General features: G+C 39.6%; 9 protein-coding genes, 2 long non-coding RNA genes and 2 other non-coding genes across 26 annotated transcripts in view; 7 read left to right on the top strand and 6 right to left on the bottom strand.

Moving 5' to 3' along the window:
- The window catches only part of LOC148395004 (uncharacterized), an 11107-nt gene extending 9444 nt beyond the window's left edge, over positions 1–1663 (bottom strand). The window contains exon 1 of the long non-coding RNA XR_015859420.1: positions 1607–1663. This is a non-coding gene — a long non-coding RNA (uncharacterized LOC148395004). The remainder of the gene's footprint in view (positions 1–1606) is intronic.
- On the top strand, positions 660–11856 carry LOC148395003 (sodium channel regulatory subunit beta-4-like). Its single transcript, XM_088380715.1, has 5 exons — positions 660–863; positions 5821–5996; positions 6078–6297; positions 6634–6763; positions 7305–11856. Exons 1-5 carry the CDS (start codon positions 803–805, stop codon positions 7396–7398), a joined length of 681 nt encoding a protein of 226 aa, XP_088236841.1. The 5' UTR covers positions 660–802; the 3' UTR covers positions 7399–11856.
- Positions 11857–11968: 112 nt separating this feature from the next.
- On the bottom strand, positions 11969–22539 carry LOC148395002 (BICD family-like cargo adapter 1). Its single transcript, XM_088380714.1, has 9 exons — positions 22183–22539; positions 21369–21584; positions 17968–18087; positions 17671–17817; positions 16878–17048; positions 16202–16357; positions 14733–14848; positions 13776–13896; positions 11969–13248 (listed from the first exon to the last, which is right to left on the bottom strand). Exons 1-9 carry the CDS (start codon positions 22423–22425, stop codon positions 13039–13041), a joined length of 1500 nt encoding a protein of 499 aa, XP_088236840.1. The 5' UTR covers positions 22426–22539; the 3' UTR covers positions 11969–13038.
- A 1020-nt stretch (positions 22540–23559) lies between these two features.
- LOC148395001 (protein FAM98A) lies at positions 23560–27507 on the top strand. The gene is made up of 8 exons (XM_088381610.1): positions 23560–23725; positions 23884–23990; positions 25096–25221; positions 25339–25589; positions 25667–25747; positions 25849–25965; positions 26878–27024; positions 27103–27507. Exons 1-8 carry the CDS (start codon positions 23682–23684, stop codon positions 27253–27255), a joined length of 1026 nt encoding a protein of 341 aa, XP_088237736.1. The 5' UTR covers positions 23560–23681; the 3' UTR covers positions 27256–27507.
- Positions 27508–27697: 190 nt separating this feature from the next.
- Positions 27698–30411, top strand: chchd2 (coiled-coil-helix-coiled-coil-helix domain containing 2). The gene is made up of 4 exons (XM_088381611.1): positions 27698–27884; positions 28499–28736; positions 28956–29130; positions 29794–30411. The coding sequence occupies exons 1-4, from the start codon at positions 27835–27837 to the stop codon at positions 29802–29804; spliced, it is 474 nt and encodes a 157-aa protein (XP_088237737.1). The 5' UTR covers positions 27698–27834; the 3' UTR covers positions 29805–30411.
- A 271-nt stretch (positions 30412–30682) lies between these two features.
- Positions 30683–35626, top strand: LOC148394999 (phosphorylase b kinase gamma catalytic chain, skeletal muscle/heart isoform-like). 3 transcript variants are annotated; one of them, XM_088380958.1, is made up of 11 exons: positions 30683–30881; positions 31395–31499; positions 31781–31917; positions 32614–32792; positions 32972–33026; positions 33143–33208; positions 33297–33460; positions 34045–34135; positions 34338–34491; positions 34578–34703; positions 34904–35626. In XM_088380958.1, the coding sequence occupies exons 3-11, from the start codon at positions 31835–31837 to the stop codon at positions 35168–35170; spliced, it is 1185 nt and encodes a 394-aa protein (XP_088237084.1). In that variant the 5' UTR covers positions 30683–30881; positions 31395–31499; positions 31781–31834; the 3' UTR covers positions 35171–35626. The 3 variants fall into 3 exon arrangements, with proteins under 3 accessions (XP_088237084.1, XP_088237085.1, XP_088237083.1); XM_088380957.1 differs by having other exon boundaries at positions 30684–30881; positions 31807–31917; XM_088380959.1 differs by lacking the exon at positions 31395–31499 and having other exon boundaries at positions 31807–31917.
- Positions 35627–36043: 417 nt separating this feature from the next.
- Positions 36044–37673, bottom strand: LOC148394996 (uncharacterized). The gene is made up of 3 exons (XR_015859491.1): positions 37537–37673; positions 36921–36995; positions 36044–36542 (listed from the first exon to the last, which is right to left on the bottom strand). It is a non-coding gene; the product is annotated as an uncharacterized LOC148394996 (long non-coding RNA).
- Positions 36665–36794, bottom strand: LOC148394998 (small nucleolar RNA SNORA15). The gene has a single exon (XR_015859696.1). It is a non-coding gene; the product is annotated as a small nucleolar RNA SNORA15 (small nucleolar RNA).
- LOC148394997 (small nucleolar RNA SNORA15) lies at positions 37116–37247 on the bottom strand. The gene has a single exon (XR_015859695.1). It is a non-coding gene; the product is annotated as a small nucleolar RNA SNORA15 (small nucleolar RNA).
- Positions 37674–37762: 89 nt separating the features above from the next.
- psph (phosphoserine phosphatase) lies at positions 37763–41046 on the top strand. The gene is made up of 6 exons (XM_088381362.1): positions 37763–37880; positions 39159–39305; positions 39382–39516; positions 40007–40152; positions 40250–40398; positions 40496–41046. The coding sequence occupies exons 2-6, from the start codon at positions 39166–39168 to the stop codon at positions 40604–40606; spliced, it is 681 nt and encodes a 226-aa protein (XP_088237488.1). The 5' UTR covers positions 37763–37880; positions 39159–39165; the 3' UTR covers positions 40607–41046.
- On the bottom strand, positions 40955–45365 carry LOC148394994 (protein NipSnap homolog 2-like). The gene is made up of 10 exons (XM_088381361.1): positions 45201–45365; positions 44667–44806; positions 44546–44591; positions 44081–44175; positions 43762–43832; positions 43530–43670; positions 43143–43174; positions 42615–42709; positions 42252–42335; positions 40955–41984 (listed from the first exon to the last, which is right to left on the bottom strand). Exons 1-10 carry the CDS (start codon positions 45290–45292, stop codon positions 41920–41922), a joined length of 861 nt encoding a protein of 286 aa, XP_088237487.1. The 5' UTR covers positions 45293–45365; the 3' UTR covers positions 40955–41919.
- A 17764-nt stretch (positions 45366–63129) lies between these two features.
- Positions 63130–100519, top strand: elna (elastin a). Of its 9 annotated transcripts, XM_088381191.1 has the most exons (54): positions 63130–63280; positions 63373–63503; positions 70978–71037; positions 71545–71592; positions 72393–72488; positions 72659–72685; positions 84006–84071; positions 84167–84238; positions 84593–84622; positions 85400–85435; positions 85528–85602; positions 86456–86503; positions 86589–86651; positions 87099–87131; positions 87209–87274; positions 87539–87580; positions 87671–87757; positions 87845–87895; positions 87986–88102; positions 88278–88313; positions 88418–88564; positions 88684–88881; positions 88994–89119; positions 89308–89445; positions 89560–89643; positions 89874–90014; positions 90086–90208; positions 90629–90754; positions 90888–91046; positions 91225–91359; positions 91519–91665; positions 91772–92035; positions 92130–92258; positions 92350–92484; positions 92562–92693; positions 92803–92916; positions 93079–93201; positions 93310–93432; positions 93511–93654; positions 94094–94219; positions 94368–94442; positions 94538–94663; positions 94762–94797; positions 95064–95114; positions 96209–96235; positions 96694–96741; positions 97043–97090; positions 97507–97575; positions 97698–97754; positions 98404–98472; positions 99277–99321; positions 99499–99534; positions 99879–99962; positions 100275–100519. In XM_088381191.1, the coding sequence occupies exons 2-54, from the start codon at positions 63428–63430 to the stop codon at positions 100322–100324; spliced, it is 4764 nt and encodes a 1587-aa protein (XP_088237317.1). In that variant the 5' UTR covers positions 63130–63280; positions 63373–63427; the 3' UTR covers positions 100325–100519. The 9 variants fall into 9 exon arrangements, with proteins under 9 accessions (XP_088237317.1, XP_088237324.1, XP_088237318.1 ...); XM_088381192.1 differs by having other exon boundaries at positions 63219–63503; positions 88281–88313; XM_088381196.1 differs by having other exon boundaries at positions 63219–63503; positions 88720–88881.
- Positions 100520–102402: 1883 nt separating this feature from the next.
- On the top strand, positions 102403–134489 carry limk1a (LIM domain kinase 1a). 4 transcript variants are annotated; one of them, XM_088381185.1, is made up of 16 exons: positions 102403–102581; positions 104838–104937; positions 114528–114666; positions 125106–125215; positions 126405–126620; positions 126785–126890; positions 127169–127389; positions 127751–127937; positions 128162–128248; positions 129290–129421; positions 129585–129644; positions 129856–129921; positions 130193–130361; positions 130468–130523; positions 131111–131268; positions 131438–134489. In XM_088381185.1, exons 1-16 carry the CDS (start codon positions 102524–102526, stop codon positions 131604–131606), a joined length of 2034 nt encoding a protein of 677 aa, XP_088237311.1. In that variant the 5' UTR covers positions 102403–102523; the 3' UTR covers positions 131607–134489. The 4 variants fall into 4 exon arrangements, with proteins under 4 accessions (XP_088237311.1, XP_088237312.1, XP_088237314.1 ...); XM_088381186.1 differs by lacking the exons at positions 102403–102581; positions 104838–104937 and adding an exon at positions 114211–114358; XM_088381188.1 differs by lacking the exons at positions 102403–102581; positions 104838–104937 and adding an exon at positions 121329–121435 and having other exon boundaries at positions 114563–114666.
- Positions 134490–141560: the final 7071 nt, after the last annotated feature.

Genomic DNA, 141560 nt, shown 5'->3' with positions numbered 1-141560 from the left:
GATAGCAGGAAGGGGGCATGAAGTAAACGACGCATGAAAGTGAGACAGGTTGAGAGGATGCAGCAAAGAAAACATTGAGTGCTGATCATGTGGCGTGACTGAAGCAAAGCACTCATCCTATCTTCAACTCTTGTAAAGTAAGGCTGACTCAGTCAAATTGTCCTGAACTACCATACATATGTGTGTGTGATCACCTTCACCACTCCAACACGCATTCCAAGCTTCCCCTCCCTCTCCTCTCTCCCTCTCTCTCCCTCTGCAGTACGTTCCGCACTCATTTCTATCTTCGCCAGTCGGGGAGACGTTTGCTTTCTGCTTCTCTGCCTGGCTGCTTTGCACCAGCATCCCTTTCTGTTCCTTTTTCTCTCATATTCCATCCATCCTACGTCTCCCCTCTGTGTGGCTTGCTGGCTGATGCGCTTCCCTGACGGATCCTGCTGCTGCCAGAGTGTTGAAGGCTATCTGACACCACAGCACATCGCCAAATAGCTTCTGCGCTGGCTTTTTTTTTATTTGCTTGCTGGATCACTACTGAGACTGCTGAGAGAGTGAGAGAGAGACAGAGAGAGAGAGAGAGAGAGAGAGAGAGAGAGAGGGAGTGAGAGTGGGAAGACGGGGACACAAACAGGGGGTGGGGGGACAAATTTTCCAGCCAAGGCAGAACTCCTTCCTTGCTGGGACAGGAAAGGGGGAAAGGGAGGGACTAATAGCCACATTTTGGTTTCGTAACTCAACTGTAACAGAACAAGGACAACATTCAGAATTGGTGAAAAACACAAGGATTCGGACAAAATAAGTTGTCATGGCGTCATTGGACAGCACCAGCTGGAGTGTGCCAGGTCTTCTACTTGCACTGCTGCTAGGTGAGTGAGACTTCTATCCCTTCAATTCGTGTTTTGCACCTTTTTGTGTGTTGGTGGTCAAGTATATTTTTTCTGACTTGCAGCATTCTTTACTTACTCTGTGTCAGACTAATTTCATGCAAGGTGGGTGGCTCAATGCCAACACAGTAAATCCATACCTCCAAGTCCTAACATTAGGTCTTACTCACATCACCCTTATAGGATTCACCTCCTACACCTTCTGGTGCAACACATGTGAGGTGTACTTATTATCACGGTCCAGAACGTTATAATTTTTAGGCTGATCAGTAATCACAATTAAGATGATTTGGGTGAGTTGCAGAAACGGACAGGATCGCTTCCATTCCACAACACAATTCACGCAGTGATGACTTGACAGAAGTTGGCTTTCCCAGCACACGAGCATTTTTAGTCATCGACATTGAACACGTTTAATATTTCAAATTGTCTGCCCCAAGGTTTTTTGGACCCTATTTTAGGTACAAATCGACTCTTTACATACCTCAGACAACTGGACCTTTTTATAGGATATGAGACATAAAGGGTTAAAGGGTAAAATCAGGACAAAACCAGCCCATTTATCTTAATATGTGTAGCAGGCCTGAACTGCCCTGAAAACAAGCCGATGTTAGCACAACTTATTCAGTGTTGGAGTGTTGCTATAAAATCTATTGTTATCGGTTTGAAGTTTCATTTGGGGGGGAATTTACAATCAATCAAAAATCTGAAATGAAAAAACTTACCTGTCAAGCAGTTATGTTGTTAATTCCATGCCGATTCTGTATCTCTGTGGGCCGAGCTTCCCCTCTGAAGGCAACTCCTGTTCATCCTTGTTTTGTCTCTGGATTTGGCCAATCACTGGGGATGTGTCTTTGATTGGTTGTTTTTCCTCAGATGCTGTGTTTTTTTACAAATTGGAAGATGGGGCTAAAGAGGGCTGATATTGTCACAAATCATTTAACTAATGTCTTCTTGTCAGGACACATTGACAGTTTTAATAAATATAAAAAAAAAATTGGTTTTATTTGCAAATGGCCACTTGGAAAAAAAAACATTTGACACATCAGTATGGTCTGACAGCAGTGCGGCAACTTAACCAACTCAATTTCCATAATGTGCCACAAACAGACCTCACTACTACTTCGGATAACTACATCTTATTTTAGCTATTAGTGGCCCCAGGCTCCGGACGTGGTCAAGCTACAAAGGACCTCTGTGTTCTAGCTCCAGGGCTGTCAGAAACATCTGACTTAAGGGCAAGCTCTCGTCTTTCATGCAGGAGTGACTGGACATTATTTGTGGAGACAATTTTATTTATCATCTGCGCTAGCACACAGCAGCAACACCCCACCTTGCGTTTGTGTTGACTCTCTCATCATCAACATTTCTTGCTCTACCCGTACGCAACCATTTGAGAAATAAAGGGTCCTCCTAAATGGGAAATTATCTAAAGCACCAGCAAGTATGGTAAATCAACGCAACCCTTCATTTTTTGAGGAATTGTGGTGTGGGTTAGGGTTTGTGTCAATACATAAAGCTTCCACTTAGTTTGTGTGATGTCTAAGTTATTTTAAAACAAATTTCAAAATCAATTTAATGAGTTAGTACTTGTCAAAGTCCTGACAAGTCTGTGACTGTAAAGTTGTCATGATGAATTCCCCATCTCTATGGAGGAGCACTCCTGCAAGCCATCATCTCATTTGCACCCTTTCCCCTTCCAAACATTACATTATTTAATGTATCAGTAAGGAGCCCCCCCCCCCACACACACACACACACACACACACATTTTTATGTCTCTCTTGCTCTCTCTTCAGTCGTGATATAAAATGGCTTTCAAGCCATGTAACCGCTGTTCCATCAAATCGATATATTTTACCAAAATTACGCACTATTATCACTCATCAGTATTATGGACGTTCTATTTGACAAAACAATCTGAATAAGTGTAAGGGAATTAGTTTTTAGTTTAGCTACATTTTCATTGTCAAACTAAATACTTATAACTGTTTTAGTCAACTTCAATAGCCATCATTATTCTTAGAGACATATCATGGCTGTAAACAAAGGTTTTTTAAAAAAAATTGACTAAGCTAATTGTTTCCTGATGCACTTTATAATACAACCACATGTTTTAACATGTTTTGGTCACTATCAAGTGTCAATAGCTTGTAAATGCAACTTGTCAAAAGTTGTCGTAAATTGATGCATGTGTTTGCCGGAGTCATCTTACGCACGCTGTATCAGTTAACACACACATGCACCAGTGTAGTTGTTTTTATTGAGTCGCGTCACTACTGCTGTCATTTTCAGCTCTGCTGTCATTCAGTCACCTTGGAAAGAACATTTCCGTTAACATTTCCTGTCCATCTCTCTCTTACTTCCTGGTGACGCCCTCCATCCGTCTCTCACCCGTCTCTGCACTTTATTCTCTTCCTCTGCGACCATTCTCCCCCTGTCATTTCTGTTCTTCCCAGCAGCACTCCCTCACCCCACTCTCTTGTGTGGTAATTGTGTCCTCGGTTGGTTCTCTGTGGGTTTGCTCAGAAATACATTAACCCTTTAATGTGTGGCCTACTTAAATAAAACACATCACCTTGACTGTCAGCCAAGGACACTACATAATAGCAGTTGCATTTTGTTCCATTATCTGAGGTGATTTAGATATTACGGTTTTGTTTATGGCAGGGATGCTAATATAGCACAAATATACATACATGTGCACTGAATGCAAGGTTCATAATGATAAGAAACTGTGAAATCACAGGGAGACTGTGAGATCACCGAGCACAAATGCATTATCAGTAACAATAATTGTCATGCCGCTCACTTTAGTGTTGCATGTATTGTAAATGCATTTTCTAAGCAATGACTTTATAATGCGACAGTGGAACTGCTGACATCTAACAATCTGTTGCAAGACACTGGGTCATTTTTTAAAGCAGTACGTTGACGTACAAGTTTGACATGTTCCGCGACTAAAATTTAATTAGTAAGTTTATTCGTGAACCAAAGAGAGTCCCCATTCAAATGAAGTGAAATACCGTTTGAACCTTTAAAATCATCACACATTTGTTTTGTTTTTGATAAATAACAACAGGATTGTGCTGTATAAATCATAATAAAACTAATTGGGAGAAACCGTAAAATGTAACTCCAAAAATGCAAGTTAGGTTCTTTCAAGACTCAGAATTATCTAAATTGTGACCAGTGAGCAGGCCAGGGCATACCCCACCTCTCACCCAAAAACTGCTGTGATAGGCTCACCCATGACCCTGTAGTGAAGACAAGCACTATAGAAAACGGATGGATGGAAATGCTAGCCCAGCCATTTAAAGCCTTTCCATCATGGAAACGTTTCAAATCCTTGAGTGGTCATTGATAACACATTTATGTCATCTAAAAATACAAGTAGACCACCTTGCAGTATCATTTTCACTATCTTGCTCTAACATCCGTGCTCAATGCGTTCTTTGAACAATAAGACGCACCAGCGTAAAGTGACCAGAGTTCAAAGCTAAGTAAAAGTCCATTAGAGGAGACAAGAGCCAGAAAGAAAAAAAGAATAAGGTGGACTCGAACAGCTCACATTGCTATTGAAGGCGAGTCAACTTGAATGCAGACAGGAGATAAAAATATCCACTAGTAGAAGTCAAGATGAAAGGGTAAGATCAGGAGGCAGAATTAGAACCAGACAACAACTACAAAGACATGAGTTGACACATGATGTGACAGGAAACTCTTTAGTTTTTATACAAATAACAATTTAGGAACAACAAAGTATTGGAAAGGTAGCTGATTTTGCCCTTTAAACTGTAAAAAAAAAAAGACAGTTCTACAGTCTTACTTTTGTTGTTGGAATTGGAAGAAAGAAAATAACTACTCATCAGCTGTGAAACACCAATTTACAGGTGTAAAGTCAAGTGAATGTGTTGATCCCAGTTTGCGCAATGTGATCCCGTGATGGTCAGGGTAGAAAGGACAGTGTTTATAAATAGGACTTAAGTGTAGACCAGGGGTGTCAAACTCACTTTTTTCACAGGCCGCATTGTAGTCATAGCTTCTTTCGAAGGGCCATTATGACTGTCAACCCAAATAAATGTATGAGCACCTCATAATATATACAGTAAAAGCTACAAAACAAACTGACAAATAACTCGTTTTCAAATCAGACGGGTAAAAACTGGTCAAATATTGAATATATATATATATATATATATATATATATATATATATATATATATATATATATATATATATATATATATTATTAAAAGTGAAGACAATTTGCAATTCTAGTGATGACACACGAATTTGATGCACAATTTGTCTTCGCGGGCCACATAAAATAATGTGGCGTGTCGTATCTGGCCCCCAGGCCTTGAGTTTGACACCCGTGGTGGAGACAGATGCCAGAGTAATAATGTGAGCATTACTGTAGTTGTCATTGAACGTTGGACCATGCACAAATGCAAGATGAACAACCTTAATAATTTTACATGGCTCCTGCTAAATTAATTCCATTAATTTCTATGTATCATTAGTCATTCTCATTGGTTCCAAATACATCAGGTAAAGTCTTCGGAGACACTTCTGAATACAGTGCACAAATATAAACCCTATTTATTTATTTATTTATTTATTTATTTATTTATTTATTTATTTATTTGTTGGTTTGTTTAATTAGACGTCCTAACTACAGCGCATGGTAAAATCCACATTATGCAAGCTTTTATTTGTCAATCTGAAAAACAAAAATAAAACACCTCAAAAACATGATGTGCTAAAAATGGTGTAGACATTTTTAAAATCAGCCTCAAAAATGTTGTTTCTAAATATCTATCCAGAGAGATGTATATTATTTGGACCACTGTAGTGAAATTGAATGACTTCCCGCAGCCCACTTGTTTATCTCTTACAATACACTCTATTTCTTTTGTGCGTCCCACTTCCACAGTCTTTTATTCAGATCTGCCGCACGTTCGTGGACTGGAGGTGTCAACAGGAAAGGTGTCATCAATTGAGGCAATGAACGGCTCCACTGTGTTGCTCCCATGCACCTACTCCTCCTGCATTGGCATTCACAAGCTCTACTTCAGCTGGCATTATAACAACAATGGCTCTAAGGAAAAAGTACGGACCTCGCAAGCATCAGCACATTGATGAAACCTTTATTGTCATAACCGAGGCATGTTTCCTTGTGTGTTTGTGTAGTTATGCGATGGGATAGTTCCCAGCGAAGGTGCGGAGGCCAGAGTGAAAGTAAAACACCCGCGAATAGAGTTTGTAGGCGCTCCAAAGGGCCACAATATTTCTGTCCTGCTGTGGAATATCACCTTTGAAGATGAGGGAGAGTATATCTGTTTTGCAAAAAACCCCAAAGAGAAAGACCGCAATCACAGCGCTACCTACACCCTCTATGTGGTGGATCAAAGTATGCACTATACAGTGATCCCTCGCTACTTCGCGTTTCGTTTATCGCGGCTTCACTATATCGCGGATTTATTTTTTCAAATAAAAAAACATTTAAAAGTCAAAATAAAACTTCTAAATTGAAGAAACGTGTCTAACCTTTAGGACAGTTTAGTATTGCTCCAAATGTTCGTTTACGTTCCTTTAGAAGTCCGTTTTCGCGTGTTCGCCGTTTTGGAACCAATTATCCGCGATAAACGAGGGATTACTGTATTGACATATCCTATCATGTATTGTTGATTTATTTTATTTTTTGTTTACTATCTCTCATTCAATGTCTCTTTGTCTACACTTTCAGTGAGGGAGGTTGACAATACTTTAACTGTCATCATTGTCTCTGTGTTGGGCGGAGTCATTGGATTAGTTATCATTGTTATGGTGATAAAGGCCTTGGTTGTCCAATTCCTGCTGAAGGATGATGAAAAGAAGTAAGTTATTTAGAGATAGTACCGTATTTTCCGCACTATAAAGCACACCTAGAAATCTCAAATTTTCTCAAAATCCGACTGTGCGCCTTATAATCAGCTGCGCCTCATATATGGACCAATATTGAGCCACTACAGCAGGCGTGTCCAAAGTCCGGCCCCCCAGCCAAATGTATATATCTTATATATGGACAAAGTTCTAAAATGGGCCATTCATTGAAGGTGCGCCTTATAATCCGGTCCGCCTTATATATGGACAAAGTTTTAAAATGGGCCATTCATTGAAGGTGCGCTTTATAATCCGGTGCGCCTTATAGTGTGGAAAATACGGTAAATGAAACTCATCTTCATAATACTCATCATCAACATGCATGGTGTTTGCAAAGTGGAACTGTCACCACTGTTATTTTCAGCAGTCAACAAATTTATATAGTTTTTCTTTAGTATGGCAATGGTATTCAAGTAGATCAGAAATAATTATGGTTTTCATTGTTGCTACTGCTGCATCTGTGTGCTAATCTTTCTTTTCTCCATCGCCTTGTAGTAAAGAGTGCCTGGTTAACGCCTCAGGGAACGACAATACCGAAAACGGACTTACAGGAGCCAAAGCTGACAACAAAGGAACACCAAAGGCATGAGCAAAAAAACACAGAGTATGGTTGTATATATGTTACAAGAAATGTACACTATCAATGAATGAACTGTCTTATCTTGTTGCTAAATAGTACACCATGCAAATTTATATTTAAATCATTGCTTGAATTTTTAAAATGTCTGCAGAAGGCTGGGTCACGCTTGTCTACATGGCAGCGCATTTGTTGCAGTGTTTGCCGTCTGTATCATCAAATTCTGCAGCTGTGGGTAGTTTCCTATACTCCATGTATTGAACTCGATCAGTATAATGTATCTTCTTCCTGACTAGTCTTGAGCTAATATGAACCAGAGGAAAAGATGCTCACGCCAAATTGAAGAACTGCAAAACAGCTGAGAGGTACGTCTTAAACTTGCGTTTCATTTGAATAATGAATGTACTGAGCAGCACAGTGCGACTGGTCACAGTCAAAGGTTCTGCGTTTGATTTGAGACTCAGACCTCTCAGTGAAGAGTTTGCATGTTTACCACACTTGCATGGGTATTTTCGTTACAAACTCCCACATTCCAAAGACAGGCAAGACTAGTTAGTTGAATAATCTAGATTGAGTTGCGAGTGGTTTGCTGGTCTGCTGTCTTGTGACCGACTGGTGATGACACAGTTGGGTACCCCACCGCTCACCCAAACTCAGCTGTGATAGACTACAGCTCACATATGTGATCCTGAACCCAATCCATGATGGAAAATGAGAAAAGACAGCAACTCTCAAATTTTCGGGATGCTTGGATTTGTTTTAGGGGTGCTTCAGTACCACCAAAAATGATCTAGACACACCAATGTTGCACCTAAGGCAAACGAATGATCCAGTTCTTCTTAGTTATTTTATTTTGTTATGTTTTTTCACTTTAGATTGTCAAACATAGGTGCCTGCTCTGCTTCTTCTCCCCCTGTTAACAGGAGGATTAACTCACAGCAAATAAATTTTTGAGGCGTGAAAGTGTTAAACTCTAACCATCATCCGAGACAATCCCAAAATACCCAGCTCCCTAAAGAGAATGAAATGAATGCTGCTTCTGCATTGGCGATAGAGTTATTTATTTTATTTTATTTTTTTAGCATGTTTGCATTTTAGAACACTCCGTACAAGTACTTGTCTACAGCACAGGAGGAACATTTGTGTGAATTCAGGAGGTTGCAAATAACCCTTCATATACTGTCAACTGAGGCAAGAAGCAAACTAACAATTTGATTACAAAAGAGTAAGGGCCACACTGATATTTAACTTTATTCACATAAAGTTGTATCTTTTTCATAGATGCATTCTTCATTCATTGTAACTTTACAACTGTATCTTTCAAAATTCTAACTTCATTCTAGAAATGTTATGGCTTTGTTTTGGTACTGTCTAGCAAGGTTTAATTCTCATTGAAAATTTCTCAAAACATTACTTTTTCCCTCATCAGTACACATTTTTCTGGTCAATGTTGCTCTCATATTTCTTCATAGTAAACTAATGCAGAACATCTATCCAGACTCATAAGGACATGGACATATAATTTCGTTGTTTTTTTTAACAAAAACATAATTTACATAACTGTATTCCAAAATAAGTGGATTAGTGCCATTCTCCTATCAGCCACTCCACGTTGTGCCCTCTATGCAACTCTACCAGAGGTTATTTGAGAAGTTGGCACAGGCGACCTGCCATGCACCCTCACACATACCTGGGATAGATAGGACAGCTGAGTGCTACACATTCAAACACACACACACACACACACACACACACACACACACACACACACACACACACACACACACACACTTCGTATTCAAGTATTAACATATGAGCGAGCGATGCACTATAGTGCACAGACCTTGCACACAAACGAGCACTTTACCACTGTACGGAGTGGATGCACAAATCAACTTGTGTCCATTGTTATTTTATTACAAAATAATTAGAAAACAAAAAAAATCTGAAAATTAAATTTGTCGAATTTCAGTTAGTTTTCTGTCGACAGCCATGCATTTGTTTTATTGTCCCAGTTTTTCACTCAGGCCAGTAGGCTGCTGTCTTATTTATGTTAAGTATTTTCCATCTTATTTTCAATGGAAGCAATAATACAGAAACTGTTATGCAATAATATGTTAAAGGCACTTTAGAAATGTGTCGGAACACAAGGCCTGTCAATTATTGGCCCTGTGGGAAAGTGCCTCAGTGGGTCAATGCATTGAATATATACAGCATTTATATTGGACATTAATCCCATTGGACATGAATCCCATAATATTGATTTAATATTTGATCTTCCGACTCTATAGAATATACAGTGCTATAATAGTCTCCCCCGTTACTTGAGTAAATACAGCCCTACAATGAATATGGTTAGTTACAGATAGTGCCATGAATATCTAATACGTAATGTAATCAACTTAAAGAAGACATTGCCTTATTCTAACAGTAACAACTTTGTCTCACCGAATGTATCTAGCTGAGAATGTCAAAATGCAATACTATCACAAAGCCTAGAATTCTTCCAAGTTACATCGATGTTACGGAACAATTGGAGCATAATTCATGCAATTATGCCTCCCTGAGTCTCAATTCTTCAGTTTACCAAATATGAATAGTTTCTTATTTTCCAACTTCGACCAGAAAAAAAATATATATATATATTGTAGAGTGGAAGCTGTTGAAGCTGCAAAATCCAAGACTAACTCCATATTTGAGTATAAGGGGAATATATGTCATGTATTTTGAAATACTTTAGCAGCACATCTACAATAATTACTGACCCATCATTTACACTATACTCGCAATAAGAATACAGATTATATTATAAACTTAACCATTTACTAGTTTGGAATCTACAGTTCATACAGTCAACAAAAGTCTGATTTAGTAAATAATTTTCTTCACCATGACAGTTTCTCACAAAATAAAGTAACAGTTGTAGCAGGTTTTAGAATTAAAGTTATGTTTTGTGTGTGAAATAATTGGTGACATATGAAAGTCATGTGTCAAGCAAACAAAAATCCCAAAAGAGGCAGTATGATGGAGTTGAATAGTTGTCATACCTCAAATGTAACATGCACAAAACTATTAAGTCTGTTTGTTGCATACATTTTTGTTTATTTGAAAAAAAAAAAAACATATTTGGTTGCCAGTTGTGACCTCATTAAAGTTCTCGCAATATTTTATATGGGTGCACTGCACATTCTCTGTTGTGCTGCTCATCCCACAAATGTATGCCCCATACAAATGGGGCTTCATTTAAAAGGGAAACAGACTTTCTAGCTGTATAAAATATTCTATTTAGATGTAATAAAGAGAAAACAATTATCACAATTTATCACTGCTAGACGGCCAATGTTTATGTCTACCAAAAAGTCATACTGAATGTCATATGTGGAAACATGATTATGTTGTAATGTCTTTGCCCCTTTACCTCTTTCATCTTCCTGCAAAAAAAAATTAGATGAATCATCATCAGCTGACCGTGTACAACCATTGCTGCAGTACTAAAAATATAATACTTATATCCATCTAGTCAAGTTGGTATGACATGCCTGTTGTCTCAACCCAATTAGTTCATCAATTAAATGTGTACGTAATGGAAACAACATATTGTATTAGGCAAATAGTAGTTTTCACAATATATTCGGCACACTTGGCTATAATACAAGTGTATAAAATGCATTTTACGTAGTCCTGCATACGTAGGAATTACTTTTCTGGCTCTTTTTGTCAGATTGTTTATTGTCACATGTCTGTGCCTCCAACTTTTTCAACATTTGTACTCAATTGTAAGGTTATTAGGGGAAGGGACCACAAAGATATATGGATAAAATCACTTCAAATTGACAGCTATGGGCAGAAGCCGTGCCATTGAATAGTGTAATTATTAGGGCAAGACAATTTAGTAGAAAAATGAGGATTGACTACCATGTTTTAGAGTAAATTGTTTAAACTGCCACAGCAGCTGGAGCTCATACTGCCAGTCCAGGAGTCTCATGTCTGCCCAAATATTACACTACCACAATTTAAATGTGCATCCAATTATTACTCTAACAACTACTACAGATATGTAACACTCGCCATGTACTTCCTCACACTGCCAAGTCTGCTCCCACATTCCATTTAAATACAAAGATCAATGCACTTCAACAGGAATCCGAAAAAATATATAATCGAGGAAAAAAAATCGATATGATGCGATCAAAGATTGCTCGTCATACTGTTTGAACACAAAATGCACCATTCTTAAGTGTTGCAGCAATTGTTTGTACTTCAAAGTATACTGTGTATTGAATATTCATACTATACGTACGATGTCATCACCAACACATGCAACCCCAGATTTCCTGGATTAATGTTCCTCTGAATGTCAGCCTGTTTATCTCTCTGTAATCATGCTCACCTCATGACTATGCACCTGACTTGTTAAGGAAATATAATGTAAATGTAAATAAAAGTATTGTAATTGCTAGAGAACTCCAATGAGCCAGTGTCTGTTTGTGAAATAACTTACTACCCATTGTTGAGGAATAGATCTGTTTCTCTATATCGGATTTTTGTTTTTATCCTTGAGCGGGCAAGTAAACATACTAGATGAGATGTGGAAAGGTTTATTGGACATGACAATCAGAAGTCATTCTAAATTGTTATCTCATTTTCAATTAAACAATGCCATGGTTGATGATATAGTTCATCATCATCATCATCGGTTTAAAGTCCGTTTTCCAGGCGCCGCTGGGATGGACTGGGTTCTAGATATGGCTTTCTTCCACCGGGAACGGTCCATGGCCATCTCGTGGTTGATGCCGAGTGCCTTCAAGTCGGCTGACACGGTCGTCTGCCAGGTCTTTTTAGGTCGGCCACTGGGTCTTGTTCCCTCTACGTTGTACGACATAACTTTCTTCACCCAGTCGTTCTCGTCCTTCCTCACTACATGTCCGTACCATCGCAGTCTGCTTCTCCTCACCACATCCACTATGGCCTCCACTCCCATCTGCTTTCTCAGCTCTGCACTGTTTTTTTTCTCCCTCATTGAAACACCACACATCCATCTGATCATCCTCATTTCTACGTGTTATTGATAAACAAAAATATTGACTTTTTAAATGTGTTAAATATCTTATATTTAACAGACCCATACAGACACCCAAATAAAAATGGTGCAAAAGTAGGCGATTTCTCAAAAGTACTTTCTGGAATTATTTGAGAATGTTACTTTTGCCTCTTTTGGGAAACTGAGAGAAGACAATGTAACTTGAACTTATAGCTTGGCAAGTTAAAAAATAATAACAGTACAATTGCATTCTTCTGTCCTTATTCCCTGGTCCTCCCTTTTTTTCATTAACTCACAATAGCAAAATCCCAGCTGCCTCTCTGAAATATGCCATACAAAGCAACAAAAGCAAAGACATTTACAAAATCATCAGTATTCCAAAAATAATAAACATTATTTACAATATTAAACAAAACCACAGTGAGAAAAAAAATGTTCCAGGGTTGGTCACAATAGAAAGAAGGTTTAAATGTGCTTTGTTGTTCATTTGATCACAAGTGTCTGTGATCACAAGTGTCTACATTGTTCTTTTCTCATCAAACATCCACCATCCATCATTTCCGAGTGATTCTTCTGAGCAACCAGCAAGTAGATGGAAGCCTCGCAGTTATTTACTTGGTATATGATGTCCCTTTGCCTCGTCTTAACCAGTCCCGCCACGGGGACTGGGCCTTGTCCTGATTGGCATCTACACCCCAAGGGAAAGTGGTCCTGTGGGACTTGCGGAAAAATGACATTCCTTGTGAGGTGATCTTCTTCTGAGGCTGTTCCGACTGCTGCTGTGACCTCAGCTGCTGGTTGATGACGATCTGGATGTCGTCCTGAGGAAAGGCAAAGACAAATTGTCAATGAAGAGATTACCAGGGGTGAGTTGTGTGTTTTTTATGAAGAAAAAAATGTGTAACTGGTTGAAAGCTTTATTAAAATAAAAAAAAAAAAGAGATGCTGACATTTTATAATGTATTCACCAGTGGTGTCATTTATAAATGTTCAAATGGAAAAAAAACAATGAGCGTTAAAGGGTCACATGACATTTTCCATGCACATAGTCAACCAAACTGGGAAAGTTGTAATATGAATGCTGAACCACTAGAGGGCAATGTGAAAACACACAAGAACACACCAACTATAGTGATGAACACCTATGATCGATCGGTTCATGTGGCTTTCGAGTTTTACATGCGAATGTCATGTGACTGTTAGTGTAGCAGTACTGTATGTGAAATCATAGCACTAATGGCATTGTCATAAATTTGTCTCCAAATGTTTTCACACGCTAAAATGCATTGTGACTAATGGTCAGATTGTGTTACTGTTGTCAGTGTAAACAGCCCCAAAGAGACCTTACCTGCCAGGCCTCCAATTCCTGTGAAAGCTCCAGTTTACGCTGAATAGCGTCTAATAATTGGTTGTTGAGAGACATCATTTCATTTTTACTCCGGACCAACTCGGCCTCCATCAGTGTTTTCCTGCAAAAAAGATGAGCAGGTATGGAAAATCATTCAATGTTGGACTAGAGTCAGGTATCCTTGAAAGTTCAAGTGCAATTTTCAAACAAAATTAAAGTTAAAGTCCCAATGATTGTCACACACACAACTGGATGCAGTGAAATTTGTCTCTGTATTTAACCCATCCCCGAAGGGAGCAGTGGGCAGCAGCGGTGCCGCACCCAGGAATCCTTTAGTGATCTAACCCCCCAATTCCAACCCTTAAATGTTGAGTGCCAAGCAGGGAGGCAATGGGGGTCCCATTTTTATAGTCTTTGGTATGACCCGGCCAGGGTTTGAACCCACAACCTTCCAGTCTCAGGGAGGACACTCTACCACTAGGCCACTGAGCTGGCGAGGGTTAGAATCAGAACTTTTAGATTGTCCAGGTTGTAAATAGATAATTGTGGGCTTTAACATGAGACTTTCTAAGACAGTTTCATGACCGCGATTAATTTTAAAACCTTTAATTCCTTCATTTGAAACATGATTTAAGGGCTCCATGTTGTATCATAATAGTCTAAAATATTGATACGGTATGTTTAGACCTGAATATTATTTAAAGTAAGTATGATGCATTTTATAAGGATTGGAAACTCATTACATATTTTTCAATTTCTTGATAGGGTTGTCCATTTAAAAATCGAGCAATATGCGTCAGTTGGAAACTTGTGAACAGCGGATTAAAGGATTAACTGACATGACTAAGGATAATAAGGCCTTAATTATGGAAATTAGGACTTTTTAAGGCTGTCTAATGATTTCAGTACAAATATAATCGTTGCTTTTAAGACGATTTAGCATGAAGGATGACTGACTTGGCAATGGCTTCATCTCTGTCTCTGATGGCCTGTTGGGCGACTTCAGCCTGCTGCTTGACGCTCTGCAGTTTCTGCCTCATTGCAGCATTCTCCTGCTGCTGCTGCTGCAACTTCTGAGGGGAGGGGGAACAACAATAGTTCAGTGCTTTATCTGATAATTGACCGTAATTTTACTGTAAGAACACTGCGGCATTATAGCATTAATAACTCATTGATAGTGAGACATCCACCTTTTGTGTAAATACTAGAATTGCACTGCATATCTATGACGCAGATACTATAAGATGAAATGAGAGCAGCCAGATGAGACTTCCCATAAAGACCCACTTGGGTCACAACCCTCCCCAGCAGCACTGCGTCATTTGATCCCTTACACCATACGCCGCACTCAAATTCCCACACTGATCACTTCCCCAGGCAACAAAGCATCACAGAGATCCTCGAGCATACGGGAAGAACGTAAAGATTGAACAGCAGCAATGCATTTGTCTCAAACCTCCCCTCAGAAGAGATTCTGATGTTTTGGACTATGCATATTTCATTACAGGGGTAAAATTGTTACTGCTGCATGCTCACTCACATTCAAGGAAAGCTTAGACAAGCATTTAACTTATCACTTGTAATGGTTAGCCAACATTCATATTACATAAGTCCACAATACATTCAGTGACAATAAAGTTGCTGTGATAGGAGTGGAAGAAAAAAAATGCCCTATACTCAGCCACCAAGTTTTTATTTCCATTGTGAAAACACAAACAAATGAACAAAAAAATAGTTAATGTCTCTTTTGGCGACTTGTAATATTTAATACTAACTGCAGCTATTTATAACCAGGCTCTGTGCATTTTTTTCTTCACTTTTATCAACTGAAAGTCTACCTGTCATCTGAAGTGTAGTGGAACCTCTAAGGCCTAGGTGTCAAACTCAAGGCCCGGGGGCCAGATACGGCCCGCCACATCCTTTTATGTGCCCGCGAAGACAAACCAAATTCATGTCAGTGTGGAAATTTGCAAATTGTCTTCACTTTTAAATAATAAAGATATTGCTAGCATTTTTTAACCATCTTTCTTTTCAAAATATTAAAATATTTTTTACTTGTTTCAGATTTGAAAACTAGTTATTCATTGATTTGTTGTGCCTTCTATACTGTATATAATATGAGGCATTCATACATTTATGTATTTGGGTTGACAGTCATAATGGCCCTCCGACGATGCGGCCCGCAACAAAAATGAGTTTGACAGCCCTGCTCTAAGGTGTAAAACATTCCTCTTAAGATTTCTAGTTTATTTCTATTATTGTTTGCTAAACACATATTCCTTTGAGACTTGTCTGTGATTAAGGGCTATATAAATACACTTGACTTGACTAAACACATTTCCACATAGAAAATATTAGATATGGAAGTAATTCAACACATATGGCCTGAAACATTTCTGAAATAGAAAATGTTATGCTTTTCTCACCTGTGCTCCAGAGGCCTGTGTCAGACTTTGGGCCAATGTCTTCAGTTGGTCCAGAGCACCCTTTAGGCTCTGCTCTTGATCTGTAGCCACACATGTCACACTGTTCTGGGCCAGCGGCAGTAGTAACTTACAGATCGACCCCATTTCTTCAGTTAGCTACAAAAAAAAAGGCATTATGGTGACAGTAAATAAATAATAATATAAAATATTATATATATATATATATATAAATAAATAAATAAATAAATAGCACATTGTTCTGGATGGTCAAGGGAACAAGGAACACTCCAACAAAGTGGGTAACAAATAGGATACCAATGACTCATAAATGTAGCTAAATCCTATTTTACTGTGGTAAGAACATTCATAAGTGATTATGATTGAAGGGTTGAATGTGTTGGTGCCCACTGGAATTTTAATAAGCTGAAAAAACATTCTCCTCTAAACATAATGTGTGATCATCTTTAATACTGGCAAGATTTCCATCTTTAATTCACCTGATATTTTGTTCATGTATTACCAACAAAGAAAGTAAATTTCAAAGTCTGAGTGCAATTTTAATTAATTAAATTGCTCCCACACTGCATTCAGATTAGAGTAATATTTGAGGAGATACGATATGATATGCTGATTGTTTAAAAAGTTGTGTCCCTATGAGTTCTGAATGATTTGGTACCTCTTCTTTACTGACTCCTAGGTCAGCCATGTCCAACTCGGAAAGCAGGGATGAATCGCCAAGGCTCCTGGATTCTTGTAGGGATACCCGTTCTTCGAGCTCCTCCACCTGTGCTTGAAGCTCCTGTGAGCGAACTCGCGCCACTTCCAGCTCCTGTAAAGCTTCAGCGAGCTGAGGGGGGCGGGGGGGAGAACAGCACAGGTGAGTCCAAAAAGGCACAACTTGAAAAGTGATCATGATCAGCTTATTTTAATGCTTAATTCTTCTTGTAGAGGAACTGGGCACAAATAATTATTGTATCTAAAAAGCCATGTTTCATATAAATTGAGAGGATGTTTTCATCGTTTCCTGACTGAATTCTACTACTATTCAAATTTTAAAAAAAGATGGATGCGATAAGATTTCTAGAAACAAGGCTATTTGGATCTTTTTTTAAACTTGTGTACAACACTTCCAGTAGGACAGCAATCCCGACACGCCAAAATCCTACTTTTGTGTAATCGTGAAACTTAACAAGCATGTGGAATCTAGACCTGCAGGTGAAAAGTCGCAGTTAGTAGAACAAGTACGTCTTGTAAGATGAGTAAGTATCACCTTTCAAAATACCACAAAAGCCTCCGGCAAGAAGTTTAAATTCGTTTTGTTCATGTAGGTCAAATGCAATGTGCTGGATGTAAATTGAATTAAAATTAACTACATTTATGAAAAAAACACCTGGTATTTCTTCGTTTATAAATACTCTTAGTCAGTCACTATTAAACATGCACATGTGCATGTATGTGTGTGTGCCTACCCGTTGGTTATGCTGTTGGTTGAGTTGGTCGTGCATAGCCAGACGTGAGTTCAAAGAGGCCAAGTTGGCTCTCAGCTGAGCATTCTCCTGACAAACACTCTCCAAACGCTCCTCCAGCTCCTGTTCCCTTTGCGTGAGGCGCAACACCTGGACAGAAATGTTTTGAGATAGAACCACTGAGTTATTTTACCACAAAGAATGTCAATGGGAGTTTTCAAAAACTAACAGTGCTAAGAGAAACTCGAGTAAACCAATATAGCAATTTTTTTTTAGAGATTTGGTCTCATGTTTGCTTACCTGTTCTCGCATGGCGCTGATCACCTCCTCGTCCTGAGGCTTGTTGTGATTTGTGTTTTTTATCAGGTCTTGCTTAAGCACCTGTAACTCACTGGACATCACCCTCTCCACCTCTACTGCCTGCAAACATGGAATTTGTTGTCTTCAGATCTCAAATCTGGGCTTTTGGAAGATTGAGGCCACAATCGCCAAACTATAAACAGCTGAATGGAGCCAGTATGTCTATCTACATGTGAAAAGTGTGCCATGTGCCAGATGGAGCAGAGAACTTCTTGGTCTGGTAAGTGACCATATTCAGCAACTATGCGGCACAGTTCAAATGTTGTACATCGGGAGGGTCAAAGGGGGCAGCTTGAGTGTACGTGTCTGAAGACATGTAAATAGGAAGAGAGGAAGTGTGTAGTAAACTACAGCACATAATGAACAAAAGCAAAAGCAAGCTGCTTGCAGACGCACAATGAGGAACATAAGCCTGATTCCTGGAGATGCCTTAATTACCGGCTGGTCTCATCAACACGGACCTCTCTCACAATAGAGGCAGCGACCCGCTGAGAATAAGCCGAGACACAAGTGGAAGGAGAGCGCTCCATTTGTTACAAACACAAAGAGGTGATATCCCCTCATATGGCCCCCCAGCTCCAGGCCATCCCCGGTCCACAAGAGGGGCTACAGTATAGGGCAGATGAGACGCCAAGCCATGGCCAAATCCCTCGGGGAGTGCTTACAAAGGATGGCTTTCCCTTGGGATGATGGACTGTTAGTTCATTGGAGCCAACAAAAACAGCAAATGAAATATTTCTATCTGTATGTGTTGTATTTTCCTTCCTATGATGCTTGGTTGCAAAGAGATTACTGTACTCTACTGACATTTTTCTCTTTATAGTGTACATGAGAAATCCAAAGCAGAGGATTTGTCTCCAATCGTAACTTATGTAAGTGGAGTCTCAGATATGATGCCAAGATTTTACACAGCCACAGTTTTATGCAATCCAAGTTTGTAGACTTATCACAATGATAAGCTCAATGATGTCAAGCAATACAGTCGACCCTGGTGATAAGGAAGGGGCGGGGCCAGCGAAAATCCGTGCATAATTGATGCCTAAATAATAAATAAATAAATGTAACCCCCTAAAATAACTTTAAAAAGCCACTAAGAAACATTAACTATGAATTTTCTATTCAAAAATGGGACGGAAAGGGGTCATAATGTGTGTGTAGGCAGGACTCGATATCAACGATAAGAAAATGTCCTGCCAAATTGAGTGTTCTAGAAACTGCTGCATTGTATCCTCGTGTAATAATAATGTTAATGATTTATCAGAGGAATATAAAAACAAAAGGCCATTCATTTATAGTTCACTAGCAAAGACAGTTCAAACTGCAAATAAAGCATAATTAACTACAAGATTAGACAGCACCAATTTAGTTTAGTGTGTCAGTATCAGTATCAGTGTACTGTACTGTGGTCTGTTACTTTTGCAAAGTCATCCGATATTCTTCAGTTAAGTAAATGATTCACACCATGAAACAAAAAACCCATGAACTCCCCTTTGGGAATTTAATTGTTTGTCTGAGGGTTATCTATTTTTCTAGATTGCAACGCATTCACTTTGTGAAGCTGAGAACCTGTACCTACAAATTTCTTGGCAAAATCCCGTTAACAATCACTTTTGTGTTTGAGATCATTTAAACAAAAGTCTGCAAAGACGGGTGCATCTGAGAATGAACTCTTTTAGCGCAGGTAAAATAATCCATGGGTAAACTCTCCCTCATATCTTTGTGCATACTTCTCAACACTTGGGCGACTATCTAAACAGTGACACATTGTTTTCAGACAAACATTTCCTCAACGCTACACCAAAGCTTTCCTGTTCACATCTGTTTTGCTGCTCACGCCACATGAACAACACAAATCCACTCAAGCGGTCCACACAGAACAAAAATCCCTTCCTGTAAACAAAATACGTACCAAAAAAAAACTTCAGAAATTGATTGGCAGATTATGTCTCCATCATAACAATATATTTGAGACTGTTATGCGGCTTGAAAACAATTCTGACCTCAAGGAAAGGTTCCGGCATGCCCTTACCAAATTTTCAACTATTTTGGTTTGTCTCGTTAATATTAAATTGTCGAGCTCCACTGTACACACAAAACTACTGCAGTATCTTCACTACTCACCAAATGGCCAGCAGAAGCACCTAAAACCAGACCAGGTAAAGTGATATCATTAGACATTAGTGTTCCTTCTCACACTTTCTCCATCCTATAACTTCTACAACAGAGCTGAAGCCAAAGAAAACAGTTACTCCACTCCCTTTTGTCTCCAACAGCCTAAGTTTTTATCTAAATTGGCGTTTTCCTGCACTTGAAGGGGCTCCTGTCGCCACCACAAGCCCTCAAATGGAAAGACATCACATTCACATTCCAGTTTTGTGTGGACCTTGACACTTGGGAGGGGAGGGTTGTTATTTTGGATTTGTTTATAACTTAGAAGGAACTACATGGCTGCTTTTTTTTTCTCCAGAGCACAAAACTTCTCTTTAAACGCACATGTGATGCACGATATTGCTACATCTAGGGAAATACACTTGAACAATCTTACACTTCCTTCTTAGGACCACAAAGTCCAATCAGCTTCTTATTATATCAGGTGATAAGAAGTCCTTGAGAAATACGTCACTGCTTGGATTATTGTCACAGTAAACACAGCTTCCTTAGCTTAGAACTATTAATGTTTGACTGACCACAAATGACGATGAATCAGCTGTATACTGTCATGAATATTTTTCCATTAGGTCATACAATTGCATGACAAACAAAAATAGCTTAAGACTAACACTGTGTACCAAAACAAGCTACAATATGATAATATATAATCATGTTTTACAAAGTTGTCAGTCTTTCTATTTTCAATTGTTTATTTGGTTTTGACTACAACGTATCATAAATACTCAAAAGTTGCTGTTTTCAGAGGTCATTATTTCATCTTTTTTTGTGTGTGTGGATTTTGCACACTAGGTTTTGAAAAACTACAGAACTTTAAGGATTTTGGGCTAAAGTGAAGCAGGCTACATAATGGCGCCAATGCAAATAAAGTGTAGATTTTTCTTGCGAGTTCGGGTACTTTAGGATATTATCCACAAACACTTTTGTTTAACACAAATTGCTTTACTGTGGCTGAGTGAGTGGCCACAGTGTGTGTCTGGCTGATACCCGAGAGGTATTAAGAACACAGTGTCAATGAGTGAGGTGGACTGGGTCAGTGCTCATCTTATCTGCTTTGGAGCTGTTGTTACATGATCACCTTGAGGGCCTTTCATGATATACACACGTAAGGCAATTATTCTCACACACAGCCTGACCTGTGTGTGCGTGTGTGTGGGGGGGAATGGACTCACAGTTTTGAGCTCCTCCTTCAGTCGCTGTGTGTTGTCACTGTAATCCATCTGAGCTTGTGTCTTGTCCCTCTCAGCCTGGTACAAGGCCTGAGTGAGCTGCTGCACCTGAGCACTCAACTCCCTTGCATCCCTCTCCAGGTAGCCCACCTGACTCTCCCACTCAGACTGGCAGTTTTCAAGCTTCAAGCGTAGCTCATGATTGCTCTGTTCCAGCTCCTAGGTGAGGGGCGAGTGAAGGGGAAATAGGGTGGGGGACACAAATACCACATGGATTCATAATTCTAGATTAGTCAAAGTGATTTTGTACTAGCTGCAGACCCCATTATACTCACTCTAGTCTAATATTTCTACTAGCTTGAAAGTAAATACACAACCATGTCTATTCTGATGCTAACTTTCCACTTCAGCATATGAATGCCAAATATATCTGAAGAGTTCAGAGGGATATTCTTATTGAGGTTGCAATAAAATGTTTCTCATTTTAAATTATATTTGCTCCTCTCGTGTGGCTCAATAGAGCAACCAAGCATTTCTCATAACCACACATACATTATAAACCTATTGTTGGGAAACAAGAAGAGTTTTTGAATCTCTTTAATTTTACTGTATTCAATAACAGTTAGACATCAGTAAAGAAATAGCTGCAGAATCACGCGCACGCGATTCTGACGCTTTTTTTACGCCTAAATACACAGAAAGCCAGGTTATAAGATAACACTGGTATTTCCCACCCACTGCCCTTGTAAAGTAAGCGCGCTCCAAAACCACAAAACTCCACAGACAAAACCCGTCTTTGATTTTGAAAAAGTCTTACCTCCAGCTTATCAACGTAGCTCTCATGTAGTTTGTCCCTCTGCTCTTTGAGTTGACGGTTTTCCAGGAGCAACCCGTTCCCCAACTGGGCAGCCAAAATAACCTCTTCCTCCTTTTGTTTCAAAGCGGCTACAAGCTGACCGGGGTCTTGGTAATCGACTATTTCCTCCCCGCCGTAGTCGATGAAAAAGTCCTCCTCCAGTATTTGCTTGGCCGAGAGCCCCCACTCGTATGGCCGATTCATGACTCCTTATCGCTCACTCCAAAGTAGTGTCCGTGCACGCAGAAACGAGAAAGGTAATAACATAATGCGCCCCATGACACCTGACTGTGCTGTACTTATGCGGTGCAGGGGGGGTGGAGGGGGAGGGGGGGACTGTCATCTGCAGCTTTCTGTATGCGCAGGGCGTCGGCTTGTTGTATCACCTGGCAACGGATAGCGTCCTTTCCAGCTTCATAATACAATAATTAAATCATTAAGATTGACTCGAATATGGGCCATGGAAGGTCAACTGGGCTAGTCTTCGGCTTGCTTGATCTTTATATCAATAACCTTAGAAAATGATGGGGTGGATGATTATATAATGATATAAGTAAGTAAGTCAGTTAGAATAAATGTGTGCCATACTTTGCATACCATCCCAAGTAGTTACAAAGCCTATCACCGCATGATCAAGGCTGACAATTAAGTAGAGGCGAGCGTCTGCTTGTATTGTTAGGCTTGCTGCCTAGGGTCAGAGGTCGGTCCCCAGAGTATTTTTTGCAATGGGAGCAATATCAGGGAAATAAAAGGCAGCGCATCCTGACGCATTGCACAGCTTTGTTGTTTCTGGGACTAAAGCATCATCACATATGGTGGTGAGGTCCAGCAAGGAGCGAGGAAACGCGTACTCACAGTTGAGTGCAGCGTGGCTCCTTTTGCTACTATTGTCTTAACTGCGTCTGATGTGTATTTATTGTGCTTTGGTGGAGAGTATGTATGTTGTATAGTGAGCAGGGCGGTGCAAAATAAATTATGCAGTGTCTTTTGTTTTGGGAATTTATTATTAATCTCTTATACCATATGTGCAAAAGTAGATATACAGATGTAAAAAAGATAAGAGAAAACATTTTTTAAAATAATTACAAACTACAAAAACAACATTAAGAAAATTGTTTTTAATAAAATGAAGAAACAGATAGTACTTTTGCACTGCCTATGTATGTGTTTACAGTAACTGTGTTAAGATGACAATCAATTTTGTATGTATTGTATGTAAAGATTTACAAGGACTCCTCGGTTTACAACATGCAAGAATTCAAAGTTACGACGTATCTGTCGGAACTTTCCTCTTATTCCTGTCAGTTCACTCTCTGGGCAGCAGGTGGCAATGTGTAAGCAGCTTGTTATTAATTTCCTTAAAACCAGGAAGTCAGAAATCAAAACACGTTTCAACGCCTGCTTGCAAGTGACAACAGAATGATTCAGTTCTCAACTTGTATCAAAGCGTGTCAGTAAAAATGGAGAGGAGTGTTGGGAGCATTTCTGCAATTAAATCATTAGGGTAAGTAAAGTGTTTTCTGAGGTGTCACGTATCTCCACATATCGTGCAACGTGTACACAAAGGCGCAACACAAACTTGGTTTAATGTGTTTCATGTTTTATGATATTCTAGTGAATAGCATTTAAACTTCTTATATCCTCTCGTTATTCACTGCTCAGGTACCAGGATGGTTGCTGTTTGTCGAGGTGTACATGTGATGAACTTCCATGCCCACTGTTAAATTGGCTTACGTCCCAGCTGAAGTGTCTGTGCCCGGAGCTTCAAGGTACAATGAAACACAATTTCTACCTACTCTTTGAAGCACAACAGAAAACCACATGAAACGTTGGTGTACTAGGCTTGATTGTTCATCAAAACCCAGGAAGAGATTTCTTTCCTAAAATTGAATTTAACAATATTGTAAGCCATTGTAACATTATGCACAGTGTGATCATCAACCCTGCGCTTAAAGGAAAAGTTGAGTCAAAACTTGCCTTTGCAATAATATTTTCAATGCTGACACACAAGTCTAAACACACATTTTGATCACTATTGCAATTTTTAAGAATACAAATGATCCATCTCCTGAGGCAGCCATTTGGCCACCTGCTGTCGACTGAAAATGATTTTAAAAAGATTGAAGGTGCATAAAATTGTACATAAATGTTTTAAAACGAATTTTATTGGAGGCGTCGGGATGGAAACACAAACTTGTGACCTCGGAGAAGGACTGATTCAGATATCCTCAATCTCTTCAACAAAAATGTATTACCGGACGATAAACCACACTTGAATATCATATGCACCAGCTAAAATTAGGGGAAAATCCTGTTTTGTTCATACATAAACCGCACTGGACTATAAACCGCAGGAGTTTCAATGTTTCATTTTCACATACAAGAGAATATGCACAAATCATAAAAGTCATGAAAAATCCACAGATAAGATGCACTGCGCTATAAGCCGCTGGGTTCAAAGCTTTTGCAAAATGTAGCTGATTATAGTCAGGAAAATATGATACTTTAAAAGTAGATGAATGTGTGGTGCCCAATTTAAAAAAAACAAAGCATCAACATGCGCCATTCAAACATTTAATTCACTAATTATTTCGCATTACCACTAGAGGAAGCCCTTGTGCTACTAGTGGCAAAAATAATGCTATTATTCCAATCTTCTATTGCAATGAGTTACAGTTCAAAGGTTGTATTCATTGAAGTGACGTGAGGCTGCTAATCATTTAGCAAATGTTTTATTTATATGGAAATAGTAAATTATGACTTTGATGTTTACACACATTGCCCACAATCTAGAAGTCATATTACTACAAGTTTAAGATTTTGATTTGTCACCTTTGAAATGTGCTCAGTCAAATTGTTGTTTTTATATTGCAGACCCCGGTGGAAGAGGTAGCGTTTTGCTAGTAAGAGAGCTAAGAAATATTCTGTCCAATTTAAATTCTCCTCTCACTGGACTGAACTCAGAGACTCTGGAGCCTTCTGTCCTCTACAAAATCACTGGTGAGAAACAATAATCAGGGGCTTTTATGTTTAATGTGCTGTTTGAAGTACCCATGAGTTATCCAAAAGCCTTACATGATGTCAGGAACCTCTAAATTGTTGCTTGAAACTCCACAGAGTTCCTTGTGTCAGAATTGCAAGCAGCACACATAATCAAGTATAAAGAGCTGCAGTCTGAGGATACAGCTGCTGGAGAAGAAGCCGCAAAAGAGCAGAGAGTGGAGGAAATGACCGTGGTTTGTCAGGAACGTGAAGACAATGATGCAAACAATAACCAAAGGATGGCCGAGATACAGGCAGAGTGGACATTACTGCTTCACGCGCTTAACATGGATATATCCTCTCAATATCCCGATGTGCTGCAAGAGGTGAGCTGGTTTGCTGAGAGCATGCGTTATGTAATGTATTACACACTGAAACTAAATATAATGAAAATACAATGCAGGTGGAGTCAAGGATTGCTTGTCTTCCCGGTGAAGCCATGACAAAGTCTCTGTTACATGCCAGCCTCACGACAGAGCAATGGGTAGGCTTTTATACATTCTCTAGTTTATGCCACTTGAGTTCAGTAAATATTCTCTGTAATTGCACTTTTATTTAAAAATATACCTAATCTCGTTTCCATAGAAACAGTTGGAAAAATTAAATGGAGTTCTATCCGACGACTATGGCCGTCGACAGCAAATGATGATCAAACGCTTTCAGGTTTCACTTGAGTCATTTGCATGGGGAGAAAAACAAAAGGTAAGAATGTCTCAGCACAACTGTGTGTTGTTACAATTTGTTTGTCCTCACTTGCGAGCAAAAGTTGGAGGGAGGAGTACTAGGTGGTGGCAGCAAACTTAATAGCAGGCGGCTGTTTGACAGATGGTAAACAATTATTTGAAAAAAAGACGAAGTGCTTGCTTAAAGTTCTTATTTGCCGCTCCCAGTTGCAGTTTACACCACTACTTCAAAAGGCATAACATAGTCAAAAGTATTATTTGTAACACAACAAAGCATAATAGCAATTCCTCTTCTGGTTACTGTCTGGTAATCATAAACGTAGTGTGCTGTAAGTGGTATGAATACATTACAAAATAAGACCAATAACAAAGTGCAGTGTTAGCTGCTTTCATGTTATCTTTACAAACAGGATGTAAACTAGTGTTGTTGTTCCTAGTGGTCTCAGTGTTATAGTACAATGGCCTGCTTACCCCACACAATATGCAAGTGTGTTTTTAGTGAGGAGGGCATCCCGTGTTAACACCAGCTCTTTCTTTATTTGTGCAACGAACTTGTGGGTCGTTAGAATCGGCATATGCTGACCAGTATAGCCCCCTTAGCTAGGTAGCAAGAAAATGTCCTGCCCTCCAAATGGCCAATTTGTTGCTTGAAAATGTACCGAAAACCCTCCTCTCATTAAGTATTTTGTTGGACAATTAAAAAAAAAAACACTGAAACAAATATAACATTGAACCATCCGTCCAAAATATTTGTCACCTGTCATTCTTTTAAATTGATCCCACTGTGCATTGTCACCCATGACCCTAGTTAGTTAATGGATGGAGGGATTGTTTGATGAGCCCCTGGAGGGATACCCAAACATCCGATACCAGTGCAAATGATAATAAAGAATCTTTCTATCTGATGACAGTATCTCTCTTTCATTCACAGGAGCGTAGTGAAGCAATCGCCTCAGTCCCTCCCTTTTCATCCATCACAGTTTCATCGAAAGTGTCCCTCCCACTTCTACTGGCTACCAGAGAGGATCAATCCTGCATTGAGCCAATCAAAGCTGGTCCCAGTACAAATGTCTACAAGGTAAAACACTATGAAGTCTGATTTTGTTTCATTGTAAATGAAACTTCATGGTACAGATAAGTCTTCTCTGGTGACTAGACAATGATGGGCGATGTACCAGACAGAGGAGGACGTCCAGCGGAAATGGAGGCACCTATGCCAACCTGGACAGAGCGAAGATCGGGAAATGCTGGTGAACACCGTCAGTGGCCCAAGAATTCAAATAAAAGGAGGAAGGGAAAAAGGGATTAACATGCGCCCCTCTTTAGCGTTACCAACGTTTTTCAGAGGAAAAAAAAAACATTAAAATTAAATCATTATATTGAATTCTAAGTTATAGTACAGATTTTGTACTTTATTTTTTTAAATGAGGTTGTCATTTCCTATTGTGTGCAGGTATATGAGCCGATATGCATTGTAATGTTTTTTTTCGGACGAATTTAAATACAATTGATTTTGTATTCAATTTTCACACATGCAGATATTAAAGATGAGTCAAAAGTTTGACGTTTGTCGACGTTTATCTTAACAAATACGAGTTTGACTTGCAGAATGATTACGTTACAAATGAACAAAAAATATAAATGAATGCATTACATATCCAAACTTAGCAATTTAATAATAATAATAATAATAATAAAACTGTTGAAAGTGACCTTGTTTTCTAACGTACCGGAAGTTACACGAAAGAGAAATGATGTAACACAGAAAGTTCCGGAACGGCTAAAGGTCGCTAGATTAAAGCGTTTAGCTGAAGACGAGTAGCGACGTTACACCTGAAACTTTTCGATAACAGCACATTTTGAAGAATAACTTATATAATTTGACACCATGCCGAGAGGAAGCAGAAGCCGAACGTCAAGAATGCCTTCTCCAGCAAGGTAACATTGAAAAATTGCGTATTTGAATTGTGATAGCGTCATGTGCTAACGTGTCCTCGGACTGCATGTGGGACTGAGCCAACGAAAGACATTTGCTTAACACAAAGTGGATCAATTAGGGTTACAGGTTTAAATTTTAGAGTTCTGTAAATGTCACTATTTTGTGAGATCTGGTACGCGTGGTTAATTGATACGTCTTTCATCAAGGTCATGCTGTTGAGCAGAACATATAACCGAATCGTGACGCTGTTTAAATAGTGAAACATAACCATTTCCGTTTAGTCCCCCCCCTATTAAATGTGGGAGTCTAGGTTATGTTTTTTAAACTCTGTGAATATGGTACACCTTGACCAATCACTTATTGGGTAATCGTGCTTGACTTTTTGCGCTAGTTTACACTCCGTTCATATTATAGAGTATTCTAATTGGCAAAATTGTCAACTTGTTTTGTGAAAAAACTGTGTGCGTTACTGTTCAGGTGTCCCTGTTGAGTTGTTTTGCAAGCATTAAAGATGTTATGCACAGTCTACCTTTTGTTAATCACCAACTCAATTGTTGATACACAAAACAGTTATGGTGCTATTGTTTGACCTTTTCTGTCAATGTCTTTACAGTCGGGCACCACCACCGCCACCCCCTCCTTCTCATGCTCCTGTACCGATGCACGCGCCTCCGGCCGCCATGGCTGCTCCAGCGGCAGCGCCCAGGCAGCCCGGTATGTTTGCCCAGATGGCGACAACTGCTGCCGGGGTAGCGGTAGGTTCTGCGGTCGGACACACCCTCGGCCATGCAATGACAGGAGCCTTCAGCGGGGGTAGCTCTGAGCCTGCGCGGCCTGATGTTACATACCAGGTAAATAAACATCACCTTATTCATTCATAGATGAACTAAGGGGCAGAGTAATTTGTGTTGTAGGTTCATCTCAAGTGTATTATTTTTGTAAAGACTTTTGTATTCTTTAAGATGACTCAAGTGATTTTCTTATTTGTCAAATTACCCCTACTATTTATCACTCAGATACATGCTTTTGAATGGTTGTAATCTTCTGCCTTGTGTTTGTGTGTGTGTTAGGAGCCCCATCAGGCCCAGCCATATCAAACACAGTCCCCCTACCAGCAGCAGAATACCCCACAGCAAGCATGTTCCTATGAGCTCAAGCAGTTTATTGACTGTGCTCAATCCCAAAGCGATTATAAACTCTGCGAGGGCTTCAGCGAGGTGCTCAAACAATGCAAGTTTGCGAATGGTAAGTATGGAGGCTACAACATTCGATTGCATAAGTAAAAATAGCTTATGAGGGTCTGCATTTTACAAACTTTGCATACACTTTTCAGATAATGCACCACCTCTCCCAGATAATTCAAGAAATGATAAATCCTTAGTTATTCACATGTTTAGCTCCCTTGTTTGCACTGGAATAACTAGAATAAAAACAATGATAGAACAGCAAATTTGACTCTTAACACAGAACTCCCAAGATGGACTGGACAAAATTATTGGCGCCTTATCAAAACTGTAAGAAATGCTAGAGCTGCAAGCATGCCATGCTCGTTTGAGCAATAATTACATTCCTGTGACAAGAGATGATGGTCATTTAGAAATCAAGCTTGCAAGCCAGGTAACATGGGGAAAAGGTGACTTGCCCGTTGTGCACACTACACTGAGCATAGCGAAACGAAAGAATAGCAAAGAATTGGCAGGGGATCTGAAAGTCAAAATTGGGAAAACTGACCATTTCAAAGGTCTCCAGAGATCTGAATGGCTCTATGTCTACTTGTGCAAAACATCAAGAACTTCACACTTCTACGGCAGTTATGATCACCTGGGCATAAAAGATGTAGTACAATGTTTTTAATGCTCCACAAAGATTGTGTCTGGTAATTAACTACCGTTTTTGTTCATCCAACAGGGCTTTCTTGAATTGCATCCCAAAACCTTGGAGGGGAGGAGACCGTAGACTCACTAATGCCGGACATCGTAATCTAATTGAGACCTATTAAATATACGTTTATTCTTCTGACAATATCAGTTAATTCAGTCAAAAATCTACAAAAGAGCTTGTAGTCACATGTTGATAAATATTGCGGTTTTGAGTTGATTTTGCTTGCATGTCATTATTCGCAGTGCTGGGTATTCCTCTATTGTAGAAATGAAAATATTAAAGCATTTGGATCATGAAGACAAAAACAAGATTCCAATGATTTGTCTCATAATTTAGGGCATGAACACTAGTAAACTGCACACATTTAATGTCACTGGAGTGGAACCCACTGTGCATAGTATCATGCAGCATGGACTCGTCATGCAAACTGGTTAATGGTTTGCCAGTTAACAACCAGCCAAGTGGGCAGTAAGTACACTCGGTAGTCATGCTTGTCTCAAGTGACTCAATGAAGGCTTTTTGTGGTATGTGAGGATGGTGAACCCTACAGGGCACAAATATTACCCACACACATTTTTTCATGGTTATGCATACAACTTTACAATACATAGACCTGATAAATAAATGGTTGCTACAGAATTGTCATCACTGGTGTGGGGTGTTGATGTGCAATATGACCCCTGTGATTACTGTAATGCTGTTTCCTCGAAAGTAGTAGTATAGGCCTATCAGTTGAGTCTTGTCTAAGTCGGTTATAAATTACTAGGTTGTATTTTTTAAAATAAAAAGTTCTGTACAATTAAGTCAAATATTGAAGCAAATAGAACGGTATAAAGTAATGTATAGGTAAATCCATCTCAAAATTGTCAGAGTTTACAAATGTAAGATAAGTTGATAAGGTTATTTCGGGACATCTGCTTTTTAAGCGGATACTCTTTAGCGGAAAGAGGTCGCTTTGGAAGCGAGAGTTTATTTTTGGTGTCTTGACATTGGAGCTCCTGTCATGGCAGCGACCTCACAAAGCAGTGGAAGCGTCGGTGTCCACCGTTCTTCGCACCCTTCCTCTCGATGATGGATAACCTTAAATAGGAGGGACTGGCCCAAGCCGGAAAACGGTGAGTGGACCCAGTCTTTCAATCCTTTCACTCAAATTTGTCCAAGCGAGTATCGTTTTAAAAAAAGACGCAACAATGTTCGAAACTTTAACTAGCACAAGCCTGTTATTTTAAAACACCCGGCTAATGTTTGATTGTAGTAAATTAAATCGAAGTTGCTATATGGCGTCCATAATTAAAAAGTAACTTTTTTTCACCGTCGTCTGAACATGTTAACTATAAAATACAGTGATATGGTTTTGTAGGCAAAACATTACAACTTAACTGGATAATTTGCATCAATTTGTCGTCATTGTGTCATTTATTTATTTGTTTTTTGTTCACCCTTGATTGCATTAGCTCTATATATCATGCCTATCAGGACATGCAGCGCTTCTATGTGCTCTCGTGGAGATTGAATTGAAATCATGGCACTATAGAAGGGCAGTAACCGGCGATATTAATGGTTTTCCATTTGGTTGTTTTCTATATACTAAGAAGTGCCCCTCCCATTCAAATACTTTCTGTATTTAGGACGTGTTACTGCAGTACTCGATGAACTACGACGCGTTATACATTCGGGTTACGTCGCTGCCGTAACAAAACTCGTAAACCGAGGACTTCTGGAAACCAAATAAGGTTTGCCCCGCCTCCGTTTTCTTGGATATTTATTTATCAGCGTTTTTTTCCCGGGCATGCATTACTATATCTGTTGACTCGATCGTCTATTACCTATTATGTCATGTGCTATGTTGTTGTTTATGATTGATTGAGCCCAAGCAAATTTACCATAGCCCACCAAAGCTGCACTGCAAATTAAAGTCAGAGTTATGTTCCAAAGATTCAAGACAATTTGTGTTACAAATTACAAACCAGACTTTTAAGGAAGAAATGTGACCTGTCATGACCTTTCACACTAGATTCTCTGTGTATCTTGGACACCTAGTGCATAGCTGTTGTTCGATTACTCCATCATGACCAAGGAGGAGGAGATCCCAGACTGGGTGGGCGCCCAAGAGTTCTATGACAAGTATGAGCCCAAGGAGATACTGGGAAGGTATGTATGGGTAACGTGTGGTATACGGAAAGCAATTTAATCAGAGATGATCATGTTGCGGAATTATGTTTAGTAAAATCTACCAAGATGTCTGTCCCACCACGTCTGTCTCTAAGGTGTTCCATACATCCCTTGAAGCATGTGAGCAGAGAATGAGAGCGCTAATTGTCATTCCCCTCCATTTCTCAGACAGTGGCTCCCCTTACATAAGAAATGTTGTGTATTGCGTGTTTTGGTTCTGTGTTCAAAGCTGTTTTGTAGATTGGTTTTACACACTTTTTTAAAAAAATTGAATGGAGGAAAATAATTACAAAAATGAACCAATGACTCCAAAATTGAATGGAAAAAAGTGAGGCTGTTGTGAAGTGAGGGCACATTTAAATATTGCAGCTTGAACAATGAAAATCACAGACTACACCTTTAATTGAAGACTCAAAATTTACCTTTGGTGTGAATGTGAATGTTTTTTTTCTACATCAGACCAGTCCAAGTTGTATATACCACAATGTTTCTTATTTTTTAAGATGTTGAACAATACTGCAATCCGAGTGGAATTTCAAATCCTACAGTATTTTGCAATTGCAAAAATAAGTTAAGCTAGAGTCAGGCGGAACCCTAGGGGTCCTTTTTTATTTTCCATTCAGTGTGTTCTGCTAACGGCACATTAATTGAACATCCGAGATATCTTTTTCTCAGGGGAGTGAGCAGCGTCGTGCGTCGCTGCGTGGACAAACGCACGTCTCAGGAGTACGCCGTGAAGATCATCGACATCACCCCCTCGGACCAGACAACCCCACAGGAGATCGAGGAGATCAAGGACTCTACCGTGAAGGAGATTGATATCCTCAAGAAAGTCTGCGGACGGGAGAACATTAGTAAGTCCATATTGAATGCACTAACAAAGTAGTCCGCCCTCATTTATGGGGGGTGTTGTCCAACCAACACACTGTCAGTGGCCAATTATCGTAAATGTTGGCATTTGCTCTCCAACTGTCAACGGCAGTGATATTGAACTTTTTTTGACGTTTCTTGTGTTTGACGCACGTCCCTGCAGTACAGCTGAAAGACTGCTATGAATCCCACGTATTCTTTTTCCTGGTTTTTGACTTGTAAGTATGGACAAACGAGAAATCTTCACTTGCAGCCTTATTGTTCTGAGGTTATTCTGCTTCCAAGAATGTTAATCTATTCTTGTTTTATTTACTTTTTGTCTTCTTCATTCCAGGATGAGAAAGGGTGAACTTTTTGACTACCTCACAGAGAAAGTAACTCTGAGTGAGAAAGAAACAAGGTCACTGAGCAAATTTTGACTTCAACCAGCCTACTGTCAGACCTCAACCATGACAAACTTTCATGAGTGCTTGATGTTTTGGTTGTAGGAACATCATGCGCGCTCTGCTGGAGGTGGTTCACTTCCTCCATGAACAGAACATAGTCCATCGGGATCTCAAACCGGAAAACATCCTTTTGGATGATCAGATGAACATCAAACTCACAGACTTTGGCTTCGCCGTGCAAATCCAATCGGGAGAGAAGCTTAAAGGTCAGAGGTCAACTCCTAAACATTATCAGGTTGTCCCCAAATAGTATGTCTTCATAGCTGCAGATATTCGTGGGTGATTGATCATGATGTTGATATATTGCGTGAACTGACGCCAAAACATGAATACAGTAGACACTTTAATTGACTGTGTTTGCGCTCTATAAGAAATGTGACAACTTTGCAAAATGTCCCAGCAGCTGTTCAAAATCAGAGCATGGTCTGGTTGCACATTATTAAGTTACAAAGGTTGAGCTGCAACAAGATACTCGGATCTGTCTGTCATTGGATGCAAAGACGCCAAATAGTGATTTGCCTCAACATTGAATCGTCACAAAATCAATAACTACGTAATTTGTTTAGGTTAAATTGTTTAACTTGCTGGAATCACAGAATCAATCAGAGGAAAGGTTATGGACAGAAGACAAACGATGGGAACGCCTTATCATGATATTGTTATGTTGTGTTGTACTGTTATTTTAAGTTATGTTTTATGTTATGACAAAACATGAAGCAAACGTGCAATAAATTTGCTCTGTTGCTTAAGTTCAAACTTTTTTTCTCCTTAAACCTTTTTTTTCCTGCAGAGGTATGTGGAACACCTCTGTATCTTGCTCCCGAGATCATCCAGTGCTCCATGGACCCTGGCCACGATGGATATGGAACGGCTGTAGACATGTAAGAGTCCCATCACAAAAATCAAAATATTAAAATGATTTTATAAGGCGCATTTATTGATCATTCCGGTGGCCTTAAATGCCCTTGCTCTACATCTTTTCCAAGACGTCTAATTCACAAGCACTCTTGTAAGTGATACGACAGCTCCTGCTATCTCAAATACACTCTGCCATGGTGTTTGCTCTCTGGTTTATACGTGCAGATGGAGTGCAGGTGTGATCATGTATACATTGCTGGCTGGCTCGCCACCATTCTGGCACAGGAAACAGATGCTGATGCTGCGTATGATCTTAAAGGGAGATTACAGCTTCTCATCCCCTGAATGGGATGACCGCTCCGACACTGTCAAAGATTTGGTCAGCCACTTTCTTGGTTTATCTCATCTGTTCTATATGTAAGTTGCCCTACAGTAAAACATACACTCCTTTTGCCATTTTATCAGATTTCTCGGATGCTCGTAGTGGACCCCAGGCAGCGCTACACAGCCGTCGATGTGCTCAACCATTCGTTCTTCTCCCAGTATGTGGTAGACGAAGTCCGACAATTGAGCCCGTACAGAAAATTCAAGGTAAGGTCTTGTCACGAACATGAAATGTTCTAAGAAACAAACTGCCAAATGGTCTAGGAACACTTTTAACAGCATCAGTACAGTTACCATGACATGTGATAGGGGCAATAAATGGTGCTTAAATTAAATGCAGGGCTGCTTGATTTATCCCCCCCAAATGTAGAACATAAGTACCTTAAAGAATGTTACCTTTTCACCAGGTCATTTGCCTCACGGTACTCGCCACCATGCGCATATACTGCAGCTACCGCAGAGCCAAACCAGTTACTAAGGAGGTGATGAAAAGTGACCCGTATGCGATCAAGCCCATTCGCAAGCTTATCGACGCATGTGCCTTCAAGATCTACGGCCATTGGGTCAAGAAAGGCCAGACGCAGAACAGAGCGGCACTATTCGAGAACACTCCCAAGGCTATCCTGCTCTCCATAGTGGCAGAGGCAGATGAGCCAGTGCAGCACATCTTGTAATAAGTGAAGGTCAACAATATAAATGTTGATACAGTTTCTTGATCAAATCGAATTCACTTCATTCACCACGTCCTTATTTCTCTATTAACGCTGCTGTGTAAGACAAAATGCCTTTTGTATAGAAACAGCACCACCTGCTGGATCTAGTTAGAAACTGCACCATGCCGAGAGTGTAGTCAACAGCAGTTTATTTTGATGTGGTTTACAACATTTATTGTAAAAACAATGTTAGCCAATCATATAATGAAAATGCTGGATTTGTTTATGTGTTCACTCTGGGTCTTTATGAGAAAATGAGCCAACCTTTGCCATCAACGCATTGTCTAATGTGGATTTCATACCACTTGCCATATCGTTTTGCTTACCATTATCATGTGATACCGCTTGAAATGCAGCTGCTTTTAAAAGTGAAAATGATTTAACATTTTAATAATAAACAGAACTTTTAGTTGCTTATCATTGTGCTATGTTTTATTCAACCAATAAAATCACTTTGGTAGTTATTAAATTGTCAAAATATGGAGTTATGAGTCGCAAAGTCCCCAACGTACACTTAGACACTTATGTAGCTGAGTCACCACTACAAAAACGTCACTCAAGCTCATAACCGCATGTTCTGAAACTTTAAAAATAATGCAAAACGTACTGTAGTCTAAACTGTTGTTTTTTACATTTTTTGTACTTATTACTGAACTATTGCTACTCTTTAAACATATTTTAAAGTATCAAGTACTCCCAAGGGAAGGAGCTTTTTCAGAACCACTGGACATTGTTTCATGTTAATGACTGAATGGTTGTAATAACTGGAACATAAGTTGATGAACCACAGTTTTAGAACATTTTAATATTTAAAGAAATGAAAACCACACAATGTAACAGTGTTAAACTTTATTGGTTATCCTTTTTTAGTACAAGGGTAGAAAATGTAGAAAACAAGACAAGAGACCAATACTATTCTACAACATTTGATGCATTGACTCTCCCGGATGAAGGCTCTTTGTCCTCTGTTGACACTATTGTCTTTTGTTTAGACGTTTCTTTTCCCCCCAAACGCATGTATTTACCTGTAATTACTGCGTGCAATTCTTTTGATTGAGAAGCATTTTGCTAGACACGCAAAGAGTTGGCCTATCTAGCTATGAGCATAGAGGTATGTATTTGATTTCAAGGTGAGGCTGAAAACCTTCGGCACATCCCTCGTGTAATTGTGTACAACAAATTATATTTGCAACAACTTGAGCACACTATGTCTTTCATCCTCCTGTTGGAACGACAACTCGACTAACAGCATACAAGCCGGTACATCAGAACTCACCCACACTGTTAAAAAAAAAAAGGGGGGGGGGGGGGGGGGTCACATCACTCTGAAGCCCTGTTGAAAGAAAAAAAAAATCATGTATTCAAATTCACTATTGCTGTACATGTGGACATAGTTAGCATTAAGGGGAATAATGTTCACAAGGTCACCAATTACACAGATCATTTTACTAAAGTATGTGTGCTCATTTCTATATTTCTGGATGAAGCTGAAGAGCGTTCATCCGTGATTACAAGAAATGAGGCAATCCTCTTGCATGGTGTCTGACTGTGTCCACCACAGAGTTGGAACAGAATTCTGCCATGCAGTCTCAGGTTTTTCTCCCATTAACAATAATTAAGCCCCATTTGTGTCTGAATCTTATTGTTGATATCGTATTTGTCATTCATTAGATGCTATTATACTGGATGACAGTAGATTGTGAAAGTGCACCTCATTTTGTGGCCCAGAAGATGAAATGCTTGCGTGGCATGGTCTTCGGCTCGGGAGTCAATATTTAATGATTTCCTGTGGAAAACGAAAAAAATTCATCATATCGATATTAGTCAGAAATAATGCTCTCCTCAATAACACAGCAAATGTTTATTAGCCAAATCCTTGAAATGTTCAACTTAAATTTGGTAAGAAAATGTTAATCACTGACAGCAGAATGAGTTGAGTGATTGCTCATTCACTGTAAAGTCTGTGTGAAAATTGATTATTTCGCATGGTGTCTGACTGAGTTTACTACTTCAAGAGTAAATCAGAATTCGGCCATGCATTCAAACACGTGTTTCCAGGAATGTTACCAGTTTAACAAAAACTTCACAAGTTAAATGTCCAGTAGTTCCATTAACATTTCAGATTATCTTTTTTCCCTTAGTAGATAACATAGTTGTTTATTTGCATTAGTACTTGAATCAGAAGCTCGAAATACATTACACAAAGAAATGCTAACAGGCTAAAGCTAATTCAAGGCAATTTATAACCTATATAGCCAGGAATTAACACTCACTTTCTATTAGAAATACACATTCTTCCACTCTTTCAACGTTCAGGGAACACAAACCTCAAAAGGTAGCCATTTTAATTGAGGAAAGTTTGTTTCCGCGGTGCTTTTCGTTGTCGCGTTGTCCTTGCTTCTTGTTGGTTCAGCATGTCTGAGGTCAGGGGCAGGCCGCCTGATCTGCTGTGGGGGCGGGATCATTGCGACGAGAGCCGTGATTGGTCATACCTGCTGACGTCCTATCAGATGAGTATGGGCGGTCCTTCACCGGCTTGGCTCTGATTGGTGCAACTCGCTTCTTCTTTTTCTGGCTCGTCCACCAACTGATGCTTCTATGTGGAGTGGTTGATCAGTAGTTGCCTCTTCCTCAAGCTACCTCTTGTTCCTTTACACCGCTGCTATTTTTCGTAAGTATTACTCCAGAACGACTTGTTCTTTTGTTCGATTTCTTATTTCATCTACGTTGTCCTTTTATTCGTTTCACATCAAGTTTATCTTTCAACAGCAGCTGTCAACTGACTAGATCGCAAAAAACAGAATAGATTTGGGTAAAATATAACTGTTTTAACTTCATCAAATGTCAGCGGTTCATCATCACGCATGACAATATAGTGTCTTGTCAATCAGCTTGCCTGCTCCATTGCATTCTTATAATTAGATGTTTCCTTACTTCAGCGTTGTAACGAATTATGTGGACGGTGAGTGAGGGGTGACGCAACAGTGGCAGACGATGTCCACCATGGCCCCTTCCTATGTTTTGTTTAAGCAGTCGCTATTATGCAACCACGTATTGTTGTCGTTAAAATTTGAGGCGTTTTGTCGTATGTAATAATGTATTTTGCTGTTCATTGGACACCATGTGTAGATCAGCTCAGAGCTTTGGTAATGTCAGCTGTGGCAAATGTACTTGCACTTTTGTGGAAGTACAAGTTCCGAAGCAAAAGTTAAAGTACTGGTTTTAAATAAACTAAAAGATAGTCCTACTCGGAAATGTAGATAATGTTTATTGTCTATTATATACAATAGTCATCTTGGCACCAACCAAAAATCTTAGCAAAGAAAGAAGTTTGCCTTTTTTATTAACCTAAGGCCATGGATGAATAAAATCTTGCTTCCAGGCACCTATTCCCTGGTTTCACCTTACAAGCTCATAGAAAGTAAATATACTGTATCTCTGAGAAATAAAAGTGAAAAATGATTGCATATAGTTTCTGTTAGCTCTGTTTCAGACTTTCACATGTTGACATTTGGGATGCAACCATATCCAACGGTCACAATACAATATTACCATGATAGGAACCTCACAATACGATTACTATGATGGTATTGTGTGGTGAGTGGCGGTATAAAACCATTCTCAATACTGTAAAAAACAGACAATATTCTAAAAAAAAATCTCATGATATTGGCAAAAAGCACAAATTTGTGTATAATGTACGTAGTTTATAATGTTGTGTTTCGCTGAACCAGGCAAAAAATATTTTTAATGGAGTTGTGCATCTTTTAATGATGTTGGTGATATTATGGCAATTTCAATATTGCAATATCAAAATATAGTGGTTATCATTGCACCTCTTGTTGACACATTTATTGTCTAATTATTATGTATCTGTCCTATTTTAAATGGCAGAAAATTTATTTCATTTTTGTTTGGTCCTGACTACGAATAATCCTTCTCTTCACAGCATTGCAATGTCTACAATGTCAGAGACAAAGGAACTTTTTAGGAGAGCAGATGCTGTCTGTTTTGACGTGGACAGCACGGTTATCAAAGAGGAAGGCATTGATGAACTGGCAAAGTTCTGCGGCGTTGGGGATGCAGTCACCGAAATGTAAAGACATTCCTCTTCAAAACTATGTTATCCCCGATGTTATCACACGAAACTTGACTTAACTTGTACGTTATAGGACTCGTAAAGCCATGGGTGGTTCGGTGACTTTCAAATCAGCTTTGTCTGAGCGCCTCGCCATCATTAAATGTTCCAGGGAACAGGTCAACAAACTGATCACAGACCACCCACCACAGCTGACCCCAGGTATCAGGTATGAGAGGCAACCCCCCATGTTTGTTTTCTTTTGTTTCACTTACAGCATTCTGAAGATCAAGATTTTCCTAGAGTACTCGACTGCTTCAGGAAAATTACTACAAGTTATTGAAAGCTTTGGGAAAGACACTCCAATGTATTTTGCTGAGAACATTTTATGAACCATCTAAATGATGAGCAACCTAAATGAGAATTTATAATATTAGCTGCCACAAGAGGACATAGCCCACAATCTTCTTTCGAGTTCCTTCCATACATGTATGGGTTTGATTTTGTACACTTTTAACTTTAAACCTGCCTTCTTGTGATCTCATATTGTTTTGAGTTCCCTTGAGATCTTTCAGTCTAAACATTTGTTGCTCTAACCATCAGATCTTATGATGTGCACTGAAGCACTGCCATGCCCGGACATAAATATGCCTTTCCCACACTAACCACAAGGACGGTGATTATCCTGATCATTGATTTCCTTCCGTGTTCATATCCAGGGACCTTGTGGAGCGCCTACACCAACGCAACATCAAGGTGTTCCTCATTTCAGGCGGCTTCCGCTGCATTGTGGAACACGTGGCCACTCAGCTAAACATTCCTTTAGAAAACGTCTACGCCAACCGACTCAAATTCTACTTCAATGGTAAGAATACTGGAGTGAGACTTCATCCCCATCTGCAAAAATGTCCCCAACATGACATTATTTTAAGAAGTAATAAATTAAATGTGGTTATGTTTAGGTGAGTACGCTGGATTTGATGAGAGCCAGCCGACAGCAGAGAGCGGGGGGAAAGGCAAAGTCATTAGCATGCTGAAGGAAAAGTACGGCTTCAAGACAGTGGTGATGATTGGAGATGGAGCCACAGATCTAGAGGCGTGCCCTCCAGCTGTGAGTATTCATGTTAATGGTTTCATTTGAATATTCAGGCTATTTATATTCATTGTATTGAAAATCAATGTGGTTGATTTGTTTTTCCCCTCTATAGAACGCCTTCATTGGATTTGGTGGCAATGTGGTGAGGCCACAGGTTAAAGAGATGAGTTTGTGGTATGTTACAAGTTTTGGAGAGCTACTAAAAGAAATGGAAAAGATTTGATGACCCTAAAAAGAGTACATTTACTCTTTTTTTAAGTTTTTTTTTTAAACAAATGTTATTTGCACCATAAGGTCTGATGGTTTTATCCATCGTGAATACTCCATTTATGTAAACAGATTCTAAATCAATGTTTACTATAATCCAACCATTTCTCCTATACTTTTAAATACCCGCTGCCTATGTGGAGGTGCAACATTTTTGTGTTTTAGGCACTTTTTTCATTTCAGACTTACTCCTACACAATGGGAAGTGCAATGTAAAACAAATTAATTATATATGGATAATTGTAATCAGTCACGTGAAGGATAGGCTGCATTGTAAAGATTGAGTTTTAAACACAGACAAATGTTGTTGCTTGAATTGCTTTAATTCTGTGTCATTATTGCCCTAGAAAGACAAAATAAAGACACGTATCTTTTTTTTCTGATAAAATCTGACAATATGTTGCGGCGTGAATGCCCATGTTGTGGTTTATCATTACTCCCCCTGAAAATACCTTACATCAGATTTTTAAACAATATTTTTAAACAAGGCATGCTTTGTTCACACAAGGGCAAAAAAAAGTTACACTTACAAACAAGACTAAGAAACTCGATAACCGATTGTGTAAAAACTCCACAAAGACAGGAAAAAAAATACAAGATGAAATTCAGTCAAAAATATTAACTTCTTGAAAATACTATGTATCACACATTGATAGTCAACTTTGGAACACAACGTTCAGATGTTATGCCAGCTAACATTTTAACGATTAATGAATGTTACGCTCAATAAATAAAAGTCCCCCAGCAGTTATGATAGGAACAAGACTCTTAAACTTTACATACCATAGCTGCATTGTTTTATTTTATCAATATACTTTGGTAGCCTCTAATCTTGTTCATCAATGATTAGCTTCCATGTGGCAGAGTCCACGTTGGAATAAATAACCATGCAGTGGCATAATGCAGTAGAGTTGTAAGGGTTTGTTTCAAAGCAAATCTTGACCTACCCAAAATACTGAAAAGGACTTGACATGAATGTTTGACAATTTTGTAGTTTGCGTTTGTGTCTAGGTAGATGCCTGGCAATATAAATATTGCAAAGCATCATAGATAAGAGTATTTTGGAGTTAGCAAGTACTCCCTGCAGTCCCATGCTGTGCCACTTGAACCTACCACAATAAGTATATGTATTCCTTTAGCTGTCCTTATACATCAGTCACCAACTTCTGATATGACAATAATGATGAAAGAAAGAGGCATGTAGTTTGATAGCACTGAAACGGTCGGATATGATGCTCTTGGGTCACTCATTGCGAGAGGCTTCAGTCTTTACTTCAGAGGTGATGCCTTGGTGGGGATCATAATTCGGGAATCCATATGTTGGATGAGAGGAACTGTGGGGGGAGAGGCGAATGTAAGCAATAGGTTTTAGAAACTATTTACTCTTGTCATTTTAACTCGAAAGTCAGTTACAGTCCTCAAAGGCATTTGAAGTAGATGATCTGGCCTCATAATAAAGTCGGATAATTTGCTTAGCAAATATGGAATGTTGCTTGTACCATGTCTTGACAAATACTTGAATGAATCAACAAAAGCGATGAATCACTCAAACCTAATTTGCTGGAGTTTTTTTTTTTTTTTTTTAAATAGTATTTGCCCACCTGTATAGTAGACCACCTCGTGCCAGCCTTCCTCTTGCCAAGCACCGTTCCTTGTGTCCTCTCTGGATTGAAGGTCTTTGTAGGCTAAAAGAAACAAAACCTCTTACAACTCAAGACCATTCACTACAGAAAGCACAGCTTTGTTCTGCCTCCAACAACTACATTAAATAATCAGGTTGACAAACCAGTGGCCGACAGTCCTCCATTTATGAAAATTAGTTTAGCCAACCCCACACACTGCGAAAATTCTGCCAGTTTTATCCATGTCACTTGGAGTGTGGTGGCCTTACAAAAGTAGTTTATTTCAAAACGCTTTAATCATGTACAGTATTTTTTCAAATCGAGCTGGTTTCTTGACATTACCCCAGAGGTGATGAACCATGTAGAGGTTGCCAATCTGTGAGAAAAACCCTCCGACAGCTTCACTGTTTTGCTGGCGTAGTCGAATAGCTCTCGCCCTGCCAAAAACAACAAAACAATCATTTAAATCATGTAAGTGGGGTGGGGGGTACAATCTGGTCAGTGTACAAAGAAGAAGAGTAATCAGATATTTCATGCCCGAAAATTGAAGACTCTTACTTTATCACAGTTATGGATTAGCTATAGTGGACATACATACTAGTGTGATGACAGTGTGACTGCAGACAATTTTTGAAATGGTGGCACTCACTGATAACATTCAGTCCGGCAAGCCCCCAAAACCTTCTTATTTGCAATCTATTACAACTAACTCACGCAGAATGATAATGTTTTGTCTTGCTGCAGTGTTGTACTTGTTCAGTAATTGTTCAGTTAAAAGAGCATATAAAATTATAGACTGAACGATTATGTGCAGACGGTTAAGAATGGTGCAACAAGTTCTGTGTGTGCAATTAAATTATGCAGTCTTACCAGTAATTACCCCACTCGATCATTGTTCCTGGCTGTGGGAAAGAACAGTGGTATGAGTCGAGCCTGTTTGGTGCTCTGTGCACAACACAGCAACGGCGCGGCTGATTGATGTAATAACTAAGTGACGTTGTGAGACAATGAATCCATAATAAAATTTGTTGCCAATATTATTTTATTATCAATTTCATCAATTTGTCGTTGCCCTAAAGCAGAGCTGCAGTGTAAGCGCATATTAGCATTAGCAAACAGAATTACCGGCCCACACAACCGATAAGCGTGGAACATGCACAGATCCACTCGTCTAGTTCAATTTGATTGCTTGGTCATAAAGTGCTGTGCCCAAGAGTGAAAACACAAATAATGCTTTTATTGTTTTTTAGTACTCACCCTGAGTTGGTAGGATCTCAGCTCGTAGATGTTGGGTCCCTCTCTAGGGACTGGCTCATTCCAGAAACTGAACTCCAGTAGAAGCTGGTTTCTGCGAGACAGCAGCATTTTACCACGCTCCTTCCTGTACTCTGTGAACTCCTGCAGTTGGGAAAAAACATGGGTCAGTACCAACAGGCTCTATTCACTGATGGGATAAACAACAGAATAGGTGTGAAGAAATCCTGCTGACCTTGTTCTGGCGTAGTTTGTTCATCACCTCTGTCAGAGCTGGGTAACCACCTCTGTAACGCCACAGGTGAACTGGGCAAAAAAAATAAAAAGATCTTTACTGTGTCATATGGGAATCCGAAAATGTCACAAATAGCAAATGCGCATATTTATTTTGTACCTTCTGCCATCTAGCGGACGAGTTTTTAATTGTTCATTTGTAGGAAAAACAATGTATGGAGCAATTATTTTCTCACAGCACATCTCACTTATGTGATACCATACAATATCTATGGAGACATTTTGCTATGATGCAATATATTTGGCAGTGATGATCCTACCAGCCTGGTCTTGTTCTCCATACCAAGTATTCCAGGTGCCCACCAGCTCACAGGGGTAGTACTTATCAGCATGGATGGAGGGCAAGACTTCCTCACTGTGACAAAAAAAATACATAATTTCACAAACAAATCAAACAATATTCAGCTAGGACTCCAGCACAATTTAATCAAGAATAGCTTTGCAACCATACCTAAAATCATAAATATGTTTAATGTTAAAGTTCAAATGGTGTTTATGGTTGCAGAACCTAAATAGAAGCCAACTACTAAAAGTACTTGGCCTGTAGACATCTAAGTTATGCGCAGATGACTTGCAGCATAGCAGCTCCTTACACACCTCACAAGAATAGAACACAGATTTATTTTTACTGGCTGTACAACGCTTGGCACACATGTCTCAGTGTTATGCTTCTAACTCATGCTGAGCAAAATGGTTTAGGATTAAACAATAAAAATACAACTTACCAGAGTTTGTTATATGCTTCAAGGCACTCAGGCTTGACATTATGGACTGAAAACGGAGATCAATTTCAACAATTCTAACAACTTAAGGATGTTTGTTCTGGGAAATGTGCAATGTACTTACACTGGATTTTGTAAAGGTTACTTTCTTCATTTTTGGTCAGTAGGGTCGAGTGTGCATCTTTCCTGGGATCAACTTTCCTGACAAAGAGTGATTTGAACCAGCTGTCTTCTTTTTTATTGACACCGGATGTGGAAAAGCCTCTGCAAAATAAAAAAGTCAAAAGGACCGCAGACGCTTGATGCCATGTATCACATCACACGATCACACCCTGATACACAAGGACTTTCGTGTATACAGTAGGTAGCATCCAAGTAGCAAATTGACCTTGAGCATCTGACAAACACCACGGCACAACTTAAAAAGTGTGTTTCTTTTGACTCGGTAAATACACAGCATTGATCTAATTTCGTAAAATATGACATTGCAGAGTGAGTGTTTTTCATGTGGTTTAGTTCGGATGGACCGCTACTCAACTACTTAGCGCGTCAGCAGCTAGCTTGCACAGACACATCACGTCAACCTCCGATGCCAACACACAGGTAACAGACTACAACAAACAATGAAACGTGGCGTGCATCTTAATGACGAGCTGACCTGCTCCAAACAAGAAGATGCTTGGTGGACTGGGCCCCGTTTTTAGCCCGGGCCAAGCCGGTGCTTGCTCTCTGAAGGACTCCAGTCGCCATCTTCCATTAGAGCGAGAGGGGTCTGCTTTTGATGGGGATAACCTTAAGCGTTGTTCACACTGTTGACCGCTAGATGGCAAGAGAGCGCCACAGGGCTCATACGTGGTCGAGTCGAAGTCTAGAAGAAGGTACCAGGGTGACGTACGGCTTGCGTCACTATTTGGCCTCGTTGTTCAAATTGCAAAAGTAAAAATGTCCTACATTACCGACAGCTATCAGCGATATTGACTCAGTAGCTAGCAGATTTACATCATTGCTTTAATATCTCTTTTAATCGGATTTGTTCTGGATGATGTTTACCTTGTAACTTAATTTTTTATTCTCAGAATCTGAATCATTCTCAAAAGTTGTGCACCTCAAAATACATTCAACCCTGTTACAAAAACCTTTTTGGGGTTGATGACTCATCACATAATCAAGTCTTCTTTTTATTGTTATTATTAGTGTAATTGTTATCATTGTTGTTATTGATATTATGATTATTATTTCACATTATTCCCCACATTCCAAAAACATGCCCATTAATATGATCCTAGATCATTCATAGGTGTGAATATGAGTGAGTGGTTATTTGTATATGTGAACTCCGTGATGAGCTCCCATCTATAGTCCGAGGTCAGGCCCATTCCTCAAGTTAGGTTCCAGCTCATTCACAACACTAGTAAAAACAAGCGGTATAAAAAAATAGATGGATGGATGGATTTGTTATTTGGATGCTCTTAAGTGTGTGAATAAGTGTGAATAAGATCCGTGCCCTTTGTGAGGTCAAGTTGTATAGAAAATTGACAGATGGATAAAATTTGAAAACATGATGCAGCCATCAGATATCGGACTTTAATTCTTGGGCCACAGGCTCCATACTAGCACCATGGTTAATGAAAGTTAGACGTTTTTTTTTTTTAGTATTCAGGCACCATACAATCTACAATGAAAACATTCACATTCATCTGATTTATTGCGACTCACCATAACTCATCTTACTGTGTTTAATTGCGCAGGTGGAAAGATCTCATTTATCACTGTAATGTGTTCAAGAAACCCGCTGACCTCATTCACCTCATGCACAGGGCCTCTCATTTGTCACGGACGGGAGAACATGGGTGTAATTGATAGAAATAATCTTGATTGTGATCTACGTAGGTGATTTATGAAGCCTGATGATGAACTCTAAAGCTGAAACACAGTTTGCACTGTTGTCTTATTGAAGTTATACAATACACTTGTGCTTATTTGCTTTAATGATTTGAGATAAAAACACTGGATGTTAAGACAATAGACTTAAAAAATTCTTACAGTAAAAATATTATATAAAAAATATATAAAAACGTTATAATACTGTATGATAAATTAAAATATAACAATTGCATTTCAATCAATTGAGTTCATCAGACTGCTCCTGATAATGAGCATTCTGCCACAAAGCCACACAATGGTGATGCCACGGAAATTACATTATTTGATTATTTTTTAAAAAGCAACTCTCATGAGGATAAGTGGTTTGGGTAATGGATGGATGCATGAAAGGGTCTACTGTACCACGAGTACATTTGATAAAGTACAACCATTTCAATAACACCTACCACAACATTACATAAGAGGGCGCCATAACTCAAGGTATACTTTATTTATGACTGGAAATAATAATTTGTGTGCGTGTGTATAGCACACGCACACACACACACAAATTATTATTTCCAGTCATAAATACACATATACGTACACGTACATGTACACGTACACGTACATGTACAAACACACACACACACATACACACACACACACACACACACACACACACACACACACACACACACACACACACACACACACACAAACACACGCAAAGTCTCTATTGAAACTAAGTCTTCAATGTAATTTGTCTGGAGCAGACCACGATGGCTTTGGTGGTGGGATCGTAAGCACTGTGGAATTCAGAACAGTTGAGATTGATTTATTATTTGATAGTGTGACAATGAAACTAACAGGGTCCATATTTTCAAAGCCTCGTTGGCTGTAGGATAAGCAGCACTTGGAATTCAGCAACTATAGATGTCTTTGTCTTAAGTTCAAAAACATGAATCACAGACGAATATTTTCTCTGTGAAACATTTTTGTAAAACCAAAGGCAATTTGCCGAATTGTCTGGGAATTCCAAGTATGATCGAACATTGTTTTTGTGTTTTATTTTCTTCTATCAGGGTGTTTTGTGTCAGCCAGAAACATCAACTTTACTTTTGCATTTCAGGAGTTTAAATAACATCTAAAAGGATGCTTTGTTGCACTTATAGTGTTGTGTCATTCGTTGCACCTCACAAAACCCCACAAACACAGCAGAGCACTTACAACATATTTATTATTTTCAATGGCCTGATCAGTACGCACTTGTGTTTGGAAACTTTCAAAAGGGGCCTCATTTTAGTAATGGGAAAAGTGAGGTCAACATGAGACAAAGAGCTCTCAATGTACCGAACATTTACTGTGCAACATTGCTTAGTACAGTTACGCATAATGCGGGACAAACTTTAACCTTCGGTCTTGCATCATAGTCTGAAATGTGCTCATTTGTTGAGATGGTTTAATAGGACATTAAATATGTTGGTGTGTATTTTGGCAAGTGAAAGGTTTTAAGTCAAACAGTGAGTTTTCACACCTTCAAGCCACATACAATTTCTTATGACCTGTAACAGCTAAAGGACACAAGCATTAGGTTAAGCAATCTAATGAACTATTTTTTTTGCTATTTCTACAATATTTGTTCTGGTAGTTTGCTTCCATGTGACTTTTGTCACATCAGATATTCTCAGATTTCATTCCTGGACACCATCATTTTCTATAAACCAGACTCAAAGAAGAGCAGCTGTGAAAACAGAAGACACGAATCCTCCACTAATGCTCCAGAAACCGCAGATGCCATTTATCAGTTTAGAACCCATGTGGATAAATCCTTCACCCAAGCCTCTCAAACTCGAATGTTATATCTCGAGCCAAATGATTAGAGCTGTGCAGACATCTTTAGTTTAGGTTCACATGGAAATTCAAAAGCTTGGCCTATTAGAAAAGCTTGGCCAGTCACAGGTTGAGAAAGTCCATTGACAGATGCCAGGTGTCATCGAAAAAGGTAAATTCTTCTTATTAAAAATATATCAGAATGTCTTAATTGTTTAGTTGGTTAGAACCAGATTGTGGAAATTCTTTAGTCAGTATGGATACCCTAATCAGCAAATGTAGCAATCAACCTGAGCTTTCTCTTATTATCGTTGGCGTAGCTGTGTACATGGGATTTAAACGCTCTCCAAGAAACACTGTTGAACTTACAGTATGAGAAAACACTGTGGATGTATTGTGAGTGTTGTGAGTCTCCACTCCCTAGTTTATCTGGGCGCCAAAGCCAGGAAATGCAGCACACAGTGGCACTAAAAGTTTTGTTTTACTTGACAAAGTAGACATTTCTGTTTATATGTGGATATAATATAGATAAGAAATCGCTAATTACCAGAGCATGCCCAGATTGTTTTTTTTCCCCGTAGCAATGTATCAAATGTGACTCTATAATGGCATGGGTTGGAAGGACAGCGAACACTACATTACGTCTCGCCACTGGTAGCGTAGGATTCCCTAGCTGACTTTTCTGACGTTCTCACTTCAAGACCCTGTAAAATGAATTCTGACATTTCTTTTCTAAATATACACGTTTGCAGATGTGGGCATTCCAACCCCAGGGACAGACAGAATAATCCGTCTGTCCATCACTAACGGACGCCCATTTCACAGTCGAAGGATGAGGGGCTAGCAAGTTAAAAAAAAAGGCCTTGCTGAGGATGGATGGAAGTGATTTTTCGTCCGTCTGTGTAATCGTTCCTACCTGGGTCAATTGCTGACTAACCTTTCAGTACATCACTGACCAATACCCATTTCACTTATGACTGACAGAAACAGAAACACGCTCCTTTGTCTCACATGTGTAATCCACACAAACACTAAACTGGAAATGTCAGCCCACCTCTGCATGTTTGAAGCTAATTGCTAAAAATCTATTTCCCAGCAGGGTGTGGATTCACACATTCAGCTGACAGCGTTTGAGAGCAGAAACAATAGCTTGGTTTGTCACTATGTGGAAGCTTGATTTGGCAGGATTGTTAAAAACACTCTACTCTGTGGTGTGTCAAATACAGAAGACCCTAATTTTCACTGTTCTGAGACTTTCATGTCCTTTTACAGCCGCCCTGTAATTGGCTTGTGATAAGTCCACATTGTAGTCTGCCTTTCGACTTAAGTCACCTGGGATAGACTTCAGCCCTATGTGACACTGAACAGGATCTATGGAACAGAATATGGATGGATACAAAACGCTATGACTGAATGTTTATATCTCGATCCATGACTGCTCTCTTGGCATTTCCCAGGTCTTCTGTGATTTGGCTGGGAAAAAAAAATACAATCAAGTAAAAATGACAACATACTCAGAAATTGCATGCGAATGCTTGATCAATACAAATCACAGAGTAAGATGCAACTATGACCCTGGTGCTGCGAAAAGCATAGAGAATGCAATCAGAACAAGTTGATTGGATGCTTGGTAAGTGCCGATTGTGAGGTCATGTAATGACATCATTGCCACATTACTGCTGGCTGATGGAAACCTGTAACTATTATACAGCAAGAAAAAAAAGAACAATTCATAAACACCCATCACTATTCTTATATAGCTTTAATGCCAGAAGCAGAAAGTAGTAGGCACTATGTTAGGTACATCCACAAGAATACTTATAATTGGATAAAAACTTTGTATAATCAAAGTGGACTTTGGAATTGAGCATGGGAGAAGCTAATTACTTTTTAAAATTGAAATAGAAGGAATGGAGCCCTGGAAAATATTGTGCGAATGTGGTGATTCATGGAGTTGAACTCTGTCAATCTTTCCTGTCGCAATATTGCACTTGTTCTTCCAGCTAGTCGGTGCAGATTTGAATGAGGGAATCTCGAAGGCTAAGATGTCTTGACAGCTCTCTTGTGCCAGGTCTTCTTTCACATATATCATGTTTGCCTGGAAGCAATTTAGACTTTACGTCACAAGAAAAGCGCACAAAAAGGTATCCGCAGATTGGTATGTTTTTTTCCAAACAGAGTGAAGTCAGATTTAAATTTCCAAATAGCAAATAAAGTGCAAAGGGGCTGTCGTCATACTGCTCAAAGCGGACATTTTTAGGGAACATGTTTTCAAGATATGATGGATGAATTTGGGGCTTAAATATTTTCTCACTGTTTCCATCCTTAATGTTCACCGGTGTCTGCACACGACGAGCTTTCTCACGATTTTCCTGGGAAGATAAATTCTTTTTAAAACATTTTACCACCGCCATGGAGTGGAATATGTTTTCATCTCCATTTGTTGCAAAAACTTACTTGAGTCACATATTCTATGAAATATCGATGTGCCAAGCAAGAACACAATACTTTCAGTGCAGATCCGTGAAACTAATGGTATAAATCTTGATTTTCCTTTTGCAAGCATTGAACTTTATTATGTACTGCAACGTCAAATCTGAGAAACTGAAATAAAACTCTACTTTGCAACTTAGTAATAATTATGGGGAGAAATAATTAGACCCAGAGCAGATGTTTGCAACAGCTGACAACTATTATTTTTCCCTGAAAATATTCATATATTTCACCACCTGTGGTGCTGTAATGAAATCATTCACAGATTCTTATGGAATTTCAGGCCTGAGTTGAACACTTGTTCCTGCATCAGGAGAAATGATACATCTATGCTAAATCATCATGCAAAAGCCCTCTATGCCTCTGAAAGTCCTCACAAGATATTGCTGGTACTATATCGGCCGCCATATAAGGAGAGTTGTTCAGTGATTGTCCATAAATAAACACCTTCATTGTGGTGTCACTATGAGCTATCAAGACTTACTGTATTGTCAGATGGGATAGTCCCTGGGAACCGGATGTTCAGGGTCACATTGACCTAGAGCCTATCCCAGCTGGTATACCGTGAAATCAATGGTTGGATTTGCAATTATGGGAGCCGAGAGGAGCCAAGCCCCACCTCAGCTCCCAAAACTGTAAATCCCTAAGAACTGTGGGAATTTTCACGCATAAATAAATGCCAATCATATTAACGAGACATTTACAAAATGCAGTATTCACTTGACAACATCATACGGCACTCCACCACCAAGCCAGTGATGACACATGTACGCTGTCAGTGGTTCTTTTCACGTTCATAGCATTTTGCATGGAACATTTACTTTTAAAAATGAAAATGTATCTGGTGTTCTTCAGCTCCATAGAGTTTCGAATTGCATCATTGATAGAGGCTGTCATATTACTTGATTCTAATCATTTGATCCCAGCCAAATTCAAGCAACACGTTTGGAATAGCAATATACACCAAATGATGAAAGACAAAAACGTTGCCAAAAGTCAACTCAGTCCTGGACATTGCACAAGAATGGTTCCAATATCCATGAATGGTTCAAATCCTCATACTGACTAAAACATCATTTACAAAATATGTAGATATTGTTATAGAATAAGTATTACGCTTACCTTGTCTATCTCTCTATCCATCTGTCATCTGTCCATCCATCCGTCTATCTGTTTGTCTTGCAGTCATCCATCTTGCATCTATTAAACCTGGATTTGTTCACTTTTAATAGTGTAGTATGTAACAAATGAGTAATAAATGAAATGTCATTTCACACTCAGTCATTACTGAAGACCTCATCGGATCATCTGTCATGTTTAAAAGAGAACATGTAATATTTTAGTCAGCTGAGTGTTTGTGGCTGGAAGTAAGTATTCTATTGCATGAAGTAAGACATCTGAATGTTATTACCTAAAAACATTGGATCCGAGAATGAAATTAAGAAGTATAGGAAGTTTGTTCCGTTACAGACCTTTTGAATCGGCCAGCTCCAGCAAGTTGACTGATATGTCTGATGTCATGACATGAGACACCAAGTTTTTTTAAGGTGGAAAAAAAGGATTGATCCAATCGGCGCCACGGGGGAGCCCAATGTGCTCATGCAATGTCAATCTGTGCAGCATGTTTTCTCCCAATCAACCCATTATGTACTTTTCTTTACAGTCTCAAAATTTTGGCAAATACCACAAAGTTCTTATCGGGGTTTTTGTCTTTAGACCCTGGTTCTATATGGATAATGTTGAGCTCTGCAATGATTGATTAGGAACAATGTAATTTCTGTCTCCTGTACACATTGTCAGTGTAAATGGATGGAACTGCCTATACTAGATGGAAAAATAATGTAGTGAGTAGGTTGTACGTCAAACGTTTACCCCATCGAGGCTACTCCGAATGGACAACTGTGACAGTGTGCCGCCCAGTTATTGATAATTGAACAAAAATAGCCTTACAAATTAACCTCAGAATACCTCTAAGCACAATACAAAATGAAGGTTTTGGTGACTCTCAAGTTGTAAGGTATCAATCATGCTCAATAAACAAGGATACTCTCACAGTTCTGCATTGTGTGAAGCAGATAAAAAAAACAGATGGTTTTACTTGAAGAGGAAATCCCATCAGATTTATTTTTCTGTGGCTTGTGCTTGTTCGATAAACTTCTCATGTTGCGTCATGTTTATTGTGCAGATACACACATCTTTGGACCAACAGGGTTTTCCAAATAATTTGACAAACTGCTTTTCTGCAATTCAACTGCGTTCAACATCTACTTTTGATAATTTTGGTAAGCTGCTTTTCCCATTAACCTTTCTCAACCATTATTTTTGTGACGTAATCGTTCAGGTTAGTGCCGTTTTGCAAAGCAAAAGGACTTATAATGATATGCAGCATGCATGTGTGTAATTGCTTCATCCTTTCATGTGCTGTATAAAATCCACAAAGCTATCCTGGAACAGATCGCTGATGTCTGTTTTAAACTCTCTACAGCTAAATATTGGGAATAGGCCTGTCCTGGAACCTGCAGCAATTTAATTGGTGATTTTGATTCTGTTGGAGCAGTTGTTGGGCAAAGAATTAAACAGCACTGTTTTGTCTGTGAAGCCATTCCCATAGAATACGAAACTGTGGCAGCTGCCAGGCGGTGTCTTCATTTAACAAAATTGTCTCAGCTCTCACCAATGTACTCGAGGTTCAGTTTGATTTTTTTTTTGAAAAACAGACTCGATGGGGAAACATGGGGCATGAGTCATCTTCACATTTGTTTGCATTTTGTTACAAGTTTTCATCGAACCTTTAGAACAAGTAAGTGGGGTGACACTGGAGTTACAGTTTTAGATTTTGAATGTGTCAGCTTACTTAAAGGAACGATAATACTTGTTTTCACCCGCACTTCTCTCATCAGTCCTTATTGAGGCATATCCTTCTTTTGGAATAGCTATATTAAAAAATGCAAATTAATTCTTTGGTGGTTGCTGAGTGATTTTTCAAGAGATAAGTTGAGAATAACAAAAAGAATCTGGAGATTTGTGCAGTCATATCACTGCCCCCCCCTAACCTCGGACATTTGGCTGAATTCCAAATTGCACTCAAGGATTATAACTTGAGTAGGCATTATATAGCGGCCATCTTAAAAAAATATTTCCCTGACGATGTATGATTAGACATCCTGTTTTCACTTATGCACCCATTAGAGTAACTAATTGGCATGTGGGATTTAATTGCACACTCGTATTACCATTTATTTTTCAACTGAAATGGTGAGCCATTGTACTCAAGTTTGTCAAAACATACAACATTCTTGAGAAATACAATTTCTGTTTGTTTTCTGACCGTGAAGTGGGCATCCGTCTCTGCCAACCTGCAATTGTAACATCCAATAGACCAAACACTCAGACAGATTCATCGTTCTGTGGTTGATATCAACCTTGAAATAAAAGTATTTTGTTTCGTTTCTACACGGATGGTAATCGTTTCATTGTGCGTCCGTATTCGCATTTTCTAGATCATTTATCTTCTAAACATTTATCATCATTAAGTTTGATGACGCATTAATGTCATTGTTTATTTTCATTACATTTCCTCGAGCCAAACGGATCTTTTATTCAGCTCATTTATTGAATGTAAATATTTTGTGTGGTTTACACGTATATTTACACTAATTCCACCTTTAGCGTTGTAGCCCAACCATAGTAAAATGAGCTATTGAATGTTACGTTGTACTGTAGATTGATTGCTGATTTGTATACAGTAAAATAAAAAAAAATAAAAAATACATCATGATATACTGAACGCTGCTTTTGGCTTTGTCATTTCATGTAGTGAGTGATTAAAAACATGCCATGTAGTATGTAATGACAGCATGACCAATTCAAGATTCTATTTAAGGAGGTCAATACAGATAAAACTGCATTGCGCCATTATAGTCAAATTGATAAAAAACATCCAGTCATTTGGTGACATCATTCATCATACAGTATATCCTGTGCATATGTTTTTGTCCTTCAAATGAATTAGTTAACCAAGCACATGATGTCAAGATACAAGCAATGAACTGCATATTCCAAAAGCATATTTCTTTCATGTTTGTGTTTGGCTTATTTATTGGTATCCTCCCTGACATAAAAAAAATAAATAAAAATAACAGCACCTAAGGTGTTTTGTGCCACTTGCTTTGCCAATACTGGACTTGCTGTGTGATGATTTAAGAGCTGAGGCATGAGCGGACACCAAAAGGTTTCCAAGTTATGATGTAAAGACAGGAAACAGGGGCCTTAAATTAGGCCATAAGCTTTCCACTGTTGTTTTGCACCTTGTTCACAGAGGTGACAGAGCTCTGACAGTTTTTGCTTGTGCTAGCCAGGGACCTCCTTAGTCCGGCATTGGATTGCCAAAAGTAAACAGAGCACACATTTTCTGTCACGGTGGCTGGCAAAACATTTTAGCACCTCTTAACTTTCAAAAGACGGCTGTGAATGCAAGACAGAATCGCTATTAGTAACCTTGGTATCAGCGCCCGGTATGTGTCTTTAGTTAATAGGCTAAAAACATGTTTTTCCTCCCTGTCCAATTTCATTTTCATTTTATTAACCAGGCGCATTGTCACAAGAATAACCGATACACCTGCACATCACTCCAAAGGGAAAAGTGAAGATACTAAATTGTCTGTAGGTTTGAATATGAATGTATGCCTGCGTGCTGAAACTGGCTGGCGACCAGTTCAGTGTATTCCCCAAAAGTCAGCTTTGAGAGGCTTCAGCACACCCGTGACCCAAGATAGGCTAAGCAGTCCCAAAAAAAATGGATCGATGAATGAATTAAGTTAAACTAAATGAAGTCACAACCTGGAGAAAATGCTTAGCAATTTGTCTTTTGTGAATTGCAAATTAGCAACGAGGACACACGTTAAAAGTATAACGGATCACTTGCTGAGCTGTGATGTGTTCATGGATGTTTGAATATCACTTCATAAGTCTTGCAAGTGTGACTGAATAGTAAAAAGAGCCTGTTTTGTCAAGGGTGCGGAATCACATTCAGTGTTGGAGGGTCACGGCAATGACAGCCAAGATCAACAGTCTTGACATATTTTGTGCTTTTCGTATCTTTGAATCCATCAGTCTTTGCTGCAATAAACATTGGTGCATTGTTTCACTGTGCTCGTATACTCTTTATCGTCTTTCTAGAAGCTCAGTATTCTAATTTTCCAATTATTTCTAAAGCTGGTTTAAGGTAAAAAAGTTGGGCATTATTATTTTTGTAAGGACAGACTAAAATTTTGAGGAAAACCCATAAAGTAAAACATTCGTACCAGTCAGTCCCCACATTTATCCTCATTTCCACTGGATAATTTATTCATTTTCTTAAAGTTTTCCCTTAACTCAGTTTATGTGCTCATATTTCCCACTTTCTTAGATTTATAAAGCATTTGAATAATGAGGTTATTTTTAAATCTTGAACTTTGCATTTCATGATGAATTAAATATCTTTTGGCCACATCTTGAAGTACCGTATATCTCTCTTGTAACATTCTTTTTTTAATCTCTCGTTGACAACTGCTAGAAAGAAAATTACTAAATGTGATCCAGATGAAACTATACCCACAAATTTTCACTGGATTTATTTGGGTTACAAAACAGAAAAATCCCTTCTCTGCTATAAAGATGAAAGTTGTTTTCTGAGTTAGACCTACTGAAACTAAGAAAACATCTTTTCTATGCAAGTTTGTTCTTTTGGTTCTGAACAGTTGTTTTCTAAACAAACATCCCTCTTTATTGCTCTACAGTGATAAAATATGACAGCAAATCAAGCTTTTTTTTAATTTGCTTTAACTATATGTCAAATTGTAATTTATTCATGGCATTATGATCAAGTCTAACAGGACGTGAAACATTAAAGGATCACCCTCAATACCTATAATTAATAATATTATTAATGCAATTAATAATTTAAATAAGATAAAATGAAAGGGTGGACATCTGATTATACTCAATGTCTCCACATGCTGAGCAGACCAAAAAGAGCTGCAGAACAAGCGCTGTGTTGGGAAAACTGGGTTGTTTTCATTTCTCCAGTCACAACAATCTCACTTACATTAGACGTATTAGAGAACAATGATGCCAAGCCCTTCCTGAACCCTTTCAGAGGACCGTTCACATACATGATGCAGTGGTTGTGTCTCATTAAACATCCATATCTCTGTGCCAACATCCACATCCAGAAATGAACATGCCAACCTAAAGTTATCTGAATGTGAGAACAACAATGTGGCCAATAAAAGGTCGGGAAAAGGCCTCGGCAGCTGAAAAGTCAATGCATTTCATTGCCCTAAAAGTCACACACAATTTTGACCCGACGGCACGCACGATGACAGGTTATTACAAGAAACCTCAGCTATGGAGCCATGAAAGCTCAGTCCTCCCAATTTTGCTTTTATATTTTTGCAACACATTCCTAAAAAAAGGCACTGGCTTGACCACCATTTTAGCTCTCAGCCTGGGAGAAAGACATATCCAGCTTCCCACCTATTGATATTTCCGTATTTTCCGGACTATAAGGCGCACCTTCAATGAATGGCCCATTTTAAAACTTTGGCCTTATATAAGGCGCACCATTAATGCATCATGTCAGATTTTTAATCCAAATCAAATCATTCTCCATTTTATCTTTTTTATTTCAACTTCAGATGCAACAAATTACTTTATAATCACAAAATAATGATCCATAGTCTTTTTGATTCATGATTCATAGTCTTCAGCGGGCCACTTATGATTGATTTCATGACACAATGCCTCGGGCCATTTTAAATTTGGGAATTTGGTCCATATACATATAAGGCACACCGGACTATAAGGCGCACTGTCGGCTTTTGAGAAAATTGTAGGTTTTTAGGTGTGCCTTATCGTCCGGAAAATACGGTAATGTGACTTTACCACATTTAGGGTTGATTGCAAAAAATATGACGGCATTAGTTTCAACCTGGAATCTTTGCATTTCGACAATTTCCATTGCACGTAGAGCAGCATTCAGCAACTGACTTTAGTGGTTCTATTGTATTCATCAAATGTAATTGCTTAATTTCTCATACTAAAAACTTGTGCGGTACATTCCTTCTTCTATTGGCCCTAATAATTCCATTCAGGGGCAGCATAAGGAAGCTTTAACAATGTCAAGGAAGTGTGTTTGTCTGCATGAGGGAAATGAACGTAACACTACTTAAGCATTACCAAGAAGTGGGTTAAGCACAGCAGTCCAATTCTACCCTACAGTTTCCACACAATGTATGTTTCCAAATTGTGATGGAGCAGGAAATGTTACTGTTATCCTCTTATGATAACGTCACTGTTTTAGGAGCAAGTTTTCCCATGTCTTAAGTTACCCTCACAATGGCTTGTCACCATCGCACTTAATGACTACGATATCTTAAGTGTGTCTTTCACTGGACACCAAGTGACATGATGAAAAGCCATGTCGTCAGTGTCGAAACTGCCCAAGAATTTCTTCTCTGTTTCAGACAATCTTTGCGGTGTATCAAACATTCCTAAATCTGATAGCTTGAACCAAAAGCCTGAGAACTATGAAAAGGCTAAAATTAGACATTCGATAATTATTAAAGCATTAAATACTATGGTGTTGGGCAAATATATGCCGTCATTGATGAGTTCCATTGTATGTCAGATCTCATAACGCTTTTTCTTTTTTACATTTGCTTATGGAATTTTCTGGACTTTGTTTGATGCTTAATGACTGGGATTGACCTCATTATACAAACAAAAATGATTGGTCTACTTCAATGTAGCTCTATGATCGCATGTTTACTTGATACATGATAGATCTTAGAGTGAAAGCCTAATTCGTAACACTTAATCATAGTGAGTGTTGCGCAAACTCTAGCCACTTTTGAGGCACCCAAAGTGGAAACTTCCATCTTTCTACTTTTAATCCTAAGGTTTAATTTTGATGTGAATAAACACATTTATTTTGAAGTCCCGTTTTATGACTCAAATAAATAATTAATAATAACTATTATGACGTGCATACATTCCTTGATTCCGTGAGTTCTTTTCCTTGGACGGATATTAAATATAATCACATTTATTAAACAAGTTGGGCTCATAAGAAACTTGGATGTTCTGCTCAATTGCATTCATGTCTGTCCTGCAGGTTGTTCTTGAAAATGCCAAAATGCTCCTGCCAAAAATGAGTCACCCCGTGGCCAGGTCTGGCCCTAACAAGAACTCATCAGTTTTCCCCTGGTGCCTGATGTTCACTCCCCCATCCGGAGTCTTGTCTGGGTGATATATCACACTTTGAAAATGGGCCAGTCTGCTTGTCTGCTACTTCGCTATTCATTAAAAGAAAGTCTGCATATTTTGTGGCACGGCACATTGTCACCTGGCAGTATGTGCTTTTCCCTGCAAAGTGTCCACCTGCCAAAGACCACGGCACTGCCTCGTACGTTTCTGAAAAATTAAAGCAGTTTGCGGGAATCGTTTTCACTCGTAGATCAAAAGACTATTTGCCCACGTGGGGATGCATGAGTCCAGTTGCCAAAAAGCAGCAACCAAATTCAAATGTACCACTTGGTGGAAAGGTGACTGTGTTGAACTCAAGCTGTCCGGCAAAGTGGGCTTAATGTCACTCGCTGATAATCTGTGTGATAATTATCCAGCACAGCACTCAACAGGAAACATTCTTCCAGGGAACAAGAGCTCATTGTATAGATAGCAACCCATATGTAGAGTGTTACACAGCAATTTCCACTAATGCTAGGAGAAGTACACGACTCAGAGGGAAAACAAGGGGAAAACAACACCATCTGTACAAGTGCACTTGTCATTTGAACATGGAACCAACACAGGCATGGAAGTTCAATGTCTGTAGATGCTACTAATAAAGGTAATGTGTTTCTGTTCGAGGAGCAGATGTTGGCTCGATCCCATATGACCTCATGTTCATGCATAATACTTGTGTCAGAAAGAAAGAGTCTATTGACTAAAGAATGTTGTTTCATGCTTTACACACAAGCATAATAATGCATGCTCAATGTAAATACCAATATTCCATTACAGAAACATGACAGCCATAAAGAAGTTTAATTTATGCTGCCATAAAGTCCAGTCTGGCCTCCCCCAATCCTTCGCTGTTCCGTTTAATCAGAGCCTTTTTGACAAAACCAACATTCAACTTTGCCTAAAGGAAGGGGACCAGACTGAGCATAAGTAGCGAGCGAATGAATGAAGACAAACACTTTTCTCGTCCAGAATACACTTGCGCCTCAACTCAGCTGGTCCAATTTGTCACAAATCAAACATGGAAAGAATGGTCACATGCAGACTATAACATTTGGTCAATGCCCTCCCTGTGTTTTTGTTTCTGATTCATGATTTACTGCAATCATACAAGCTTGTTATTTCACGCAATGTTTGTGTTCGGAATGTCGTGCGGCACAAGTTGTGATTGGCTAAAAATGCGGTAACCTGCTGCAGTGGGACTTTGTGAGTAAAATGAGTTGAATTGTTTGATTAAATGTCATAAATTCTGTGAAAGTATGTAACACTTCTACAAAGTTAACAACCAAGTCTGCGAACACTTTTTATGTACTCACTCTGCCACCTTATTTGCAATTATGTCATGCTCGCTATGTTTAAATAAGGTGTCATTTATGAATGTCTCACTTATAGAAAAAAAATATCTAAATGAAACAAATTACTGCTGGAAAAATCGGATCAAAACAGAAACTTAATGCAGAATGTATGTGTAGTTATGCTAAATTCAGTGACTCGTGAATTGTGTTAAGGTAACAATATGTACTTATTTTACCTCAAAATGACATTTACTATCATTTTCATGGGTTGTAATTAAAAAAGAAATGTCCACAGTATTGGCAAATTGACACTGAATCTCCTCAAGGTTCTGTGCTCTAATTGGATTAATTCTGGCTCCATCCATCTCATCTTCCCAGTGCAGGTGGATACAACACCTGCTGGAAAAAAAAAATACCAAAAACGATGCGTGCATTACCATATTTCATTTTGGGAATTATGGCTGAAATAATTAACTGTCAGAGACTGTTGTCTAAACGTTGTGCTCTACCGCAATACCCGACAGGCCTTTAGTGGCTTCCCTAATCTGTTTTCTTTGTTCTTGACTATTTATCACTTTGTAGGAACACTTAGACTTAGCTTGGAAGTGACATATTGTCACCAACTTGTTTATCATAATTCACTATATGGAGGAGACCTAAACATGGTGCAATCCATAATCACAGTTTGAAAATGGCGAAAGTGTTTATGCTGAAAAAAATAAACAGTTGTGTAAAATCATTCCATAAAGCACAAAGATACTGCAGCTTTATATATACATAATAAATCTAGATTATGATTCATAACACAATCATCAAACAGGGTCATTGAAGTGATCTCAAATAGATTTGGAGTGTACTGGAGAAGAACTACGTGAGTTCTCACCTCATAATCAAAGTACAACACATCGTGTATTTAGTCTGAACAGTGAAGTTTTGGCTCAAATTTACATAAATCAGCATGAGGAAGTATGAACACTAACAGCGGATGCCACTACTATGACGAATGCTGTATATTTTGGAAAGCCCATCCCATTAGCTTTCGAGCAACATGGAACTCTGTCAGATTTATGTCAGTTGGAGTAATGACACTGTCTGCAACATTTGCCAGTAAAAAGTACCTCTACTCCGTCTCGTCTAGTTTAAACCCCAAAATGTTCACAAAAATATGGACAATAACATTCTTGTCAGCACTGAGGTATCTCCTGACTAACGCAAGGATTTTGAGTCGAGTAGTTGTGGCGTTTGGAATGGATGTACCAATGTACTGCTGTGACGCAATGGTGATGTAGTAAGTGCAAATTGCATATTAATATTGGAATGCTCTGTATAAATATAAAAGTGACATTTATAAATTTCACTTTGCAATACTGTACACTAGTTTATCGTCGATCAGGGAAATTCAACGCTAACGACAATCACAACTTGACACAGTACCGTTGTGGATAACTTTCCATACACTAGTAAAGTTCCCTCGATTAATCATCAGAATCAAAAATCTAATTTGTTTTACTTGTGCATCTAAGAGAACAGAAAAACAAAATTCACTTAAAATAAAAAGGACCAGTAGAGAGACAGAATGGAGAGGCCTGACACGTCACCAAAACAGTGCTCCGTTTTTTTCATATGAAAACGGAAAACGTAAGGAAAGGGGATGGGAGGGGGAAACAAGTCCCAATCTTAAGATTCTATAAGGAAGGGGCACAGTATGGGATTGGGAAAAAATAACTCTGCCACATGAATAGGAGACATAAACAACAATCACGCAAAATAATTTGTGGGAGGGGGTATTCGGGCAGGGGCAGATGTAACAGCACAGACACACTGGGCGGCGACTGTAGACTTTCAGCGTGTGCCGCATCTCCACAGCACCTGGACTGTCAATGACAGGAGCAAATAGTTTAAGCAAAAGATTGCTTTGTTATAAATCCATTTGCAAAAGTATAACAGGATGAACTGAATGTTTACAATTTAACACAAAAAGTCCAATACCTTGGAGTTCAGCAATTGTAATCCAGAGAAGATAGCCCTGATCCCATTTCTGTAAATTTCCATCGCACAATATGAGCGACAACGCCCTCTGGTGCTAAAATATAACGTGGGTGACAGCCAACTGGGGTGACAACCAACCATGTTTTCCCCTAAATAAATCAAGAGTGTCAAATGTGGGGATGAATGTATGCTCGTTTCTCATTTCATAGCCATGTAACTGCCCAAATTATTGATTTGTTTGGTTTGGGTGATACTGGTGGCTTCTGATCCTCACGCAGGTCATCAAATTCTGGCAACACATTGCACACCATGCTTTCGAAATGATTCACAAGCACAATGTGTTTATACTCCGCTCTATTGTCAGACAGTCTCTTGAGTCCTTTAAATACCACAATGGACTGAAGTCCCCCTGCCTCAACTTATGACTCTTGTTATCAGACTGACAGTTGCCATTACTGTAGCAAAATGAGGATTACAGCATGAGACAAGCAGGTTGGTGTTTCATTCATCTGGCATCCCTATCTGTGCTTGATGCCAATAGTGTCCTCACTACCTCCACGACGGCTTTTCACATGTGCACTGCCAGTCACGATGTCCCTCTCTGATTGCTGTTTCCTGGTGCCGAAGGTGACTTCATAAGGTCTCGTATTTAGTTACTTTTCCCTAGTAACAAATGTTAAGACGACAAATACAAGCAGGTGAAAATGTGAAGCCATTTCGAGAGGTAATTGTCAGGCTGTGTGTGGGTCGCTGCTCCTCAGTCTTGTAGCTGACGCTCTCAGATAAGTATGCTTTGTATCCAAGCAAGTGTTTGGCAAATAGTTCAATTCCTTCTTGATGGGGGACTTTCTCTCTCGCACAAAATGTGTCCACCCCCCCATCTCCACCCCCCCTCCTGTCCTTGCTGGCAAGAGCACTAGTACTGCTGGCAAGAGTGACCAGAATAAAAACAGCAACAACAGACAGGGAGGAGGGAAAAAAAGCAAGTGATCCATTGAAACAGAGCTTTTGCCTTCTTTGAATCCCATATCGTTCTCCTTTATTCCTCACCACTGCTCAACTTGTGTTAATTAGGTAGCGCAGAATAAAACCGGCTCATCTGGAGAGGGGTGGTGCATTTGGGAGCGAGATGGCTAACGGAAAGGTTCGGCTGCTCCTCCATGGACTCTTCCTCGTAGCGGCGATTCAGCCCACTCTGCAAGGAGGTAAGCATGTGTCACAGGTCAATGCAACTCTTGTGGAAGAGCAGGTGCAAAGCTTGTGATGTTTGCCTTTTTAAATATCCTGAGAAAATTTTAATTCTGTTTCTTTCTATGGAAATTCCTAAATTATTCATAATTGTCGCTTTTTGATTCTAATTCAACTATAAATTAATATGATCATATTCAGCATTTATGAACATTGTATATTATTATTTTTGTCTTATGTTCTGTTTACTTTGAATCCCTGGCGAGTTGTGAAATCAAACTTCAGTAGATAAACACATTCTTGTTCATACTTTCTTTTTTGGCAGTGTATCTATATACATGTTGCTAATAAGTTGAAGATGGAGGTCAGTGGTTTCCTGGCCTTCTCTTTGCTTCAATAAGTATGCTAAACACATTAAAATCACTGACAGATTGTTACAGTTAACATTTCGGCACCTACAAACAGTCCATAATTCATTCATCTTTATTTTATTTTCTGCAGTTTGGAGTAAAATGTAATGGGTATGTAAAATATTTTGCGCTTCTAATACTATGCTCTGATAACAAGTGTGCTGAATGATTTCCAAGCAAAGAACTTTGACAATGATCCAAAACTCTTGTCTCACCACTCCAATAAAGAAATTATCTCTGCATGCTTGCAAAGTGTGTCACACTGTATGCGTACTTCAAACATGCTAGGTGGATTACTACAAAATCCAGCCAAAGATGTATAATCCTGATTTAGAAGAGGATCTCTTATATATTGTATAAAAAAAAATTAGGGTAGCAGCTAATGGTTATTTCAATAATTATTTTATCATTTGATTATTTGTCGATTAATCAACGAATCGGCTGGAAAACAAGTTTAAATTTCCATCCTATCATTTGACATTGGGACGTTATTTCAAATTGACAGTTCAAAACTTCATAAAATGCACATATTAATTAATTGTAACATCTCTACAATTTTTGTCTCACTCACCGCTAAAGTAAGTCATAATCAATCCCTTGTGAATTTTTTGCGTCACTTTCTCATTTGAAATTACACGTTCATGGTCTTTTGATTCTATATCTGCTGTAACTACAGCACAGTATAATGTACATCTGCATAATCAAAAGCGTTGGATCAGAGAGGGCATTTTTTTCGGGTAAACTGGAATTTTGAATAATTGAAAAGTCCATGCTGCCTGCTCCAAAGTCAAATGGCTACCACATCATCAGTAACGCAAAACCAATCATCATTATCCTTTTAGAGCTGAATTGCTCTTGTATTGGATCTTATTTGATTGTACAGAGGATTATGTTCAAACAAATTCACAAACATAAATACTACTTGTGGCTGCTATTTCTCTTGGTGCTCTCTATATCGCAAGTCCCAGCTGACTCATTGACTGTTTTATCACCGATTTGATGCTAAACATAAGCAACAGCTGCTCCACACGCTGTTACATACTATGCAGTATTTTCTTCAGTAGTTGCTAATATTTTTGTTTGAATCCACATTTTTGTTATAAACTAAACATCATCAATGGTATCAAACATACACATTTGTAGGCAATGGTTGTAGCCCACCCCATGTATGTCGCTGTAACACATAGCAATATATCCTTGATGGACTCTCGGCCAGGAGGAAACAAGGAGAATATGTGTGTCCTCATTGACAGGTTGAATGTGCCAAGGTCTACCAAAAATTACCAGCGCCAAGTAAAAACATGCCATTTGAAAGAGTTCATTTCAAGAGCCGTTTGACTTACAGCTTATCTGTTTCAGACAGAGAAAGACATTGTGTGTGTGTGCATGCCTTTCCTCCCACTCAGTCAGTGAGTTTACTTTTCATCCCATTTTACGCCACTTTGATTTTCTTGAGCTTTCAGTCTGTCAGCCCACCAATGAAAAACAGTCGCATCACATCTAAACTAGGTACACGATCGTCCAAACCAAAATACATTGCATGCGTGTGCGCAAATGTCATATTTCAGCGTCAGTTGTTAGCTAAATGTTTTTTTTCCACTCATCTCAGTGGAGGTATGAAACGTGTGCCAATAGAGGAACTATTAAATTTAGAGGTCATCAATCATCAAGCATTTTTCACGCAGAATTCTGGTGGTCCCTCCCTTTCCCAGCAGGATTGTAAGGATTATGTGGAAACACAGCTTCCTTGACAGAGGTTCAGGCGCTCTGAATGCTTGCCCTCATCCTTTTTCTCGGGGGGTCCACATGACATTTCAGATGTAGAGGGATTAAATTGTTAGACTAAAAGAACAAGATGAATCCATATAAAGTATCTTTTTCCTGCAAGATGGCTGCTTTGATTCTTACATGGGTTTCACATCATACTATGTAGCAGGTCAAAGAGCTGTAATTATCAGTATTGGGCGAACGTATTCAAAGTCCTTGTTAAATCCACCCATAACATCATAATGCTCTCAAACCAACTCCATCTGTGTGCGCACTAAAACTAATGGGGGCGGGGATCACTGAGCCTAGTCCTAGGGTCAAGTATCTATGAATAACATGAACATTATTAGCACTCCATTGGACTTGTTTTATGTGTTCAGAGTCCTTGCACTTGCTTGAATTATTATTGAGCAAAAAGCACGTCTGAATGTTTTCCATCGACAAGTGTAAATGATTTATGATCCCCTGGGAAACAACTGAGAAAGGATTTGTTAATAAATATGTCTACTGCCTTGTTAGAAAACCATATGGTGGGACTGAATACAATATTTATTTGGATCACAAATACAAAGTATCAGGTAGATTTGGCAAGACAATTGAAAACAAACAGACCAATTAACTTTTTAATTCTTCCAGTCCTGTCTTAAACAGAAAGTTGAAATATTTAAACAGATTCCATAAAACTGAGTTGTCTTACTGACGAGTGAGCAAAATGCATTGTGTTACACGCATTTCTCGTGTTCACGTTTAGTGGGGACAAACTATAGTTTTTGGACAGTTTAATGATTGACGCAAAGTCTGCTTGCCACAATTCAGTTTACATAAGGGACAATGGGAGTTTCACAATCCTAATTGCAATTGGGCCAGTTTCACACTACTGGAAGTTGCTTTGGCTCATTTGAACCAATCACTGCAGATTGTACAGCATATCCTTGAAAAATGTGAGGGATTCCAACATTAGCTCAGGGCTTTTGGTTAATTCCCAAATCTTGATTCCCAAGGTCAGCAGTGCTTCAGGCTTTATTGATAGAGACTTGTGAATCCAGGTCTCGATCCAATTTCGGCTTGCGTGAGAGGCGGCCACAATTTATTGGATCCAAGTGATGCACTGGGATCACAGTGCAAATCAGGTCCACTCTGCAATCAGAGAAACCATTATCAGAGATCACAAAACTAGTTTCTCTCTTCTGCCTTCAAGTGCTGCATTTACAAAGGCATTTCAGTTTGATGACGTGTAGCGGCTCTGTGACTTCACTCCTGTGGCCAGGAGCCTGCTTAAAAGCCTTGAATGGCTTGGCTTGGCTTGGCTCTTGTGAAAGAACTGCTATGAACATTTATTTCTGCTTGGCACTAGTTCTATACTGGGTAAGTCCTGGTGGATTTAACAATTTTATCCAGAGTATTCAGTTTTACATTAAAGCTAATGTCCTCTGGCTGAAATGTCTACGGTAGTAGCCAGAGGCCATTAAAATTATGGCAAATAGATTTTCTTACCGCCATGACTACTGTGAAAGGTGTTGTAGGGTTCAGGCCGGTGCTTTGGACTGAGCTGTTTTCATAGTGCATTATCGTTTATTATATCTAGTTATTGGGCTCTGCTTATATTTTTTTACATTGCTTGTGCACTAGGCGTAAAAACTGGCCCATCTTCATTTTAGTGCTGGGACTTATCTAGTTTAGTGTGTTTGGGAATTTGGCAGACTGTGATACACCATGCTGCGTGTTTTTCTTTTACACGTTCCCAGCACACAGTTTAGTGACAGAATTTAGAAGAGAATTTAGACCAGTACGTCCACTGTAGCTAATAAATTGGAATTGAATATAAAAACCTGCTGTGTGAACGCAAGATCAAAAGTGTCCCCCTTCAGGTTCAATTAAGACCGCGTGAACCAACACAAATCACCTGAACACCACCATGACGTCCACTTTTCCAGCGCGTGGCTTATACAGATCCTCTGTCAGAATGTAGGCTCAGGTTAAAGTGTTACGATAAGATGAGTGCGTACATTTTTGGAAGATTACATGTTCCTCACACCGTCACCCTTCCTCACCCAAGAGGCAATAGAAGGGGTGACAAGATAGCAGCACAGGACAGCTGTCACATGCTTGTTAATGTAAGACTGCCAGGATCCACACAGTTGATACAACTGCTGTTGCTCAGCTTTCAGATATTTGAGTTAAATTATTCCCTCATGAGACTGGATTTTTGAATCAGAATGAATAGCGTCCAAAATCTTTTTGTGATTAAAACATTTTATTTTGAATCTGTAAACTGGCTGCATACATCAAGTGACAGGTGTTAGTTTTCCTAATAACGTGGACCCGGGGGTTTACTGTTTATGCACCGATTTGGCCGAAACAATTAGAAAGAATGCTGTCATTAACTTTTGTGAGGTCGCCCGTGTGAGCAATGTGCATGTGTTTTCTCTACTATTTTTTTAGGCAATATGCAAACAGTTCCATCAGCTCTTTGAGCTATTTAATACATGAGCAGTTATTGCACAACCGCAGCACAGTGTGGTGGAAGTAGCCCATTACACTCACTAGTTTGTTTTTTAAATGAAGGAAAAATTGCACTCTTAAAGGTCACAGAGAGCAATTGTGAAAACTGTCATTAACATGGGAGGAACTACGGAAAAAACGTGTCATTGCTATGACTTCATTCCAACACAAAGCAAGTTGTGACTTACAATTTCCTAACCCCTTTGCTAGTCATTCATTATGTGGACCCTTAATACTGCAGTACACACCTCAGGTACCTGCAAAGTCGAGTAAAACATTCTTCTCTCAGTTATTTTTAAGTCATCTGTGATCAACCCCAGTTGACCGCGACCTTATTCAGGATAAACGTCAGAGAAAATAGAATAATCAAATAATCATTGCAATCTTGATGTTGTGTTATCGTAGGCAATTTTTCAATCTTGAAGGAACAATTTAGATTAGTTTACAGCGGTCCAGTTGTTTAGAAAAGAATTCATCAAACAACCCTGGAACAAGAACTTAGCCTTATAAGATGATCACCAAGATTTTTAAGGGCAGCATGACCCAAAAGCACATGAGTAACACATGGCCCTTACAACCCTACAATAACTTCCAGATAAGATCACTTGTGGGAATTTTGTCTTAAGTGGTTAAATTGTTTTTCCCCAACATTATTCGTTTAAGCAGCACTAACGTTCCAAGACATCTCTTGAATAATTCTTGATCGATGAAAGAGCGTTGTAATCTGATTGCTCATATACGTACATTCTTATGCAGATTAGGTTCAATGGCGGTAGACGATGGACTCGGTGCCCTCTGATTTTGGCACAGTAGCTCATAACTGGAGGAAAACTGGGGCATTCCCTCTTTCCTCACGAGCAAAACCCAGACAGGAAATCCTTCTGATTGTGTGACGACGGAACAACCTCTCCACCCCGGTTGGGTGGTACCTGCACCTGACACATCTGTCATGGTGGCAGTGGAACACACATACACACGCACTAGCCGCACGTACACCACTAAAACTTTAGAAACATCTGAAAAATGTAGACCAGGAATGAGCAACCTTAATGGGGCCAAAATGTGTCATCAGTGCAACCGCGTGTCTATACGTGCGTGTGTGTGTGAGGGGGCATATAGGACCATGCACTTCCTTACCAGACGTATAACACAAATTCTAAATAGGACAAAATGTTATTTCTATATTTTGTATTTTACCCAGATTTTCTTGGATTTTTTTAACCCCAATCTTTTTCCCATGGAAAACATACATATATGACTTAAGTTGAATGTTCATCAGCATTTTGGGGCGTCCACTCAGTATTGCCCATTCCTGATCTAGCTACAAGAGCTGCATAAAAAATCCTTCCTTTAAAATAATGATGTTCAGATGTTCATCGAACTTTATTGTTATAATTTTCATTTTTAGTATAGAGCATCACTGCTCACCATTTTTTTATATTTTCATTGCATCAAATTATTATTATTATGCATTATTGTCCTTGCAGAAGCAGAATGTAATACGGCTCTTGTAAACTGCTTAAATTGCATATAGGTGTACCTAACCCGTGGCCTATAAGTCTATGTGATTGTTGAAATAAGGTAATTTTGTCAAATTGTTCATATAAATTGCACTATAAAATACAAGTAATTTGTACTGTAGACATACGTACATTTCTCACTAAAACTATGAGAAAGTGTATCCAAACCTTTTTATGTGCACTCATTGTGGTGCCTAGACAGAAGAATAACGTCATCAGCTGTAACAAACATAATCTTTATTGTAACCATTTTCAGTTTGTGTTCTAGTTCCTTCACACCACAAACTTCTCAGTCTCCTTTTATATATTAGCCACTTCAATAATTGTCTCAAGTGCTCACATTTTTCTCCTAACCTCAGCTGTAAGAATAAAAAGAATATTGATGTTATTATGGCAGAAACATTAACTACTTCAAAACTTATTATGGAAAGCCCTCTGCAGTGCCTTGGATCATGTTTACATTTTTGGACTTTTCTTCTGGCACTTTTCGGTGGCTTATGTCATACATTTTCAGACACTAATGCCTTGTAATGTTCCTGCACGCCCCCGGTCATGCACACGAAGCACAAAGCACGGCGTTCACACAGTATGCGTTAATAAACACACAAGTGCCTTTGACATGTGCTTTTAATTAATTGGCCTCCTAGCGAATGTTAAGGACCATTAAACAAAATCACTGTTCTGCACAGCACAACTCTCTGCGTTGTGTTATGTTTGTGGTGATACAAACCAGCTTTCTTCTTCACAACATTGAACATTGTAACATAGGCCTGAGCTCACCAGTCCCTTTGGATTTTGTCCTTAGCAGTCCCATAACAAAAAGCAACTTTTTTTTTTCCATTCTCCTATTCTGTTAGTCGTGTTGTTTTCCCCTGACCCTCGAAGAAATCAGATGAGAAAGGAGGCCAGGGGTGCCGCAGGTGGGGGCTGACGGGGTCGGCTGTAGAACTCTCTGAAATTGACTCTTCCAAATGCAATACCTCATCTAAATGAAAACTAACATTATCTCCTGAATGTTGTCTCATTTCGATACAAACCTTTTTATCTTGATCCTGACAAGAGCTGTTCATTTTTAATGTAAGCCCCTCACAGTGCATGACCTGAGATAAACTTCATTTTAATGTCTGAGTCAAAAATGATAAATGCATTTGGGGATATGTGTTTATAATGAATGGGGTCATTGAATGGTCAGATGTACGGTTTCCAGTTTTGTAATGAAATGTTTCAATCGTTGCTATCAAACACACGGAGGTGACCGAGATTGACCTTTGCTATGCTTCTGTGTGTTGCAGGCGTGTATGTACCACCTGGTGCAGGCATAGGCACTGGACCAGGAACTGGATTCTTTCCAGGTAACAAAAGCTTCCAAGTCTACTTTAGAATCATAAACTACACCAGCCATAACTCATGGCAGCTAAAACATGCTGCTGCTGCGGGTCAGACATTTTACCACGCTGATGCATACATATAAAAAAAAAAAAAGAATTTAATAAAGCATGAAAGTGAACTACAACTCAATTAAATGTAATATAGGCGTATAGTTTCATGGAAATGGTTTGGCAATGTGAGATATGGTTCTGCAAAGCCACAAAAACTCATTTTTTCCCTCTCATGATATACCGTTTACAATTACACTCTGCCAGTGCACTTTCTTGGACTGATAACTGCACTGGCCACACATTGTGACATCTGTTTGTACTTGACATTCTTGACATATACCCAATAGTAAAAATATATGGATGATCAAGTTCTGAAAAAGTCTGTCCCGACAAACAGAAATGAACCATAAACCGTATTTGTTTGTTACATTTTACATCCAGACGAGGTATAACTCAAATATATAATATTTGGTTTAAAAGGGTCTACGGGAGGAGTGCCCGCCGGCTATAAACCAGCTAAAGCAGCAGGTGAGTGGAATAAAACATTTATGCTTTTTCTCCTTCAGAAGTTTGATTTCATGTTTGGTTTCATATTTGGACCCAATTCTGAAGGAAGATTATATATTTTTATGGTTACTTTTTTTTAATGTATCATATAAGAAGCAGCACCTTGAGATAAACCAACAATATTATTGGCTGCACAGTGCCATCATGGTTCATACTGTCACCGCAAAGATCGAAGATGTCGGCAGTGTGGTTTTAATCCCTGAGTGGTTTGATGCTGCATCATACATGATAAGAATAAGAGATGCTTATTCTTTCTCAGGGGGTCTGTGATGTTCTCTGAAGAGCACTGCCCTCCATCTAGCTAATGCAATTGCCTCAGGTGAATGTCTTGCTAATTTCACACTTGCGGTATCGAGCAAGTTATGTGACTCAGGTGCAGCACAATCTGAGAAGTTAATTGCTGGAGCGTGTTTTTGAACTCACAATGTTAAATAGAACAGATGTGATGAGAAAAAAAACACATCCACACAGAAACAAAGCTGGATTCCTGTTTGGAAGTTCAGTTTCAGATCAAAACAGCTTCATTGAGGTCAAGTCTGGAGAAACAAATTGGGATCCTGTGTAATGTCACTATAAGGAGAGAATAATTATTTTTGAAAGGATATTGTGAAAGAACTGAATAGCGCAACCACAAATGTTAATAAGCCTGATTAATCAGGCCGCACGCACAGTTTTCTCCAAAGTACAAAATAAGAACAATGACATGATGTTAGAAATACTGACTACAGAGCGCTCGGTGTCTGTTCGACCTTGTCATTTAGGTGGTTATGGAGGTGGCGGGCAAGGCGGCGTCCCGGGAGGTCTGGTGCCAGGAGGTGTTGGACAGACTGGATTTGGTATTGGAGGACTTGGAGCAGGTAGGGAAAAAACATGAATTAATCAGCAACAATCTGTTGCCAGTGCTCATGAAAAGTTAGTGCTAATATGATTAATCTTAACCTACTCTAATCCTTAGTGCTTCACTTCGTGGAGTTGTAAGGTAGATGGGCTAAATTATTAACTGCATCTTTTTTTAAACACATTGTAGGACAAGGTGGAAAAGGACCTAAACCAGGTAAGCTTAAACAATTAATGGAACAAAGATGCACAGAACACAATATTAGGTACACTGATGCAATCTGAGATTCAATATGCTCGTACGATGTTAAGAATTCTTAACATTTTTCATATTTGAGAAAATCTTTGTTTTTTTCTCCTTTCTTATATTTTGTCTCCCTTATTGCATTCCATGAGGGCGTCACATTATTAAAAGAGAAGACAAAAGATAACAGTAAACATAAGTAAATAAATGTCATTCCAAGAGTAAGCATTACTATCTTAACTCATAAAATCATGATACAGGTCTTGTATTTGGCTCTCATTGGTTTGTGCACTGGCACCTTATGTTGTATGTTTGTTTCAAGAAAACCTTGGTGTGAGATTTTAATATTTGGGCAAGTGACTGACGACCTGCATGTGATGTTCTTCACTGACCATATAACTGAGTCTAAAAGCTTTATGTATTGTACTTTGGTTGAGTGGGAGTTTTCTCGACCATTTACAGTGAATTTATTGTCACCCAGTGTTGCAGCTTTAGTTTGAACGTTCTAGGAATTTTGATTAGGTGAGGCTTTACATAATATCGTGCTGTTGCATTAGTGAGTGATGATTAGCAGAGCATAACCGAGCATCCACGCCTGTTGAACAATGGTGCCAGAGGACTGACGATGTTTTTTTACCGTCGGTCCCCGACAATATCTGGAAACTTCAGAGTTGAAATTTGCTACAGCCCTTTTCTTCAGTAATGAACAATAAATATTTTTGTATTTTTGTCTACACTTCACCGGTAGCTTTAGCGACTTTTGGCCGTCGTTTGATTTCCGCAAGCACTTACTGATACAATCTGAGCATACCTCTATGTGTTCGGACAGATAAGGAAGCGAGCAATGTCGTACAGGCCTGATAACAGAATGGCCCCTCTGGAGTGCCACACCTCAGTCCTCAACCGAGATTGGCAGGGCCGCCACTTTTTGGAAATGACCTCATTTCCAGTGCTGTATTACATGGAAGTTGATTTTGGCAGGGATTATATGGAAGGTATTGGCCAAGACTTTTCATACATTTAGGTCATGCTACCGTTAGTACGATGACAACTAAAATGCATAACATTTAACAAATATTCAGTCAAATTGATTTTCAGTAGAACATCCAGTGAACTATCTGTTCTGTCGTGTTGTTCAACTTTCAACATGTTTTTCCAGTGAGATCACTAACTGAAATAGTCTTTGCCAGCTAACATGATTTTTTTTTTTTTTTTACATGGAACAGTAAAACTAATGTAACCATCGTTTAATAAAACAGCTGTGACCAGTGGGGAGTGCACCCCACCTCTCGTCCACAGTCAACTAGCACTTGACACTTTGTCACAATTGCATGCTCAACGTGCATCTAGGTACACTTTGATTTCATTGTCACACAAAAAAAAACATTTTTATTGAAAACACTGCATCATAGGTTGCTTGCTGCTATGCCTCAAAGTCACAAAACAGTAAAAAGAAGTCACAGGGTTCAAAATGTAGATTTGTTGTCAGATAGAGAACATTGCTGGCCCCAGATTATTTACATTGTTCATTTGTTGTCAGACAGAGAACATTGCTGGCCCTGGATTATTTACATTGTTCTTCAAATAAAATGGGCACTTTCCAGGTCTGATTTTGGTTTTTATTATCTTGTTTTTGTTGTTAGCCTTTGTTTTGAAACTCGAGATATATTGTGTTGCTTTTCAGTTTGCAGCTGTTTAATGCGTAGTAAATAAAAGACAGGTATTGCATCAATTTGGGTTGCATGAAAGAATAGTAGTTTGCATGTCTGTCTCAAAGTTCTGAAGTTAGGAGGTAGAATTTCAGCTACAGCCTTCCTGGGTGGAGTTTGCATGTTCTACCTGTGCTTACTTCCGTTTGGTTTGATTCATTCCAAAAATGCATGGTTATCTTTATTGAAAACTAAATTGTCCATAGGTGTGAAAAATGGTTTAGCTATATGTCCCTTATATGTGATGGACTGGCACTAAAGTTACCTGGGATAGGCTCCAGCTCACCTCTGACCCTAATGAGGATAACTGGATGGATCATGTTTTGATAACTTGACCACTGCAATTGCCATTGTAGCTTCGTAACTAACTGTTCTCACGGTTTGGCATGCAACAACACTTGCAATTCATACGAGGTTTGCTATTTTTTGGTTCTTTCATGAATGGCAGGCTTTGTCGAAACATTTACAATAAGTGATGAAACCCTGACATACTGTACCTGTGCACATTGAAAAATGTTCCAATCATTTTTTTAACAACAGTGACACTGCATTCCACTGGCAAGCTCCATGTTTGACCTGGACTATTATGCAGGGCAACAGCTGGTGAAGTGAGCCAGCGTGACTATGGAGAATTTTAACATAGCTGCATGCAAAAACTTGTAAATGTCACACAGCTTTGACCCAGGAGGAAATCTTCTTTTGATGAGCAGCAACTATACGCCATCATCTATCCTGTGTACTTTCAAAGGTGGATTCAATCGATGTTGCCCAGAATTTGTCAGTTGCAGCACTCTGTCTTTTTCAAGCAGTGAGACGAGGTAATAGGATTAAGTTTTTTTTGCAAAAAAATTAAAGGAAGATACTGTAAAGACAGGAAATTGTGTGACATAATCAGACTGACCGTTAGTGGAAGACTCTAGTGTTAACAGGCATATGCACTGTCACTTCTAATCATGGGTTAAATTGGATTTATTTTCAGTGGTTACAGTCATCTTTGAACCAAATTGTCAGGAACCCCTGATTGGGCCCTTTCAGTAGGATTAATAGTGTTCCAGTGTTCTTTCATTAATGTAACAAGCATGTTGCTCAAGAGCAATGCCTCAATGGCACATTCCCAATTTGTATATTTTAGTTCTGTATCGTGGTATTGGTCAGTTTTTGAACCTCTGATCTCCAAGTCAATTTTTAGATTCTAACATTGTGAGCCCATTCACACTTACATTTCCCATTTTTTGTAGTCGCTGATATCTATAGCCTGTAGCAGTTTATGACAGGTAGAAAGTCAGCCTTTTATGACTTTCGTTGTGTAAATGCTGGCTAGAGCAACGCAGTGTCACAAAACATCAGGTCAAAAATGGCATGAGTTGTTACATCTGGAATCTGTTTCATTTCAGACTTCCCTGCTGAGTTTATACTGTAGATGGCTCAAATCAAATATAGTAGTCAACACAGTTTGAACTGTACTACTGTGCTCAAGTCGTTGTGATCGTCATTCTGTCAATTTTGTTCCAGAGCACCTGTTTCAATTTCTGAACCGACTGGCTCATATCAAGATAAATTTTTGAAGAAGTATGATACATTTTTGCCATTTTAGCTATGGGCTGAGCACAAGAACAGTGGGGGGAAAGGAAGAGGGAGCCTGAAAGCAAGGATAATGAGAACTGGCAAGGACAGGAAAACTGCATACGTGAACCGTTTGATGCAGCTTTACTTCTGCAGATGTCAACCACAATAATTAGCATAATATTAAACTGTTGCTTTTCTGGCAGTGTCACTGAAAATTGAAATTTACTCCTTTTGCCAAACCTCAACTCTTGCTTTGGAGCATTCACAGGTACAGCAAACCAAATGAAATGATCAGATCACATACCACAACACTTGCACATAATCCCCTTGCAAAAAGACAGCCGGCTAGAGATGAGCTGCGGAATGTTGCGCCAAAAAATGGTCTTGGCCAGGATGCAAGTCCCCTTGAATGTTTTTCATTAGTGCATCTCAGACCTGTGCACATGTGAATGCATCTGACTGACATCTTACGTTGCCCAAATTTCTTCTTGATCCTCACAGGGCTCATAATTTGTCAGCACATCTGCTCATAGAGACACATCCATAGTGAATTATGTTGAGGACATAAAACAGAATTCTAGGATTTGACTTAAGCAGTGCTGAGCCACTAATCGGAATGTCAAGCACAGACTCTCGTGCAGTATTTTGTACCTTATATTACTATAACATCAATCCGCCTTGAACTACTTTTATAGGATTTTTCATGGAGTTCAAAGGACAATATAGTACAAGGAATTTAGTAAATTTACTGTCTAAATTTTTCTGTAATTTTCCCATTTGTCAGGTTCCAAAAACAGCTCACAGTCGGCATAGCAGCTCATTGCAAAAGATGTTTCCTAAAATGTTTTCTTGAGTGATGTCATCAGATTTTTTCGCATCTCCATAATCTTTGCCAATATTGCCAAGAAGTATTGAAATTGCAAAAGAATAAACATTAAGTTGTGGCTTTTATTAGTTTTTGTTTGTGACTAATCAGTTTTGCATGCTACACATCTTAGCCTGATCTACCCTGTGTGAGTTGATGAGCTATTCCTTGGCAAAGTCAAGTGAATCTTCCAGCTTTTGTTTTCCAGTAAGTCTGGAGTATGAACCTCTGTCCTTGTCCATCTGGCAATATTGTCCCTGGGTTGTTTAGACACAGATGGAGTTTTGTTTTGCTTTTCCTCTCCTTTCTGCTTTTTTAAATTGTAAATCAAAACCCACAACTGGCTCAACTCCCCAGTCAAAACTATTGGACCTTTTGATTTTTAAATGAGTGTTATGAACTACAAAGGCAAAATGCAAATGAAGGCAAATATTTAGATGACAAAAATGTACACAAAGCCATCGGACTCTGGCCAAGGTTTACAGTTTAGTGAACCATTCCATTGTCTACAGCAACTGTAGTTGCACATTGCACATGGGCTCTCATGTTAGTTTGGCAGCTAAGATATGAATCCTATTAGTACTCTAATTTTTAACTTGTTCCAAAGTAATTTTTCAAACTGAGCATTTAAAATACATGTTTGAGGCTTTGGGCTATTATATTCTTCTTCTGCATAGTAACTGAGCTAAATGAGGCAGAGTACAGGTGAATGTTGTCTAATGCACATGCACCAAAAAAAAAAAAAAGGCTCAAATAGCTATTTTTGTGCACTTCAGATTTGTTTGTACTCGGTGCCCCTCGATTCTCTGCAATTGAGTAGTGACCAGTACAAGTCGTCTGTCTTTCACCCCAAGTCTGTTGGGATTGGCTCCAAGCTCCTGAATAGATGGGTAGATTGAGTCTCTCTGCAGGCACAACAGATACAAAACTCACAATGGAATCTCGCATGTTTCCATCGATTCCTCAGCTTTTAAAAAGGTTAACAGGTTTAGGATCTTTTAACCTTCCGCAGCCAATCAAGGTGTCATATTCTTTCACCATTCATGATATAATTTATCTTTTAAATACTTTCACTTCGTAGTATTCTCTTCTCAATGATTTCAGCAGTGACATGCAACAGATGGCTGGTTGCACCGTGTTCGCAACTTTTCCTATGACGCAAGAACTTGCAAAATACTTTGGAGCCTGTGCATCCAGCGTCACTGTTTCAATGTCCATGTTAGCAGCCGACCTGTCCAACATTGGTCTCTTTCTTCAACCCTGACTTGTCGGAAAAGTATTCAGTGCAATGACAGTCAGATGCACATGTGGACCATCTGGGAGAGGAAACACACTTGGCTGTAAAACTATACATACCATGCCTTCAGGCTTCGTATTTTGACAAGAGTTCTAACCCGATTCATAGTTTGTACAATTAATCTTTTCTGGGCTGGCCGCTCCAATCTGTGATGTTTCTCCTCAAATGTTCCATAATCTAATGCTTGCAATGTGTTTCTGCCTTGTCCGAATGCCTTTGTTGAACATGATGCAAGTTTGTATGCCAAGCTCAAATGGTTGATGAGCACTGAATTGTAGACACTCCTCAGACATGTTCACGGGCTCCGAGTTGGCAGAGCAGCTAGGACATTCCTTCAAAGTGGATAAAGAGTAGCAGATCCTCTCAGTTCTAACAAAAACCAGGAAAGGGCCCAACTCTCTGGTGTGGTTGAAAGCGTACGGTCTGCTGCTGTGGGCTTTGTATGACTTGAAGTGTAAACAATGACATCATTGACTCAATGGATAATGGTGTAATGCGAGGTTTACAAATTAGTACAGTTTTAAATCCAAACAGGAACAACAACTGTCGCCACAGATGGAATGACAACACTGCTGAGTGGAAAATCAAATTCCTGTTCTGTAGACCTGTGTTTCCCATCTTTTATGGCACCAAGGCACCCATTTTATATTCAAAAATTCTCACAGCACTCCACAAAGCAAATATGCCCCAAAAAGAATTAATAATAAAATAATGACCTCTTCTCAATTTATTCTCAAACTGGCTTACTCAGTGTGCAATTCTTGTCCGATCATTTGAACAGAAAGCTGTTCTGCTTGTATGAAACCAGAATTTAATCTATTGTATGAATGGAAACAGGTCATTTGTGCCTTCTGCCATTGAAGAGAAGATTGAATCTTTCTGCCTGTCCCTATACGTCACTGGCAAAAATATATATTTGTAATTAATAAATACAAATGTTCAGTTCAATTACATAAAATGACCCCTAATGGTAAAATCCTAAAGCAGAAATGAAAGAATCAAGTGAAATTGGATGATTTCCCACAGCACCCCTGATGAGCTCTCACAATGCACGAGTGTGCTATGGCACCCTGCTCTGAAATTACTGCTCTTTATTCAGCAGAAAATATTAAAACTCACCAACACACATTAGAATTGTATTTTCTCATGCCTTGCCAAAAATAATTTTAATTAATCATATGCATTATCCCTGACAGAGTTATTGCTCATTTAAAGTGTGAAAGTGCCGTGTATGGGGCTCAGTCAAAGTGCGGATGTTTGTTGTGGGAAGTGAGTCTTTCCCAGTGTGTGTGTGAAAAATAGCAGCACTTTGCAATGACCTCAAGTGTATTAGTCATATTATCATAGACAGACTAATAAACAAGTCAACAAAATAAACTAGTTTGTGGAGGTAATTAAAGCAGAGCAGGAATAATTTTACATGAAGCTGTTTGCAGAGTTGTAACTCAGACGAGATCACACAACAGCACAGTAGCGCAGCTCCCAACTAGAAACTTTCACACTTACTGTTTGTTGGAGGCCATTGGATAAGCATTGCTGAAATAAAATTCCACACTGGAAGGCCAGACTTCTGTCTTTAACCTTGGATCTGAAAATTGTAAGCTAAATGTTACATATTTCATTACATCCCAGGAGTAATTCGGTTGAGCTGAAGTTTGAGAAACCCAAATCTATCACTCATATCGCCACAAAAAAGTATACTTTGTTACTCACTTATGGCAACAAATAGTAACTTTTGGAAGCTGTCATAGGAAAAAATATATTAAAAAACAATAGGAGGAAATCTGCCCAAGTCGGCAACCTCACACTATTGAGTAAAGAAAGAGACAAAATATTCAGTAGTGTGTGAACATGTAATTAATTCAAGATGTATCCGAACTTGTGTCTCACATTTGGGGGCAGATAAGTGACAGCAAAGGGAACCTGGAAGTGACTAGGACAATTGGAGGTCACAGGAGAAGGGAGGAGAGGGAAGGCGAGGGAAGCGCTCGTGTCTCACGCAATGTGGAATTACTACAGCACCTCACATCATTCTGCTTTTATCCAGCTCACCCTGCATCACCTCACAAAAATGCTATCCATCCACCGACTTGGAAGCTGTACAGCATGAAAATTCCATGATAACAATGGGGTTTGATGACATAATGATAGACTTATTTTTTAAAGTGAAAATGTACTTGGGGCCATAGCCGATGAATCGAATCCACTTGTCAATCGAAGAAAAGTGTTGAGTCTTCAGGGAATTCATCAACTCTTTGAAGATGATGTTAGCAAGAAGATTTTCCATCACATTACAGTGCAGTGTACATTGCCAAAGCACGTCTCGGCATTCTGCGCACCTTTTGGTGTTAATGATGTCATGGTTAGCGCAGGCAAGATACGGTATGTGTCATACTTCTCAGTTTTGCACTCTTAACACCGGTTTCTAGACGAGATGACAGAATGAAAAGGGCATGAGTTCAAATGGTCCCTAGTTGCTTTCCTGCAGGCTAAGAGAGCATAAACTAAGAAGCAAAAAAGAAAAATGAAATATCTGAGACACTTCAGAGGTCTGTCCTCTGCTCTGCTACCTTCAGTGGTTTTGAATGAAAACACAAAGCAGAGAGCAAAAAGTGGGGAATGGAAGAGATGGGAAGCAGTGAATGAATCCATCCGCCACTCACTCATCTTTGGCTCCCTCCTGTTGATGCAGCTAACACCTTGTGTCTGCTCTCCATGAACTTATAGAACATGTTAGGAGGAAACTTGAAAAATGGAGAAAAACAGAGAGAGTGAGTGAAGGAGGGAGAGTGAGGAGCAAAGACAGTGTTTTGATTAATGGCTTGTGTATCCCTTGGTTCTCAAACGAGATTGTCTGACCTCGCCCCAATGGAGAATGAACGAGGTGTTTGAGGAGTGAGATTGAAACCAGATATTTCTTTTCACACTGGCTCGTATCCATCACTTGGGCTGAGAACATGACCAATGACTGAGTCTTAGCCACATTTTCTGGCCAGTGTCAGTCTTCTATCTACAACAAAGATTCACATTCTTCTTCTTACATGTGTTCCATTCATATACTATATTGTAACTTCTTTTCGGGGACAGCAATGGCTTGAATCTTGACTTTTGCTCGTTTTTAACTCTGCTCATTTATCCATGTATCTGTCGATCTCACCATCCATTCATCAAGCAATAATAGTGCATTTATCAATAGTCATTACAAAATCTAAAAGAATAACAATCTATTAAACCAAAACTTTTTATTTTTGAGTATTTTGGAAGGGAATCAAAATAAATCCACGATAACACTGAACTATGAAAATGCCTGAGGACACGGTCATTTGCATACCAGTATTATCATTCTTATCATAACCAAAAGTACTCTGTAGATATTAGGTTAAGAGATTAGATTAAAACTGATTCAAGAACTGGGAGTAATTCGTCACTGCTGGTTTGTTGTTTGTGTCCAAAAAACAAGTTGTCCTTAAAAACTAAGCCATAAAAACAAGATCCATTTTAAAAAAAGTTGTCCGGTGTTAAAAGACCCTAAATGGAGCGAGCCTATGATGCATCACAGCACTTTATTGCTCACCTTTGCATTAGTCTATCCCACTGTTCACTCTCTGGTGTAATATCGACTTTCAGGCCCTTCCATCTTGGAATGGATCTCTGACCTTTGGTTGAGATGTTCTGTCCATTGTCCAAATCCAGCGGAGGTGGTCCCATGGGTTTGCTGTTTTGCCTAGAGCGCGTTACGTACAAATTTACCCACAATATTCAGGAGGTATACAGAAATCCTTCAACTTGTCAGAAATAATACTGGGAAAAACACCAAAGAAAAATAATGATTTGATATCAGGGCTATTGTGCAAACCTTCTGCGGGTGCTTAATTGACAACAAACAAAACTGACGTACGGTATATTTCCAATAATCTGCAAGTTATGAGGGCCTCGTTTGTGTAAGTTCATGTCCTAATACATGTCATAATACGTGTCCAACAAAAATGTGGTTGTTTGGGCTGACAATGTGCTGGAAATATCGCCAAAGTGAGAGCTTGTTCAAAACTCAATGCCTTCATATCCTAAATATAAAGCATATGATACATGTCAAGCCCTCAAATAGTTATTTTTCAGAACTGTCCCCCTGACTCCCAAAATGAATTGCATCCAGCTTAACCTATGTAAATGTAACTTGGAGCCATGAGAGAGCAGATTTGCATGTGTTTTGGTCATTCCTCATTCACATGCAGTTTCGAAGGGAATCGATACGGTTTTCATTTTACTTACTGTATTTTGTCACTGTCAAGCAAAGTCAGAAAATTGTCTGAAACCAGTCTTGGCCTGGACTCATAATCAGTCACATCATTTTGGGCTCACTTGTGTGTGTCTGCATCTCATCATGTGATGTCAAACCAGAGGAAAGTCTCCTGTGCAGGTGCGAGATGACCCTGAGTGCTATCGGAGATGACAGTCTAAATCTTACAATAAGTGTGCCATATGATCATTTGTTTTTCATCTTACTCGTGTGGAATAACACCCATGTTTCATTTCTCTGTGGCTTAACACAGATGTAAAGCTACATTTGCACTACGTTCCGAAAAACAGGGTTGCTCCATTTTAGGCTACCATGGACAATACAGTAGTCAAGTCAAGTCAAGTTTATTTGTATAGCCCTAAATCACAAACAGTCTCAAAGGGCAGTATTTGCAAACATTTATTGAACAGCAGAATTTAAGTAAAGATCTAGTTGGTGAGCAGAAAGTTCAGCTGTCTGGGAAACGGTGAATAGCATAAAGTGTCTAGCCGAGGGATACAACTCTGACCTTTGGCAGTACTGTGCCCTGAACCTCAGGTAGAATGTGGTCACTGTCAAAGTTAATAAATATTTAAATAGTGCTTTCTCCATCTTCTTGACTTGAAGCTAACTTTGAGGTGTGCCTGCATGTACACTTCATGTCTAAGAAGGAGATTACTTAGGAACTCTTAGCTCAGCACAGAGGATCGTGTTGCATGCCTTGTGTGTTTGTCAAGCCTTTGGCAAGGTTCATCGTGGACTGTTGCTTTCCTCACACATTCCTCGTCATCATCACTAATCATTGTCATTACCTTCACTCCAAGCATTACTGGGTGCACTCTAAGGTCTCATCCTGTCCGTCTTGCTGACTTATTCAACTTGCTTTCCTTATTCACTTGCTCTCTAACCTGACTTTTAGACCCTTTTTAGGTGTTAGTATGACTATGTGTTTTGTGGCGTGTTTGAAAAATATTTATACTTTCGCATGCATGCTTGTCTCAGCTCAGCTTGTTCAAATACAGTACCTGCATGTTTATGCTATTCTCTCAAATTGATATTTTGCCAGCGAGAGAGACAAGTTCATAGTCTTCTCTTCCCATGTGTATTCCTCACAATGAAAAGAGATCAAAGCTGTAATTGGACTGTTTAAGCAACAAGTTAAGTCAAAAGCTAAAGGGTCTCGATCCTAGAAAGTGTTTAGAATACCACATAAGGTCTTCATCTGCTTCAGCGTGTTTGTGTCTGTTGAGCAACAACAATAAATGTTCTCTCCTGGATTCAATAATAGGCTCGAGTCAAATGAATCGGATGCTACGTTGATTAATTCATGTTTATGTTAAACATGAACAAAACTTACCTGTGTAGACCTACTATGATGTTTTGAATTAAACTGAAGCTCAGGACTACTTTTGTTGGAGCAATGAACAGCAATGTGTGAGGTGGCCTGGCTGGTTCACCAATATTAGGCCCACAGGGACTACTAAATTCTTCGCGTCTCTCTGCACATCACCCTTAAATCATTGTTTTACAGTTTGTTTCTCTGTTGGTTGTTTTTCAAACTCTGAAATATATCTTGTTAGGTTATGGAAATCTAGGAACCGGAGTTCTTGGAGGTGGCGGCTATGGAGCTGGAGGCCTCGGCGGTGGTGAGTACTGTAATCATTTAGGAAGTTGGCAGTATATTATTTTCCCTAAAACAAACACCAATGTAAAACAGCACATATTTCCTCTTTCCACATAGGTGGTTATGGGGGATATGGTGGAGTCCCCGGTGGAATCTTCCCAGGAGCTGGACAGAAGGCTGGTAAAAGAGGTACAATCATGACTCAGGAATGCAAAAAGTACAGGTGCTGCATATATTCTTTTGCCAATTTATTAGGTACATCTCTATTTAAAAATTCTGGCTTTGCATTGGTAATAATACTCCATTTTTATTGACACTGACAAAGCAGTATTATTTAACAGTTCAGCAAGAAACTTTGTCAATTTGCGTCCTTGACCTTACTGCCTTAAGACCGACCTTATGAGGATAAATCAGTTCTGATAATGGATGGATGGATGGGTGGGTGGGATCTCATCAAGTTATTCAACTATATTTCATTCAAGCAAACACTTTGTTGAGTGTAGAACAAAAAATATGCAATTATAGACTGTTGCTATGTTACAGGTGCTGGAGGCCATCTGCTACCATTTGGAGGTACGATGTCGGCTGGTACAATGATATACTACTATGCAAACACAGATACAATGATTTTAATGGTCTGCATTCTCGTCTATTAATAACAGAAAGCCAAAATAAATGCATTAACAGTAAATCAGCATGAAAAATAACGTTTTGGACAGAAACATACTCCCGCAGTGACCTCACTGTCTGTGATGTTTATGTCCGTGTGATTTATTTTAAATTAGGCAGCTTGATGAGGCATGGACTCTTGGGTCCACTCATGACGAGGGCTTTGGCAACCAGCTTACTCCTAAATATTGGTTGGCAGAAAAAAAAACTTCCCTCAAATAAGTCTGGGATTTTTTTTGAAGATACTCAGAATAACATCTCATTCGCTTGAAAGAGCAAAGATAAAACAGCATTCTTTTGCCAAAACGTTCCTCAACAAATCTCCAGAGGCCACATACTTACAGGTAGTGCGCAACGTCTATTCAGGCAAAGTATGTGGAATTTAAGATTTAAAAATGAAAACAGGAGTTGAACAAATAAACCATTGCGTCTTTGCTAGGCCCGAACTCCCCTACTTGTGAGGCTGACAGCTCAGTTCTCACATGAGCGGTTAGCCAATGAAATGAGGCATTTGATGAGCACAGATATGACGTTCGTAGCGGCTGCCTCCCATAATTATAGTAAAAGTCAGCCATGTCACTTTAGATCATGAAGGTCTTTGAGTTGACATTTGACAGAGTAAAGATACAGATCTCCTCACAAATGACTCTCCTAACTACACTACATTTCATTATACCGCAGGAGCCGGAACTGGAACAGGAACTCTTCCTGCTGGAGGCAAGACACAACTTTGTATAATACTGCCTTGGCTTGTGCTCACATGATTGTTTTCTTACTCACCTCATGTGACATTGTGTCCTTATTTCTAGGCCCCGTGATCCCCCAGACAGGTTTGCCAGGAGGGACTGTTGTTGGATCAGGAAAGAAAGCTTCTAAAGTACCAGGTATTGTGTAATCGAATCATAATCTACTCTTCAGGCTCATGGGCAGACCGGATATTATTTCTATGTATCAATGCAGAAGAAATCGCTGCAAATTGCTCTTGTTTTCTGTGGGAAATGTGTAAAGTGAACCATCCCACGAGGCTGTTTGACCCTTGATTTGTTTGGATTTTCCCAAAAGTAGAAATAATACTGCTGCTGAACCCCACTTTGCCTTGTTTTCATTTCCATTTTGGATTCTTTTGCGCATTATTTTCCATAAAATTATAGCTCAGTTGTTCAAATGATGAACCGTCTCCATTCTGATGTTCCTTTATAATTTGTTTGCTTACCTCAATTTGGCCCTTTCCCTAGAAGCAGGGGTGTCAAACTCATTTTTTTCACGGGCCGCATTTTAGTCATAGCTTCTTTCGGAGGGCCATTATGACTGTCAACCCAAATAAATGTAAGAGCACCTCATATTATATACAGAAAAAGCTACAAAACAAACTGACAAATCATTTTCAAATCAGATGAGTAAAAACTGGTCAAATATTAAAAAAAAAAGATATTATTAAAAATGAAGACAATTTGCAATTCTAGTAATGACACACGAATTTGATGCACAATTTGTCTTCGCGGGCCACATAAAATGATATGGCGGGCCGTATCTGGCCCCCGGGCCTTGAGTTTGACACCTGTGCCCTAGAACATCTAAACTTTTGAGGGCAGATCAGGAAAAATGAAGCTCTTTATCATTAAATATATTTCAAAACTTGATCTACTATTCCAACCGGTTTGAATGCATATGGACCCAGGCAAACTTTTGCTATGTTTATATGTATACACAATAATACTGTACCATTGGTTCTGGCAGGTGTGGATGTACCAGGGCTTTATCAAGGTGGATTCGTACCAGCAAATGGTATGTCGCTTTCATTGATCCAGTACTGGCAGACAAAGGTGTTGCCCTAAAATCTAATGCAACTGTTTTCTGACTGATGCTTCAGGATTTGGAAACCGCGGAGTTCTTCCAGGAGTTGCCACTGGCAATGGCCTCAATCAAAAATCCCGTAAGAATCTTCTTCCTCTTGACTCTAAATTTCCCATATGGCGTAGTCTGTCTATATTGGCCCTGTGATTGATTCGTGACTAGTCCACTATACCCCCACTTTTTTCCCCAAAGTTAGAAAAGATGCCAACTTACCATAGGAGTATATAATCAGTTATATTGAAAATCGACTGGGGGGTTTTCTACATAACAGGAAGAATAAATATGTTCTCCAAGGATTTCATGCATTTCTGTGTTATCTGACAGTTGGCCCAACAGCACTAATGTACTTTTTAAATGACTATCATACATTTTTATGATTTGCATATTAACAGACTTGCATAAAGTCTTCTTTCTGGTCCTGTCTTGCATTAATGTGGCCTTTGGGGCTTCTTGGCAAATTTAGAAAATCAAAGATTATTTTCAGCATCTATGCATCTGACTGGATGATTTGATATTTCTTCTACAGTTGGAGCGGGGGGGCAGGGTGGAGCAGGAGCAGGTTGGTTCTTTATTCATTTCAGATTCATATAAATTGTGTCTGTCTTTCGAACATGTTTAAATGTATTATCTTTTCAGGCTATGGTGGGCAAATGCAGCCCGGAGTGTTCCATGGATACCCTCTGAAATCACCCAAAACTCAAGGTGTGAATGTAGTGGTGGATTCAATTAATCCATTTATACAGTAAAGTTTTGCCTTGCTCTTGATAGATGAAAACTATTTAGTTTAGTGCTTGTTTTATTGTTATGCCTTGGCATCGCGCCATAATATTCTTGTCTCAGTTGATTCTTGAGGCATACTATTGCAGCCACTAATGGGAATGAGATGATTTGTTGTACACTTGTTTTCCTACCTAATGTTCCAGTGTATCCCATATCTCTCATCAAGCATTGTTTATTTGCCCTCAGGTGGCCAGGGAGCAAAACCTGGAGGCGGAAAACTTCCCTTTGGTACAAAGGCTCATGTTTCATTGTCAAAAGATTAGCCGTAATCACAACATCAAGCAGTTGTTGATGATATGTCATGTTGCAATGATTCAGGTTACGGCGGTTTTGGTAATCAAGGAGCTGGACTTCCGGGAGGTAAAAGTGGCCCCGGCTCAAAGCCTGGATTTCCTATTGGGACTGGTTGGTATTCTAAGCTCTTATTTGCTAACAGGGAGCACGAAAGCTAAAATCATATTGCATAATTAACTTTTTTTTCCTTTTTAACAGGAGTTGGCACTGGTGGCATCTCAGCTGCACAGGCCAAATCTGCCAAATATGGTACCGTTTAAATATTAATACTCGAAAAATTGTTGAGTCACTTGTATGATTTATTGTAGTATATTTATATTTGTCATTACGTTTCTGTAGGTTTGGGTGGTGCTGGTGGTTTTGGTGCTGTTGCTGGTGGTGCTGGTGGATTTGGTCCTGGTGCAGGTGGTTTGGGTGGTGGCACAGGTGGACGATATCCAGGGCAGATTCCAGGAGGTAGCGTATCTTCAAGTGAAATTGCAACAATATTTTTCAAATGATATTGGTTGTGTCAGCTGTACACAGTTTGTCAAATAATAAAAGAATAAATAAACTAACCAAGATTTTGTTTTACAAAAAAAATTCAGGACATAAATATATACAGTACATTGAATTTGTCCCTATTTCACAGCAGGCTATGGACCTGGGTCCAAAGCTGCTAAATATGGTAACTAAAAATTTGTCCAACATTTATTGTTACAGTATGTTGTAATTGAACAACAGTGCTACTCATAGTTTCTATCTTTTATAACCTTATATTCATATTCACAGGTGGTGTGCCAGGTGGTGTTCCTGGTGGTGTTCCAGGTGGTGTTCCGGGTGGTGTTCCTGGTGGCGTTCCAGGTGGTGTTCCTGGTGGTGTTCCTGGTGGTGTTCCAGGTGGTGGATATTTACCATCAGCCAAAGCAGCGAAATATGGTAAGTGCAAAACTGGCAATAATGTTGTGCAGCTGGCAATAGTGACCTCAATCCACGGACACTATGATGCATCATGACTTTCTGTCATTAACGACAATTGTCGTGATTCTCCTTGACAGGTGGTGTACCAGGGGGTGTACCAGGTGGTTTACCAGGTGGTGTACCAGGGGGTGTACCAGGTGGTTTACCAGGTGGTGTACCAGGGGGTGTACCAGGAGGTGTACCAGGAGGTGTCCCCGGAGGTGTACCAGGGGGCTTACCAGGAGGTGTACCAGGAGGTGGTGGATATCTCCCGTCAGCAAAAGCAGCTAAATACGGTAGGCACAAAGCTGGTAATTTTGGTAGTGCTAGAAGCAGCCGCTGTCCGCCGACACTAATGTAACATGACTTCATTGGAATAAAAACATATGTCCTGATCCTCTTTAATAGGTGGTGTCCCAGGAGGTGTACCAGGTGGTCTACCAGGGGGTGTGCCAGGTGGTGTACCCGGTGGAGTGCCGGGTGGTGTACCAGGATATGGTGGATATCAGCCAGCAGCCAAAGCAGCTAAATATGGTATAACTGATAGAAATTATTCTGCCTTTAACAACTTTTTATAGTTGGCATTACTGCTAGTGTTCAGATTGTTGTAGTGAGAATAAGCGGTAAATGGATGGATGTTATTATTATTAGTATTGGTACTAGTATTAGTATTGTGCAAGTAAGTAGTGCATATGCAGTCAAAATCTTGGACTATTTAACAGGGGGCGTACCAGGGGGCGTACCAGGGGGCGTACCAGGTGGCGTACCAGGTGGCGTACCAGGTGGCGTACCAGGGGGTGTACCAGGGGGTGTACCTGGAGGTGGTGGATATCTCCCGTCAGCCAAAGCAGCTAAATATGGTAGGCATAAAGCTGGTAGTTTTGGTAGCACTAGAGGCAGCCGTTATCCGCGGACACTATGATGTAGTATGACTTCATTGAAATGACAACATCTGTCTTAATCCTTTTGAATAGGTGGTGTCCCAGGAGGTGTGCCAGGGGGTGTGCCAGGGGGTTTACCAGGTGGCGTACCAGGTGGTGTACCAGGTGGTGTACCAGGTGGCGTACCAGGGGGCATACCATGGGGTGCACCATGGGGTGTACCAGGGGGTAGTAGATATCTCCCATCAGCAAAAGCAGCTAAATATGGTATTGGCACCAATCTGATGGCCGCAACATCAATAATAATAAAGTTTGTTTCACAGGTGGACGATATCCAAGGCAGATAACAGTGATTATAATTCTACAGTTTTGAAGCCAAAAACATCTCACCTGAGTTTCTTTGACAGGTGGTGTTCCAGGTGGTGTACCAGGCGGTGTACCTGGTGGTGGTGTTCCTGGTGGTGTTCCTGGTGGTGTACCGGGTGGCGTTCCAGGTGGCTTACCTGGAGGTGGCGGATATGTACCAGGAGCCAAAGCAGCTAAATACGGTATGAACACTGCTCTGCTGCTGACAATTCTGAAAATTGGTGGCATACACATTATATGTTCTCCTTAACAGGTGGTGTTCCAGGTGGTGGAGCAGGGCGTTTGTCAGGTGCACCATGGGGTGCACCAGTCGGTGTGCCTGCTAATGTACCAGGATTTGGTGGATATCAACCAGCAGCCAAAGCAAATAATTATGGTATGGCCATCCATCTGTTTGTAACAATTTGGTCTACCCTGGCATTGCTGGCAGTCAGATGGCACAAACAAGATACAATATTATCTCATCAAAGAAGCTATGTTGGCTATGTTGTGCACATTGTTACAGTTTCTTATGGTATGGATACATCTCTGTTCATCACAGTTGCATTTAATTGTTATTCCTGGTATGTTCAGGTGGTACAGGTGAACTATGTGCAGAACATGCAATGCATTCATACAGTTAATCATTATTTCACTTACTGTCAAAGCTGCTAGTAAATATGGTATAACACCACTTTGCTAGTCATAATCCTCAATGTTGGTGGCAGTGTCATGATTGTTGTTTTTGTGACGCAAGTGGAATGTGGCCAGGGTACACACCATGATGTAGCCATTATAATCTGGTTCTTCTTGACAGCAGGTGTAGCAGGTGGAGTACCAAGTGGCGTTCCTGGTGGTGTACCCGGTGGCGTACCAGGCAGTGTGCCCGGTGGTGTACCAGGATTTGGCGGATATCAGCCAGGAGCCAAAGCAGCTAAATATGGTATGGACAATGCTGTAATGGTCACAGTTTCGAGTCTCGTTGCTGGGGGTTTTGGCAATTGTATCCAAGGCAGATGTGAAATTATTACAGTATTTACAAAATTAACACTAAATTTCTTTGGTGTCCTTTTCAGGTGGCGTCCCTGGTGGAGTACCTGGTGGTATCCCTGGTGGCATACCTGGAGGTGTCCCTGGTGGTCTACCTGGTGGCATCCCTGGAGGCATACCTGGTGGTGTACCTGGTGGTGTTCCAGGAGGTGGATATTCACCATCAGCCAAAGCAGCTAAATATGGTATGGGAACTGTTGTTCTTTCACAGATTCACTGTATCGAGGGTAGTTGTTCAAGGTTGAAGGTTTCTTTATTAGTACCCCAATTGTAAATTTTGTTACAGTTGTATCCACGTTTCATGTATAAAATCATTTCAGCTTGCATACAATCCAAAATACTTTACTTGGGTCTCCTTAACAGGGGGTGTACCTGGCGGTGTACCTGGTGGTGTACCTGGCGGTGTACCTGGTGGTGTACCTGGTGGCGTACCTGGTGGTGTTCCAGGTGGTGTACCAGGGGGTGGATATTCACCATCAGCCAAAGCAGCAAAATATGGTATGGGTGTGCTCTTCTGTCACAAATTGTTAGTTGTGTTGTTGATGGTTGTGGTAGACAATATCCACAGCAAATACCATGATATATAATTACATAAATTCAAATATTTTCAAAACAGTCTTTGAAATCAATATGAAATCATGTATAAATGCGTACCAGGTGGTGTACCAGGAGGTGTACCAGGAGGAGTGCCAGGTGGTGTGCCAGGTGCTGTGCCAGGTGGGGCACCATTTGCAGTACCAGGAGGAGGTCAGAGATATCCAGGCACTGGTCCATACTCACCAGCAGCCAAAGCAGCAAAATATGGTAAGGCCGGTTGTTCAGCAGTTGCAATATACTGTCAACGTTCCTGGAGGCAAATGTTCAAAGCGTAAATACTACTCCTGTTTTTTTTTTTAATTGGAATTTACAGGAGGAGCAGGAGCAGGATTTGGAACAGGAGGACTGGGAGGAGCAGGAGCAGGATTTGGAACAGGAGGACTGGGAGGAGCAGGAGCAGGATTTGGAACAGGAGGACTGGGAGGAGCAGGAGCAGGGTTTGGAACAGGAGGACTGGGAGGAGCAGGAGCAGGGTTTGGAACAGGAGGACTGGGAGGAGCAGGAGTCGGGGGAAGATCTAGTTTGGTACCAGGAGGAGTTGGACAGTACTCTCCTGCTTCAAAAGCTGCCAAATATGGTAAGGCTATACGTGCAGTAAATTCGATAATGCATATTTCGATATTATTTCCATTCACAGTTTTTCAAACCTCTCCATTAATTTTCATTTACAGGAGGAGCTGCAGCAGGGTTAGGAGGCACAGGATTGGGAGGACCACATGGAGGAATAGGGGGAGTACCAGGTTTAGTCCCAGGAGTAGGGGGTGGACCATACTCTGCTGCTGCAAAAGCTGCTAAATATGGTACAGGAAATGAAGCAAATAATACATCTGTGTGTACAACCGATATTCCAGTTAACAAGCATGCCTAATTCATCTGAAACCTGGGTTACAGGAGGACTGGGGGCAGGGATAGGAACTGGAGGACTGGGAGGAACAGGAACAGGGATAGGCGGAGTACCTGGTTTAGTTCCAGGAGGAGGAACAGGTGGACAATACGCTGCTGCTGCGGCAAAGGCTGCCAAATACGGTACTGGAAATAAAACATTGTACATTCAGAAGAATGTCTGTTTGACTTGTTTCATTTCACATGATTATGAAATTCAGGTGGGGCAGGGTTAGGAACAACCGGAGTCAGAGGAACGGGAATAGGAGGAGTGCCCGGTCTGGTGCCAGGAGTAGTTGGAAATGGACAATACAATGCTGCTGCCGCTGCTGCTGCAAAGGCTGCCAAATATGGTAAAATGAACACGTAAATTTCTTATACATAGTTCAAATCCCGTTTATAAATGTACTGTAGCCATTATTCCCATTTTAGTCATCAACATGCTTTGTTTCTCTTGCTTAGGAGGAGCAGGAGCAGGGTTGGGAGCAGGAGGGCTCGGAGGAACAGGTGGACAAGTACCTGGTTTTGTTCCTGGAGGTGGACAGTACTCTCCTGCTGCAAAAGCTGCCAAATATGGTAAATAAAAGATGCAACATACATACTGTCCCTTCAGATGTCTGTAGAGATAAATATATCTGCTGCAAAAGCTGCCAAATATGGTAAATAAAAGATGCAACATACATACTGTCCCTTCAGATGTCTGTAGAGATAAATATATCTTAACTGTTTTGTTTGCAGGTGGAGCAGGAGCAGGGTTAGGAACCGGAGGACCGGGTGGTACAGGTGGGCAAGTACCTGGTTTTGTTCCTGGAGGAGTTGGGGGTGGACCATACTCTGCTGCTGCAAAAGCTGCCAAATATGGTAAAGTGGATAAAACACAATGCAAATCATCAAATGTATGTGGAAATGTTAGTCTAGTTTTAAGTTGAAATGATACATTTGATACATTTTAAATGTTGTGCTTTGCAGGAGGAGCAGGCGCTCACTTAGGAACTGGTGGACTGGGAGGTAGAGGTGGCCAAGTACCTGGTTTTCTTCCCGGAGGATTTGGAGGTGGCCAATACTCTGCTGCTGCAAAAGCTGCTAAATATGGTACAGTGAATAAAACTAAAATGATCGTGTATTTGGATTTTTTTTTATTTTAACCAACATCTTTACTTTGGTTTACAGGGGGAGCAGGAGCAGGGTTAGGAACAGGAGGCCTGGGGGGATCAGGAGGACTGGGAGGAACAGGAGTAGGAGGCGGGCCTGGTTTGGTACCAGGAGGTGGACAATACCCCGCCGCTGCTGGTGCTGCAAAAGCTGCCAAATATGGTCTGAAGGGGAAATACTTATTATACATTGAAATACAATGACCCACCACATATCTGTGCTTCACTATTCACACTTTTATTTAGTATTCTGGTACATAGACTTTGGGTGCTCTTTCTGTAATTTCCTAAGAGGCCACAAGTAGTAATTGTTATTGTGGAAGTACTGCATGTTGAAGCCATACATTTCAACTGTTTTAGATCCTTGTATGGCAGGGAGCAAGTGACCGTAAGATAACTGGGTTGTTAGCACAATTTGCATCTGCATTTCATTTAAATTAAACAACCTCTAAAATTTTGAAATGTAATGTCATCTGTGAATAGCACAGGTTATTTTATTCAGTCATTTTCACATTTACTGTATTTTACTGTTCATGCTTGTCTTGATAGTTGTTTGAAAATGTTTCAATGTAGTATTTCGTTATCTTAATTGTGCTTTATAGGAGGAGCAGGAGCAGGATTAGGAACAGGAGGACTGGGAGGAACGGGAGTAGGAGTGCCTGGTTTATTACCCGGAGGAGCTGAAAGTGGACAATATCCTGGTGCTGCTGCAAAAGCTGCTAAATATGGTACAGGAAATGAAACACCAATTTTACTCCAGACACATTATTCCCCCAGATGTATTATTATAACATAATACACAGCTTCATTTTAACTTATTTTATTTAACAGGTGTCTTATTTTTCAAATCCTAATAGACTTGATTATTTGCATCAGGAATCTCAACAGGAGGTGGAGCAGGGGTTGGCGCAGGATTAGCAGGAGCAGGAGTTGGACCAGGAACAGTTGGAGGTGCAGTACTCTAATGCTTCAATGGCTGCAAAATATGATACATTTAATGCAAGGGAAAATTCCTCTTTTTTTTTTTTTTTGGTCACCTATTTTAGGGGCTGTTCCTGGAGTGGGTCTTGCCTTGCCAGGAGCAACCCCACACACTGCAGTTAGCGGCCTCCCTGATGGTTCTGCCATTGCCATGCCGGGTGGCACCGGTGCTACCGTTGATGGAAAGCCATGTAAGGAAGGCGCACACGACGGTCACATTTTTTTTTTTTTTTGTACCATATGAGCTTCTTTGTAGATGTTTTCACTGATCTTCTTTTTGTTTCTACAGCAAAGAATATAGGTCCTTCTGGATCTCCTTTTCCAGGTACTCATAAATTCCATTTCCTTTTGGTAGACATGTAGCTTGACCTTGATTTACAAGTGTCCCACCTTACAAGTTTTTAAAATAGACCTGCAAAATAACAGCATAGACCATCTCGGTACTCACCAGCATGTGCTGATCTTCACACATGCAAAACATAGCTACCTTGTACTTCTTCTATTTACCACTTTTAGTTTCCATCCTCCCCGCTGCGGCAGCATTAACTAACTTTTCTGGTCAAACCACCTGTGCGCCCTTTCTTTTGGCAGATCCCACCCCTAGTGCCTCAAATGGGAAGGCCACAGAGCTCCCACAGCCCAGTAAGACCAAACATTTGCTTGCAATCTTTCTGTATTCATCCATTCATTGTCTGCATTTTGCTTGGGTGAGTTGCAATGGGGAGGGCGAGAAAGATGGCTTTCCTGCAGCGTTGTAGTAGGACAGGTAAAGTTCAATGGGCTCAATAAGAACTGATACACACTCAAGTATATGATTAAAAAATATCTCTATTTTTTTTTTTTTTTAAAGCTATTGACAATACTCATATATTGCCTAAAACATTTTTCCAGTATTTATAGTAAATCAGCTTTGGGGCAGTTTTGTTTTAGTCTTTACATTATTTTTGAATAAGAACAAGTTATTTAGAGTTTGTTGTTGTTTTTTTGAGGATCCATTTTAGTCCAAAGATAGTTTTTTAATAGTTCTTTCGAGACCATGTTATTTCTACAGCCTGTTTGGTTGGAAACTGCCCTATCTCCCCCCAATACAAATTAAATTTGTCATTTGTTTCTTGTTTGTGTTAGTTTGAGGCTAAGTTTAACAAAAACGATGCTTGCACTTGCACTGAACAGATTTTCCTGATGCAGGCTATGCTACCTTTGAAATTCTACAGCAGGAGTTTTTCATGCTTCTGTGACACTCGTATGCTGAACATTACTCAATTCCCTGTTTCAGACAGATTGTGAGTGAAGCTGTGATACCCCTGCTGTAGAATACTGTAATGTTGGCTTTACATTGTTTTAAATTACATTCTCTTTTTTAGTCGTATAGGGTATTGTTTTAACATATTGATGGAATTATTTGGTGAAACAAAAAAATGCTGATCTAAACAGGATGTTTTGTAATTTACATTCTTAAAAGTACCAGTAGGTAACATTTGCTCAGATAACAGCTTTGCATATCTTGGTATTCTCAGTCAGCCAAATGACCTGGAATGACTTTCGATTTACAGCTGTGCATTATCACGAGTTAATAGCGTGATTAATTATTTTTTTTTACCTGACCCATTTAAATTTGAAAGGTGTTTTTAAAAACATCACTGATATTGTATATATACTGCATACATACTGTATGCTTTTCTTTTTTTTCTTTCTGTAAATTGAGTGATTGAGTTATTGATGTCTGTCTGTTTTAGCTGGTACAAAAGGTCAAAGTCCAACTGGTAAGTGTGAACCATCTTTTTAAATATTAGAATCTTTTTCCTCAGAACACGGTCTTAAAGTAAAAAAAAATAAAAATAAAAAACAAGAAAGAAAGTCTCTACATTGAGTGTAGTACATTGTAGCATCTAGCACGTTAAAGCAACAATCAGAAAGCATTTACAAGAGTCCTCAAAAGTCATTACTTTGAAGACAACATACTGAACTAGATTCTTCAAACTGAATGGAGCCTATAATATTGTGTAGTGAGTGTAACAAAAAATTACAGCACAACACAACCTAATTCTTGTAACAATTTGTCTTATTTCTAGCCAGGGCATTTGTGAGGTGCAGGTTGTCCTGTTGGCGGATGTTTAAGAGGCAATTCTTGCTTATGTCCACACAGTGGAGACATAGACAAAGAAAATGTGTCTGCCTACTGTCAGTGAGTCTTAGATGACCTGCTCTTGAATGTTTGCAGATGTTGGTGTTGGCACAGCAAGCAAGGCACAGAAACCCATTCCACAAGGTAAAAATAGATCCGCGTGTGCATTTTTCCATAACGGCCATGAATAAATTACACATTTATAACATTTATTTTATCATTCATAACTTTGTATGACCCGTGACAGTCAAAGGACAAAAAAATTATGAAATCAAAATTGTTTAAACAAGATGTGCATATTTGGAAATTGTTTGTTATTTCTGCATTTTGTTCAAATCAGCAATGAATGTAATAATTCAGTACATCATACACATAAAATGCTAACTATTAAACATATTTAGATTAAATAGACTTGTGCACTTCTTATTCGTCTTTTGCTCCATAGGCACTGGAACAGGTGTTGGTCCAGGTGGAGTAGGTTACCCTTATGGAGGCAAGTTACCTATTTTGTATTTTACTTAAAATACATAGAAATATATTATTTGTCTCCATTCCTGTGCAAGTCAGTCTATATGCAGTAATTTGGTAAAAATAGCTTTTCTTATTTACTTATTTACTCTGAATCAATTCTAGAAAGTTTTAAATGACTAGGCGCATTGTCATATGTATTATTAATGTCATAATGGTGTGATATTTCCATGCATTGCATATTGTATGTCCATAACACTTCATTGCCTTCTCTTCATGTTTCCTATTCATTTGTAATTATACTCAGAGTAGGTCTTTCCCATCATAAATGACAGATTGCATTTCACTATATTGTTTTGCTGCTGCAGTTCTAATGTACAGTATACAAGCTGGTGTGACCTAGCGAATCATATACGTGTTTCTATATTTTCTATTGTATAGTTCCTTATGGAGTTGGAACTGGAACAGGGGCTGCAGTGTTGCCTGGTGCAAAGCCCTTGAAACCTCCCGGTGTGTAAACATACATGCGATAAAAGCTCTGGAAATCCATGTGTTATTTAGTATTTCAGCAACAGTATAGAATACTGTGTGTGTGTATTTACTGCTTGTTTGTCTCCTTTTTTCTCTCATAGTTGTGGGGGGAGCAGGAGGTGGTGCAGGAATCCCTCTGGCAGCAGGAGGATACCAAGGTTAGATATAACCTATCCACAGGTTGTCTTTATTGTGAGCTAAAATATGAATTTATGTTGGAACACCTTTAATCATATTAATTTGTGACATTTGTGGCAACAATGTCACTCAGCACACCAAAACAACCAGTTTTCTCCAAAACAATTTGTTGAGCTTTTTTTTTTTTTAAACCTTAGAATATATCTTTAAGTTTGGGTTCAAGACAAGGGACAGTCAGTTCTGTTGATTCTTATTTATTTGTGGTGAAATGCGGAAAAGCCAGTTTTTACAAGAGCAAAACTTAAAATATTTTGCAGAATTGCTCAACATAAAATTATATAAAAATTTCAAAAGGAAAAACTGCCTTCATTTAGTCACAAACGGCAAAAATACTTACTCTGGGAGGTATGTGAACAATAAGGACAATAATGCCATTTTTTTGCATGTCATCACAATTTAGTGAACCACAGACAATATCAATGTCTGGACATATTTGACAAACAGAAAACAAACAATGTTCCGCCCAGTGACTGAAGTGACAGTTGATCCGGAAAAAGCCATCACTTTGGCATTTCCTGTGCAGGGAACTGATATGGTTGTAAAGTCACTAAGAGTCATTGGCACCACAGACATTTTACACACTTTCAAGGCAAGTCTCTTTTTACACAGGTGGTTTGCCATATCCCTCTGCAGGCGGCCTGGGTGGTGCTGGGGGAGGCGCTAAAGCCCCCAAACCAGGTAGCTTTTACACCTCAAACATATGCTTAAAATATGACCTGCATGTGCTGCTGATAATGGAATACAGTTATAATTGTCGGTATAATCATTGAAACATGAACTACCATAATTCCTGAAGTACTGACTGGGGCTGTATTTTTGACTCAGAGAGCGCAGGTGTTTATGTCACAGGAAAAGTTTACGTTTAATACTATTATGTAAACTTTTTAATTCTGTTTTAAATGGCATTGGACAAGTGTAGTTCATATTTGCCTCACAGTGATGAGGTTCAGGGTTTCAATCTTGGCTCTGGCATCACTATGTTCAGTTTGATGTCCTTCCAAGCATGCGTGGGTTTTCTCTCTGAATTACTTCTCTTCACATAACTGTCCTCATAGTTATTATTCCCTTCTTAATAGCCCATTACTGGGTTTGCTACTTCTTTTTGAATGTCATGATACAAACAATACAAAGAAAATTTCAGAAAAATGCCAAACACTAAAGGTTAACCCTTTGCTGCTTACTGAAATGTGCTCACATTGCAGTGGTTTATAGTTTGGACAAAGAGTGTGGCATAATTTCACCATTGGTCTCTGATTACTGTTGCACTGCACAGCATCAAAGTGTGACTCTTTGAAGATAACACCAAGTCCCAGAGACTCCTGACGTAATTTAGCAACACTAGACCAGGACAAACTTGATTTGGAGTATTGAGTGCAGTGAAGATAACAAGATGATAGAGGATTCATAAAATGTTATTTTAACGTATTTATGTACGACAATGCTCTCTTCACAATGGCTTATTCACTTCTGTTATATGAACAGGCTATGGAAATCTTGGAGGTGGTGGTGGATATCAGCCTCAACAAGGTGAGGACAACCTCAATTTGTGGAATGTTTTTCCACTATGTCTGTCCCCTTCGTTCCTCCTTAATTTAAAAGGGAATGGGTATTTGTGTAATCCTTCTTACTACCTAACAAGAAGAAATGAAATCCTAATCTTTAACATTAAATGAATTCATCTATCCCCCTCCCGCCCGTACACAGGTGGATACGTCCCAGCCCCACTGACTCCTCAACAAGGTATTTGACAACCAATATGATAACTATAAAATGACCAAATATTCAACACCTCAGATTATTTTTCAAATTTAATTTCTGATTAATACCAGATTATCTGGATGAAATACACACTGTCTAATGTATGATAATCCTCATTTTCCTGAACATTGGAGATTATTGATGGTGGGATTATTTCAAGGAGGCCACATCTGCTTTCATTGTGTGCGCAATTGAGGTTTTCAAGTTAAGTTACAAAGTATCAATATCCAAATTGCTCACAAGCTCTTAACCAACCTATTTACGCTGTAAAATCAATCATACAATCAAGCTTTATTGTTCCTATTTCTTTGTGTTTCTTTGTGCAGCTAAAGCAGCTAAGTACATTGGGAATCCATTGCAAGGCTTTCTGGGTGGTGCAGGAGGAGGAGGAGGAGGAGGAGCCTACAGAGGTAACAGACCTGCATTTCATAAAAACGACACGGAATTAAAAAATGCATGTGGCACAGTGGCCAACTGATTAGCACATGCCAATGAAAGGAGCCACTGTGATTGGCCATGATTGAAGTTGGCTGTGACCACTCCCACAGCAGCGCAGCCATCCCTCTCACAATTCATTTGCAAAATGACAAACATAAACACAGTTAACCCTGGGAGTCAGTGTCATGCGGCCAAGCTTTCATTAAGCCGCAAGAAAAATGTTCTTTTGTAAAAGGTTGTCAATGCTAATATGTCGCTCCGTGCATGCTGATTGTTTCCTACAGGTGGAGCAGTAGCAGCATGCCAGGGTAAATACTGTGGCAGGAGGAAGTAGATGTACTCCTGAAGTGCGATGTGGCCTGGAGAAAATCATGGTGCTACTGCATGAACTAGAATGTACATTTTAGAACGTTTTTACTTACTTGACTTCAACATCTGCTCTTATGCAAACCCACCGACCAAGAGTTTTGTACTTTTTTTTTTCTTTCTCGTGATGACAGTGTCTTTAACCATAAACGTGTGAATGTCAGTTTGCTTTAAGTCCCCCTTCTTATGCACCAATGTACTTCAAATACTGTAATGTTTGTCAGCCCGTGACCATTTTTTTGGATACTTGTCAACTGTGTGTTCAAGTGAACATATGGTGACACAGCAAAAGACTGCTAGAAAAGGTTGTCTGCCAATGTGACCTATGTAGGATGCTGCAGTGCACCATTTTTAATCTTAAAACAAGGCAAGATAAAATGTTGCAGCACAGGACCTCTCAAATCCGTGAGAAGGCTGCTTTTTGTGGCCAAATCGCAACAGTGTCTTGGGCCCGCCTTCTTGCTGCTATTTTTAGCTCCATTGGGTATAAAGTAGTGGGAAATAGGACTCCAGCCAGCCCATCTGTTCTTATTAGATTTTTTATTTTTTTTTTGCTGATTGTTTTTTCCCCATCATTTCCAATTTCAACAAATGCTTTACTGAGATCACTGTCTAAAGCAGTGTTGTCTTTTATTCTTCCAGTGTATTTCTGTAAGTTTGCATTTTTGCGCATTTGCTTTGTGAGGCTTTTTCCTCAAGTGTCATTTCAGGAGTTATTTACATTTATGTAATAAGGTTAATTCAAGCTTTTAACACATATCTTATTGTTATTGTTATTGTGTGAACATGCAGTAAAACCTAGCCTTTGCATTTATTCAAAAATTGTAGTACAAAATAACACATCTGTTTAATGGGTTTATCCAAGCCCCATTGTTCATTTACTTGAGCTGCTTTAGAGGGAAAAAAAGGAGGAAAACGCTTAGCTGACCAAAGGTTCATGGGTGCTGTTGCCTAGTGACCCCTTTGTTCTTTCTGTAATTATGTACTGTATTTTGTACTAATATGAAAGTTGTTGGCATTTGTTCATCCGCTCTGAACACTTTGAACCTCATTGGGTCAGATGTGCCATGGGATACACTTTATTAATTATTTCTACATGGAGGAAAATTGTGGTTTTGCACTTTTAAAAAAAAAAAAAATCCACGCACACATGCACACACGACTTAATATAATCAGCCAATGTATTTGCATCATCAAATAAATAAAATGTGTTTGAAAAAAATGTCGTTTTGTTTCGATTAATGATGTAACATAAGGTACATGAGTCAATAATTGTCAAGTTAAACAAGATGATGCCGCTTTGCCTCAGCTGGGTAAATACGACTTTTGGGGCCATCTGGAAACAATAAAGCACTGAGCCATAATGCAGATGTTATATAAGATGAGGATAGCTCACTGCAGGAATCAAACCTGGGTCACAGACTACATTCCTAGCTGTCTATCTTCCCCTTCTATTGCATTATTAAACATCATCAAAACTGTTCACTAGTGCTAATTTGTGGATGCAACAAAACTTAATGCAGGGGCTAAACTTTGGCATGATAGTATTTCAGACTGTATTCTGGTCTGGTTCTGGCTTGAAAGTGATGGATCTTCACCCAGCCTACCTGATATGGTCATGGGCGTTGAAACTCAGAGTGACTGCAGTCATTATGAGATTGATCTGATTTGTCAAATTAAGAGCACCTAACTCGACACATTAAAACAATAATAAGCGGCTGGTACAAGATTTACATGGTTGCATATTTGCACACTTGATGGGTACTGCAGAGACCCACCCACCCAACCATTATTATACAGTCAAGATTTTTTTTAAAGCTTCATAAAATTGTAGGAATTCATGTATCTATTGATCAGTTGGCAGGAAGTTTAAATACAGTATTAAACCCACACAGTATGTTCCTTGCAGGCATTATTTATTTGTCGCCCACTTGTGCTGTGCCCCCCTGTCCAAGGAACCATGCTAACCAATCAGCGTCGTTCAGTAGCTGGCCGAGCAGTTTCATTGGTCTGCTCCCCTCTTGAATGAAGCTTTGCAGAGGCGCAGACCTGAAGCGGGCAGTAGGAAGGTAAACCCGAGCCAACCGCTGCTGGGACACCGCCAGCCCGAGGTGGTGTGGCACCGGTTATCCATCGACCAGTCTCCTGGCTCTCTGTCGGGGCGTGAATGCGGTTGATGCTTTTCTGCTGCACCTGGAAGAACGAACGCATGGGAGAGGAGGAAGGTAAGGAAAATATGAAAGGATGTTTGGAATAGTCACCCGAGTACACCGGCCGGACGGGACTTGCTCTTGCCTTGAGATGCTGGTGGGCAAAGCAAGTCTAGTGAATTGTCTTTCGATTGGAGTTTGCATTTCTTGCAATTTGTGCTGTATTTACAAAGAGTACCAGGCTGCACGTCCAGATGGTTGTTTATATGAGGCCATGTTGCCTTCGCAATGCTGGCGTGCAAGTGTGTTACCTCCAGGTCATGCACATTCCTCATTCGAATGTAGATTTATTCTTCTTGTACCCGTGACGAATTAGGTGTGTATTTTTTAAACATGTTTATCACACTTAAATGTTTTAGATGACACAAATGTCAATACCTCAGAAATACAACAAAAGCTTAAAAAAAAAAGCATTTTCTAAATGATGACTATTAAAGCCCCTGAAGCTATGGCGGTGCATCTTTGGCAGCAGTAACGAAATCGAGTTTTGTAGAGGAATTTTGTTCCATGCTTCTTCGCAATACTGTATTCTTTGAACTAATTTATATGAGAGGCTTTTAAAGCATCTGCCCAACCTACCATAGCGTCTCAATTCAATTTAATTTAGAGCTGTAACTTAGCCACTCCAATTTGGACTTGTTGGGATGTTTCAGTATGTTGTTCTGCTGCAAGACAACTTGAGACTAAATGGCCTGACACTTGCAGGATTTTCTGGTGGATAGCAAAATTCATTAATCACTGCAGGTCGACCAGGTTCTGAAGTAACAAAGCAACCCCAGAGCATCCCACGGTCACTACCTCGTTTGACTGCAGGACACAATGCATTTTTGTTTGTCTAATCCACTCCAATATACGTTTTAGCAATCTTGCTTGTGAGAACCAATAGCTGAAAAGTTATCTGGCAACTTGCCACTCTATACAGCACAATGGCATTTGTGCATGCAACCGATCATCTTCTCTGTCAAACTGTGTAGCGGCCCACCCGCCTACCTACTAACATAGCTAGACAATCCTCTATCTTAATCACAGCTCCTGATCCGAATATTTAAACGCAAACGTCTGTTTCCCTATTCAGGTGCACATTTTTGTTTAGAATTATATAAGAATAAAAAAAAAAGAATAAATAAATGATGAGTAATTGTCCAGAAGCACTCGCAACACAAATTGGGCATGATGACTCAGGTAATGTTGCAGTGGACTGCTGTGTGTTTGCATGATGAGTCAGAAAAAAATGCTCACTTGCGTGTTGTGTATTGGTTTTCCTTTTATCTGAGCTATTAGAGTCTTTTAGTGGCCATTTCAGACACCAGAGTCTGCAATATTGAGCAAGTGAAGTGCTTCATAATAAAGAGACAAGGTGATAAATATGAATGAATGAAGAGCTGAGGTGGAAGGAGAGTGCAGAGACATTAGTGACCATCATCGACATTGCCCTCCTCATCAAAGAGATCAATACAACAGATCTCCAGCAAGCCATTACAAAATCTGATTAAACAGGTCATTTTAAGAGGTAGCAACTCGATGATATAACGATACAACACTGTTACATGATTGCTAAATTCCCCTTATGATGTTAAATTTGTTCTGAGTAGTCATGATGACTGTTATTTACACTTGGCTTTACTGTTTTGTTACACGAGTGTCTGTAATTGCTCTGTCATCACGTCTTAGCTGTAATAATGTGCGCTCAGTAATTACTAATTACTATTTTTTAATATTTGCTTTTTATAGTCATTACGACGTTGTGTAATGACTGCGTGCTCCTGTTTCAATTCAATTTAACTATTTTGTATGTCATATGAAGCTTGAGGCTACGATGGTGCCATCCGAAACAAAGCAACGTATTGACCGATAATGATTAGAGTACACTAACATCTTTTACTCAGCCTCTCAATGCATTTATGTCTTCATGGCATCGGATGAAGATGGGCGTGAGATGTGCTTTCAGATGGATTAACTTTAAAATGTGCTTAAGTGAACCGTTATGCCTTGATGGCCGTTGCGCCTACTTTGGCCTCATCCACCTTTCCACTCAAGGTTTATTCAGCATTTCTTTAACGCAAGCCTGAATAGGCTATTCTAACATATCAAATGGTGTTTTTGAGACACTAGTTAACTATTTTCTGAATGACAGGATGATAATGCTCTGAGTTGATTGACATATCAGAAAGATATGAATTTGAACTATTTTATTTTTGGGGTTGTTGTTTGGACTAGTGTCAAATTGCATAACATCCTACTTAGTCACTCCCATTGTCACTCTCGTTGCAGCTGGAGGAAGTTTGCCCGTGTGTGCCGGGTGCAAACAAAGAATCTACGATGAACAGTATCTTCAGGCACTCAATGCTGAATGGCATAGCGTCTGCTTCAGGTACAGTGCATGTACTGCATTAAGATGTGAAGTCCATTCATGAAGCTCCATTGAGTGTATGGCGTGTGCTAAATATTGATATTATAAAGCCCACTCGTGGACTCTCTAGTGGTACCCAAAAAAATCATGACCCAAATACGGTTCAGTTTTATTTAAAGTGAAAGTCAACCTGAAAGTTTTCTTCGTAATAATATGTTGGTGCTCTTGTAAGTCCAGGTACCCATTAGTTGATATTGCTTTCCCATCTTGTGTTCAGATACGGTCTCCCACACTACTTTCCTTTCTCCTTTCGCATTTAGTTCATCTGAGACGCTCGGCATTAAATTGACTCTCGCTTTGTGGAATACTCAGCACTCAGTGCGTCACTAGTGATTTCCATCGCTGTGGTGGTCTTCTGAATAGGTAACATGAGGAGGATATTTGGACACGTGGCAGCAAAGCTTTTGTGCGAGTGTGTAGGCCTCGCTAGTGTTTGCCATTGTGTGTGTGTGGCTTCACAATCGATGGTTATTAATGGCCCTCTGCACTGCTTTGTGTCTCTTTAAAGCAGGCTGGTGTCGACTATTCAGCCCTGAGTGTTGTCAGATGCTTTACACTCATTTGCGGCGTCAGGTATCAGGCCATGAGCGTCTGTCCACTCTGCTCTAATAAATATCAACAAATGGAATGAATTAATTAGGAGAAAATTGGAGTTTTGCACACCATGGGAAAGAATGTTATTTATTTGGAATGTTCATTTGTAAGGATTTATCATATTTCTTTCCTGGTGAAACGACTCTACAAAGTTTTAAAAAATAATGTACAGATTTGACTCTATGGTGGAACTTCTAGAAACCCGATAAATGTGGGGTAACAATTTTCAGCCACTTTCTTTTTATAGTAGACTCAAATCATATTCTATTTGGGATCAAAATGATTTCAACTCAAAAGCTATGAAATACACATTTTATTCCATTCCAAAGCTCATCAGCAAGCTTGGTAGAATTGTGAAACAGTCCTAATCATTTAAATAATGTGTTGCAGAAGGGAGACATGGAAAACAGTTCAAAAATTTGTTAAAATCACCAAGTTAATGTGACATTTCTGCCTATGATTAGTGTAGGCAAACTTAATTTTACGTGAGTTTGTTTAACTGAAGCACTCCTAATGACTGACCCACATCCAAGTCATCAAGGATTTCCATGGAAACAGAAGCATTGGCTTGGGAATAAGACTGACATGGAAAATGTCATTGTAATATCAGCTGGACAGAAGCATAAATTCCAGATGCTCTATATTTTGTTTGGGTGGAGTATGGACATTGTTAGAAGGCTCTCAAAATATTTTTTTACTTGGAAATCAATTTTGCAGCTGGGTGATATTAATAATTAATATTAGTACATTGATTTGTTTTATTTGCCTTACTCGACAGTGTTGTTAGGCCTATAAAATATTAACATTAACATAGGAGTGCAACTGGATAGATTTCAGTGCTGTCAATGCATAGTTTGTCCAACAGAGGTCGCACTGCGACTCCCCATTTGGATCATACCAGGCAAGTGGTCAGTCAATGACAAACGTCACTTGTGAAAAATAATGTATCTACATCTTTGATTCCAAGAAACTGCTAGATTTTGGGGGTGTTTCATAATGGAGATGTGCCTGTGTTTCTATAAATATTGTGCCTGATTTCTGAGACATAAATCAAATGGGAAATATCAAATGAACTGACATCTTTATGCATTATATATGTTTGTCTGTGAGGACTAGAAAATATACCGTTCCAGTGAGTGTTTTGAAAACGATATGTAGAACACTTGTTTGTTGTGGTGCAGTGCTTCAATGCATCATCCTGAGAGGTGTTTTTAAAATGCATCTTATTCATTTGCTGAGAGCATGAGCTCCATGTTGCTGTGATACTGCATTCGAGTGCATCAGCATACAGCAGCAGTACAACTAACTCAGCTTGACACTCGGCTCTTTTGACAGTCATCCCAAAGGACTGCAAAATCCTGTGCTTTGCACTTTTCTCCTCACTGCATTGCTTTGGAGAGTGCAGGGTGAGGGTGGTGGTGGAAAAAGTGTGTTCTGATCATCAAAGCAACTTACAACATAAAAATGTTTGGTCCTGCTTTGTGACTGGCACATTTCTGACTGCATAAGAGAATGAATGTGAAAATGATGTTGCTGTGGTAACCGTGAGGATCGCCTCAGTAGCAGAAAAAGCTGCAGTGACTCAGCTGCTTGTACTTGCAGACCAACTCTGCCTGGCAACGCAAGCTGCGGGACACAAAAACCAAGCGAGTGAACAAAAATCTGCAGATGAAGCCAATAAGTGGCTTGTGCACTATAAGCTCTTTTTGCAATGAACGCTCGAATTCCGTCGCAATGGGCTGTGGAAAAACAGATGTAATTTAACTATGATATTGGTTTCTAGGTTTTGTTGTCGTTGTTGATTTTGTTGTACAACTTTTGGTTTTCTTGCTCAGCTGACTGTGCCACCCTAGTTCGAACTGGAGAGATCTAGATACAGTGACTCTATAACGTTGCTATAGTGACGCCTTTCTTCCTCAACCATTTGCTATCTTTTTCCTCCACACATCCCTACTTACATTTGCATGCAAAATGATATCCATCCATATATGTATATATCTATTAAATTGGCGATCATATGTACGAAATATGCTGTGTACAATTTTAAAAACATGTGCAACACAAGTCATTGATTTCAGTGATGCAGGCCTAAAGCTGTATAGAAAACATTCAAGACATGTGAGGCTGTTTTTTTAAAAGGACATTTTACATTAATTGCTTGAATAAGCAGTTGGGAAAATGGATGGATGAATAAAAAAATAAGTAAATCATTAGCAAACTGGCTATTTTGGTAAATGTGTGAGTGTTCGGTTAATGCTTAGTGCAAAATTCACATAGCCTCAAACTAAATGACAGGTGTAATTTAGCAGCTTGGTATGCCACGCTAACTTCATGATTGAACAAACAAAATAAGCTTTTGTTGTCCTTATGGGTGTTTGCTTTTATAATGATACAATACACTTGTTTGTACATATAGTGCTTTTAAATGTATTCAAAGCACTTTCCAAAGTCTTCAAAGCACTTTTTTTTCTTGTGACCCTGGGCTGCCACTTTTGTAATTGAATCGTGTGCCTCGTGCAACCTTGACCCAGATTATCCCTGGTTATTTCACCTGGAAAATGCTTCTCTGTTACAAGTTTAAACATGAGATAAAAACTTTAAAAAAAAAAAAAAAGAAAACAACAATAATCTAGCACAATCAGTTTTCTCTGCCATTCTAAGACTTTGATGTAATAGTCCTTCAAGGCTCTACTGTATTCAAATTTTATGGTCATTGGTGAGACCCTGACCCGCTTGACTATGTTAAGTATGAATATGAGGCTAATATGAAAAACACCTCCATCAGTACGACTGCACCATCAATCCATTTTCAACACCATTTCCCATTTCACTTTTCTTTGTATACAGAGAACCCCTGCAAGAGATTGGGCTGGTCCACGCAAATCAGTGAATAATTGATGGCCATTTAATTGCATTTATGTTTCATAGGAAATCAAAGGGTTAATAGAAAGGGCCAAAAATGTATGTTTTGATGGTTGTGCCCGTGATGTCATAGAGTCAAGTGTGTTCCCAGAGGACTGACCAACAACAGGAAGTCGTTGAGGCCGAAAAGGCAGCTGCACTGTGGGAGGAAACAAAGAAAGGGAGAAGCCAAGTAGAGGGTGTCAATGATGACAGTGAGTGCCGGGCTGTGAGTCTTGTCGCGCTTCGCGAGTGCAACATCAGTGCAGAGAACATGAGTGTGGCTTTTAAGTGTCAAAACGACACTTTCAGTCCTGCTGGGGAAATGTCAGCAAAGAGTCAGCTCAGCAAGAGACAGCTTCAGCACACCAAGTAAGTTGAAGTGATATTCTGGATTGACTTTTTTTTTAACACTTTCGGAAGCGGTAACTTCTGATGAGCTTTGTTTATAAATGTTCTTTTAGACACTTGATCTTAACCTTCAAGGAACATTAATCGATTAATCGACAACTAATTGGTTAGTCTCCTCGGATTTTAATAATCGAGGAATTGTTTAGCGACATCTTTTTAACTAAAGAGTGTCCAAATCTTCTGATTTCAGGCTCTCAAAAGTAATATTTCTCAGATTTCCCTACTCCTTCATGAAAGTGGACTGCTTTATCTTTTGCGTTTAATCAAAAGAAGACATTTTCCAACATGTTTAGTTGTATTTTTATCACTAAATTATACAAAATAAACCAAAATATTATGTTAATAAACAGTAAATAGGGAAAATTTGGTTTTAATACACTTTAGTGCGAGGAAAATTGCATTTGATTAATCGATGGAATAATCAATTACAAAAATATTTAATAGTGACTAGTAAAGCAGAAAGTTGGGTGGTTTTCATTAATTACCTAAGGAAATCATCCATTTTCGAAAGATTGATTTTATAGTGAGTGATTTGTCGGATGATGCATTTGGCTTTGTTGTTTCACTTTCCTTTGTGTTTATATGTAAGCCATTTTAATTGTTATGAGCGATATGGCTTGGTAGTACATCCTTCAAAGTGTAAAATGAATTGCTTTCAGAGGGATGTCGCTTCTGAAATATGTCATTGTGAATCTCATTCTGGCAGTGCATTTCCTAAATTTATGCTCATGTCAACTCTTTACGACTTCAACTTTTGTTTGTATGCAAATATTCAACTTGGTTATTGACTTCCTCCTGTGTAGGTGGATATTAAGTTTATGTATTTTTTAATGCTACTAAAACTTTGTCATGTGTCTTGTCATGTATTTAAGTCTTTATTGTAAAAACTGCATAGCAAGAATCTATAATTAAGGATTCTTCCTTCTGCTTCATGTTTAAATTTTAGTCAGACTCATACTCTTCTCAAAATGCTGACGAGCAGGCACTCTTCTGAATCCAGTTGAACAACTGTCAGCTTCCAGAGTTTTCTTTTATTGTTCCCCAGCCAGTGAAACAAGTGAGAAGTTCCCACATTGAGCTCGCAGCTTAACACTCACAAAGTAAACTGCTGCCGTGCACAGACTTTACTCACAGTCTGCCCAGAATCCCATTTACCAGCTGAATAGTGCCACAAATACAATGTCACACCGGAGCATCTGTCTGTTGCCCACAAATAAAGCAGCACTTATTTTCCTCTGCTTGGTGTGAATTCTACAAATAGAATAAATGATCAACTGTGAATGCAGATTTTCACTCGATATTGCCAAGGTCACAGGAATCCTAGCCTCATTGGCTAAAGGGATTTCCTGGTTTAATGCTGCCCAATAAAGAGAAGGTGGGAGGTCAGCATGATGTGCTTCTCTCAGACAGAGGGGCTGACATCATCGCCGTGGCATTGCTGGTTGCCAAGGAGAGAGAGGAGTAGAAAAGATGGGGTTCAAAAAGGGGGCAGTGTTTTTAAGATGGTCCTTGGAGTTTTGTGAGAGCTGAGCAACATAAAAACCTGAATTCATTTGCCCCATCGGGAGTATTATTGTCTGTGTTAAGGAATCCTGCTGTTATTTTCCTTCATGCAAATGTGAACGTTTTGGCTCGGATGCCGTAATCCCCTCAATTTGCATGATCCTATGGGCGGGAACAAAGATGTCTTCCCCAGGCAGTTTGTGCGTGTGTGTGTGCGCATCTTTTGTTAGTGAGAATTTCAGCTTTGTAACAGTCGCGCAATACTGCATTCTCCATAGCAGACACATTTGTTTTAGCCACCATCAGTCAGATAAGTTGTGAAAGACTTGGTACTATTATGTTGTCTTGTTTTCCCTATACTCCTTGACCAAAATTGGCATATTGATCAGATTTCAACAGCATTTTTGCATGGCTTGCAGATAGAGATGATGGATTTCCCTCTGAGCTTTAGAGAAGATGCTGAAGCTTTAATAATTCATTAGCAGCTACATTTCTGTGTGCGTGGTGTTTGTGCGCATTTCTTTATGATGCTTGGGCAGCGTTTCCCAACCTTTTTGAGTCAAATCACATATTTTTGTTGAGGGAAAAAAAATTGAAATTTTCTCAGAGGGAATACACATACTAATCATATCTTAGGTTTTATTTCGTGAAAATGAACAAAAAAACATTAATTGCTGTTAAAATAAATCTTCCCAATTGAATAGGGCAATGTCCCACTACATACCTGGTGATCTCTCTTGGTACCATGGCTGGGAATGTTGTAACAATGGTCTTGTGAATGTGAAGTCAGGCGTGTGGGATTGGGTCTGGGTGTACGTCGTCGTAAATGTTTCAGGTTTACATCTGCCAACTGATGGTTATCCTTGGCTCGCATCGAGCAGGTCCATTTGGTTGCACCACTTCCTGCACCAGTGTCAATGTGCACGTCATATAATGGCCCAGGGCAACATCTGTATACACATGCAAGCTTCCTCATGACACTTGTGCCATGTGTCAAATAGCAAAGAACGTTGTGTGAGTGCCTGGGAACAGCAAATCCTATTTTGATTTACAATATTTAAGTGAATAGTGTATTTTTTAAATTTTTGTCTATATGGCCCACTCCTATGTTTAATCATAAAACATTAATTCACATTTTGATTGTCCTCAGCAGTTTTTTTTTTCATCCAACCGTCTACTCATTCATGTGAACAGGGACAAATGAATCATATTCAATTTTGACCCACGTCTGGCGGTCCTCATGATTAATACGATGCACAGATGGTCCAAACTATATTACATCATGAAGCTGTCTAATAACATTACCTCAGGGGGTACAATAACTGTGAATGAAGGTATATACCGATAGAGCATATGGAGGTCGTTATGTATTTAAAAGTGTTTTAATTGCTTCGGCACACGCTCATAAATTTAATTGTGATTAAAGGGGAAATCAACCCCCAAATTTTTCTTTGTGATAAAATGTTCTGCGTAGCCCAACTAGTCGAAGACAATGTTCTGATTAATGATTTGTTTGTGGAATATGAGTTAAATGGGTAAAATCCACCTGTTTTTATCCATCTCGGGGTGGCCGTTTTGTCACTTGCTGGCGACTGAAAATGACATTGTATATTTTGCGCAGGGCTCGAGTCAACCAACCACGACTCATTAGTTTTCCGAAGCTGAGCCGTGATTGGTCATGACCTGAGACCATTCATTCTTAAACGAATGAGTCAAATTCTAGTGTTTTTTTTCCATGACAATAAATACATGGTCTTTTTTTTTAAAAAATATACTTTTAAAAGATAGCCATGTTGTTACTGTAATGTGCAAAATTGCACCCTAACTTAGGACCAAACTCCAATGTTGTCCAGTGCACCGCAGATGGCCACTAGTTTTTTTTTGTGGTCTCATATTGACAGGAAAAAGGTGAATTTTGGAAATAAGCTGCCCAAGATTGTCTTAGAAAAAGGAATTTATTGCTCTGTCAGAGAAGTTAATTCCATAGAGGATTTCCACAGGAAGGAGGTTATAGATTTTCAGACTCAGATCCCTCAGTTATTGGCTATTTTCAGGCCCCTGCGGGATTCCAATTGCATGTCTCAAATCTGTTCTCATATCTTTTTTACTTTTTTATGGTCATAAATTACATCTTCTGATATACTTGTCTTTCATGAGCCAAGTGCATTGAGTTCAACAAATCACCCAAGTTCTGGTTGATATTTTGACATTCTGCACGGGTGTGTGTTTGTGTCTGTGTGTGCGTGCGTGCACAAAATCAAGTGTGTGTATTTCATGCTGATAATCCTCTTATGGTCTATGCAACTGCAAATTCAGTAGCGGAAAAAATACCCAAATGTGAGCTTTTGGATACACATGTAAGTTACTGCAATTATGACTGAATGTTAAACGTTTTTCCCCCATAATAATGAAATACTTGATCATAATCCTGTTTTGAGATTCCTATCTTGAGGGCATCACAATCTGGTTCCCACTAGTGCATTCAGCAATAAATAATTCTGGCACTCCCAGCTACATATGTTTGCATGGAAAATCCAAATCAAGCATGTCTGTCAACCCTCTCGGTGTGAATTTGTCTAAAGTACAGGGTTGCACGTTGTGTGTAGGGAAGTGTCTCAAGGGGAGATAAAAGGGCGCAGGGCGCAGGGCAAGGACAGCAAAGTAGATCCTGTCTGGATGCTGCTGACGTCTCCTGAAAGCCTTGACCCACTTCCAAGTCTCCTCCCACCCAAACATGCTGCATACTGAAGCAGCTCACTGTCGATGTGCTGTGAAGCACTGCGTGCTGATGCTCAGATGCTCAAGAGGGAGGGTGTGCCTGCAATGAAGTGGCGCATGAATAAATTGTGTGTTCTGCCATTGCAAGGTGAATGCGAGTGCAGCGGGTTTGCCGACAGAAATGACCTTGACCAAAGTTAAAAGAAGAAAACTGCTGCACCTGCAAGTTTATCAGCACCTGCACTTGTTTACAGCAATACACATGAGGGCTCAAGCTGAGGAACGCCAATAAACTGAGGAACGTTGTTGGAAAATGTGCATTGAACGTTCAGACAGTCAAGTGATAGGAAGGAAGTGGGGGAGACATTCACTTAGTCACAGCTGGTACACGCACAGATTCAGACAGATTACGAGCAAGAAGACAAATTTTTTCACATGCACACACGTTAGTGTATCACTAAGTAGGTATTAGCACACTTTTCGGTTTTGGACAGAGTACTCCGGGAGTATTTTAAGGCATTGTTTGCAGACAAAAGGGGAGAAAATGTTTAGTTGGGAAATAGTGGTCAGTTATAACTTTGGTCGACAGAGACTGACATTCATGTGTTAGGTTTGCATGAATTATTACTAATCCAGTCATAATTGCACATTAAATTGCGATTGGAATATTGGCGTATGGGGGGGTCTACTACATGTGGCATGTGGTACTACATTGAAAGCACGCAACTCTAAATTGGGAAGCATTGCCCAAAATATGGGTTGAAGCTTTCCTCGTAGATTCTTTCTTGAAATGTACCTTAAATAGAAACACAGTAATCTTATCCCCATTCAACAAAACTATGGTATCAATAAGGTGACCAATAAATGGACACCTCAAACGGCACAGCTTTTATCAAAAGTAATTTCAAGACACATTTCAGCGTCAAAGAAGCATTCTTTGCTGGTTAGAACGGACAATACTGCACTCGAGTCATTATGATGTTGCAGATGACAGCATTGCTTTTGTCTTTGAAAAACAGTCACCGGAGACACATACAAACACAAAGGCTCAGTCATAGCTGTGTGTTTTTGTGATCTCATTTGTTTTGCCTGTTTATCTCATTAGGATTGCTTGCGATAGCCTTTACAATCACGCTCATTTTCACCACCGGGACTATCTTGCTGCGTTTGTGTAAAATGTAAAGGTCACGGACATCGAGTCAACATATCTGCCTTTCACTGTTGGTGTTGGAGTCAAATGTTGAAAAATGACAAAGTGAGGCAAGTTTACAGTAAGATAATTGCTCAACTGGAAACAAACATGTCAAGTTCAAAATAACTGGTAGTTGTATATAGACCATGTTGCATATCCACAAGAACAAAAATTAATCATTATTTTCAGTCAAAGGTTCATGTGTTGCCTTTTTGCATTTCCTTTGTTATAGATGCTGTGAGTGCAGTAGCTCGCTGTCCCACTGGTACTATGAAAAAGATGGACGGCTCTTCTGCAAAAAAGACTACTGGGCCAAGTTTGGCGAGCTGTGCCATGGCTGCAATGACCTCATCACCACTGGCCTCATTATGGTAAGAGGATTATACAGCTAACACTTATCTTTCCTTAACCTCCAGGGCCTCGGTTTTTACAGTGTATACATTTTTGAAGATGTGGTAACTGGCTCAAAAATTCCACTTTCTTATCAAATTTGAATAATAAATCCTTTTTGGGTTTTTGCTGATGGAAAAAATGCAATTGCCAGATATCGTAGACGAGAGTGTAAAAATGAGGATTAAATTTGCCAAGTCTGAGTTAAGATAAGCAGCACCAATGTAATGAAAATTATTTGCATTGTGTGATTGCAGCACTAACACTTTATAATTATAGAGCTCAAAAATATGCTACAGACTTTCTAGTATAGTTTCTGAATAGCATTTGGATGTGCGTTTATATGTTCTCTGACCTAGGAAATGGATGCCTCAAATAATACAGACTAGAGATCCATTGCACATGATGAAATATAGTCTCCTCCTTGACATGTGTATCTCCTTTGCAGTGCAATCTCAATAATGTAACATCGCCGAGTCTTAAGCGAATTGGGGATCATCCCTCGTCGTGTGTCCTCTGGTTTATTGATCTTCTCACAAAGACAAATTATGTCTTTGAGTTAGACGGTATGAGATTGACTTTCTATTTCTCACTGAATTCAGCAGAAGTCCTTATATTTATACACTCGCCCAATTGGCATTCATCTTGTTCAAGCAAGTAATTTTCCAGAGATGCTGTCACTGATTTTCATTTATTCAAATTAAGCATGAAGTGGCATATTTGTGGTGTATTACAACCATATCAAATTGGTAACCCCAGAAAGATGTAACAGTGCCCCATTGTAATGCAATTTAATTAAGAATTAAAAATTGTCTTTTATGGTGCAACCAAAAAGCATTAGTGCAGCTACTATTTTCAGAAGACTTTGTGACTTCAAGTGAAGGGCAAGTGGTTACGTTTGTTAATTCTTCTGGGGGTTTTTTTTCCACTCAACTTTTAACGACATGACAAGCTTGCAATTTCATCACAGCCTTGCTTTTCTTATCTAATAATGAAATCAACTTAATTCACAGGCTAATGGACAATTGAGACACTATTATTGCCTCAGTCCGATTTGTTTCAGCCAAATTACAATTTATTATCTGTCCTCATCTTAAAACAACACGCATGATTCAAGAGTCTAGACAGTTTGAGTAATTGAAAGTGGGTCTTGGTAGACTTTTTTTTTTTTTTTAAATAAGCTTTCGTCTTCCTGCAAATAAAGTTGGCTGCGTTGTGAGAGCCACTTCTCATTCATTTAAGATGCATGTACAATGTTTGCCAATAAGTCAACCCCGACTTACATACAGTAAGCACTGTTGAGTAGATATTCAAATGTATACAACAAAACTCAAAGTTAATATTTGGTCGCAACCAACAGATTTTCTGTTGATTTAGCGCACCTATTTTTTGGTCTATAAAAAAAGCCACAAGACATTTTTCTGCTCAATACATCACTAGCATCGAAGCAGGAGTGCATTGCGTTCATTCGGCTTTTCTCATCGGCGCCTAGAGAGAGCAGTAACTCACTTGTCAGACTCCACTCAGGTCAATTATGACCTTTCCTGAGGATGTATGTGCTAAACTGAGACTTTCACTCTTGTAATTTAATTACCGTATATCCTGTCCCACCCTCACTCTGCTCTTATCATTGTTTTGCTTTGAGTTGACAAATCTGCAGACAGAATAAAAAAAGCTGCAAAGTGCAAAAAATAATGCTGAGCAGTGGTATTTGATTTGTACGCCAGTGATTCAGGATGATGAATTATTTCCACTCATACGGCGCCAGGATAAAACCTTTGACCCGTTCTAAAATTACTTTTTTGTTTGCATAATTCTTCTTTTTTTTATCATTTAAGAGCACCAAACAGTAAAGATCATACATGATCCAAGTGAACATAAAAATAAAGATTTTCAATGGTGATTTCAGCTACCTGGCGCTGTGCTGTGTGAATTGTCATATTTAATATTTAATTTAATAAGTGGTGGCCCATTCTTAGTGACAACAACCACAATCGAGCGTCATAGAGTCTTACACATATATCTCTGTGGGGATGCGTATTTTGGCCCAATCTTAGAATTACTTGAATTCAGCAACACTGGAGGATCTCCAAACCTGAACGGCCTTTGCTGTATTATTTTAACTTTACTTTTGTTTATCCATCTATTTATTTGCTGAACTTAACATTAAAGTGAGGAAATTATGTAAAAGAAAAAAAAAATTCAAAATACCTTTTTATGTCACGACCGGACATTATTGTTGAGTTAGTACTTTCTCCATAGTGACTTTAGTTTAGTTATTTGGTGCTATCCTATCAGTGCTGTTGTATTTAAATTTTGATACTTTCATGGGATACTTTTTTTTCCTTGTTTTGTTTGAAAGTAGCAAGTGATCACATGCCGCGCAAGTGAAGTCATGTACTTTCCCCGAGTTTTTTCTGTTTTGTTCTGAAACGAACGTGTTATGTGTGTGTCATCGATCATTCAAGGACAATGGGGAGAATACATTGTGTACTGCATATAAATGAAATGCTTTAAGGATCTGCTTGCAATTAATTGAATGTGTTATCATGACACAGCAAATATCAGAAATCTTAATTTAAAGGGCAAAGTAGCAAATGCTATATCATGTGTTAGTCACAACATGTTCATAAGTAAATTATAAGCCATCAAATATTTAGTTTATTGTTTAGCACATATTATTACAGCAATAACAGTGCAAGGAGGGAGACGAAGCCTAGGGCTTGTAGAGAGCTCCACTCCTGTTATATATACAACAAAGTGCTGTGTAGGCAAACAAATAAACAAAAACATAACAAGCTAAATATTAATTCATCATATTCATATATATATATATATATATATATATATATATATATATGTATGTATATATATATATATATATATATATATATATATATATATGTATGTATGTATGTATGTATGTATGTATGTATATATATATATATATATATATATATATATATATATATATATATATATATATATATATATATATATATATATATATATATATATATATATATATATATATATATATATATACATACACACACACACACACACACACACACACACACACACATAAACAGATACACTATACGGAATAAGAAACTAGCAAAACAAAATAAACACTTAGCGATGTTTAAGCAATCGGAGAGACACCAGGTAGGAATAATTAAAAGGGAACGGAAGAACTGCGAACAGAAAATAACAAAACAAAGAAGAATCAGAGTATGAATTGTCGTTAGGTTGATGTTCTTAGTATGGATCAGCTGAGTGCAGTGGAGTAATTATGGACTGGTAAGATCATGAGTAGAGAAGGTGGTGTTTCAGGTGCTTTCTAAAAGCAGCCTGTGAAGATATAGATCGGATATGGACTGGTACTCATTCCAGAGTGAGGGCCCTCTAAAGTAGATGTTGTATTGATGGTGTGATGTTCGACAGGAAGGTGGGTGGAGATTGTCCCTGTCTTGTTGGATATGAATGAATGTCTGATACAAATGTGAAGAAATTATGAAAAGTGGCTGGAAGATGGTGTTTCCTATATATGTATTTATGGATGAGTAGACAGGTTTGATGAATATTTACTTTATCAATTGACAGTAGTGAGTCTTTTCTAAACAGTGGTGCCGATGGTTCATATCTATTTGAAAATGAGATCATTCTTTGGAATTTGGAGTTTGTTGAGGTATGTTGGATATGTGCCTGCCCAGACTATGTTGCAGTAATTGAGAAAAGGAAACAGGAAGCTATAATACAGAGTGAGATGACGAGAAGAATGGACCAGGGTACAAACGTTTTGTGAAATACCATAGATCTTTTGCAAACCAAATCAATATGTTCAGACCAGTTTAAGGATTCGTCTACTATAACACCTAGGAATTTGATGCTAGTAACTTGTTGGATTTTGTTATTGTTTATGTACATTTTGGTCTCTTCTTTGGGGTAAGATTTATTTATATTGCAGAAGATCATGAAGTTAATTTTTTTTATTTTGAGTGTCAACTTATTTGTTTTGAACCATTTTGTAACAGAGGACAACTCAGCAGTCACGCTTACAATGATGGAATTAAAATCATCATGGGTTGCAATGAGGTTGGTATTTGATGGACCAAACAGCATCCTGTTTCTGTTTGAGTGGTTTTGGTTTCTACTTTCAATTCCACTTTGCTGATTGTGGGCAGTACAGCAACACATTACCACACGGTTTGTGTGTGTCTAGTAGGAACACCACCAATGGAAAGTCCCAGATGTGGGATGTAACTGGTTGGTGACCTTCTGTGGGTGTGAGGTGGGTTTGTGTTTCATAAGAATGTTTTTGTGATGTCTGATGAAATGGAGACATGAAATATCTGTTCTTCATTGTTAAAAAATGGTAACTGATGAAGAATTGTGTTTGTGTGAACCCCAATATGTATGGCAGGCCTGCAGTTAAACTATTTCTAGTTCTCCTGTATACAACTGGCTTTTCAATACTCATGAGTGATATGTGAATAAAAACTTTGTTAGCTAATGCAGTTACTTTTGTGGCAAATTAAATAAAAAATTTCCTGGACAAACATTCTGAACACAAATGCTACTGAAGTGCAGCACTGTTTCACCATTGTTGACATGTCCAAAAACAACACTTAAACTCAAAACCTATAATATCATAAATGGGTAAATGCTAAGCACAAATGAAAAAATATAATTGTGTGCTTATTTTAGCGTGGAGAGTTTCACATCCTGAATTGTGTATAGGCTGATGACCACTAAAGAAGGTAATTGAGCCAATGTTAAAACAAACAATTTGCCTCATTTCCAAGCCAGTACCACATGAAAATATTGTAAGATTAGTAAATGACTCAGATGCTTTTAAGAAGTTCCCCTTTCCGCAAGAATTTGTGACAATCATGTATTCTATTTTGGGAGAAGGGTTTCACCCTTGAAATGTTTTGCAGTCCCGATCTTATCTGGAAGATTTGATAAGCCCCATTGTGGCGCATGGACACATCAGCAAATGTGAATAATCTCCTCCACTACTGCATTGACATGTTCATTGAGGAAACAAGTATGTCACACTTAGCAATGCACCAGCAAATCTCATTGTAGCTGTGCTCACTTTTTCACTTTGAGGCGATAGCACATGAGCCATGTGAGTGTTGTTGCTGTAGTTGATGTGGATTCATATTTTTGCAGGAGTGGAGGCATGGTATACAATAAAAGTATAGTTACCAAAATATAGCCTCTCTAAAACTTTTTAAATAATAAATTGTAAAATGTCTAATTTTGTGAACCATTCCCTATAGCATCGATAGTAACTAACTTATTTATGAATTCTTAGCACGCTCGTGTCTGTCCGCCTATTAATACCTTACCACTGAGATGGCCTTGAGCCCATGCATAATACAAGGGGGCAGGTCAGCACACTGAGACGACAAGGACAAGTGAAATGCTGCTCTGACGTAGTAGTGACACAGCGGTGTGATAGAGATTGGAAGAGAAAGTAAGGACAGTGTTGATAAGATTAACAAAGCTCACGCGTTGTGTATCACATGCTTGTCCACAGCATGGCTACAGTCCATCAACACTGTGACTTGCTCTCTTTGCTTTGTTTGCTCATTTGGTGAATTCCTCTGGCCCCTGGTTTTATTTTGTGTGGGCGGAGGAAACTTCCTTTTCTTATACTTCTTCTTTATTGTAATATGTACTTTTCTAAATACAAGAACTGTGTCTGTGTGTGTGTGAACTGCCTTCATAGCAATAATAAATCCAAACATATTTTGCATTTGTAACATCTTAACTAGAGCTGTTAGAGTGTCAAGCTAAATACAGTCCATATTTAATGCATATACAAATAATACTGTATATCACGTTGTCTTGGAAAGGTTATGACATTTGGAAAGTTATGAACTTCATAGTTCATACTGGAAGTATGTGTGGATGTAGTTTCCCATAGCTGACATGTTGTTGTGAAATAAAATTTAGACTGTGCAACTGAATGAACAGCACCAAATACTTCATTGATCTCCATTTGCCTCAATTGCTTCAAGACTTTATTACTCAATCGATATTTCAATTATTATGGCAATTTCTTGTAACTGCTCACCAGTGACCAGAGAGTGCAAATAATACAAAATGTAATAATATTCCAATGTAAACAGTATATGGAAAGAGTAATTGTACATTACCAAATATTAGCGTGAGGGTCAACCAAATTGTAGATCATTTTAACCTCATGATGAAATAAGACTAGATGGTAATATGATTTAGTTTGCTAGGGCAAATTCCACAAGATTCTTTTTTTTTCCCCATTTCAACATGTAAGTCATTCTGTTGGGGTTAAAATGTGCCGGAGTGGGAGATTTGATGGAAAGAATAGGCATTTGCTGATGACACAAGAGTGTGTGGGGGGTGAAACTGCCGGCCGGCGCGTGTGCAAGAGTGGGCGGGACCAAGCAGTAAGTGATGAAGTCATAGCTAAAGTAGGCGAACTGGGAGGGTTTGGTGGAGGAGGGCCGACAAGAGGGATGAGCTCAGCTGCAGAGGCATGGGTTTGCTCACCTCCCCGCCCTCCCAGTGCAGCTTCAGCGTTCTGCCGCTGTGACCGCTGCCTGCTCGTCTGTATGTTTTGTGTACTGAGGCCGCCTGTTCTCTTTAGAATGTACTAGAACAGAACAGAGGCGCCAGCTTATGGTGGCCGACATGGTGGGAGACCTGTTTTTCTGGAGCTTCTGCTGTCTTCGGCTGTGGAAAAGGGACAAGAAGGTGAGTGGGAGTACGGATGCTGATGCGGATGATGCATAGTATGCATGAGTCGGGAGAAGGCGATTGGTTGACATGGTTTGCCGGCTGCTGCGTGCACTTTCCTCCATTTTTTTCCTCCCTTTTAAATTTAAAGCCGATAGCAGCGGAATATATGTCATTTCAATGTGGGTCACTTTCCTCCATCTTTTTCTCCCTTTTAAATTTAAAGCCGATAGTGCATAGCAGCGGAATATGTGTCATTTCAATATGGGTCACTTTAATGCTGCGTAATTCCAAAGCTCTCCTCTTTTCTGAGAGGCGCTCAAGGCTTTTTCTTCATATAAAACTGATGAGCCATGGCACATCGACATTATTTTTTAGAGAAAATGGATGTCCTGATTGTTTGATCATTCTTAAGTTGTCATGTTTAATCTCTGCCTTACTGGACCATAAATCCTTAGTGCCACAGTGAGTGTGATTTCTACAGTTATAGATGGAAAGGGCTAAATACATTAGCAGGGTCTTAAAAGCCAGGCCTGTATGTACGTACGGTAGAAGGGGGTTTCCACTCTACATCAATGTAGCCTACTGTCTTCTCAGTGGCTCTCTTCCTAATTGTATTTCCCTAAATAATGTCTTCTGCAACTCTGAAGTGCAACATCACTTCTGATATAGAGGCCTGATCTTGGTTATATTTGGGGTTTTTAAACAGGAAATGGTTTTGACACATTTGAGTGAACTGTGAGGGAAGTATCTGTGACCAACTGAAATGTGTTGTTTTGGCTTTGTTGTCAAAATAGAATTATGATGTTATTGAAGCTGTGGGCCCATGGATGTGTTAAGGACTCGTTTGGTGTTGTGGTCAAGTTTATTACAAGCAGTTTAAGCCGAGCCAAATCTGCGTTTAATTTGGTGAACCCATTGAGAAACACTGTGTCCACAGTTGATGAGGTCATTGTCTTCCATACTAAACCAGACTATCTTAATGGTTCTAAAATGTTGTTCATAAATCGTGTGTGCTTACGTGTTTATTGTCTGTTACAATCTTTAGTTGTGTGTTTTTTTTTTTTAATAGTGGTTTCCAACCGCAAATGCTTGACCTCTGTACCAAGCTCTTTGTCCAGACAAGCAATCATCACCCAGTGAATATTCAGCATTTGGCCAGATGTCAAGCATCATATGAGATTGCAATACCCACATGTTTTCCTGTTTGGAATTGGACATAAATTAAACAGATTGGCTCAAAATTGTGTCTGTGCGCATTTCAGAGGCAAGCAAAGGTCACATGTTAAAACAAACAAACATTAAAATTGGCTCAAAATTGTGTCTGTGCGCATTTCAGAGGCAAGCAAAAGGTCACACATGTTAAAACAAACAAACTTGAAGGTGTGACTTCATCTTTGCCAATCTTGCCATCGTGATATCATAGTAAATGTTATTGTGACAATGAAGCCAGATGTTCATAAGAGAAGAATGAGCAGTGAGCACATTCAAGTCAATTGCTTGTCACCATTTTGTGTCAAGTAGCAAGGTAGGATGCCTGTCTGCCACTGACCTACAGTTCAAAAAGTAAAACTTGTTTTGATAAAAAATAATAAACTTAACGCTAAGCACAAACTCAAGACGTGCTGCCCTTTAAGGGCCTGAATGTGTTGGCAATAGGGAAAGTAAAACAATGACATCATTTGTGTTGTGAGCCCCGCAGCATTAAAGTAGAAAACTGTGTTGCAAAATAATAAGCTTTCCCCTGAAGCCACCAAACAGTTCTGGTTTCTTTTGTGGGGGATACATTTGTTCTCTTAAAAGATGGCGCCACAAGGCCCTATGGTTCTCAGACACACTCAGTCACACACTCCAAACCATGATGAGATCATACACAGTTGATAAACTACAACAGCCTGATCACAGACGTCAGACGATCTCATTTAGTTGGTTGCTCAACAGTCACATGGTTGACACAAGCATTCTCCTCACAAATCTCTCAAGCGTTAATATCTTCCACCTTTATAATTGCCACCTTGGGGTGGATGCATTTCCTCCGCATGACGACCACAGCTGTCGTCTGTCGTATGTGTTTTTTGTGTGTATACTTGTGTGCGTATGTGTTTGCGTGTGTGTGTGTTTAAGCAAATGGCAGCTGCGGTGTCATGTTGTGCAGAGCCGCACACCCTTTTCATCCCTGTCCAGCTGTCCTCTCTTCTTCCTGTTTCCCATTTGGCGGCGTACACACACACACACACACACACACACACACACACACACACACACACACACACACACACACACGGGTCATGTTTCCATCACAACAGAGACACCGCACTACATTCATTTCCTGAACTCCTCATTTAATTGGTTATCCAGTAATAAATTATTTTGACTTCACGGGTCCTAAATAATGTATTTCTTTTATATGATTTGTTTATACTGCTTCTTCTTTCCTCCTTAATTGTTTGAGATGGTGTTTGCATGCAATAAATGTCAAATCATGTCATAAAATAACTGTTTATGGCCCCTATGTTAACATTTCTCATCAAATCATAATAAATCTTTCAGTCAAGCCAATTTAGGTCTTTTTTTTACTATGACCTCCAAAATCATCTATATCAGGGGTGCCCAAACATTTTCAGCTCGCGAGCTACTTTTGAAATGACCAAGTCACAAAGATCTACCCACAAAAAAAAAAACACATTTATATATATATATATATATATATATATATATATATATATATATATATATATATATATATATATGGCTGATGTAATTTTCGGAAGTCCAAACGATCACACATGGAACTATATAATGTCATTGGGGAAAAAAAGTCCTCCCATTCTCTATGAAAGTGATACTTTTTTTTTTTTTTTTTTTTAAATCTTTTTACTATGTCCAGCTGCCCTTTTTATACCCTTTCTTAAGTTTAAGAGAAAAAACAGGGTTCTGACAATTGGAGGGAACTCGCAAGCTAGCGTGTTAGTGTTGTGTTGTTAGAGCCGTTGTTTGCGCACGAGTCAAGTGCGAAAAAAACATTTTAATGTCACGCGATCGACCAGTAGTGGCTAGGCGATCGACCGGTCGATCGCGATCGACGTATTGGGCACCCCTGATCTATATGCTCCTGTCATCCCTGCGTGTGTTTTTGTTGTCAGTGCTCTTCTCCCCAGAGGGTGGAGCAGGAGGCATGTGGCTTTGGACATTGATTTAATTGATTCTGCTTGGAACGGTGCTGCCCATGTTTCCTCCTCTTTGTCTCAGATTTCTCCATTTCATTTTGTTTCAGTTTGAGTTTTTAAAAGGGACTCTTTAGAAATGACGTGGTGTTGATGTTCACTTAATCAATGTCACAAACGTGTGTGTTTAGTCAAAACAGCTTCAAATTTGAGTATAACATATATGTTATAGGTCTTGTGATTTATCTGATACAGTCAGTGAGTTAATGTCATTTGTATGAACAAATGAAATCTGCAGAGGGACCTGGTTGATTTATAATGCTCATTGCTGCCTCTGTTTTTGGCTCTAACTCAATTCTCTTGCTTTTTGCACAACCGCCCTAAGCTCAAGAAGAGATCTGGCAGCAGCAAATGTAATCTACCAGACCTTGCCCTACTTCTCACACCACTCACAGGCCTTGTTTTGCTTCCTTGGACATGGCTATACCCGCTTCACAGTGCATGTTTGTTTTTCTCTCTCACAGGTTGCAGGGGAGCAAAAGTATCACCCTGAATGCTTCACCTGTCTGAATTGCCGAACATTCATCGGTGATGGAGACACGTATGCTCTGGTGGAGCGATCCAAACTCTACTGGTGAGCAATGACTTTTGACAAGTGTTTTTATTTTGGCAGAAGGAAGTCTGCCTCGCAATTCAAAAATTCAGGGTTCAAATAATGTCTCTGGTTGGTCATTTGTCTACATGTGCTCTGCAATTGGCTGGCGATGACTGCCCTATACGTCTCAGGGGCCGGCCATTTCGTCTTGTATTACCAATTGGTGTTGACTGAAAATGACATTGCAGTGCCAAAGGGCTCAGGTATTAACTGTGATGTCATTTTCAGTTGACAGCAAATGGCAGTGCAAGATAAAATGGCCAAGCCTTAGAGGTCCTGTTTAGAAAAAGGGGACAGAAATAAAAACATGTTTTATCATCCAATTCAGCAATTAATCTAAAAAGACGAGTCTACAGTTTCATTGATGACTAAAAGAATTGTTAGTTGCAGTCCTAATTGTGTGTTTGTATTGAAGTGGTCATTGTGGCCGCTAAAGTCTTGCAATGCAACTTCTGGTGTTGGTTGTGACCCAGAATTAATTTTAGCTGCTGCTATTGCAAACTAAAATCTAAAAAAAAAGAAATAAAATATATGAGCCCTTTTGAAGTGCACCCAAAACCACAAATAAGAAGCAGTCGACCAAAAAGAAATTGAATAGAATTTTTCATGAGCTGTATAATTGCAGCTTGAGTGCACACTTTTTAATCACGCTCAAATCAGGAACACTTCTAAAGACTTTCTGAAGCCACATGAAGTCGTGAAATCTATTAAAGACACTGTAGAATCTTTTCATTTACATGTTTTGGGTACTTAGTGATGTTTTGAAACTCAGACCAATCTGCATGAGTCATCTGGACACTGTTTGGATGTGGCAGTAATTGGGCTTGCAGTTTGACCAAATCTTTAATATGCCTTGGAGCCTTTCAGTATGTGTGTCAAATAGTGCTTACTGTTAGCTGGGTGAACTGTGGGGGTTATGTGGCCTCTCTAGCTTTGGTTTGGAGAAAAAAAAAAACCTCATGCAGTGGTTTCAGTGAGAACTTATTGCTCGACAAGACACAGCAACAACCAGTGTTTGGTCTTCATTCTTAAGAGGAAATGTTTGGGAAAAAAAAAAAAAAACATAACATAAAAGATACAGGTGTGGTGTTCTCTGCAGTTTGAAGTCACTGAGTCAATCATGATTAAGAATTCTGTACCTCTCAATGTTTCTCTGCCCTCGCTCCAGTGGACACTGTTACTACGAGACTGTCGTCACCCCCGTGTCGCTGCCGGACTCGCCATGCTCGCGGATCCCTCACACGGTCACGCTGGTGTCGATCCCAGCCTCCGCCGAGGGTACTAATGGGCGACGGGGGAGGGGTTTCTCGGTGGCTATCGACCAGCCGCTCAGCCCCAATGAAGGCTGCAGTCCTGAACTCGGACGCACCGTCAGGGTCTCTCAGTGAGTATGCAAGCCCATGTTTTTGTGAACAAAAAGGAGGTCAATAAATGATGTAATGAAGAAGACATATTTAACAGTGCCAGACAAGAGATGAAAGATTGTATTTAATAGTAAGTGTGAGTAATCTTCCTTTGTTGTGAAAGTGTTTTATTCCTCCTCCCCAGGGTGGATGCTGATTGCTTTAGTCCAGATGTCAAAAATTCCATCCATGTGGGAGACAGGATCCTAGAAATCAATGGAACACCCATTCACAACGTTCCTCTGGATGAGGTATTTGCCACACAGCCCGCAAACCAATTTATTCATTATGCCACTTCGGGATTCCCTGCTGCATTTGATGCATAATTTTGTGAGCCAAACGCAGCTCATTTATTAAGCATTTGATGTGCCTCTAATTGTACTTGTGGTTAAAATGATTATCATAATCATACATTTATGGAATTATGAAAACAAATAATGGTAACACTTAAAAAAAGTGTGTAAAAGCATTTCTCCACGATTACTTTTATCACGACATTAGATTGACCTTTCATTGTGATATTTCTCAGATCGACCTGCTCATTCAGGAAACGAGTCGGCTGCTGCAACTCACCATCGAACACGACCCTCACAGTCGGGTGCAAGACGGGAGCTCTTCAGAGTCTGGGGCGCAGGTGGATGGCCCACTTTCCCCGCCACTTTCTGCAGGGCCCAGCCCCATCTTACCCATCCTGCCTATCATACAATCCCCTATCCCTGACATGAGCAACTTGAAATCACGCCTTGTCACGTAAGATGTTACTAACTTTGTTTTCTAATTCTCAGTAATTTGTCGATGGTTGAATTGGCTAAAAGTGTGTGAACATTTTGCACTAAATCTACTGTTGTTTGTTTGCACCACTCACTTTTAAGCTTAAGGAATGTTTATGCTGTTCTATAACTTCTTTACAATGCAATAAGAACTGTAATTGTATAATTACTTCTTCCATTATAATGTCCACTGTAATGCTGTTTTGTACATTTTTCACATAAAAAAAAAAAATTCAATACAGCTTTTGTTTTAGCTCTCATGGGTCTTTGCTGTTAAGTGTATGTTCTCTACCAACCCTAATAAAAATGTCTAACATAAAATGCTGCATCAATTTTTCCAGGCGGAGCTACAGCATCGAAAAGTCGCCAGGCTCCAGCAAAGCTGCGTCCCCCATCTCACCGAGGAAAGACATCAACCGCTCCGAGTCACTTCGAGTCGTCTCCAACCGGACGCACCGCATCTTTCGCCCGTCTGACCTCATCCACGGAGAAGTGCTCGGGAAGGGCTGCTTTGGACAGGCCATCAAGGTACATTTGATGCTATTACATTTAAGTGGAGCACATAACTGTGTTTGAGAGATGAGGGTGATAATGCAAGGTTCTGGGTTGGAATCTCAGCAGGGTGTTGGCCCTCACTCAATGTCAGCTGAAATTGGCTCTCGCTCACCCGCACCTCTAATAGGCACAAGCAGTATGGTGAACTCATGAATTGCCTCCTGTTGAGGATTAATTCCAGTTGCTCTTGACTCCAGGTGACCCACAGGGAGACAGGAGAGGTCATGGTTATGAAAGAGCTGATTCGCTTCGATGATGAAACGCAGAGAACATTCCTGAAAGAGGTGAGTGATTGAGGGAGGATATCCTCCTTTCCTTTTTAAATGTACAGCAGATGAATGATGTTTGTCGTCATCTCTGGGTGTAAAAGGAATATTTTAAAAGGAACGCCTTCGTGCAAAGATCATAATATTGCACTAAGGTGTTCCTTTGGGTGGATCAAGTGACGAGAGAATGACCTCAAAAGTACTTGGCGATACGGTCCAACCCTCATGATGACAGTAGGTGGTGTCCTCTGGGGTTCACATGTTGATGATGGTGGTTTAGTGCCAAGGAACAGAGGATGGAACCTCCTTAGAATAATATCCTGAAGTGCTTGAAATAGGCTGCTTGGATGCAGCGTCACCACAAGTCTTCATTGGAGATGGACTAAAGGTAGTAGTGCCATCTAGAGGCAGAAAAAAAACCTTAGGTTGACCTTTATGGGTTGAAGTATGTTTTATACATCTTTTATACAATAAAAATATAACTTAATAAATATATAATACATAAAAATCATGTTTTTACACAATTAACTACAAATTAGAACTAGATTAAAATGCTTGTAATAAATGATGACATCATAAAGTATTAAGATAAGCATTGAAATGGTTCCCTTTTTAGCTTTATTAACACTGAGTCATATGATTTCTATCGTTTCATTCATTGATACGGTGAAGTCATACTCTCAAGAATTTGCATGGACTATTGTAATAATTATAAGGTTATTTTTGCACATGACAACATTGAAGCTACTGTTTTCCTTGAAATATTGTGTAAGGGCGGGGCAGCATTTACAGTGGAAGAACAATTCCCTTACAAGAGGCAATCAATTTTTTTATACACATACATGAGTAGAATAGACTACTAAACAAACTAAAAAAAGAAAAGGATGACTCATCATGACAGCACAACTAAGAAGTTTCTATTCTGGTACCATTAGTTTGGGAAACAGCCCTAAACTCTAAAACTGACCACCAAGCAGTTACTGTATGTGAGAAGGCGTTGTGAATTCGCTGCTGTTGACTCGGAAGTTATAAAACTGTCGTCGTGTATTGTCTCATCAGGTGAAGGTGATGCGTTGCTTGGATCACCCCAATGTGCTCAAATTCATCGGCGTCCTCTACAAAGACAAGCGACTAAACTTCATAGCAGAGTACATCAAGGGTGGCACCTTGAGGGAAATCATCAAGAAAATGGTAAGAGGAATTTATGTGCTTGGGGAGTACATTTTAAGTGACTCTGGTCCTTTTTTTTTCTTTTTTTTTTTTTTTTAACAATAGTCAGTCCAAATGAAGGTTTATATCTATTTTATATCACATTTTTTCCAATGTTAATGTCAGTATCTCTTATCTCTCTCAGGATAGCAACTACCCTTGGAACCAGAGAGTCAGTTTTGCCAAGGACATAGCTGCGGGCATGGTGAGTTCATGAATTCCATTTGGATTAGCTCAGTGTTTGTTGTGTATTTGGCTTGCCATTCGCACAATGATCAATGTCACGCATGACTTGAATTCCTGTTGTCACAATGTTGGCCTCTTGAAGTGAAACAAGGCACTTTTGTTCCCTTGCTACAGTTTTTTTTTTTTTAAAACTAACACTACAAACGTTTGTTTTCTTGTCTGTCATGTAGTCATATCTGCATTCCATGAACATCATCCACCGGGACCTGAACTCTCACAACTGTCTTGTCCGAGAGGTAAGAATTGTTGTCTTCAAGGACATGTTTTCTTTGCACATTCAACACAGTGGATCTGCCATTTGAAAAAACAAGGCTGAGCTTTGTTAACACAAATTGCACTTCTTACAATGCACTCTTCAAGTTTATTTTAATCAGAGAGTAGGTAACTACTAAGTAAATCTCAAAGAGAAGATTGTAGTTGAATATGCTGCAATTTCTGTGGATTTTTTTTATATTAAGATTCGTCAGTAAAGACTGAATAGAGGACATTTTTTATGTCTTTGTGAAGAACAACTCGGTGGTGGTGGCAGACTTTGGATTGGCCCGACTCATGGTGGATGACAAACACGAAGAGAAGTTTTCGCAGGGTAAACTGCCGGGTCTGAAGAGGCCCGATCGCAGGAAGAGGTACACCGTGGTGGGGAACCCTTACTGGATGGCACCTGAAATGATCCATGGTATGAATGTGGAGAAAAATGTTTGCATTTTATTGAGGCATAGTATAAAAATACATGACAAATAATTACTCTGAACTTAATCTGATTTGTTCTTTTGCTTTCACAGGAAAGAGTTACGATGAGAGGGTGGACATCTTCTCATTCGGTATTATGCTATGCGAGGTGAGTTATCCTCCATTGTTGTGTTGTGCATTAAAGGTAGGGGAGGCAATTCTGATATGTATTTTATTTTTAATACAGATCAGGGATTCAATGTTTCTACATGTAAATCTATTTGAGGCCCAAACAATTGTCTATTTTCTACCTAGTCGAGCTCACGGTCAAGTTCTCTAGAATCCCAATGCGTATTTGTTCATCTTTCAGTCGTGTTTGAGAAAACTAAAAGTTCCAAAGAACTCAAAACTATTTCCTAGTGATGCAACTAGTGTGTTTTTTTTCCCTGGCCACACTCCCTCAAAACTATTTGCTAGTGATGCAACTCGTGTGTTTTTTTTCCCTGGCCACACTCCATTAACCTCATCTGGGCACAGATGAGTTGCTCAAAGACTCCAGAATATGACCAAAGGGGACAGTATTACATCAATGCTAAAAGTTGTCTCATGTGGTTGGTTACTGCCAGGAAGGCAAAATGCCTCCATGGTCTGCTGGAAACAATCAGTTTTGGTCTGGAGGTTTTATTCGCGCACAGCTGCAGAAGGGCAGAATTCCTTCGTTTATGCTCACTCTTATTTTTTTGTGTGGCCTTTCAGATCATTGGCAGGGTCAACGCTGACCCAGACTACCTCCCCAGGGCGGTGGACTTTGGACTGAACGTTTCGGGCTTCCTTGAGCACTACTGTCCTCCCGATTGTCCCACGGCCTTCTTCCCCATTGCTGCTGTGTGCTGTGACCTCGACGCTGATAAACGGTCAGATAACTCATGGAACGGGACAGTTTAGACAAAATGTGATGCCTTCCTCTCTTTAGGTGTAAATTTAAGCTCATCCGCTGGTATTAGTTGGAACTAAACGCGGTGTAACCGATTTGATAACACAATTGGCGTTCTTATTCAGTGTTCTCCGTATCTTTCTCCGTAGCCCGGCTTTTTCCAAACTGGAGGAATGGTTGGAAAATCTGAAAATGCACTTGGACATGGGCCTGCCGCTCGTGTCTGAAGTGGAACAGTTGCACAAGGCATTCTGGGAGAACAACAGCATCACTCGGTCCGAGAACGGCCTGCACATCCACCCTGATGAGCGAGAGTAAAGCATGATGGGACAGGAGAAGGGTCCAAGTGACGGTCTGCCCCCTGCGGCGACAAAATCGTGTCTTGTAACTCGGGCCACGCCCCAAGCAGATGCAATACGTACAGCTTGGCTCAGGCCTGGCAAGTAGACTCAGGGGCACAAGCGTGCATCTGAAAAGCCACTTGTTCAAGACGAGCGCACATAGTCTTAAGTCCAGTGGAGAGATTGTTACTCTGACAAGCCGGATTCTGCTGCACATGACACTCATGTAGAGCATTATGTATGCAATCAGCATCCACCTTCAAATCATAGCTCCACCCTTTGCATAATGTAGATTTACATTTGCAGTTACTAGAGAAGATAATGATGTGACTTAAGCAGCAAGTTTGGACCTCTGCAGGAAGCATTGCTACCTTGATTTAGTCGCATGTCCTGTTTGTCACATAATGTGTACAAGCCCAGTTGAATTTCAAATTTCCTCTATCGTTGACTGGAGAGTGCATGGCTGTACATTTTGGCTTCATTCTTATTCATTATGTCCCAAAACTGTTAATGCTGATTGTGTAGCACTGATTCAACTCTGAGGTACACACACACGCACACGCACACACGCACGCACGCACGCACGCACGCACGCACTCACACATGATTATGGCTAAATTGAGTTATAGTCTTTAGCATCTCTACTCCCTGGTAATGTGGCATCCTCAGTAATCTAATGTTCAAAGTGTACATAGATGGCAACATTGTAAATGTGTTAAATATTGTACATGTAAAGACATATTTTCTATACGTATTTGCATCATTGCCATATTTGTATTGGCTGGCTCAACTTTAGTTACAATTATGGAGATTGGAAGGTTTTGACTGCGGTTTATGGGTGTCGGCATTTGATAGATGATTGTTACTCCACTGCTCTCCATTTGATTTCTTGAGCTGTTGCAACGTGTACTTCAGTTTTTGGTTGACTGCTCCTTCAGAATTAACTGCATCGAAGCTTTTCCCCCTAACCATGTGGAATATTCAAACACCCTTCAAATTTTGAAATGTAGAAATAGTAATGGGTGGCTCGGTGGCGAACTGGTTAGCACGTTCGCCTCAGTTAGGAAGGTGTAGGTTCGATTCCACCGCCGGCCCTCCCTGTGTGGAGTTTGCATGTTCTCCCCGTGCCTGTGTGGGTTTTCTCCGGGCACTCTGGTTTCCTCCCACATCCCAAAAACATGCTTGATAGGTCGATTGAGCACTCCAAATTGTCCCTAAGTGCGAGTGCGGATGGTTCTGTTGTCTCTGTGTGCCCTGCGATTGGCTGGCAACCAGTTCAGGGTGTCCCCCGCCTACTGCCCGATGACTGCTGGGATAGGCTCCAGCACCCCCGTAGGGACAAGCGGTATAGAAGATGGATGGATGGAAAATAGTAATGTATACTGTATCCAGTATATCTTCATGTTGTTCATTTATTTATTGTTTACATGTAAATTCTGTCTGTAAATATCACTTTATATTGTGTGTCTTTACTCATGTTAATTGCAGTGATGTGCACAATGGCACCACTTGGAAATGATCGCTTCCCCCCAAAAAAATCTCACTTGCACCTTTTAAATCTCTTGGCTGTAAACTCAAATGTTTTATTTCTGGCTTATGTTCACACAAGCTGCATGGTACAATTGCTATTAGTTGGTTTGCCTTCTAAGCCTGAATATTGTGATGTTAAAGAACATTTTTAAATAGATAGTAAACAAAACAGCATCTGTTTTATATATAAATATATGGAAACCACTGAAATCTTTTGTATGGATTTTCATTTGCACTATATTTACCAAATGGCTGGTTAAAGCCATGTTTTTTTATTTCCTTCTTTGGGCTACTTGTGATAATAAGGAAATAATGTCAGTTCAGGTTGATTAAATGATGCAAGACACTGATTGAGCCTTTTAATATGTTAACGTACAGGAAAATCTATCCTCTTGTAATCTAACTGGACTTGGTTATTAAAATGAAAAATTTTACATCTTTCATGCTAATTTTTGATTGATCATCTGTGGTGAACATTTTATAGAGTAGGATTTAAACTTTCAAGATATGCATGTCCAGTTTGAATGCCACAGAGGATAGAGTTGTCCTGTGTTAGCTTATTCAAGGATGTGATGTCCCAACTCTGCTTGCTGCCTTGCTCAGTGGTCCTTTGTCAATCATGTTGTGTGTCGTGTCTGATGGCTTGTCTGCAATCACTGATCATCTTTTGCCCAAAGTAGAACTTTTGCCTCTTCAGTAGTCTTTTGGCTCAGGGCCGTCAATTTCCTGGTTTTCTTTAACCATGAAGTCGATCCGGAACACAGTAGTAACAGATGTAAAGAGCATGTGATCAGTCGCTTCCTATTCAAAATTGCTTATTTATAGCAAACCATTCCACGGTGATGTGTTACCAGTGCACAAACTCTAATTCTTATGTGAGCATGTCGATGATGTCTCGGTGAGGACGATGTGATGATCAATTAGAATGTTGCCGCAGCACTTCTTTGCAAAGGATCAATACCTCTGATCAATGCTGTGCCTTTGTTGTAAGCTAGCCTTGCCAACACTTGAAAATGACCTGATTTCCTGATTTTTTTTTTTTTTTGTATCATACACGCAAGCCTGATTTCAGTGGGCTGAATATCATGTTTATATAAGATTTTCTCCTTGTCCTTTGCTTATATTTATATTTTCCTGAGCTTCACTCAAGTTTTGATATATTAATATTCTAGTTCTTTTGTTGTCTTATTTAAGTTTTACACAAGCTGTGAAAACAATTCTGCACTTTAAATCCTGAGCGTGAACATTCGGACTCTTGAGGAGACGAGTGTTATTTTCTCATTTTACTTGTTGTCACGGCTTAAAATAAAATTGTTGCTCCTTAATGAAACCAGTGAGTGTTGATTTCTAATAACAATGCCATCACCAATGCCTACATAAATAACATATTGTAATTGTTTTTGATGTCCATCCTTTTCCTTTATCTACACTTCTTGACCTGGGTCATGGGTGCGCTGGAGTCTCTCCCAAATGACAACACAATTTGCAGTTATTTACACTCCATGTCCAAAACACCAAAAATAAGAGAACAGCCATACTTCCCTTCAACCACAAGGTGTCACTATTTAAAAAGCGTAATTTGTTGCACCTCACAGGGTGCTTTTTGCCCTGCGATTTTTCATCGCAATTTGCAGATTCTCGCCATGGCTTGATTTATTTTCATATTTTTTTTAAACGGGCCGCAATTGATTTGTAGAACGGATGGGCCAGGTCTTTTATAGATAAGTTAAATACAACATAAATTAATATTTTAAGTAAAAGATGAGCAATTGTTTACTAAAAATTGACTTGCATTTTTGCTATTTATGATCATTAATCACAGTTTATTCCACTCTTTTATATTTTTAATAAATAAATGATTATATGTAATCAATAAACCAATGTATGAGCTCTATGAAATCCCAACCTGCAGCCAGATTACAAAAACATACGTTTTACTTGAAAATAAATAAATAATAATGATAATCCAAAAACCCGTATTCCCTTATTTTCTCCGGTACATTTTTGCATGCGTGTGCACGTGACGCTTCACGTATCATGTGCACGTGCAATTGTTTTCATTCCGACGCAGCTGCGGCGAGCGCCTGTGTCCCGTGACGTCATTTGCCCTGCAGAAGGCAAGCGAGCAAGTCAGTCAAGACTCCACACGCACGCACGAACACACGGAGAAACGAAGAAGACGGGTTTGTCTGATCGGACACGACAAGTGTCAAGCTCTTTACGGCTGTATTTGGGCGACAAAACAAACGAGTGAGAAGAACGACGAAGAGGAAGAAAACGAGAGAAAAAAAAGGGAGAGAAGGTTGAAGTGAAAGTTAACGCGATGGAGTACTCGTCCAGCCGCAGCCGCCTTCTTCGTTCCGTGATGTTCAACCACGGTAAGAGAATGATTGCCCGTCTCGTGTTAATGATCCCTTTAAATGGTGTCACTACGGGGGCCAACGATGAGTCAACGCTCCTTGGGTACTGTTGACTGTTGTCATCATTATTCAGGTGTTTCAGTCTGCCCTACCCAAATCCTCAAAAAGCATGGCACTTTCCCCCTATAATCCCCCTACAGTTATGCAAGAGTAAGAGCGACGTTCAGCACACTAAACTATTCCGAGAGCAAAGCTGTACTGCAACATTCAGGGCTGCAGTGGGATATTGTACAAGTGTGCAGAAAGGCTCTGCTTGTGCAGAAAGACTCTGCAGTCATCGCCAACACAAGAGAGTTGTATTTGCTGGTAGCATCACTCTACAATAAGATCTGTTCTTGATTTGAGCCCAATTTGTTTGCTCTGAATGAGTCATGGTGGTCATTCTGATGAATTGATTGGGAAGACAAACCTCCCATGTATAGTGAATCCCCGCTATGTTGCAAATTCTAAGCTATTTTTAAATAGGTCTTCACAGTGGGCTATACTACAAAGGCAACCATGAATTAGAGCCATGTGCTGGCAGCACTGAGGCAGAGAAGGTCCCAAATGAATGTCTAGCAATACTCCCCGCAGAGCAGAATAAATGCCTCTCAGTATTGTTGTATGCTCTGTTTGTTTGTGTCCCAGCTCCCATCTTTGTTAAAGGAATTGCTGTAATGTCTGTTCATTTTAGTTGGCCTGTCCAATATGGTGTTTGTAAATTCAAAAATCGGGCATGATCGCTGAGACTATATGTATGCTTTGGTGGAATATTTAGGTGTTTGAGTATACAATGTTTAATTTTCTTCCGTTTATGTGTCAGTTTTACAATAAGTGTCAACTGTGTGTGAGTGGCAATGGCGATGAGGTCTACAAATTTGTGTCAACTTCAAATTTGAAGTTGTGCAACCCCTTGTAAGTATGAGCAAATTGAACACAATTTATAGGACAAATACCAATTAGTCACCAAAAAAATCCTAGTCAACTTCCTTACTACTGTCCTTAAGCAAGGCAAAGTTGTTTGTGGATGAGAAGTCTCATGATGCAGGGGCGGACCGAGTCACGCTGAAACGTACAAGGGAGGTAGGTGATGGTTGGATGGAGGGTAATGTGGGAGATGAACAGAGCTGGAACCCAAAGTGTGGGCAGAGATTTCTGCAGATTTGCATCGGTTAGTCATGATGGAGATGGACACAAAATAAATGCTCAGTTAATATTGGTTGTTCTAACGTCATGGATTGAGTTACATGAGTGAGGTTCATGTGATCACGAGATAACATCTTAGAAATGCTGACTCAAAGTGTGTTTCATGTGTATGTCTGCATCTCTCTTCTCTGCCAATTCTTTTTTGTGGGCCTCAAGATTTGACGTCTTAGTGGTATGTTGAATTGTTAGTTTTTACATGTCTGGCTTTTGGGTGTGTTAAGAGGGCTGGGACTACTACTCCAGTAGTTTTACGTTTTGACGAGGATTAGATGTGACATTTAGTTCCACACTTGAGACATGAATCTTTCTATCTACCTGCCAGAAAACACTTGCAATCAAGAAAGTAGTCTTGAATCAAAAATTGAACTCTACATAAATAAAGCAACACATTTGCTTTTAGCTGGAATCATTTATAAAAAAAAAAACCGAAGCGTTGCTGGAAATGGCAGCCATTAAGGAGAGAGATCAGTGTGGACTGGTGGCACAGTGAGCAGCAGCATTCCAAGATGAGACCATCCTTGCATGCCGTCTGCGGCTGCCTGACAGAATCGCCGGTGGAAGATCTGGACATGTACTTCGAGGCAGGGACAGGCGGAGAAAGAAACAAGCCGAGCAAATTGCCACCGTAGAGCAGCTGTGGAATGTCATGTGCACCGCATGTGTTGGGTGTTGCTTATAAAATGTTGGCAAGTATGATGGTCGTATGTTTCACTTAGTTTACATGTCATCTTCAAAAATGAAAATCATGCTTACGGGCACTTTACGGAAATGTATATGCCGCTAAAACAATGCCTGCCAGCTATCACAAAGTGGCATTTGAGTGGTGAGATTTATGTGGGGCCAAAGCAGTTCATCGACCAGCCTCCACATAATGACAACTTGCACGAAATGTTATGTTGCCTCTACAGTATTTTGAAACTACTTCAAGTAACAAAAAATATTTGATCTATTCCTGCAAACTACGTAACTTTTCGTTAACTTAATGTTTCTGCTCTCATCCCATGTTGCTGAACTCTTTGGATGTGGATCCACAAATCTGTTTCTGCTCCAACTCCTGACCAGATGAGGAGGTAAGAGATTTTTACCTAATCCTGCCGCTTGATGGTCAGAAAAAAATGTCAATGACTGAACCTGCCACTCTTTAACACTGAATGATAGCCAAGTCTTGTAATTGTTTTGCAACCAAAGTATGTATTTGCCTCAACTGACAAAGGTGTGTTGTCAAAGCCCAGATTTTCTTGTTCCTCATTAGAGAAGGTGACATTCTGTTTGTGGGTGTGTCTGCTGAGTTTGTCTTCCTGCTGACTTGTTGTATATTTGGTTATAGTTCACTCAGACAGACAGCAGTGTTGCAGTTGGGTGGTCATCTTTGGAGTGGGTAGCAGCCCACTGTCACCTGGCTGTCAAGCCTGCCTTCCCCACCCGCTTCCTCACTCCATGATGTCAAAGCTTGACAGCTGTGTTTGGGCCCTGGATGGGTAGCAAAGGGGGGGTGTTTGTTTTTCTAACCCGTAGGAGTTTCGCAGGTGGGTGGAGAGGAGCCGCTCTATATGGCTTTGACAAACGCACTCTTTCCTCAGCTGGATAACAACGCTTTGTGACTAAGCGGCCGTGTCTGAGCAAGGAACGCTAGCTAATATGCTAGCTTTAGTCAGTTTACAGCATTCCAACTCAATGGCCCATCAAAATCACCTTGGCCAGTCCAGGGTTGGGTTTAGATTTCACCTGATGTCCACTGAGACTGGCCGACGTGGTTTGAATGGTGGACTCAGATTAGTTCAATTCTTTTTGGTGTTGAATAAAATAAGCAGTGAAAAGTTTGTTTTTGCACTCAGAGTCAGTTCGCATGACAGTGTGACACTCTTTGCTCTTGATATTTGGTTACATAAATAGATGTCCAAGTCTAGATGAATTCAACAGATGCTCTCTCATTAAACAAAACATCTCTCCTCTGAAAGCAATCACTCAATCCAGCCGGACGTAATGGAGGTGCCCTTTCCTGTACCAGTCAACCAGTGGGTGAAAACCAGAATTGTGGGTGTGGCTGGTTGTCATGTCCTCAAAAGCCTCACAGCAATAAACACACATGCGTTACTTTGTGTGACAGGAACAAAATATTTGGTCTTGGGGCTTTATGGATTTCCTACAAGATGTTTTAGTTTGTTTGTGGACACTTCTCACTGCTAATCTTGGCGCTAGTTGATTCTAAAGATGTTTGATGGGCTTGGGGTCAGGTTGTCAAACTCATCCAAGCTTGGCTTTGGATGTTGCTTTGTGCACTGGAGCGCAGTCGTGCTGAAAAAGAAAAGGGCTTTCCCCGCACTCTTTCCACAAACTTAGTTGTACGTGCAACAGTCTGCAATGGTTTGAGTGAGCGGGGGTCCCAGAGACATAACACTGTGCTTTTTGCCAGCTTTTGAAGTGAAAAACATGCAGAAGAACAGCAGTTGTCTGTGCTCTTTGCCACACGTTCACAGCGATGTGCTCCGCTGTGGCTTTTGCTCAACTATCCATTAACTTCCCTCTGCCTTCATTTGCTGCCGCCCACAGCATCCAAACTACAGTCCATTCGATATATATGCCAGACAAGACTTGGACTTTATTAGCCTATTAGCATCGTCCCTGTCTACACCAGTTTTTCTGTATTTGTACTTGTCGACCATTAGTCATCCTTCAAACTGGAATAGCAGAATTTACACAAATGCAACACCACACCCTTTCAACGTCACTGACATTGCATCGCTGAACCATCACACACAGCCAGTGTTGATTATGAGGAAAACGCCACCTATGATTAAACCAAGGAAATGATCATTCACATACCACACTCCTGCAACAACTCAAGAGTTTGTCAAATGACAACTCGCAGTTCCCCCATACGTCGGGTCATATTTGTAGCAAGTCCCGACTCAACTGCAGTGGTGCAGTTAGCGATGCAGACTGTTGGCATTGGGATTTTGGGCCTGCGGGATTGGCTCTGACAGCCGGCCCTGTGGGCTCCTGCACTTTGATGAAAGGACAAACAATCGGGTTAGGGAGCAAGCACGCTACACTTCAATGAACACGCCACCACTGTAACAACAAGGACATGGTCAAAGATGAATGTTTCAAGAGGGGGGGCTTACTTGTTTGTTCACTCTTCTTGTCAAGACATTTGCCAAAACTATTGCACTATCCTGTCTGTGTGCTACCAACCAGAAGATTCTATCCCTAAACCCTTCTACGTTTGACTGCTTTTTTTAAAAAATTGTTAGATCAAAGGTCAAAAACAGGCTTCAAGTTTGTACCAATTTAGAAATTTCAGACATATAATCCTTTCACAAAAAAACTGTATTAACTAGACAGGCAAGCTCCTTAAATATAATTTTAACATTGGTATCTGTCATGCAAGTGTAAGAAGAAATTAATAATATAGATTCAACATTCTGTCCACTCAAGCTTCTTGTCCCCATGTCTTCATCAATCCAGATGTCCCACTCCAGCCCGAGCTATTCTAGCCTCAGCACTCAGTAGAAATACTGGTCAGAGGGCAACCTTGGAAATTCCTGCGAAGCCTCATACAGAAGATGTAGCTCTTGCCAAGCCCCCCTCCCGCTATAAATAATCCCAGCCCAGTTCCCATGGCCCCCCAACTGATTTCTACCGCTCAGTTAGCAAAGCACAAATGCTAGACTTGCATCAGAGAAGCACATCATCTTTTCTACCAAACCCAATTTGCAGTCTAAAAGATAGCTATAAACTGCATGAGGTCATAATAGAAGCTCCCCAACTTGTCCACCCAGTGTGAAAGAACAATGCACTCCTCACACATCACAAGAAGTTCAAAGATCCAAGAATCTGTTTTTTATATTTTCTGAGGTTGTGGTAGAAATGACGTCACATTGAAATTTACACCTTCACTGTGCTTTTCTTCCCTTCACACCCACAGTCCAAGCCCACAATGTTCAAGTATTTATAGAATATATTTACAGTCAAATTCCATTCGTGACCTCTAAACATTCTGGAATTACACTCGGTTCTAAATTGTTAGGCCTGGAACGTGGAGCTCGCGCTGAGAGATGGATAGACAATTTCAGCACTTGACAAGAGATTGAAAGCCAGCTGTGGAAAATTTCGAGTACTAGTATCCCTATCTTAGATCTTGGATGCTGCGACATGTCGTTAACATAAAAGTGCAATACAGTATTATACAAAAAGATGCAGAATGCCTGTTTGGTACAAACTTCAGCAAAAAAAAAAATCATACATATTCTTTCAGACATTCTCTACAGCAAAATCATGCAGCTGCACGTCACAGTGATTTAGGGAACCTTCATTTTGTTTGTCAGTATTCAGTAAGCATTTACTTTAACTTGATAACAATGATGATGGTGGTTATAATAATATTTTTCATTCAGATTACTGCACGGTCTTTCTTTGTATTCTTGACATATTTTAATTGATTAATTAAAATCACGTAGTTTACAGTACATTTTCCCATATTATAAACTTAGTACACTTAGTGTACATCTGCAAGTTTACTCTGGTTCGATTACAGTCAGATGTGCTCGGACCAGGCAGTCGTCAGCTGCAGCTCTTTTCACTCCCTGAAGAAACTATGTCCAGATGCTCCCTTGATGCCTCAGGACGGTCAGAGGAAATGCCAGGCAAGCCAAGAGGAAGAGCAGGAAGAGATGGCGGAGATGTAGTGGAAGATGTTTATGTCCCCAGACAACAAATCGTCTCGTCCGCTTCTCTCCCAGTTGATAAGACGGGGAACTAATTGACCTCTGTCTTTGTCCTAGATCTTGGTGTAG

The sequence above is a fragment of the Syngnathus floridae genome, chromosome 7 (genome assembly GCF_059516105.1).
Source record: "Syngnathus floridae isolate MCC-2025c chromosome 7, RoL_Sflo_1.0, whole genome shotgun sequence".
NCBI classification, from domain to species: Eukaryota; Metazoa; Chordata; class Actinopteri; order Syngnathiformes; family Syngnathidae; genus Syngnathus; species Syngnathus floridae.
Note: the sequence above shows the minus strand (reverse complement) of the source record. Positions and strands in the feature narration are given on the sequence as shown.

Bases quoted from the DNA above. Each gene is read 5' to 3' on its own strand.
- LOC148395003 (XM_088380715.1), top strand. From the start codon at position 803: ATGGCGTCATTGGACAGCACCAGCTGGAGTGTGCCAGGTCTTCTACTT. The intron at 864-5,820 runs GTGAGTGAGACT...CCACTTCCACAG, and splicing joins TCTACTTGCACTGCTGCTAG to TCTTTTATTCAGATCTGCCG. The intron at 6,764-7,304 runs GTAAGTTATTTA...ATCGCCTTGTAG, and splicing joins CTGAAGGATGATGAAAAGAA to TAAAGAGTGCCTGGTTAACG.
- LOC148395002 (XM_088380714.1), bottom strand. From the start codon at position 22,425: ATGAATCGGCCATACGAGTGGGGGCTCTCGGCCAAGCAAATACTGGAG. The intron at 21,585-22,182 runs GTAAGACTTTTT...CCCCTCACCTAG, and splicing joins GCTACGTTGATAAGCTGGAG to GAGCTGGAACAGAGCAATCA. The intron at 18,088-21,368 runs GTGAGTCCATTC...CCATGTTTGCAG, and splicing joins TGAAGGAGGAGCTCAAAACT to GCAGTAGAGGTGGAGAGGGT.
- LOC148395001 (XM_088381610.1), top strand. From the start codon at position 23,682: ATGGAGAGGAGTGTTGGGAGCATTTCTGCAATTAAATCATTAGG. The intron at 25,222-25,338 runs GTGAGAAACAAT...GAAACTCCACAG, and splicing joins TGTCCTCTACAAAATCACTG to AGTTCCTTGTGTCAGAATTG. The intron at 25,590-25,666 runs GTGAGCTGGTTT...AATACAATGCAG, and splicing joins ATCCCGATGTGCTGCAAGAG to GTGGAGTCAAGGATTGCTTG.
- chchd2 (XM_088381611.1), top strand. From the start codon at position 27,835: ATGCCGAGAGGAAGCAGAAGCCGAACGTCAAGAATGCCTTCTCCAGCA. The intron at 27,885-28,498 runs GTAACATTGAAA...ATGTCTTTACAG, and splicing joins AGAATGCCTTCTCCAGCAAG to TCGGGCACCACCACCGCCAC. The intron at 28,737-28,955 runs GTAAATAAACAT...TGTGTGTGTTAG, and splicing joins GGCCTGATGTTACATACCAG to GAGCCCCATCAGGCCCAGCC.
- LOC148394999 (XM_088380959.1), top strand. From the start codon at position 31,835: ATGACCAAGGAGGAGGAGATCCCAGACTGGGTGGGCGCCCAAGAGTTC. The intron at 32,793-32,971 runs GTAAGTCCATAT...ACGTCCCTGCAG, and splicing joins CTGCGGACGGGAGAACATTA to TACAGCTGAAAGACTGCTAT. The intron at 34,136-34,337 runs GTAAGAGTCCCA...TTATACGTGCAG, and splicing joins TATGGAACGGCTGTAGACAT to ATGGAGTGCAGGTGTGATCA.
- psph (XM_088381362.1), top strand. From the start codon at position 39,166: ATGTCTACAATGTCAGAGACAAAGGAACTTTTTAGGAGAGCAGATGCT. The intron at 39,517-40,006 runs GTATGAGAGGCA...GTTCATATCCAG, and splicing joins CAGCTGACCCCAGGTATCAG to GGACCTTGTGGAGCGCCTAC. The intron at 40,153-40,249 runs GTAAGAATACTG...GGTTATGTTTAG, and splicing joins ACTCAAATTCTACTTCAATG to GTGAGTACGCTGGATTTGAT.
- LOC148394994 (XM_088381361.1), bottom strand. From the start codon at position 45,292: ATGGCGACTGGAGTCCTTCAGAGAGCAAGCACCGGCTTGGCCCGGGCT. The intron at 44,176-44,545 runs GTAAGTTGTATT...TTTTTGTCACAG, and splicing joins GAAGCATATAACAAACTCTG to TGAGGAAGTCTTGCCCTCCA. The intron at 41,985-42,251 runs GTGGGCAAATAC...CTCCCCCCACAG, and splicing joins CGAGGTGGTCTACTATACAG to TTCCTCTCATCCAACATATG.
- elna (XM_088381191.1), top strand. From the start codon at position 63,428: ATGGCTAACGGAAAGGTTCGGCTGCTCCTCCATGGACTCTTCCTCGTA. The intron at 92,036-92,129 runs GTAAGGCTATAC...TTTCATTTACAG, and splicing joins TTCAAAAGCTGCCAAATATG to GAGGAGCTGCAGCAGGGTTA. The intron at 98,473-99,276 runs GTAGCTTTTACA...TTATATGAACAG, and splicing joins CGCTAAAGCCCCCAAACCAG to GCTATGGAAATCTTGGAGGT.
- limk1a (XM_088381185.1), top strand. From the start codon at position 102,524: ATGCGGTTGATGCTTTTCTGCTGCACCTGGAAGAACGAACGCATGGGA. The intron at 125,216-126,404 runs GTGAGCAATGAC...CCCTCGCTCCAG, and splicing joins GAGCGATCCAAACTCTACTG to TGGACACTGTTACTACGAGA. The intron at 129,645-129,855 runs GTGAGTTCATGA...TCTGTCATGTAG, and splicing joins AGGACATAGCTGCGGGCATG to TCATATCTGCATTCCATGAA.